Raw genomic sequence first — 144,179 nt, 5'->3', positions numbered from 1 at the left:
TCAGAATATGCTATGAATCTGATAAAAATTGAGAAAATCGAAACGTCGACTGCCGTTGACTGTCGTAGATGGTAGTCACTTGGTCTCAGAATTAATGGACTACTTTTCCTCGACCACTTGAGTCCGAATCCGACCTCTATTTTGTCGAATATGTTTCAAAGTCTACGAATAGGAGATCGAAAGTAAAGGAACCAAAATGTTTCAATCGAGATTCATGGGTTTTTGGACATTTTGAGATCAACGATTGCTAGTTCTGAAGGCTGATAGTAGTCGACGGTGACGAGAAGGGTGGTGGTGTTGTCAGATGGTGGGGAAGTGAAATATTATTTTATTTTTATTTGAATTATTTTTTATATTTAATAATAAAAAATGGCACATCATAGACAATAATAATAAATAATTTTAGTGACAAAAACAAGAGCAATTTGAAAGTTCAGTGAGTAAATTGGAAAAATTAAAAGTACAGTGAATAAAATAGGAGAGAGTAAAATTCAGTGAGAAATAGTGTAGTTTACTATTTAAATTAACGAACCCAATTGCCATGACCCAGCGATATGATCCCACAAACGGCTCCGCCCGAACCGAGCCCAAGAGGTCTCCGTTAACATTGCAGTAACGGCGAAAATCCAACCCTTCGCAAAAGCGGGAATCTTCGTCACGCCAGGCGTTGAACAATTTTGGCGGCAAAGTCCAACCCGACATCATGACGTGCCAAATTATAATTGGCTAGTCATGCATGTCATTCCCATGTGCATGTTATCTTGATGTAATGTTGGTTAATTTTCCCGCGCTAAAGAGAAAAAGACCTCCCTTGATTAGGGTTTCCATTAAAGAGGCCCAAAATTAGAAAAATAAATTACATCTAAGGGGAAAACGGGTAGAATTTCAGGGTTATTCGACTGTTCTTAACCAAATTATATTAAAAAACCTTTTTTTTTTGTTTTCTCTCTGTTTTTTTCTTGTTCTCGATCCGTTAAAAGGTGCAGTGTTTTGAACTCGGATTTTCTTCTTCACTGGATCCGTAGATCCTTGATCCTAATGAATTTCAAGCGCAAAATTTGTAAGTTTCATTTCATTCTTGAATGGTACTTCGACATTTTCAGAAGCATAAATAAACTTGCTTTTTTCTTCCGAATTTTACTTTTTTTTTGTTATAACAGCTAAAAGTTTCTTATATTCTTTTTTTGGTTAGTTTATTGATAACACTTTCGAGGAATCGGAATCTTTAGTTATCAAAAATTGTTAATTTTGAAATCAGCTGCTAGGGTTATTTCAAAGAAATATGGGAGACGTTAAGCCTTCAGTTTCAACTACCAACAACATGGATGGAAATGCTATTGAAGCTAGATTCACTATTTGTGCAAGGTAGTAATATGAGTTCAAACATGCTCCACTTTTGGCAGTGATGTGTAGTGTTAATGATAAACTTCCATGATTTGTAGAATGGGCTATCTTCGGATGAGAAAACTTGCTCAGAAGCTATGAAGCTATTCAAACAAACCAAACATTTTTTTCATCTAATGTTTCCGCAGTTGGGATGACGGTAGATACTTTTGAACTTTATTTTATAATGAAATTACTAAAGGCAATTTATTTCAGATGAAATAAGCTTACTTGCGTTTATTTCTGGATTTAGCTTGAACAAGCAGAGAGGTTTTGGTTTTCGTTTGTCTTATAAGCGGCTAAGTGAAAAGAGTGGAGGAAATGCAGAACAAGAGTATGATGTAAATGGGTTTACATTCTGCTAGATACTGAGAGCTACAAAGCTAAAGTATGATGCTATTAGTTTTGTATACTTATGAGTTATGAGTACTTTTGTGATCAATGCCTGTTTTTAACGGTACCGACCTTTCTGTCTTGCAGTATTGTGGATTTCTTTAGAGAGTTGCCGCAATTTATGGCAAAAGCTGCTCCTGTTTTGATAAACATGTACGGTGAAGATTGTGGATTTCTTTTATATCCTGTTCTAGATTAGAGCTAGATTAGAGTATGCTTAGGTGTATAGCTTTGTGATGGCTCTAATGCTTCTCTTTTTCTTATTATAACAATGATGTGCTAAAGTTGATGCCTTACTTTTTAAATGTATTTCATCCATAAGTTTAGTTTTGTAAGCGTGTAGATTCCATAGTGTGCTTCCTTATATTGCTTTGATCCTTGTCTGTAATTGACAAGGGCAGGCACATAGTTAGGTGTTTTTATTGAGTGTTTTTCCCCACAGTTAGGTGTTTTCATTGAGTGTTTTTTCCCCCACAGCTGGAGAGTGCACTATACAAGATGGACATATCGAAGATGTTTGCAACTTAAAATTATCCAATACATGCAGACACTCATACCACCAACATATGACCTAATTATGAGTCACTGGTCATGCAGCTTATTTATGGCATGGTTTGGGTGCAATTTCGTCAGATAAATAATGGGTTGAAATTTAAGATACTAATATGAATGACATTCTCATTTAGACAGATTGATTTTATATTTCAGTAGTACATGCATGGAATTTGTATAGTGTGTATGATGTTATTTTTATGTGAGCAACTGTGTCCTCATCTGCGTGCTTTTATTTGTAAAGTAATTAATGTGTGCATCATGCTATTAATTGGTACAAAGGTCATACAAGCGTGCATTTTGGGAACTCTTCTTGTCTAGTGATGCAAATATTCAGGAAAATACTACTGGTGCTCCTGATTACTTCTCAGTGCCAACGATTTGGGTGGTTACTGTTTTTGGCGCTCCGTGTGCATTGTGCAAATGGTTTTGTTTCTATACTGGTTAGTTACTCATTTCTGTGGCTTTCTTAATAGTTGATTGTAGGAAGGTCGACCTGCTTTTCCTATGGAATAGCATGCCTTCTTTTCTTTAATGGAATGTGTTGTTCTGAATGTAGCACGGAAGCTTCTGTTAGTGGATTGTCCAAGTGTTGGACACATGTCCGACACGTTGAAATGCATGCCAGACACATTTTAAAGAAATGACATGGTCAAAACATGGTGAAGACACTGCTAGTCACGTGGAGGTAATAAGAAGCAAATTGGTTCTAGCGGTTTTTTTTATGATTCAAGTTTTTAAATAATTTTTTTAAAAAAAACTGAAAAGCTATTTGCATTTTAATATTTAATTGAAAAATATCAATTTTACATTTCTATCGTATAATATTGTGTAAAAATGATTTTATTGCCATATCCTATCGTATCATGTCCTACCTTCTTAGAAATTCGTGTCACTGCATCTATCGCGTTGTACTTGTATTGCATTTCTGTGTCCATGTTCCTAGGTATAGATAGGATCAATCTAACTTTTATTACTGAACAGACAGCAGGCAAATTTTGACAACTACATTTACTATAGCACTTAGCAATTATGGAGGTTAATGTTTCCTTTATTATGTTGTGATTTCTTACAGGCTATTCTGATTATACATGTTCCTATTCACTTCAGAAACTTCAAGATCATTGACTCTACACGCTTTGGTAATTATCTGCTCTTTTGTGGCAGTAAATGTTTAGATCTATCCTTTTTATTGATAAAGAGAACGCATTTTTTATTCTTCACTGGTGTTTAGCACTTATCCTTTTACTTGTTTCTATTTTCTTTTATGGCGGGATAGGTTGTCATTTACTATTGTGATTTCTTTGTCATTTGATCTTTTAGTTAAGAAGGTGACAAAGGTGTCGACTTGCTTGCATCACTTTGCAACATTTATGATGCTTCAGAAGATGATTTTAGGACAACAATGAAGATGTCCAATAAGCTAATAGAAGATATATTGAAAAAAAGCCATGTTCAGCATCTGATCGCAAAACTGAAACACTGGAAAATATTAATACAGGTTTGTTACAAAAGTAATGGATGTAATTCAGGCAACATGCTTTCATTTGCTTATGCTTTGAATTATTTGGTCGTCTTTGCTGCAGATGGCTTGATCTATTTTGAAGGTTTACTGGAGGAACAATCTTTTTCATCCAATTTGAGTATTTTGGAAAAGGATTATGATGATGCAATTCGTAGTGATCTGGACGAGAGGCTGTTCATTAACGACCAAGGTAGTTTACTTGGTTTTGGGTGCTTGTCAGGAGGGGATGAGAATATCAATGGCATCAAGGTGCGTTTTCATATCTCCTTTGTTAGTTTTTTATTCCCTGTGGAGCAGTCACTTTATCTAACATTTTTATTTGTTTTGAGTAGAGAAAATTTGATTCAATAGCTTCACCATCAAAGACAATCTCAAGCCCACTGTCTCCTCATAGTTATTGTGCATCTTGTGCAATGCTGTTCTTGGGTCAACTAATGGAAAGATGGCAGCTACGCCTATCAGCAGCAATGACAACTGCCAAATGGCTTCGTACTTTGTTTTTCACTTCCTTCAAGACCCTCAGCAGAGTTGCAACGTTTTTTATCAGCCTGTAATAAGGATACGTTTTTTATCAGCCTGTAATAAGGATTTTACCAATGATGTGATACGGAGGGCTCATATATATTGGAGGCATATTTCCCAGTAATCATGAACTTAGTGTAATCGGAAGCCTTCAAAGTGCAAACCTGATGGAAATATATGGATGGAACAACGAGACTTGAAGCACTTAAGTTATACTATAGGGTTTCTGGAAGCTATATGTACAGCAGAGGCCCAAATTACATGCACCTAATTTGACCTTGTTGTTAACTAGTGAGAGATTTCACAGATGTATGTTTGCTTGTTGCTGAACTAGTGCTAGCAACACATAAGACTGCCACCATGTTGTTTCCTACAGTTCTAGATAGAACTGGTGTTACACCCTTTGATCTAAGCAAGGTGATAGAGAATTTCATTAGACATGAGGATCTCTACCAAGAGACTGAGGCGGCATCTAAATTCACTGGGGAGAGGCTTTTGGAGAGCATGGTGGGGATAAAGGCTCCTCATTGTACAATACTTGATAGTTGCCAGGCCTGCTCTCTGCTGAAATAAATCGTCTTGGCTTATTAGCAGAACCAATTCCATCTTTGGATGCAATGCAATGCAAATAAACTTTTCTGGAGGTATTACAACAATGCCTTCTTTGAAGCAAGAAACATCGCCAAATAATTTCGATAGCTCAATCTTAGGTATGAATCATTGTAGCTTTTAGTTTTACCACTTGTTATATTCAGATATGGAGAACTTTTCAACTGGTATGCCAATTTTCTTGCCTACTGTTGTCAATTGTGTTAATAGGATTTGATTACGGTTATTCTTTCTTGTAAGTGTTAAATTTGATTTTGTTCTCAACTTAATTTACATAGTCATGTTTTGTTGTTTTTTTCAGGTCAAAATGTGGATGTCAGGTCTCCGAAGATTATGCACAGACTACAGAAGTGTATTGGTTGAACGGAATTCGTTTACATCACCAGTGAAGGATCGTCTATTAGGATTCAGCAACCTTCGAAAGGTTCCTTTGCAATCTGCGTTTGCCAGTTATGTTGTTTGGTGCAAGTTTAGAGGGAAGTAGAAAACCTTACTATTTGCAATTGCTTGCCTCATTTTATTTTCGGGTACTTGTTTTGTAGTCCAACACGCCCAAACCCAGGTGGTGGAGGAGAAACATGTGCCGAAACAGGAATAAATATATTTTTAGCAAGGTATCAAAATAATAGATAATTAGGCTTTCAAGTTCCATCTATTTGCTTAAATTCTGCATAACTGTGGTGTTCCTTATGGTTGCTTATACTGTCTCAAAAGTAGGCATTAATACTCATTTTAATTTAATTATCCTTTGATACAAGTGCTTTAGTGGGAAATCGCCAGTGTGCACTGACTTTTACCACTGGATTTAGATTCAGTTGTTATCATTTGGCGGAGTCACTAACATGTTGCTTGCTTCTGCACTGCCCAGATTAATAAGTTGGCTGCTGTCAGGATTAATGGTATGGTTGAAAATACAACTGTCGCAAGAGATTAGGGAGAAAGTCTATGATCTTTTCAACAATACTTAGCCAATGGACTTCTCTGTTCTTTAATCATCATATTGACCAGATCATCCTTTGTTTTTTCTATGCAGTAGTTAAGGTTAGTTCTTTTGAGATCTTTTAGATGCTGTTAAATTTATTTGCACTTTTTAACCTTACTCCCTGAATGGATGGCCTGCAGATTTCCAGTTGGAGTTTTCTTTTAAAAAAATTGTGGGCAACTATAAGAAGCAACCACAATGGAAGCCCGAAGTTTACAGCAGTGTATTTGTTGACAGGTCATCAACGCAACAGAACGGGGTATCATGTCTCACCTCTATTTTCTGTGCTGCTTGCTTTTTGAATGATTTTTTATTTACCATTTAATGATCTAAACGAGAACTGGGCAGGATCATGTTAGTATTATCGTATTTTACAATACAAAATTCATTCCTACGGTAAAACATTGGTTGAAGAACTTGATCCTGCCAGAACAATAAGAAGACGAGCCAGGTCCCTGAAACCAACAATAGTAATGATGGTAAACCTTTCGATTTTTTTGCATTATTCAAGTGAAGAGGGTATAATGATATACTGTCTAATTTGCTTATTCTCTCTTCATTGACTAGTTAGGTCCATGCCCTGGATCACCTAAAGTCACTTCTTTTCCGAGTCTCCCTGATATGTCGCCAATGAAAGTATCTGCAAAGCACAACGTAATGTGTCTCCATTGCGAGCATCCAAGGTTCTTTAATTTCCAAAGATTTAAGTTTTTATGAATATGTAAAAGAAAATTGAACCCTGTTTCTTATTTTTTGATCTACAGATGCTCTAATCTCCATAGCTCGAGAAGCTATTATGCTTGTGTCGGAGAGAGTACCCGTGCTTTTCAGATCCCGTCGAAAGACCTAACCGCCATCAACAATCACTTGAAGGGTATTTTTTCTTCTCTTTTCGTGTATAGAAATCCTTGTGATGTACTCCCTAAATTAATGAATGGCAGCATTGGGTTTGATGGTTGTAGTCGGAGGACGAGAGTGGCACTCAACTTCGATGATGTTGAGGTGGGCTTGGTTAGTGATTCCATGGTTGCAAATAGTCTTTACCTTGAGAACGGGAGCCATGCAGCAGCTTTAAAATCCGAGCAACCGGAATCATGGTGCCAGCACATGGCATGCATTCCTAGTAAATTCTGCCTCTATGTATGCAGATTTAAGCTTTATATATAACACGGGCTATTGTAGAATAACCCCCACCTCCCTACGATCTTAAGGATTCACTACTTTTGAAGCTCAAATTGAATAAAATGTCTCTTTGCTCGATTGCACCAAATTCCGCTTTTAATGCTGAAAGTGGATGTCACAGTGTTTTGATTCCCCAAAGGCTACATTTTCTCTGATCAAACGCACCGTTTTTTTTAACCCTTATGGGACAGCTCCGCGAGGTCACTGCAACACAAATTTGGAATCCCATTCAAAGGGTATTATTGTTTTAACCCTATTCCTCTTTATTTTTCCATTATTTGTTTTTTTAAGTGTAAATAAAAATTTAGTTATTCTTTGCTTTAATATAATTTTAATATATTATCATTTAATACAAATGATAATTTTCTTTTTATATTAGTATACTTTTAATCACTAAATAAAAATTTAATATGTATCATTAATTTTTATAAAATAATTTTAGCACTAACTTTTATTATATTATAACAATAATATGGTTGTCCCACTTTATTACCTTGGAAGGATTATATTACACATTTATTTGTGAGGCACAATTACAAATAATTCATATGATTTAATGATCCATATATCAGATTATAAAATTAAAAATATTAGATTTATAATGATTTAAGTTCAATCCTTATGATTCCAATCACCAATCATCACAAATAATCTGTGACCTAATGTTTTAATTTAAGGAACAAAATTATAAGTGTGATTTATCAAACTAACTTACGCATATGACTTACCTAATTAAATTTGCACTGTCAAGGGATTGCATTCATGCCATTAGATTCTGCCCTAACCTCCGATACAGCATTCACACTATTACATTGTTTGTTTACATACATTTACAACATACTATTCTTATATAATAGTCACATATACCATCTCACTATCTAGTAGGTTCCCTATAAACTAAATGAAGACTTACCGGTATGTATTTGAGATTACATGTACTTCATTCTGCATCTTCTTGACGTGCCACTAAATTGTATGTGCTTTTTTCTCATTATAAGCTTGCATGTCGAGGTTGTGGACTTTTTTACTTCACATTTTTCTTCGGTGTCTGCTCATTTCAAAACACTTTGAATTGGACTAGCATTACATATGGTCATCTTGATCTTCTCAAGCTTATATCTTCCAAAGATTGGAACTTGGAGACGGTTTAAAACTTTAGAAACAGATGAGGTGATGCTTTATGATAATTTGAATAACCAGAAGATAAATAATTAAGTATACAAGTTAGTTCAAGTCTTATAATTTGGAAAAAAAATCCCTATAGATTATCTCATAAAAATGTGAATAGATCTTCCTATTTCTTTTCCTTCTCCACAAGAAAGGAGAAAATTATTTATTCTACATTGGTCAATACAAGTGACATCTAAAGCAACTGCCTTTAAGAAAAGCATGTTCTTCAAATGACCACTTGGAGGGGGTATAACAATATTAACTATAAATATATTAATTATTATATAAATTCCATTTCTAATATGAGAAATAAACTCAGTGACAAAAATGTCTTATAAATACGATTTTAACCAACTTTTTTTGGATTTGCCAAAATGACAACTAAATCGCAATGCGATCGATAATTCGCAACGCGATCTCCGGTATCGCAAATCAGTTTCCAGATTCGCAACGCGACTGACATCGCATTGCGATTTTCCAAATTCGCGTTGCGATTTTCCTAATTCGCAATGCGAATACATAAATCGCAACGCGAATACGTAAATCGCAACGCGAATTTGGAACGTAAATCGCAATGCGAAACGTAAATCGCAACGAGATTCTGACTATCGCAATGCGAATACGTAAATCGCAACGATTCTGACTATCGCAATACTGAATTTCAAATTCGCAACTCGATTTCTGAATTCGCAACAGGTTTTAGTTTCGCAACACAAATGTTTTGGGTATATAACTACGCAACAGCATCAACTCATAACCTAAATCCCTAATCGCAACTCATTCCATCTCTATCTATCACTCTCTCCGACGACATCCGTTCCTATATCCAACGACATCCTTTCCCATCCGGCAACAGGTTTTAGTTTCGTAGCTCGTTTGTTTAGTAAATTAATTTACAAATGAAATCATCTAATGTTGATCATGTTTGGATAGATTTGTGTTTTGGAGGGTCATGAGAGAATGTTCATGGTGTTTTACAATATGCCTTTACCCATGAATCTTCAACTAAAACTGTCATTAAAAAGTTAACTTATGAAACTCTAATGTTACGTATTGCAAATAAATTGAATTTAGAGCCCTTAAGTGGATTTAGGCTATCTTATCAGAGAAATGGTAAAGTTTATTTGTTAACCGACATGAAGATATTGAACGATTCATTGCTTACATTGTGTTCAAGTGATGATGTTACATTGTGTTGAACCTAGAAGTAGTGAAGTTGGGTCATTAGCGGTAGTAATCAACTAAATTTTTCAACCCCAGTTATGGTGCTCAAATTTAATGGTTCCACCACAATTTCATCACCAAGCAAATATTGTTTCACCACATTTCCAATACCAAACACAATCTCAAACCCACAACCTTCCCTAATCCAAATCCCAATCAACTTTCAGCACCAAATTCCGGTTTTCGTATTGACCAGTTAGACGATGATGAGCCAACAGAAAAATTGTGAGTACTAGTCAGTATTCGAAATTTGATCTTGTCAATACCCGGACTTTGATCTTGGTCAATACTCGGATTTTGATGATTTTTCAGAAGAAGAAACAGACTCTACGTGTAATGATTTTGATATTGGTCAATACCCGAATTTTGATGATGAACAGTCGTTGCCGAGGAAGATGTTGTTGATGATAATGAGGAGGAAGTTACGACTGTAAATGAACATGTTGAACATCCATTCTGTAATTCATATAACACTGAAGAAGAAAAGAAGAGAAGAAATCTCTAAAGAAAAGTCCCCGAAGAAAATACCACGGGAGTATAACTGGAATATGCCAGAATTACTTCAGATACCGAAAGAAGAGTTAGAAAAGATAGCAGTTGATTGTTACACAAAAATTATTCGTATCAAGAAAGATGATTGTTTTGATACAAAGGAAGACTTGAAGATAGCTTTGTATACGAAATGTGGAAGATGGCTATCAACTAAGTTAACAATCAAACAAAGATCGTTTCGAAACAAGGTGTATGATTGACAAACTGTACGTGGCGTATGATTGCAAAGAGGATAAAAGATTGTGAAATGTTTCAAGTTAGGACTTTTATTGATAAACATACATGTTCAAGAACCCAAGTTTTTCCTCACCATAGACAGGCAAACAAAAAGGTTGGGTGGTTTTCGGGCTGAGTTAATGTTTCTGAATGGCATGGTATATCGGGGACATGAAATTATGACTGACATGAAGCTCGGTTCAAGATTAGTATCTCATATTCTCAAGCTTGGAGAGCCAAATGTTATGCCTTGGAATTGTTGAGGGGGTCGCCAGAAGCATCGTTTGCCCAACTGCCGGCTTATTGTCATAATTTAAAGCTGAAAAATCTTGGGTCGGTAACTTATATCAAAACAGATAGAGATGGACGCTTTGAGTTGCTGTTTATCGCCATTGGTGCTGCGATTAGTAAATCAATATAATTTTGTTGACTCATTTTTGTTAGTTACAGCATTCACATTTAAATGATTATATTTCTTGTGTATATGATTTTGTAGATTCGTTCGTTATTAATTGCATGCGCCCAGTTATTATAGTTGACGGAGCACATTTAAAAGGTCGATACCTTGGAGTAAACTTATTAGCAGTAGCCATGGATGCTAACAATGGGATACTGCCAATAGCTTACGGGGTTGTCAAATCTGAAACCTCTAATTCATGGACATGGTTTATGGGGCATCTTAGGGATTGCATAGTCCTATTAGCAATTTGACAATCATATCCGATAGGGTAAACTCAATTGACAACGCTGTTAGAAGGTGTTTCCCAGATGCTTTTCATGGACTTTGTGGTGTTCATTGTATAGAATCTAAAATCAAGGTATGCTGGTATAAAAAATCACAAATGGACATACTGGAAGGCTGTAAAAGTTATCGGGAAGTAGATTTTAATAACATATAAATTGTTTAAGACGTGTTTTGCCTCAGTGTGCTCAAACACTAGAAGATGCGGTTTGAAAGATGGTCAAGAGTACATCAACTTGGAGCAAGATATGGTTTCATGACGTCTAAGTGCAGAATCAATCAACGCTCTAAGTCGTCATTCCGAAAATTACCCATTACTATGTTAATGGAGTTTTTTTCAAGCCTCTATTCAACAGTGGTACTACAAGAAAATAAACCATGCAGCTATTATTTCTTTAAATTCGTAACTTATCATATATTTTACTAAGTATTATTTATTTAAATTTACAGGAACATTGGACATCGTGTTACACCATGGACTGAAAAAGATAACGAAACGTGTTGTGAAGTCAACGTCATGGAGAGTTGAACCATGTTCAAACACTTTGTTTGAAGTACTGGATAATAACTTAAATGGGCTTGTCGATCTAAATGCAAAGACGTGTAGTTTATGAATGACAAACATCTGGTTATCCGTGTGGCCATGTTATAAAAGTTTCTCTTCATCTAAACCAAGATTCAAGCGCATACGCTATAGATTGCTACACTACAGAAGTATATCGACAGACTTATGGCGAGATTGTCTACCCTATTCCACATCCTTCTGAGTGGACATACCAGATGACTTACAAACAGTTTTGCCACCAGCCATGGACAGAAGGCTACCTGGCCGACCAAAAGTCACAATCGTATACCGTCTAAAGGTGAAGAGAGAAGAGATCGACATGTAGTCGGTGCAAGGAAAGTGGTCATACAAGGTTGACATGTGGATCACCAGTGCTATCACAATTATCTTTTCCTTTACCAAAATATGAATCCTCATCAAAATCCCAATACAACCGGCTTCACCTTTTGGGACTGTTAACTTAGGTGATTTTTAAATACAAACGTTGTATTATGTGTATATTATGTGTGAGCTTTTAACATTTTCAGTTAGGCATGTATTAGTAACTTGAGTTTGAACATTGCTATGATATGTTCAGTTGTTATCACTTATTAGACATTCATTTGACTATCGCAACGCGGAAATCGCAACGCGAATATGACTATCGCAACACGGAAATGACTATCGCAACGCGGAATTGACTATCGCAACGCGGAAATGACTATCGCAACGAGAGAATCACAATGCGAAATGAAAATCGCAACGAGTGAATCACAATGCAAAAATGAAAATTGCAACGCGAAAGTTGCGATAGTCATTTCCGCGTTGCGATAGTCTGTTTTGCATTCAACATAATGCAGATTGAAATCAACAAATCAACTATTACATTTCAATCAATTAAACAAGCACAAATAATAATTATGTACACATCAATTAAACAAATCAACATTTACAAATCATCTTTCAAATCAATTAAACAATCAAAAAAATAATGAATGATTCCTCATCAATTATGAATCAACTTTTGCACCCATACATCCATTTCACGCAGCTCACTTCAGGATTAACCTGCAGAAACCAAACATTGAATCAACAACACTTTCTACACATCTAAAACCTACAAACAACAAATTATTGAATTCTAGCTACTTAACCAAACATTTTCAAACCAAAAAGAGTATATTTAACAACACTTGCATTTGACTTACAAATTGTTTATGGACACTTTCATAACGCGGATGCAGGTAGGCAGCGTCTCGCATATATCGCTCTAGCCATAAAATGCCGAAACCACAAGCCTACTGCACCTCTATCTCTATCGGTGAGAGGTAGAAACTGTGTACTTCCTGTCGTAAAACGCTCCAAGCACATGCATACGAGAGGACCACAATCCCCTCTGGCTTCCTTCGTTTGTTGTGGCGCGGTCTCGTCTCTGATAACTGTAACATTGAACTTCTTTGGCTTCTTGTTTCCAGACTTAGTCCAATAATTAATTGCATCCAAGAATTTAGCCAAATGAGAGCTCCATCCCTTAATAATATCTCTCAAATCAGACAATGATATGTAATTTATCATGCTGTCATATACTATTGTCTTTAGGGATGGGAGCTGAAGCTCGATGAGAAGCCAATGAGTACGGTCCAAAACAGGGATAAACACCTGCATCGAAATGTAATAATTCAAATTGCGCACTTATTTATGAACACCTTTAAAATATTTAAACAAATATACTAACCTTATCGACCTCCCACCATGCAAGATAAAGTTTAGCTTGTCTATTAGCCAACACATATGATTCTTGTCGTTGATTCTTCAAGTGAACTACGTGAAAAGACGTTCGGCATAATTGTATATCGCATTTTTTTTATATTTTTCTTCAATTTCCTTACAATTAGAAGACGTGTCACCCATGCATCAATATGTTGTTTTACAAAAAAAAGACATATTAGTGAATTACATAAATTTAAAAAAAATTAATCAAACTGAAATATAAGAAGAAATATAAGACTTACCCCATCGAAATAGCCGTTGTCTTCAACCCCTAATAATACACCCCACCAAGACCATTCAATCAACAAATGCATATCATCGTTGAGTTTGTATATGTCTGCGTAACACCCTTGGCTCCGCTCATGTAGATAAAAATCAACTGCGGTCTTAGCCTAAAGGGTATTATCCAGAATTGTTTCTAGTAGTTGTTTCCTCTCCACTTCATCTATCGGAATGGTACTGGCCGGTAACTTATACGAAAGCCAACAGTCATCCATCATGTCCGGCACGTGAGGGGGCTTCTCAATAATTCGATATATTACGCCATGTGAATCAGGCTCTAGAATGTTGGGAGGGATCTCTTCAACGATGACAGTGGCCTCTTGAACGGTAGGAGGGGACTCTTGAGGGATGATAGGGGCCTCTTGAACGATAGGGGAGGCCTCTTGAACGATTACAGGTGAGTCGGGCTTTTTCTTACGGATTCTTCGCACTATTGGGGTGAACGGAGACGTAATGGCACGTGCACGCCGTCTGATGTGTGAACTCCGTCTTGCAAGAAAAACCCGACGTAGAGCATCCACCTTAGCGGGCCGCTAAAAATAAATTAATACATAAATCAGTAAATAAACAGACATGATATTAACAGTGAAAACAAAGACAATATTTTCAAACTTGCACGGTATTCACCCAAGTCATTATTATATCATTGTTCACAAAATGCATCAGATAACATTCCAGAAGTAAGCACTTATATAAATTTAAAAGGACAACATATAGGTTTAGTGCATGGTTCAATGACAACATAAAGAGTAGTAGTTTTATTCTTGAAACTTAAATTTCAACACTGTGAGTTAGTATTTGTCTTTTGGTTGAAGTAATGCAATTCATTCAAGTTTCAATTTGCAGAAGAATAGAATCTGAAACTTAAAATCGCACGCGAAAATGACTATCGCAACGCGAAAATGACTATCGAAACGAGAGAATCGCAATGCGGTTTTCATTTCGCATTGCGATTCTTTCGTTGCGATAGTCAAATTCGCATTGCGATAGTCATTTTCGCATTGCGATAATCATTTTCGCGTTGCGATTCTCTCGTTGCGATAGTAATTTTCGCGTTGCGATAGTCATTTTCGCATTGCGATAGTAAACTATTCTTCTTCTGCAAATTGAACTTGAATGGATTACATTACTTCAACCAAAAGACAACAAAAAACAAATACTAACTTCACAGGGTTAAAGAATAAACAGTTAAACAGTATTGGCAGCAACCGAATGAATTTACTAAGCAATCTAAGTGAAATTACGAGTAAATTTATCATCAAGTTAAATATGAAAAATATTAAACTTACCTCGTTGCATAGAGTATGAACCTCGTTCTGCAACGATGCTACAATCTCACGTATAGCTGCTACCTCACCACGTAAAGTAGACACCTCAACACGCCATGCGCCATTGTCATCGCGTAAAGTACCGATCTCCTCACGCAAGACATTGACCTCATTACGTAACTCCCCTAACTCATCCCGTGGAGGTGGAGAATAGGGAGATAAACGTCGTGGCATCTTTGCTGGTCGCCTATCATGAGGTGATGGCGGAAGAGGCTCGATGATGTGACAGAATAGTGATGACTCTCGTTGTGGAGGTATATTCAGGTCGATCAGGTGATGGCTCTGGTGAGGTGATGGCTCTCGAAGTGTGGCTGCTCATCATCCGTGCCATAAAAAAAAAGCTTACTAGCTTGCCACCAATCAGTGGCAAGCTCAGCTTCCGTGGGTGTCAGCCTCTGTAATAGAGTGTTGGCCTCCTAACAATATAAAAGCTCAAACAAAGTTAAACGTGTACTAGTAATAACTTGTTTAAACATATGGTAGTATTGTGTTAACTTATATTATTTATTGTAGTATACGGTAGTAAATCTTCCGATTGCTACAAGGACCGTTTCCTCTTCCAGGAAATAGCCCTAGGAATATCATTAGAAGTTTTTAATGCATATGTCTGCATGGCGGGAAAGGCCTCAAATATCCAAATCTACAACAATATAATAACAAACATTAGTAATTGTTAAAGAATTAATTATAATTTTGGAAACATTATAAAAATTACCTTAAGGCCCAAATAAAGCCTGACAAAGTATATTGGAACCATCGCCACGCAAACTTTTCCGATCATTAAGGCAGACGACAACTTATTCCATGTAGCTCTCCATAGATACGAACCCCACGGAAACATGTTCCATGCATTTAGGTCCTCTACCAATTAATTAGATCATTAGGAATAGGTTGTCGGCCTCTCTGCCTAAAAGCCGGCTTGTAAAAGTATTAGAAGGCATACTCGGACAACATCGACGTCATCCATCCGAGTAAAACCATCTTTCTTATTCAATAATCTCGTCAAGTCTTCCACGTGTAAATTCGACTTCTCCGTTGACAACTCAGGAAAACCCGGGAAAACCATGATAGGCGGTAATATGTCTAGTGTACCGATCTACATCATCGGTCCGAAGCGTTGACCGTGATTAAGCAAAACTCCTCCCGCCCAAAACACGTATACGCCGGTGGAAAATCAAACATATCTCTTTATCACGACATTGTATAGTCTCTAGTAGATCGCTAGTCATGGTTTGAAGAAACAGATGGGTCAACATAGCATCTCCACCCGGATGCTGTACTTTCAGCCATGGCGCCCGAAGCAAGTATCCTCAAATATTTTCTTTGTGCAGGTGAAAGCTCGACACAATTGTTTGGCCAGGCTTACTTTATTTCTTAAGGTCAATTGAGCCGAATAAAGTTATGCAAAAACAATAAACATACCAATTTAGATATACCAAAAACTACACTGTGAAGATATGAACATAAACATAAAGAGTAGTAGTTTATTCTTCAAACTTAAATTTGCTACACTGTGAATTTAGTATTGTTTTTGGTTGAAGTAATGCAATTCATTCAAGTTTCAATTTGCAGAAGAAGAATAGTTTCTGAAACTTTAAATCGCAACACGAAAATGACTATCGCAACACGAAAATGACTATCGCAACGCGAATTTGACTATCGCAACGCGAAATGAAAATCGCAACGACAGAATCGCATTGCGATAGTCATTCTCGGTTTCAAATACTAAAATTGAAAGAAACTTGAATGGATTGCATTACTTCAACAAAAGACAAAACAAAGGACAAATACTAACTTCACAGGGTTAAAGACTAAACAGTTTAACAGTATTGGCAGCAATCGAATGAATATAATAAGCAATCTAAGTGAAATGGTTAATCTATTATTGAAAACACAGTAAACTTACCATCAATTTCAATATGAAAAACTAATATAATGTAAAATTTTCAAAATAAAATAATTAAAAAAAAACTAACCCTCGGTGGTTGATTGGTTGATTTTTCATTTCTGACGTGAATGATTTCGCCGGAGATGGAGACTGATATCGTCGGAGATGGGGACTGATTTCGTCGGAGATGGGGACGGATGTCGCCTTATAGAGTGAGAGATTGAGATGAGATTGAGTTGTGATTTAGGGGTTTAGGTTATGAGTTGCGATTTAGGGTTTTAGATTATGAGTTGCGATTACGATATACTGTGGACGGTTCAGTGTTCCGATATATTAATATATTCGTGTTTAGAATTTGAAAAAAAATACGCGTTGGATACGAATGGCGCTATGTAAATCGCATATTTACGTATCGCATTGCGATTTAAATGCATGCGATTTACGTATTCGCATTGCGATTTACGTATCGCATGCGATTTAATCGCCGATTTACGTAATATCGATTTACAATCGCAATGCGATCGAATCGCGTTGCAAATCTGGAAACTGATTTGCGATACCGGAGATCGCGTTGCGAATTATCGATCTCATTACGATTAATTGGTCATTTTGGCAAATCCAATAGTCAGAATCGCGTTGCAAATCTGGAAAACTGATTTGCGATACCGGAGATCGCGTTGCGAATTATCGATCTCATTACGATTTAATTGGTCATTTTGGCAAATCCAAAAAAGTTGGTTAAAATCGTATATTATAAGATATTTTTGGTCACTGAGGTTATTTTCTCTTCTAATATCTATATACTTTACAGTAATTCAGGTATCAAACTTGAGTATGAACTTAAAATATTTTTTTAATAAAATCGAAATAAAACATTATCCGAAATAAATAAAGCAATACTACTAGCATTAGCTAGAATTCTCATCTTACATTCTTCCACATAAAACAGCACCAAAACTCTATGATGAGTACTCATTATGTTAAATTAAACATTTGCGCAGGCCAACTGCGTTTTCGTCCATCGGGGCTGAATCCGGTAGTTTCAAGGGATATGTCAATGCACCGATGCTGTGTTGCACGAGCAATGCTGATACGCAAAAGAAATTTTGAAGCCGGACAAGCATCTGTTCCAACATCTGCAGATCCTTCTGCAGCAAATTTGCTCGATGCTACTGATACTGCTTCACGAAAAGTGAGGATCGTCTGTGACCAGTGGGTTTTAGGTGTATATGGTGATGTAGACAAAACAGTTGGTGTTTCTTTGCAGAACCGGCTGGTGAATCCTGTGTCGAACCATAAAACAACCCCATGACATGATGTTGCCTTATGATCCAAATTATCAAATTTTGCTTCTAACTGAACACTCGCGGTGAAATCTACTTCATCGGGTTTCATAGTTGCAAGGTCAAAGCTCTAGGTAAAACAGTCAGTCAGTCACAACCCAAATACACAGATCATATTCACTGAAATCTAGGCTAATAGTGTAACAGATACAAAAAATGATATGAGTGAAGAACTGCTGGGTTTTTACAGTCGGTATCAATATATTTGTCAAAATATCAAAACAATAATCGCAAACTATTTTCTGACACCAGGATAGCAATCATCATCGACCCATCTGTAAGGTACATTTAATGGAACTCTCAGGTCAATACCGACGCATGTAATTCCACATAATCCCTAAAACACTTAAAATTTCTCGCGACTGAGCAGCATGGTTACAAGATCATGATGATAATAATGTCAATGACGGGAAATTTAGAAGCACTTCGACAACTTCCTTTCCAATACAAGACATATTGAAGCCATAAACATTTTCCCACGGAAGACTGGTGCTACCCTTTCCAAATCCAGCAACAAACTAAAATGGAAATAAAAAGGGAAACATGCAAGCGAAGTTAGTCCATGCTACTCTGACTATTCAGTTTTCTTCAAGTACCCGTGTCCAACACACCAAACATGATTAAAAGGGATAAAATCTCCCAATGGTCCTCCAAATACACAAAAAAACACAGATAAAATTGAACATTTCCATGTCAAACATATGGACGTACCCAACACTCACACCCGAGTCCAACTAACAAAGAAGTTAGTTGATCTGTATGGACAAGTAAAATATAGCAAAATACTCACAATAGTTGCTGTATCAGGAAGCATAGCACCTCCAGGCTTCAACCATCGATCTCTTGCAAAAAGAACTGAGCTGAGCATGGACTCATATAGGAGGCAATATCCCATCCATTCACTTACTAATACGTCAACGCTATGAGGTTGTATCTGTATGGATTTATCTAGATTCTCAACCATAGTATGAACCACTTCAATTACACCAGTACAATTTTGATTGCTTTCGCAATCAGTTTTACTCCGCCAAAGGCCATTGTCTTTTGCAATCTGCAATTAGCAAAATAAAAAATTAAAAAGAATAAAATCATTGAGTCCTTTGAAGCTCTAAAATCTAAATAAATTCACCTGCGTTGCCACTGTAGCCATCTTCTCGCTAGCTTCAATGGAAATTACCCTTGATGCTCCTGCTTGTGCTGCAAAGAGACTATCGAAGGAAAGAAAAACTTGAAAATCAGAAACCAGGCAACATGGGTATGTTTACTATTTCTGAACTAAAGAAGTGTCTTTTTGGTTCACACTTTTGACTTTTTTTGGGATATCTGTTGCTTTTAATTTTACACCATCTGTTGAAAAAGGGGGAAAAAGTTACGAATAATAAACTAATACAAAAAAGGTGGCCAGCAGCAAATATACTTGTTGGAGGCAACAATTTGAAAAAACAAAACATGCATGTGTGTATTCTGGTATTAATAAAGGCTCACCATAGTATGTTATGTACAATTACAAGGCAAGAGTAGGAAAGCCCATGGTAGAACAATATCTGTGAAGCCATATGCAGCATGAACAAAAAATGTCCGAAACAAAAAGGCATTTTAACAATAAATTTTAGCAATGAGATTCCATGGATTCTCAAATAATCGGAAGATGTGACAATATTTCTAAAATAAAATGGAGGTCATAAGCATAAAACATGGTAGAGGATTCAATATTTAAACAATTATCAAATGCTAAAGTGAACCTGTCCATGAATATGTGTGATATGCACTTTATACAATTGATTTGAACAAATAAAATAACCCTTTACAGTTAAATGGAACTTAAAAAGAAACTGAAAAAAATGTTACCTTAGTATGCCAGTCCCGCAGCCCACATCCATACCAACTGCACCATTTAGGAGAGAAGGATTTTTCAATAAAGCTTGCCTATAAGCATCTGTTCTTATCTGTAGAACCAAAAGATATGAGAAACAAATCACTGGCCTGCCTTCTGACACTTTTATCAAAGTACAAAAAAAAACCCTTATACCTTGTCACTTATCATATCTCTATGGATTCCAAATGAACTGTATGACCCAAAATAACTATCATTGACCTTTTTAATATCCTTTCCAGCAACATCCGCATTATAAACTCTAGATTGCTTATCCTTTGGATGACTTTCTAATGACCTAACACTTTGTCCATAATCCGATCCATTGTCTGTGATTTCCTTTGAAGAACATGCCAAGCTCAATTGGCCATTGGAAACTCCCATAAAAGTTTTTCCATCTTTGTTATAGGTCTCAGCATTCAACTCAATATCTTCTACAGTATAATCGTCATCAATATAAACATTGCCAAAATCCTTAGCCATCTCCTCTTCGTCAAATGATGTGTTACAGTCATCCTCATCTTCTTCATCTCCACCAAAACTGTAAAGAAGTGAATCTTCTTGCATGAAAGGATTTAAATACTTATCATCATCCAAAAGAAGCTTAACATCTTCTGTGTTGAAGGATTGATGCAAATGACTTTGTAGATCTTGCTTGGACTGGCAATGGACTCCACAACTCCAACATCTATTATTGGTTACCTGATAAATCGACAAAAACGTAAAATAATAATAATAAATAAGTAAAAATTAATGCACAAAATATTAGCATTCTGAAACTGCTTAACTTTACATAAACCCTTCCAAACTTATAAAATTTGTGAGAGAAGTGGGCATAAAGGGTCCTTTGCTGATTGATAGGTAGTCCAATATCCTGTTTTGAAAAACATGTCATTGGATTCCCTCAAACTTGTTTTTAATGATAAAAAAACGATCAGGAAGTATATCATTTTTTTTCTAAACTTAACATCAATGAAACTGGACTACAGGATTTCATTAATTTGTGATTGGAAAAACATTCATTTTCTTTTTATTACGCTCTGACATTTCAAACATTTAAAAGAAATTGAAATTATATGTATCATCTATCAAATTATAACCAAATCAGTTTAGACTCCATTTTCTCTATTTTCCTTGTGTTTCCAACAATTTCTTGGCTGCCAAACAGAATCTGGAACTCAAGCGAAAAATCATGCAGTTCTTTCTCTACTGCATTCTGCATTCTAATTTTTAATTTGCAGTGAAATAAAAGAAAGCTAGAGAAATAAAAAATATAGTTGATTAAACTAAAACATAAAACAATTTTTAACATAATTATTATTATATATAGAAAAATGGTTATTCATTTTTATCTCCTAAAATCATTTAAATAATTTCTAATTTTTCCCAGTAAAAATGTAAATAGTAAGATTAAGAATAACAAGTTTTAAAAAATGCTATATCTGAAAGAAAAAATAATACTGAAGCAGAAAAGAAAAGAAAACATGAATGGAGAAAAAAGAACAAATAACAGAGATGGAGGTTAGACCTGAGAGCGAACATAATTGATTAGCTTGAAAGAACCATAAAAATCCAATCCCAATTCTTTTCTTATTCCATTGAAGTCGAAAAAATGAGTTAAACGACAATGGTGGAACAGGGCATCGCAGGAACTGTACTTGGAATCACAGAACAAACATAGAAACTCTAAATCATCATCTTTGTCACCACCATCTTCTTCATTTTCGTCTTCAGTCCAAGCTTCTTTAAAATATTCATCATCTTCATCTTCCTCTTCTTCATGAGTTAACCGATTGGTTTCTTCGGTTTCCATTGGGTTCTTCGCCATTAGTTTCTTCGTTTACTGAACGAAGAAAGAGATGAGATAAACCCTGTGCGGGAAGAAACATAAACCCTAATAAAACCCGATGCTTTACGATACGTAAGGCCTCTTTAGTCTTGAGATGTACGGCTCAGGCCCAGGCCCAGGAGTTTTGATGTACTTCTATTGGTAAAAATTAATATATATAACAAGTCATTTTGTCAAATAATGTTAAAAATTATAAAATAAAATAATTAAAACTAAAATAAATATAATAGAGGGTTAAAGGGTCACAAGCCTGTAGAGATTGATGGGGAAGCTGATATGTCTTCTTCAATTAGTTTGGAGGGGGCAAGGAGATGCTCCTACTATTAGAACTGATGTGGGGTTATAGAGGCAATTGATAGTCCTGTGGTTAATGTGGAGGTGGGTGAGGCTCCTGTTGGTACTGGAGCTTTGGTGGCTCAGGGGAGTGTTGAGAGGAGTGATGTTCCTTCACAGAAAATACATGGTAGGAGTAAGAAGAGTGATAGAAGTAAGGTTGTGTTTGCTGGCTCATCCAATCGTTTTGAGATCCTTAGTTCTACATTGGAGGAGGGGGAAGTAGGGGGAAGGAAGCCTAGGCTAGCTTCTCAATGAGTGATTTATATTCTCAATGATATGAAGGTTAAGAAGAAATATGTGATAGAGAAGATCAAGAAGGCCAGTAATGAGGCTGCAAGTTCAGTTAGAGGTATGTTTTTTTCTAGTTCTCTATGACAGTAATCTTTTGGAATGTTAGAGGGTTTAACAACCCTAACAAGCAAAGTAGAATAATGTCTAAATTTGATATGTTGAAGTGTTATGCTTGATTGAATCTAGAGTTAGATTTAATAATGCCCCTGATATTGCTGTTAAGTTTGCTGATGTATAGGAGTGTTGTTGGAATTATGATCATGTTGAGAATGTAAGAATTTTGAATCTTTGGAAAAAAAAGTCTGGATTTTACTATTATTCAGGCTGCTAGTCGAACTATTTCAATAAAAGGTAGGTTAGGTGATAAGGATATTGTTATTATTGTGGTCTATGGTATAAATGGTGAGACTGTTAGGAGAGATCTTTGGGATCAACTGCATGTTATTGAGGGTAGTGTGGGGAGTTCTCCTTGGCTTGTTGGGGGAGACTTCAATATCACTACATGTATTAAGGAGAGTTCTAATTTGAAAAGGGTGGTGCTCATGTTACTTCTGACATGAAAGTTTTTTAGAATTGTTTGAGGAGATTGGGGTTGGTTGATCACCCTTATTTTGGATCTCTTTATATTTGGTCAAATAAACATGATGATAAATTCCTTGCAAGGAAGTTGGATAGGGTCTTAAATAATGACTGTTGGTGTAATTCTTTTTCTGAGTTATATATGGAATTCCAAGCACATAGGGTTTTTTGATAATTGTTGGTTGTTTGTGTGGTGTGATAAGGAGTTTGGCTTCCAAGCCAAAACCTTTTAAGTTCTTTAATTTTTGGACTTTGCATCTAGAGTTTAGAAGCATTGTTGATAATTCTTGGTGTGAATTTACTTGGGATGATCCAATGCAAATTCTATTTTTTAAGCTGAAAAGGCTTAAGCTTAGATTATAAGAGCTCAATAAGAGTTGTTTTTGGAAATTTCTAAGAAGGTTGTGGATAAGAGGGACCTGTAGACAACCGTTTTGTCCGGTTTATAGGAAATCACTTGCAACCCAAACCAGTTGGAGGCCTAGTTCAAGTCCAAAGATCCAGCAGAGTAACTTCCATTCCACGTGAGAATCCCCTGAAAATAAGACGGTTATGAGGAGTTAATAAGCATAAAAGTGAAGTTGGTGAATAACGGGGTCCATGATCAAGGGAAAAACGAAAAAATGGAAGTTTTTTATTGGAATTAACCACCAGACACGGGAGGAGATATCAGTAAGGAACGGAGACATCATAAAAAGACAACATGGGGTTCTCGGTAAAAAAACCCAGAAAACCAACACAAAAATTCACCAGCAGATATAAAACAAAGTAGCCCTTCGAAACAGAGATCATCAACAACAGGGGAGGAAAACATTTGTAACGGAGGGTATTCGAGAATATCAAATAAAAAAAAAGAAGATTTGTAAAGGGTTTTAGATCTTTACCTTGTTTCCGATAAACCAAAGCAATCAATGTAAGGGTTCCTACCCATATTTCGGAAAGAAAACAACAAGGAAATATCCAATTTTCAGAAGGTATTCTGTTTCTTTTTTTATATTCAAATTGTTTTGCATGTAAATTTATGTGAGTAAATAGAATAGAAATAGAGAGTTAAGGAAGCATTTACCTTAGAAGAGGAGAGTTTAGAGACCCTTAGCTTGTGAACTGTTGGGAAACGGTGACCCATGGTTTTGTGGGTTTGGTGGTCGTTTGACCCTTCGGGTCGTTATTAGCAGTGATTAGTGTGATGGTGTTTTGATTAGGATTATAGGCTTACCAGTCGGGTCTTGTGGAGGTCGAAGCAGGAGTGACCATCAGGGTGCGGTGAGGGCCTCGCTCGTGAGTGGAGAAGAGAGTAGATCGAAGAGTTGAGGGACTGTTGGAGGTCGTTTGGCTTGCTCAGTCGTCGTTGGTGTCCGGGGTTTTGAGTTTGAAGGCTTGGTTTTGTGTGGTGGTCTAGTTTATTTTAGGTTTTGGTCTTACAGTGAGGTTGGTTTTGATCACCGGCTTGCGGTGGCCGGTTGAGGTTGTGAGACCCTTGGAAGCTCTGTTGGGGTCTCGGCAGTAAGTGAAGAAGAAGAAGGGGAGAGCGGCTGAGGTCTTTGGAGGAGAGGATGAGAATGATTTAGGGTTAGAGATTACCCTAAAATCCCATATATCAGAACGCCCAAACGGTGTCGTTTAGCCAGGTCCAAAACGGCGGCGTTCATCAGGCTGGAACCTTCTATGTTCTAGGATAGTGGGTTAATTGCGTGATAGGTCATTCCGTTTTCGGTCTGCTTTTTATGGTCCTTAAATGGAATTTATTGGGTTTTTTGATTTCGTATCTTAATTTTAAACGTTTATATCTTAGCCCAGAATCATGTTAGGGCCATTTTTGCACTGTTTTACATTGGTTGTGTAATTTTTGGAAACTTTCATTTTGGTCCTTGAACGAATCTTTTGCGCCTTCTTAATTTGGTCTTCATATTTATGAGCGCTTTTCATTTAGTCTGAAATGTTTTTATGTTTATTTATGAAATGTAATTTGTAATTTTGGTTGTTTGACAATTTAGTCACTTAGCATGCTTTTTTAATTTAATGGTTAATTCCTACTTTGCATGCTTAGTTTAATTTTATTTTATTATGGTCCTTCATGGTAATTTTGAATGTGAAGTCGAGTTATTAATAGCATGTTTTATTGTATATATTGTTTTATTCTAATGTATGTTAATGTCGTAAACATATGAATTTTTTTATTATAAGATTTAGAAGTTGTTGAGTGCATGACATATTTTAATTAATTTTGTTTTTGCATGACATTATTTTGCATAATATGCATGATATTCATTTGCATAACTCGACCTATTACATAATCGGACTAAGGGTAATACTTTTAATTTAAAATTTTCGAGTGGCCTGTCTTAACTGATTAGAGGGCCGTTTGACTATTTTAAATTAAAAGTGTATCCCGAAAGTGAAACCAAAAAATTTGATTTGTCACCTAAAATTTTGGAACGAAAGAAAAGGAAATGTTCGTATATTTAAATTTATCGAGAAAAGGTTGTTATAATTTTTAAGATCTGGTCTCGATATTTGTAAATAATCGAACATTCTTTATCTTTCTAAAACGACTTGGTAATTTTTAATTTAATTATTTTGAGCTTTTGATGTTTTTAAATTTACATCTTTGTTTTATGGGATCAAAAATCAAATTAAATTAGAATTTGTAAAATTCATTGCAAAGACATTAATTAATCAATTAGGTACCGTTTTAGGGCGTTGTGGGGGTGTTAATCCTTCCCCGCACGTAACCGACTCCCGAACTTAGATTTTGGTAACGCAGACCTCAATTTGTGATTTTAATTAAAATTAATTTTTATTTAAAATGAAAAAGCATTTTTGGGTGCCCAATCACACCCTAATCAAAGATTGGTGGCGACTCTTCAAACCGTATTTTTCGATCGTAAAGAGAATTTCAAAATTTTCGAAACGAGAGGTTTTTAAATTGCATTTGTTTTTAAATTAAAAATAAATTGAAAGAGATAAGTTAAAAATTGACGTGGTGTTCAAAATCTCACATTTTCACTTTTAAGGAAAAGTCGTTTCGACAGCTTGGCGACTCTGCTGGGGACTTTTTTAGAGAGTCAAGCCGATAGTCGATTAATTAATTGTCTTTGCAATTGAAAATTACAAATTCGTTTTAATTTGATTTTTGATCCATTGTTTGGTTTTTAATAATTTTTGTTTGTTTGTATTTTGATTTCTTTAATTTAATTCGATTAACAATTAAATAGTTGTACTAATTTGTTTGCTAATGATTTTCAGATTAATTGTGTGAATTTAGGAATTTTTGAGTGTTTTTATTGTGTTTTTTCGCTTTTCCTCACACACTGCACAGCTGCATTATCATAAAATGAGCTAAAACCCCGCTCCGTCCTATTTAAGTAGGAGTGAGAGACTATGCCCTCGTGTGGTTTTCACCTCCGCATGGGATAGTGGATCGCTCCTGGAGCTCACGCCTTATGGTCCTCATGATGGTAATCACCTCCGCATGGACATAAGGAGGTGTGTTCCCTCGAAATTGAACTCGATCCCCCTAAAGCCTGTGATGGGCCAGGATTGAGGGTTCGACAGCCCAAGGGGGCACCGACAAGGACAATTCAAGAACCTATTACTTTAGAACCTAACCCGACATATAGTGAACATAGAGCCTGAACTTAGGTTGAACCAAACCCGAACCTTAAGAATCCCGTGAGGAGGGTACACAAGGAAAAGCTTTTTTGAGTCATTTATTTTCGTTTTTTCGAATAAATGCATGCGAATTAGATATCATGAGGTTAAGATTTATTTTTGTGGATAACAAAGCATGGGGGTAGATATCATGTTAGGTAGGATCTGATAAAGCATGATGGGGTAATCAGCATATGTGGGTAGGATTTTTGAACAAACTATTATCCTGAATTAATTGCTTCATATTTACTAACCGATCTTTTGTTGTTTTTGCCTTGTTTCTTTTCTGTTTTGCATTGCATTGTCCATTACATGGTGTTGATTTGGGGTCGATGTCCATATAGAAGGCCAGTAATATGGAATGAACGGTTCGGAAAGAGGTTGAGGACAATGCAGATGTTCTGAGGTGGTCGGAACAGTCCCAATTGACCAATGGAGACAGCGTGATGCCTGGATATGTGTCAGAGTTATTTGGTTACACTCACATCAACGTACGTCAGAATGATCTGAGTGAGCTAAGAGAGATATGGGGAAGATGGGAAGCAGCCGATAAGGAGATGTTTTTATCAGTTGTACGACGATATTCCTTATCTTCTGGATGTTCCTATTGACCGAAATCTGTTTAGAGCATTGGCGCAGTTCTGGAATCCGGCTTATGGTTGTTTCACATTTGGTATAGTGGATCTAACACCAACAATAGAGGAGTATCAAGCATTGGTCCGTTGTTCGAGGTCCCAGATAGATAGAATATATACCAAGCTGCCAGTCACTCCTTCTTTTAAGAAGAAATTACTATTGATGACCGGAATGAGTGAAGATTGGGTAGTCAGAAACATTAAGAAGAAAGGAGACAGTGAGTGTATCTCTTGGGCTGCTTTGAAAGAAGTAATTGATCATCATCTTGATAAGAGAAAGAAGCTTGACTTGTTTGCTTTAGGGATTTATGGGCTCGTTATTTTTCCAAAGGTGCTAGGATATGTAGACGTATCAGTCGTTGACCTGTTTGAAAGATTAGACAAGCACGTGGATCCTGTTCCAGCTATTTTAGCTGAGACATTCCGGTCTTTGAGTTCTTGTAGGCGCGAGGGAGAAGGACGCTTTATAGGATGTGCACCTTTGTTGCTAGTGTGGATTCTGAGTCATTTTAAACATGTTGAAAGGGCACCAGGACGAGTATTTTTAGACGGTTTCTCACCTTTGAAGGATTTTCTTAAAGAGTGGCCTGGGGGTTTTACTGAAGAAAAATGGATGGTCATCTTCAAGGATATCAGAGATGGAGATATTTTGTGGCGAGCTTCGTGGAATACCTCTTCGGATATACTTTACCGATGTGGAGAGCGAGATTGGGTTCCTTTGTCAGGTATATGGGGTTCTGTTGGGTATGCACCTCTACTAGTTTCCAGACAGTATGGATCGAGGCAGTTCATTCCAGCCACGTTGGACTTGGTAGGATCGAATTTTGCATTCAAAGGAGATCAGTATAAGAGTAAAGTTAAAGGGGTTGCTGAGGCCTGGAAGCAAACTCGTCGCGTGAACTTATTCACTTATGATCTCGAGTTATCTCAAGAGTACGAGCAGTGGAGAAGCGGTCGAGTAAACGACAACATCCCGATAGTGAATCCTGAAAATATTCAGCCGGTGGAGGAACAATTGAGAGTGGTGCCATCTCCATTAGAGTTAGCCAAGCGCGATTTCGAAGTAGAACAGAGACAATTGAGAATGACGTTACAGAAGCTAGAAGATGAAGTGTATCAAAAGGGATTGGAGATTGACATTCAAAAGAGTAGAGCAGATCGAATTGAAAAAGTAGAGAAGCAACTTCGGCTAGACTTTGACGATCTTCGGTCAACTTATCAGTGAATGGTAAAAGCTCAGGCAGGTTCTAGCTCGAGTAAGTATGTTGAATTGAGGCAAGAGGTGGCGAGCCTCAAAAGAGTAGCCGGAGAGAGTCAAGATGAGCTCAAGCAAAGCAGGCATCAAGTGAAGATTTTATCGAAAGAAATGGATTCTTTAGAGCAGCGGTTATAAAAGAGTTAAGCCCAGAATGAGAAGTTGAAGGAGAAAATTTCAAGTTTAGAGACCGTATTACGACGATACCGAAACAGGGAATGTAGCTCAAGCCATGGGGAAGTTGAAAGTCTGAAAAAATAAGTGAGTGAGCTTGAAGCCATGGTTCGAGATTTTCAGAGGCAATCAAGTGAGCTATCGATAGTTCCTTATGAGAGGGGGATATACAATGGCGTTTTCGATGGGAGCGAGCTCAGGCGAGAGTTAAGCAAAGAGAAGACCTTATTGCTTGTTACCTAGACCACGCGTGAGGGATAGCTCAATATTTGGTCATTTTATCTGAGGAAGCTGCTGATGTGACTGAAGAACTGGATCCCGAGGCTGAAGAAAACCAGAAGATCATGGAGTTGCTAGCACATGTATAACAAATAGAAGAGATGGTGCAGATTTATTTGTGCTATGTTTCAACTTTGTAATTGAACGTCGTTCTAATATAAAGAGTTGTTCTAAGGAGTCGTTCCAGGATCAACACCCTGCATTTTGCATATGCATTTTTAATGCATTTAATTTTTGCATCGCATTTTATTCATTAATAATCATATATTTCATATTCATTAATAAATATCAGCGATAACAAAATGACTCTGTGACAGAGTAATACTGGAAAATCCCAAGCATATCTACAGAACCAGGAAGAAAGTTATGGAAGACAAACTTGCCCAAATTGAGAAGGCTCAGTTGGAGTTACAAGATAATATCAAGAAAATGCAAGAAGATATGATGAATGCCCAAAAGGAGATGTTTGCTAAGTTTGCGGGTATGTTGGAAGGAAGAAATCCAAAACATGGGAAAAGCCCTATGCCAGAAGGTGTAATTAAGGACCTACTTCATCATCCAGAGTTAACCCCAGAACAATCTCAGAATGTTCAAGTGACCCCTGTTCATGTCGGGAAGGTGCACATTAATCCAGTCGGTGCTTCTGTTAACGTACAGCCTGGATCTAGTTCATATCAGGAAGAACATCAATATCATCAAGTTCCGAACCTTGATGAAGAAGCCAAGAAGGATCAAAAATAATCTGTTGGAAGAGAAATGGAAGCAGTTAGAAAGAGAGGTCAGAGCCATGAAGGAAGATACCAGTGTCTATGGATTTGACGCAAAAGAGTTAAGTCTAGTTCCTGATCTGGTCTTGCCTCCAAAGTTTAAAGTTCCTGACTTTGAGAAGTTTGATGGTACTAGGTGTCCCTCTGCGCATATCACGATGTTTTGTAGGAAGATGACCGGATACATAGGGGACGATCAATTGTTGATACACTGCTTTCAGGAAAGCTTAACTGGCTCGGCAATCCGGTGGTATAACCAGCTGAGTATAGCTAATATTAAATCGTGGAAAGACTTGGCTAAGTCCTTTATTGAGCAATACAAATATGTGAAAGATGTTAGGCCAAACAGGATGATGTTGCAAGGAATGGAAAAGAAGTCTAACGAGAGTTTTAGACAATATGCTCAAAGATGGAGAGATGTAGCAGTGCAAGTCCACCCGCCATTGGAAGAGGAGGAAACAAATATGCTTTTTGTCAACACCTTAAAGGCTCCTTTTTTCTCGCATCTTATCGGTAATCCTTATCGAAGTTTTGCTGATGTAGTTACGACGGGAGAAATGATTGAAATGGCTGTTAAGAGTGGAAAGCTCGAGGGAGGAGAGTCTAGTAAGAGGCCACCAACGAGGAAAAAGGAAAACGAAGTCAGTAATGTAAGGCAATACGATTCTAATAACATCACTGTTTCCCGTCCTCAAGGAGCAGGGCCATCAACACAAAATGACAATAGACAAGGGGCAAGGGACCAAAGGAGGGAGAGGCCTCAATTTGATCCAATCCCGATGACTTATAAGGAATTGTTTCAGATTTTGTATGATCGACATGTGGTTTCGCCGTATCACATGACACCAATGCAACCTCCTTTTCCCAAATGGTATGATGCTAGTGCTCAGTGTGAGTACCATGCAGGGAACCCTGGGCATTCCATTGAGAATTGCACTGCTTTTAAGAAGGTTGTCCAAGCTTTGAGAACGAGGAATGTCATCAACTTTGGTGACAGTGAGCAGCCAAATATAGCTCAGAATCCGTTGCCAAGCCATGCAGGGGGAGAGTTAACGATTACTGAAGAGAAAGGAAAGAGAATTGTAAAGAATGTTAGTGAGGTGGTATCACCCATGAGTTGGGTGTGGTGCCAGATGGTCAAGGTAGGATTGTTGAAGCCCAGTTTGATGGGTGAACAGTTTAACAGTGGAGAGGTGTGTCAGTATCATAACAGTGAAGGACACAATATTCAGCAATGTCCTGACTTCCTATCTTTGGTACAAGACATGATGGACAGTAAAGAAATTGAGTTCTTTAGATAGATTGTTAAAGAAGAGGAAGCGGAAGTTTGCGCTTCAGAAGGATCGTCTAAAGGGGTATACAATGCCAGTTGTCCCCTAATTATTACTCCCAAAAATCGAGTTGCTGAGAAGGTAGCCCCGAAAGTGGTTATTACACCTCCATCTCCATTCCCATATCGGGATAATAAACAAGTGCCTTGGAGATATGATTGCCAGATGGGAGATGTAACAAAAGAGAATGAGGAAGTAGATGAGGTGAGACGCTTTACTAGAAGCGGTAGGTGTTATTCTCTTAATCCACCTAAAGAGTCTGAGAAGAATGTTGCAGTTGATAAGGGGAAAAAGGTTGATGTGCAGATAGAAGAAGATAAGCCTGTTATCAATGAACCAGTAACCGAGAGTGAAGCGGTAGAATTTTTGAAATTTCTGAAACACAGTGAGTAATGTTGTGGAACAGTTACACAAGTTGCCTGCCCGTATTTCTGTTTTATCATTACTTTGAGTTCAGAGGCCCATAGGAATGCTCTGTTAAAGGTTTTGAACCAGACTTTTGTTCCGAAATAATTACCCATTGAAAAGTTGGATCAGTTAGTTTCCAATATACAAGCTGATAATTTTTTATCTTTTTCTGAGGATGAGATCCCTTCTGGGATGATTGGTAGTCAGAAGGCTTTGCACATTACAGTTAAATGTAAAGGGTATGTGTTGTCCCGAGTCTTGGTTGATAATGGTTCAGCTTTGAATGTGATGCCCTTAGTGACTCTGAAGAAGCTTCCATTAGATAGTACACTTATGAGAACCTGTCAAAGTGTGGTTCGAGCTTTCGATGGGACTAAAAGAGAAGTGTTGGGCAAGATTGATGTTCCTCTGAATATTGGTCCAGCAACTTATGAAGTGGAATTTCTCGTAATGGACATTATGCCTACGTACAATTGTTTGTTGGGAAGGCCTTGGATTCATCAGGTCGGTGCAGTTCCGTCCACATTGCACCAGAGACTGAAATTTGTGATTGATGGAAGGTTGGTATGTATTCATGCTGAAGAGGACATTATTGATTCTGTTTCTACTACTGCTCCGTATATTAAAGTTGATGAGCAAGCCGTCGAGTGTTCTTTCAGATTGTTGGAGTTTGTCAATGCTACGTTTGTGGCCGAAGGCAAGAAGATACCAAAGTCTCGATTGTCAAACTGTACCAAGATGGGGCTCAAATTGACTCTTGGAAGATGAGGGAAAGTTGGAAAGGGGTTAGGTCGACAGTTGTAAGGACCGGTGAATCCAATATGCCCTGTTACTAAAAGAGATCGATTTGGTTTGGGGTATCAGCCAACTCCGAGGGATAAGCTGAGGGGAATTAAGAAGGGTCAGGAAATGAGAAAGGCCATATTGGCTGGTAAAGACCTTAGCTGGGAACCCATGATCTTCCCGTCGTTGAGCAGCATTTTCATATCTGGAGGGTATATGTTTCAAGGGAATTCAAGGAACACTGAGGTGATGGTTGAGGATGCCTTGGGAGATTTAGGCATTAATGTTATAACTGATGGTGAGTTTGAGGAAAGAGGTGGGCATTTATCCTGCACCGCCGGGCTTCGTGTTGAACAATTGGACTGCTGAAGAACTGCCTGTAGTTTACAAATCTTTTACAGAGTAATGCACTGGAACTTTCTCCCTGTTGTTCATACCCTGGGGCAATAGGTGATTTTATGTAAAGGGTTAAGCTGTTTGTTTTTTCTTGCTTTTAATAAAAGATGCATTCTGTTAGCTCCAAATGGCAAACATTCTCCCATGAATTTCATTCATTCATTCTTTGTTGTATATGTATGTATTTATTTCTTTCTATTTATTTATATGGGAAAAGATCCTCCCATATGTATATATGTATATATATCTTCTCTTTCATTATTTTTTCAGGAGCTCAGATATCAATAATATGAATGCCAATGACTCTGACCCGGATATTGATTTCGAGAAGCCTATATGTCAAGGGGAGATCGAGGATTGTGATGATGATGAGGGATGTGAACTACCTTCTGAATTGCTGAAAATGGTAGAGAATGAAGATAAGCAGATTCTACCTCATAAAGAGTCTACCGAGATTTTGAATTTGGGGACAGATGAGGATAAGAGAGAAGTAAAGATTGGTACCACTCTGTCAGTTGGAGGTCGACATGATTTGATAGAATTGCTTTAAGAATACAAGGATGTGTTTACTTGGTCATACGAAGATATGCCGGGTTTGGATACAGAATTGGTTGTTCACAAACTACCAATAAAACCTGAATGTAAACCGGTACAACAAAAACTGAGAAGAATGAGACCTGAGATGCTGCTCAAGATTAAAGAGGAAGTGAAGAAACAATTTGATGCCGGGTTTCTTAAAGTGGCCAAATATCCTGAATGGGTGGCGAATATTGTCCCAGTACCGAAGAAGGATTGGAAAGTTCGAATGTGTGTCGACTACAGAGATCTCAACCGAGCTAGTCCAAAAGATAATTTTCCTTTGCCACATATAGACACGCTAGTGGATAATACTACTGGAAATTCTTTATTCTCTTTTATGGATGGTTTCTCTGGCTACAATCAAATTAAGATGAATCCTGAAGATATGGAAAAAACGACGTTCGTTACCATGTGGGGAACATTTTGTTATAAAGTAATGCCGTTTGGATTGAAGAACGCCGGGGCAACATATCAAAGAGCCATGGTGACGTTATTTCATGACATGATGCATAAAGAGATAGAAGTTTATGTCGATGATATGATTGTCAAAGCTAAGACAGAGGAAGAACATATTGGGAATTTGAGAAAGCTTTTTAAAAGACTAAGAAGATGCCAGCTAAAACTCAACCCAAACAAGTGTACTTTTGGGGTGACATCTGGGAAGTTATTGGGATTCGTAGTAAGCCAAAAAGGAATTGAAATAGACCCAGATAAAGTAAAAGCTATTCAAGACTTGCCAGCCCCACGAACACAAAAAGAAGTCAGAGGATTTTTGGGGAGATTGAATTATATAGCTCGGTTTATTTCACAGCTGACTGAAAAGTGTGATCCCATATTCCGCCTTCTTCGTAAGAATAACTCAGGAGAATGGAGTGAAGAATGTCAAAGAGCTTTTGAAACAGTGAAGAGATATTTGTCGAGCACTCCAATTTTAGCGCCACCCATCTCAGGCAAACCCTTGATTCTTTATTTGTCAGTTTATAAAAATTCAATGGGGTGTGTGCTGGGGCAACGTGACCAAACTGAGAAGAAAGAAAGGGCTATCTATTATCTCAGTAAGAAGTTCACTGAATGTGAGACAAGATACTCACCCATTGAAAAGTTGTGTTGCGCTTTAGTATGGGCTACCCGAAGGCTTAGGCAATATGTTGTATCATACTACTTGGCTTATATCCAAGCTTGATCCTTGAAATATCTAATGGGTGTGCCTGCATTATCTGGAAGATTAGCTCGTTGGCAGATCTTATTGTTCGAGTTTGACATCCAGTATGTAAACCAGATGGCAATTAAAGGAAGTGCTATAGCGGAATTCATTGCAAGCAGGGCTTCGAAGAATATGAGTCATTGAGCTTTGATTTCCCAGATGAAGATTTAATGGCTATTTCGGTAGAAGAAGCAGTTGCATCCACTAGTAAATATTGGAAGTTGAACTTCGATGGTGCTTCAAATGCCATGGGACATGGAATCGGGGCAATTTTGGTCTCACCAGAGAGAGAGCATTATCCTTTCACCAGTCGGCTTAATTTTGATTGTACTAACAATATGGCCGAGTATGAAGCTTGTGTTCTGGGTCTTAGAGCTGCTGTTGAACGCAAAGTAAAAAAGCTCAAGGTGTATGGGGATTCAGCTTTGGTAATATACCAGCTCAGAGGAGAATGGGAGACAAAAGATCCCAAGCTTGTAGAATACCGTAAGTTAGTTATGGAACTTGTTGAAGAATTTGATGAAGTAACTTTCAATTACCTCCCCAGAGAAGAGAATCAAATGGCAGATGCCTTAGCCACACTGGCGGCAGCGTTTAAGATGAGCGAGTATTCAAATATGATGCCCATTGAAATGAAGGCTTATGAGTATCCAGCCCATTGTTTTAATATTGAAGAGGAAGAAGATGGAAACCCCTGGTATTATGATATCTTGCAATATAAGGTATCAGAGTTATCCAGAACAGGCCACTGAGAATGATAAGAGAACCATTAGAAGAATGGCATCAGGGTATGTGCTTGATGGTGAGACTCTATACAAGAAAAGTCTGGATCAGGTTTTGTTAAGATGTGTGGACGCGAAAGAAGCCAAATTGATTCTTGAAGAAGTGCATGAGGGAATATGTGGTACCCATGCTAATGGGCATGTTATGGCTAGGCAGATTATGAGATTTGGGTATTATTGGCCAACTATGGAAACAGACTGTATCAATTATGCCCGAAAATGTCACAAGTGTCAGATTTATGGAGATATAATACATACTCCTCCTCATCCGTTGCATGTAATGACAGCTCCGTGGCCATTCTCAATGTGGGGCATGGATGTTATTGGACAAATTTCGCCCAAAGCTTCAAATGGTCATCGCTTCATTCTGGTAGTCATAGATTATTTCACCAAGTGGGTAGAAGCAGCTTCTTACGCAAATGTTACCCAGTCTACAATATGCAAATTTTTGAAGAAGGAGATCATTTGTAGATATGGTTTGCCCGAGAGGATTATCTCTGATAATGCGTTGAATTTAAATAATAAGATGATGGACTCGGTCTGTAAACAGTTCAAAATAAAGCATCATAATTCCACTACTTATCGCCCAAAGATGAATGGGGCAGTAGAGGCGGCCAATAAGAACATCAAAAGGCTCATAGAGAAAATGACTGAGACCTATAAGGATTGGCATGAGAAGTTTCCCTTTGCTCTGTTTGCTTATCGAACTTCAGTACGGACTTCAACTGGGGCAACTCCGTTTTCTTTGGTTTATGGGATGGAAGCTGTCTTACCTATTGAGGTGGAAATTCCCTCACTTCGGATTTTGTCAGAGGTAAAGCTTGATGAGGCAGAATGAGTCCAAGCTAGGTATGACCAGTTGAATTTGATTGAAGAAGAAAAGAGATTGAAAGCTATTTGTCATGGTCAGATGTACCAAAAACGTATGATACGGGCACATGGTAAGAAAGTTCGCCTTCGAGAATTCCATGAGGAGATTTGGTGCTTAAAAGGATTTTGCCTATTCAGAAGGATTTCAGAGGAAAATGGATGCCCAATTGGGAAGGACCTTATGTTGTCAAAAAGGCCTTTTCTGGGGGAGCTCTAGTCCTAACTGAAATGGACGGATCAGAATTACCATATCCAGTGAATTCCTTTTTCTTGAAGAAGAAAATAAAATGAAAAATGAGAAAAAAGAAAAATGATGGAAAAAACGAAAAGGAAAAAAAGAAGAAAAAATGGAAAATGGAAAAGGGAAGAAAAAATGAAAAAAAAAAGAGAAAATTGAAAAAAAGAGAAATAAAAGGAGGGTTCAAGATGAAACCCGAAAAGGGTCTTGGAACCAAAGGAGGTCTCAAGTTGAAAACCCGCAAAGGGCGACTTGAGTTGAATTTGAAATTCAGAATTCGTGCATGGTGGAAGGTTCATATCTTAAGCATCACAATTTGAAGATCTTTTTGACAGAAGTACGCTCGAGACATTCTAACGGCGTGTCAGTTCAAAAGCATTTACATTATTGATATTTGAAGACACCTACTCTTTTGTTCTTTTGCTTTTTCCAGTTAAAAGTTTGCCATTTAGTTGCCTAAAATTCTCTGTATTTATATAAATAAAGAGATGTATTTTCTTGTTCGTTTCCCTTTTGTAAGTATCTTATTTTGAAAAGTTAAAACATATAGCTTAACTTGAAGTACATGAGATCATTTTGTATATTGTGCAAAAGGTTTTGGAGAATGCAGGTATTCTGAAGTTGACAATGTTTAAACATTTGAGCTTGTGGTTACGGGAAAATGAAATCTTGAAGTTCATAGAAAATTTCAGCCATTAAAAGATGACCCTAAAGATTGTGTTTGTCGAGAAGTGGTCAGGGTACTGGCGGGTTTCAAGAAAGAAATGAACCAAGGTCATGTTAAGGCGAGAGATATGGAATTGAGATTGTCAACTGGGGTGAACTGGTCAAACGTTCTGTGCCCAAGATGAAGCTGAGTTCCATCGAGATCAAAGGAGATAGAGTTCCTTCGAAGAAGAAAGTGCATCAAATTGCATATTTGCATACATTTAGGCATGAATAGGATCATGGCACTCATAATTGCTTGATGACTTAAGCATTTACAGGTTTCCCAATGATAGTTGAAGATTGAAGATATTGAAGCATCGAGATGAAGATATTTGGTTTGGAGATTTTGAAAAGAATGATGTTATATGAAAACTGAGCTAAAGTAGATTCACGTATCCAATGGTTTCCAGAAGTTTTCGCGATGGAGATGGATTTTCAGAAATTTTCTCAAATTCTAAATTTTTGAGTATAATATTTTTCAAACATATATTAATGATGGTAATGTTTGATTTTCAGGTTTGACCTTCAAAATAAGTAAATTATAAGCCTTCACGAAAGAGTAGTGAAGCAAACTCGTTGTTGAAGATTGAGTCCTATACTCTCTGAAGGAATAGGGAGTGGACAAGTTCGTGAAGATGAGTCTATACTCTTGAAGGAATAGGGAGCGGACAAGTTCGTTGAAGATTGAGTCCTATACTCTCTGAAGGAATAGGGAGCGGACAAGTTCGTTGAAGATTGAGTCCTATACTCTCTGAAGGAATGGAGCGGACAAGTTCGTTGAAGATTGTTTGAGTCCTATACTCTCTGAAGGAATAGGGAGCGGACGTTAATTGAAGATCGAGTCTTATACTCCTTGAACGGATAGGGAGCAAACCGTTCTATGAAGATTGTTCGAGTTCTATACTGAATGAATAGGGAGCAGACCCGTTTATTGAAGATTGTTCGAGTCTTATACTCCCTGAATGAATAGGGAGCAGACACGCCATTTGAAGATTTTTCAAGTCTCACTTATTATGAAGTTGCAGTGGAATGGGTTTCCCATGGAAATTGGTTGCCTTGGGACGAAAACTGGTGTCTTTAGTCTTTGTCCTACTTTTGTTGTACAACAGTGGACAAAGAGGGGCAGCTGTAGACAACCGTTTTGTCCGGTTTATAGGAAATCACTTGCAACCCAAACCAGTTGGAGGCCTAGTTCAAGTCCAAAGATCCAGCAGAGTAACTTCCATTCTACGTGAGAATCCCCTGGAAAATAAAGACGGTTATGAGGAGTTAATAAGCATAAAAGTGAAGTTGGTGAATAACGGGGTCCATGATCAAGGGAAAAACGGAAAAATGGAAGTTTTTATTGGAATTAACCAGACACAGACAGGGAGGAGATATCAGCAAGGAACGGAGACATCATAAAAAGATAACAGGGGGTTCTCGGTAAAAAAACCCAGAAAACCAACACAAAAATTCACCAGCAGATATAAAACAAAGTAGCCCTTCGAAACAGAGATCATCAACAACAGGGGAGGAAAACATTTGTAACGGAGGGTATTCGAGAATATCAAATAACAAAAAAAAAAGAAGATTTGTAAAGGGTTTTAGATCTTTACCTTGTTTTCGATAAACCAAAGCAATCAATGTAAGGGTTCATACCCATATTTCGGAAAGAAAACAACAAGGAAATATCCAATTTTCAGAAGGTATTCTGTTTCTTTTTTTATATTCAAATTGTAGCCCTTCGAAACAGAGATCATCAACAACAGGGGAGGAAAATTTGTAACGGAGGGTATTCGAGAATATCAAATAACAAAAAAAGAAGATTTGTAAAGGGTTTTAGATCTTTACCTTGTTTTCGATAAACCAAAGCAATCAATGTAAGGGTTATACCCATATTTCGGAAAGAAAACAACAAGGAAATATCCAATTTTCAGAAGGTATTCTGTTTCTTTTTTTATTCAAATTGTTTTGCATGTAAATTTATGTGAGTAAATAGAATAGAATAGAGAGATAAGGAAGCATTTACCTTAGAAGAGGAGAGTTTAGAGACCCTTAGCTTGTGAACTGTTGGGAAACGGTGACCCATGGTTTTGTGGGTTTGGTGGTCTTTTGACCCTTCGGGTCGTTATTAGCAGTGATTAGTGTGATGGTGTTTTGATTAGGATTATAGGCTTACCAGTCGGGTCTTGTGGCGGGCGGAGCAGGAGTGACCATCAGGGTGCGGTGAGGGCCTCGCTCGTGAGTGGAGAAGAGTAGATCGAAGAGTTGAGGGACTGTTGGATTTGGCTTGCTCAGTCGTCGTTGGTGTCCGGGGTTTTGAGTTTGAAGGCTTGGTTTGTGTGGTGGTCTAGTTTATTTTAGGTTTTGGTCTTACAGTGAGGTTGGTTTTGATCACGGCTTGCGGTGGCCGGTTGGTGTTGTGAGACCCTTGGAAGCTCTGTTGGGGTCTCGGCAGTAAGTGAAGAAGAAGAAGGGGAGAGCGGCTGAGGTCTTTGGAGGAGAGGATGAGAATGATTTAGGGTTAGAGATATTACCCTAAAATCCCATATATCAGAACGCCCAAACAGTGTCGTTTAGCCAGGTCCAAACGGCGACGTTTCATCAGGCTGGAACCTTTTATGTTCTAGGATAGTGGGTTAATTGCGTATGGTCATTCCGTTTTCGGTCTGCTTCTTTATGGTCCTTAAATGGAATTTTATTGGGTTTTTGATTTCGTATCTTAATTTTAAACGTTTATATTAGCCCAGAATCATGTTAGGCCATTTTTGCACTGTTTTTACATTGGTTTGTAATTTTTGGAACTTTCATTTTGGTCCTTGAACGAATCTTTTGCGCCTTCTTAATTTGGTCTTCAATTTATGAGCGCTTTTCATTTTAGTCCTGAAATGTTTTATGTTTTTTTATGAAATGTAATTTTAATTTTGGTTGTTTGACAATTTCACTTAGCATGCTTTTTTAATTTAATGGTTAATTCCTACTTTGCATGCTTAGTTTAATTTTATTTATTATGGTCCTTCATGGTAATTTTGAATGTGAAGTCGAGTTATTAATATGTTTTATTGTATATTGTTTTATTCTAATGTATGTTAATGTCGTAAATACATATGAATTTTTATTTATTTATAAGATTTAGAAGTTTGTTTGAGTGCATGGCATATTTTAATTTTTTTTTTTGCATGACATTATTTTGCATAATATGCATGATAGCTTCATTTGCATAACTCGACCTTACATAATCGGACGAGGGTAATACCCTTTTAATTAAAATTGTTTCGAGTGGCCTGTCTTAACTGATTAGAGGGTCGTTTTGACTATTTTAAATTAAAAGTGTATCCCGAAAGTGAAACCAAAAAATTTGATTTGTCACCTAAAATTTTGGAACGAAAGAAAGGAAATGTTCGTATATTTAAATTTATCGAGAAAAGTTTGTTATAATTTTTAAGATCTGGTCTCGATATTTGTAAATAATCGAACATTCTTTATCTTTCTAAAACGACCTTGGTAATTTTTAATTTAATTATTTTGAGTGCTTTGAATGTTTTTAAATTACATCTTGTTTTATGGGATCAAAAATCAAATTAAATTAGAATTTGTAAAATTCATTGCAAAGACATTAATTAATCAATTAGGTACCGTTTTAGGGCGTTGTGGGGGTGTTAATCCTTCCCCGCACGTAACCGACTCCCGAACTTAGATTTTGGTAACGCAGACCTCAATTTGTGATTTTAATTAAAAATTTTTATTTAAAATGACAATGCATTTTTGGGTGCCCAATCACACCCTAATCAAATATTGGTGGCGACTCTTCAAACCGTATTTTTCGATCGTAAAGAGAATTTCAAAATTTTCGAAACGAGAGGTTTTTAAATTGCATTTGTTTTTAAATTAAAAATAAATTGAAAGAATAAGTTAAAAATTGACGTGGTTTTCAAAATCTCACCATTTTCACTTTTAAGGAAAAGTCGTTTTCGACAGGACCAAGTGAGAATAAACATCTTCTGACTTGTTTGATCATTTCTTGGAGAATATTGAAGGAAAGGCAGTTACAACAGGAGTTAGTTGACTTGGAGATGGCTGAGAAATTTTTTATAGCAAAAAGCCAAAGTTGATTGGATCCAAGAGGGGGATCAATGTATCAGGTTTTTTCATTCTCAAGTGGATGTAAAGAAAAAAAAGATGATGTAAGAATCTTGCTTGAGGAGGATGGTAACAGGCTGGAAACTTTGATTCCATTATTTATGAATTCATTCTGTTTTCTACTAAGCAGATTGTGCTAGGGATAATATGTTAAGGGATATGATGTTGAGACCTTAAGAGGGTTACTTAGGTTGCATTGCCTGATGTTGGGAAGAGTCTATAATTAGGGATGTTACAGTGGATGAAATCAATGCTTCCATTTTTAGTCAAGGAAGAGACAAAGCACCAGGGCCCGATGGTTACACCTCAGGGTTTTTCAAAGCTGTATGGGACATTGTTGAAGCTTATTTTGTTGTAGCAGTCAAACATTTCTTTGTATCCTCAGCATTGTTGCTTGCTTTTAATGCTACTGCCATAACCTTGGTGCCTAAGTTGCCCAATTTTTTGTAGAGCTAAAGAGTATAAACCCATATCATATTGCTTTGTGGTTTATAAACAATTACAAAAAATTTGGCGACTAAGCTTATTGACTATTTCCTTGATCTGGTTGCTTCCAATCAGTCAGCTTTGTAAAGGGAATAAGCATAGTTGATAATACTTTGCTTGCTCAAGAAATTGTGGGGCTATGACAGGAGCTCACTCTCTCCTAAGTGTGCCATAAAAGTAGACATTCAAAAAGATTTTGATTCCCTTGTTGGGATTTCATTTTGAATGTTTTGGATGCTTTGGGGTTGTCTAGGTAATTCAGATACTAGATTAAAGTTTGCATCACTGAGTCTAGGTTTTCTGTCTCCCTTAATGGCAGTTTGGTAGGCTACTTTAAAGGATAAAGGGGTGTAAGAAGAGATCCTCTTCTCTTTACCTTTGAGGCTTGCATCGAGTGTTTTGGTTGGGCTGTTGAATGTTGCAATGGATAAAGGGATTCTTGATTACCATCATAACTGTAAAGAGTGGGATTGACTCACATGTGCTTTGTAGATGATTTTTTTGATCTTTTGCAAAGACAATCTTGATTATGTAGAGGTGAAGTGTGCGCTTCAAGAATTTTATGAATTTTTAGGGTTGAGGCTAAATGTTGTAAATTCTTAATTGTTTGCTATAGTGTTTTAATTAGCAGTTGGGGATTATATAATCTATGACTGGTTTTTAGATTGGAAGGTTGTGTAACATTAAAAAAAACTAAACTAGTGACCACAGTGTAAGATTTTAAAATTTATGGTTAATTCAAAGATGAATAAGTTATGAAGATTGATAGTAAAGAGTTTTTAAGGGAATTATTGAGAAAGAGTTAGTAAATAAATTTTGAAGTGAAATTTGACTTGTCATAAGCTGGAATAAGAAATCTAAAGTGTTGGAAAAGGATTTAGAATATGTTGAATATTGGTAAGATTTTAGTTTCAAGTGTTTTAATGAGATATTGGAGTTTATATGTGTTAAAGTGATATAAGATGGTTTAAGTCAGTATAGTTGAGTTTAAAGTAATGCGAGGAGTTTATGGTATGGAGTTTATATAAGTTGGTTCAAGTCTATTTCTGACTTTTGAATATGATTGTATGAGTATAATGTATGATTGTACTGTGTGAATATGTCTGTATGCATTATATGTTAGTCATTTATGTAAATATAAGAGAATAAAACATAAGCTATGATTGAATAAGATATTATATGCATATATGATATATGTTATTAGATAGGACATATGTGGTTATATGAGAAATGATATGAGAAATATAAGTAAAGATATATGTGATGACCTAAGTGAACATATGAGATTATATACATATGTAATAACATGAGAAAGTGAAATAAGTTAAATGACATTGATCTACATGATAAGAAGTTATGAGACTACATGTAAAATGATATAAGTTATGTGATGAGACTGGTGTGACTATGTGAATATGTGATAAATATAAATGATAATGCCCATGTTATGTGATATGAGATCTAGGGGTATAGTTGGCATGTCAAGAGTCGAGGGTTCTATGTGGTCATTCGGGACATATATGTAATCCTTTGGAACATATATGCAGTACTTCGGGACACATATTTGGTCCATTGGAATATATATGTGGTCATTAAGGAGAATTCTATGTGGTTATTCGGGACATATATGTGGTCATTCGGGACAATTTTATATGCCACTCAGTGGAAATTATACGAGCTGTGGTGATAACATTGTGCACAACCTCAATGTACTCACATATCTTTAGTTCTCACAAGTGTACCGGGCTATTAAAAATATATAACATAAATAATTCTATGTGATTTTATGTGTTTTGTTGTGTGAAATGTATGATATGATGTGTATAAATGTTATGCATAAGATTAGATGATAAGAGGAATTAATGATAATAATTGATAACTATAAGAAGTTGAGAATGATAATGAGGAGATATGTGTATATATGTATTTGGTTATATGAAATTTTCTATAGTTTTCTGTGATATCATTGTATAATTGTTCATGCCTTGTTAGAAAATTAAGTTTCCATTATATGTTTATATGCCTCACTAAGTCATCGACTTAGCGTGTGAATGTTTCACACGTAGGTTTCGAGAAGATTAAAGAGCAAATAGGGTTAGACAGATTAGCTTCTCATTTCCAAAGATCATATCAGAAAAGTATGAATTGTATGTATTTTGTTATAATGAACATAGTTGGCTGTAAATAAAGATTTGAACAAATTGCTCTGATTGGTTTTGTAAAATCATATTATTGTAATTAATGTAAATTATTCAGTTTTATTTTTAATGCGAACTGAATTTTAGTTATTTTTGTAAGAATGTTTTGAAAAGTTAATGTGACACCTCATATTCGTATCTGGGTCGGTACGGGTTGGGGTGTTACAAATTGCCTGTAAGGTACTTGGGGGTGCCTCTTACCCCTCGAAAGTTGTCAATGAAAGACTGTGAGAATATTATGGAGAAAGTGAAAGCTAAGCTAGGGTAGTGATCTTGTAGGTTCCTTAGTTATGCTGATATATTAAACTTATTAGAGTTGTTGTGTTTAGTGTGACAGACTACTAGTGTAGGTAGATTATTTTACCAATTGTTGTGGTGAAACGTGTTGAGCAATTGTGTGCTATATTTCTTTGGAATGGCAAGGATATCCCTTCTAGAAGGGCTAGGGTAGGCTGGGACAGTGTTTGTGTTCCTAAGTTTGAAGGTGGTTTATGGTAAAATGTTTGTAGTGCTGGAATAAGACTCGTATGCTTTCATTGCTGAATAAGGTGCTTAATGGGGAGGGCTCATTATGAGTTACATGGGTTCATGAGTATGTCCTTAAAGGTGTTGATATATGGCAGGTGGTCATTAAGTAAAATTTTAGTTGGGGTCTGAGGAAAATTTTGAAGTTAAGGAATGAGGCCCATAACTTACTAGATGGTGTTGATTGGTCTATTATGTATACTAGGTGGTTTGGGGTGAGATTCGGGGAAAAGAGAGAAAGTTGAGCGGAATAGGTTACTATGGTTCTCAATGAACATCCCTAAATATGCAATCATTGCTGTATGGTAATTCTTAATCGGTTTCCCACTGCTGACAGAATGCTTAGGATGTACATCTCTGTTGATGAGGTTTGTAGAAATTGTGGGAGCATGCTTGAAACCAGGACTCATGTTTTTTTAGTGTGCTTTGGCGAGGGAAGTTTGGGGAGCTATTCTCAAGCTTTACAGTGTTCGACGTGAGGTTAAGAATTGAGATGAGGAGGTTGTCTGGGCTATTGTAGTCTTAAGGGCAGATCCTTGATTGTTTCATTCTTAAGCTTACATTTAGTGCTCACATACTATATATGGGAGGAGAGGAATCACATGAGGTTTTGAGGAGTTGCTAGAAGTGCAGAGATCATTGTGAGTTGTATTAAGGAAGTGGTTGGAATAAAATGTATAGAATAGTTGTTAGGATGATAATGTAAATTTGATTCTCTGTAATGCTTGGGGGATACAAAGCTGAAAATCCTTAAGGGTTGTTGTAATGTTGTTTTGCAGTAGCAGGGTGTGTTGTATATTATAGTAGCATGCTATGCTGCTTTTTGGGTAATACAAAGGAATTTATCCAAATTTATTTAAGAAACTAATTGAATCGAGTTGATCAAATTTCTAACAATAATTAAATTTGTAAAATGTGATTATATATTTAAAAAAATTGATTGAAGGATAATTTGACTGATATAGTACCAAAGAATATTGTTATTTCTATTTTATTTTTTTTGCAATCATTAAGTCGAATTTGGCCCATTCTTCATGAGAATCTATGTTGGTCGATGGTGGGGGATGGGGGGTGGCAGATGAGTCTGATTTGGTTTGATTCTTGGATTTTGAGGAGTACGGATATAAGATTTATGTTAATGAATGAATTTACAAAATCTTAAGGAATAAAATTTATTAAATTTTAAGAGAGACGAAAACATATTTTTTATAGAAAATATAAAATAATATCTAAACTATAAGAATTTGAATACCTACTATGCTCTGATTGATATGCAGGGGTTAATAATATTATGCTTTGGTTTAAGATAGTTGTTGGCTGTGGGAATTGATATGATGATATCTCACATTCCTAAGACAATATATTGATGATGATCTAAAATGCATCTTGCCAATTATTCTAAAGTCAATAGTGATCAACCGAATTGGAAATGAGTCTGAGGGTACATTCACAGTAAAGTCAGCATATCGAAGATTAAAATATTTTTATTATTATTTACCTGTGATCCAATGACTGCAGGTTAACGTTACTAATTCTGTTGGCATATATCTATGAGTGATTGTAATTAGAGGCACTTATTTGGATGGATCCGGTCTGATAAGTGGTTCATGTTGTTTTTACTCGCCTTCTTCATTTCCTGCTTGTAACAAAGAAACATCATCATTGGATTAAATAATCATAATTAACTACTCGAAGTGTTTACTTAATTAGGTTAAAATATATTTTTGTTCACTCATATTTGTCTTTATTTATGATTTAGTCACCTAAAAACTTTTGATTTACTTTCCAACTTTTGCATTTCATTTTTGGTCAAGTGTATAATATCATTGGAATTGTTTGGATAAACTTATGTTTCAAGCTATTAATACTTTTTTTTCAAACCTACATTTTCAGACTACCTTAATGTTAGAGTATTTTCGTATAGATTCGATTGATGATAAGATCGAGAAGGAGGAGAAAAACAATTCATCTCAATTGTATAATAATCAAATGGTAGAAATTATAGATCACAACAAGACACACCAATAATTTGATTTGAGTTTTATTAATTTTGAAAGAATTTAAACAAAAACTTAGCTAAGAGAATAAAAGTTCATTCGAGGTGTCACATCAACTTTTAAACCTTTACTTGTTCAAAATAATAAAAAATCCCCTTTAAAAAAACTTCATATTATTTCAAAATAAAAGATTTCAAACTTATCAGAGCATATACAATTCAAATCATTTATATTATATGCCAACTACATCTAAAAGAATAAAATACATATCAACCATTTCTTTTCTGATCTGAACTTTATAAGGAAGATGCTGACCTGTCTTGCTCCCCTCAGCTTCTCTTTTCACTTTCTGTAACCTGCGTGTGAAACACTCACACGCTAAGTCGATGAATTAGTGAGACATAAAACATATAATAGAACTCTAATGTGTGATCATGCATGAACAATTTCTACTAACCTATTATATACAAGCATAATACACACATATATATATACACCTATCGTTTCCATACTAATTCCTAATATGCACATTTCATATATTTATTCTAAATTGTCTAACACATTATTCATCAGTACATAAATATATATATATATATAGATATATATATATATAATATATATATATATATATATATATATACTTCATACCAACTATATATTCTTTTATAAAACATTTATATATTACACATCATCATTTACATATTTATCATACTTATATTATTATCCTTTATATCTCTTATCTCTTTATTCTTATAGTCTTACATTCATTTTATATCTCATAACAGATTCTTATATCATCATATAAGTCATTTATATTCATTCACATATACATTAACATACATTCATGTGTATCATGTAACAGATGCAATCACCCATAACACATATATATCGTATCATACAATTCATATTACACATCATATATATATATATATATATTACATACGTTGTATTCAAAGTTATCCCTTTATTAGCCTATGTACACATGTGAGAACTATATATATGTGAGTCTATAGAGGTTGTGCACAAATGCTGTCACCACAACTCGTATAATTCTTACTGAGTGGCATATGAAATTTGTCCCGAATGACCTATGTATTTCTCCCGAAGGACCTATGTATTTCTCCCGAATGACCGTTTAGACCCTCGACTCTTGGCATGCCAACTATACCTTTAGCTATCCTGACACATAACATGGGCATTCTCTTTCATATCATTTCTCTATTAATATAGATGTATGGTTCACTTTCACATATCACATATACTTTCTCTTCATATATCTCATGTCATGTATCATATCTTGTGATCATTTAAACACATCACTTATAATCATATAACTTATACTCATAGGGTTGAACATCATTAAACTTAGTTCACTTTTCATATAATCTATATGTCCCATCAATAACCTATAAACTTACTCATATATATATATATACTCTTTAATGTAATTTGCATAGTAATGCTCTATATTTGTATCATATAATGATTTTACCTAAGTCTTCCTTTATAAAGTTTATACTACAGGTTCAAGTAGTCTCATTCTATACTATAAATAATTTATACTCATCTTATCTCACTTCCCCTTTCACTCACATAGATCATCTATATACTATTTTAATCTATTTATTTAGTTCAATTTCCCATGATTTTCTACAATACTTTCATAAAACTTTGTAGTTCTTCACTTTATAACTCATAAACCATAGTTCCTTTAAGTATTTAAATATTCCCTATATAACTTATGTATTATTATTTATGTTTATGCCCGAATTTATACTATCCTCATAGAGTCTCCTACCTTTCTCGTTTAATCACTTATACCATATAATATGACTTGTACTTGGTTATCTTATGTTCACTATATATCAATGATTCATTAACTTGTATCTTATATCACATGTTTATTTCATTCCTTATGTCTTTATTACATAACTTATTTCATGTTCTTCCTTATTACCTAATAGTGTTTACAAAAATCATATAGCATATACAAAGCATATCAATATCTTTAATCATGCATACATACAATTAATGTAATACATATAATCACATATAAACATAACAAACACATAATCATGTTCATGACTTCATGCATATTACTCTAGGAAATAGACTCATCGCAAGTCTTATTTCCATTAAACAATACACGTCACTAGTATGCACTCACCTAACCTCACTAGTCAATACCTATTTATTTTCCCCTTGATCGATTTTATTTGCCAAATGTTCCGGAATTGCTTTAGGCTCAAATCTACATAAATATACATTTTAAGGTAATTATTAGATATCTACACCTTGTAATTCGATACTATCAACTTAAACGAACTTAATAAACCAATATTCACATTTTTCCTTCAGGAGGGTATCGGTACCCTAATGAGGGTATCAGTACCCTTATGACATTCTGTGTTTCTTTTCGTTTGAGAGGGTATCGATACCTATTGAATGGGTACCGATACCCCTAGCCCAGAAATCACATTTTCAGCACGAAAATTACTTCATTTCATTTCAAACACTTCATGTTTCCTCCTCCTTATGCTAAACTCAAATACACCTACTTAAGCCCATTTATACTCAGTCAACACATCTTTAACTTAAAATTCTATCCTCCATATGTAATTCAGAATTACAACAACTTTGCAACATGTACAATTCCAATTCTAACACTTCATATCTCTTAATTTAACCCTTGACAAGTCAAATTCAACTTCAAAATCTATTAATTCCTTCTATTTCAAATATTCACTTAAAAACTCATTTTTCTTAATTTCTCATAACTTGTTAATCTTTGAGTTTTAAGCCACCTAAAACTTTCCTTAATCTTTCTTAATATCCCAAGAATCAAAACAAGCTTTAAAACGAAAGAATTAACCAGCTGAAGACCCACTTACCTTATACAAGACTCTACGGTGAAGAGGAGAAAGAAGAAGATTAAATAATGCTCTGGAGAAATTATCTCATTTCCCATGTGCTTATTACCCTTTATAAATAGAATAAAAAATCTTTCCTAAAAATGACCATAATACCCTTATTACTTTTAAACTTTGTTATTAAATCCAACATCAACACTTTTTATTTAAGTCCCTAGACTTTTAATATTTTATGAGATTGGTCACTAAATTACCAAAAATTCTATTTTTGTCATTGACCCTACTTTTGGGATGTTACACTTAATGTTAGAGTATTTTCGTATAGATTCGATTGATGATAAGATCGAGAAGGAGGAGAAAAACAATTCATCTCAATTGTATGATAATCAAATGGTAGAAATTATAGATCACAACAAGACACGCCAATAATTTGATTTGAGTTTTATTAATTTTGAAAGAATTTAAACAAAAACTTAGCTAAGAGAAAGAAAGAGGGAAGAAAGAGAATATTTTTGTATAATTTAATCTCAAATGGTGACTAATGACGGTGAAAAAAATATTAATTATAAGAAACAATAAAGGTAAAATATTAAGTGAACTTCATAAGACTAATAAAAATGCATCATTTTGCTACTGTAATTACATCACTAAAAAATGAGTGATAAAAAGCAAAATTTGAAAGTATAGTGATAAAAATAAATATTTTTAAAGTTAGTTGATCAAAACAGAAGCAAGCTAAAATTGATTGACTAAGTGCGTAACTTTACCTAGTTAATTAAAATGAAGAATATAAGGCCAATTTCGACATTTCATCTCACCATCCTCGAACATCTAATAAAAAGAAAGCTTCAGATTTACTCCACCAACCATTTTCTCTTCGCTCCTTAAGGAATCAACAGTCTCCCTATATTATCCATTTCAAATTCAATTCATTTCCTAATTTATTGACTTCTCTTTAATACCCCTTCTCTTTGACTCTTCCAGATCTCTTCATTTTACAAAATTTGCTTTGGTTTTCTTAATTTCCCCTACTTTTTTCTTAATGTGATTTAGTTGAATCTCTCTCTTTTTTGTGCTAAAATAAGCTGATTTACCAGGATTATGCCTTCTAATCAATTTCTTTTATCTGGATTAAACTAAATTGGAATTACACTGTCATTAGATTCTGCGAGATTGTCAGTTCCGTAGCCATGGAAGAGTAAGTATCTTTCCTTTCTAGTTCATTTTCTAATTTATTGTTGCTTTATTTTATTTAAAGTTGTAATTTCTCTGAAGAATTAAGAGACAAGATTTTAATCTTTGTGTAAAGTAATCGCGTTGGAATTAGTGTTATGCTTTAATGATTTGTTAGAAATAAGAGCATTGTTAATTTGTGTCTTTGTTGGAAAATAGGGAGAGTGCTGTGGAGCTCCTACAGCGCTACAGGCGCGACAGGCGAATATTGTTAGATTTTATACTCTCTGGTAGCTTAGTTAAGAAAGTGGTAATGCCTCCCGGTGCTGTTACGCTTGATGATGTAGATTTGGATCAAGTTAGTGTTGATTACGTGCTAAGCTGCATTAAAAAAGGTTTGTCTGGAACAAATTTCTTTCTGTTTCTGCTAGATTAGTATAATGTTATATGAGATCTGTGTTCTTTTAATTTTGATGATAACTATTTTGTTAAGTTTAGGAGGAATGTTGGAGCTCTCTGAAGCTATTAGAGACTATCATGATCACACGGCGCTGCCCCAAATGGTAATAATTTACTTCTGTTGCATCATATATTACGCATGATTTTTGGTATTGTTTGGTTATCTATTTTGCTACTTGTTTTTTTAACTAATCAAAGAAGAAAGAAATAGAATTACATAATAGTTTGAAGAACTATAAAAGTTAAGAATGCTGTTTTGTAACAAAAAAGATTGTTTTAATATAAAAAAATAACTTTTTGAGATTGTTGTTGCATTTTAGTTTATGTTAATTTATACTAAAAAATTACAGGAAGCAAAATGCAAATAGGGCATTATTATGTAGCAAAAGTAGCAACAAGATTAGCTTTGGCTTGGGGTTTGATCTGGGGTATTAAAGGGAAAGATCTAGCCTTGGTTAGATTTTCGTTGAAATGTGTGTGGACTGACACAAGGGCATGCGTTGATTGTGCTACTTTGTTGTTGGTTACTTTGTTTTTCAGTATGTCAAGTAAAAAACTGGAATTACGAGTGACCCATTTTAACAAATAATGATATTGGATATGAAAAAAAAATATAATTTATTTTACTTGAATTAAAGTTAGAGTGCTGGATATGGGTATTTTGTCCAACACAAGCATTTTTAATTATTTTACAGAGTTTTCCATGTATTTGGTGGGTCCTTGGAGGCCATATCCCAATACCCATGTTCAAATATGCATCGGACACAGGTTTTGGGCAGAGGGACTTCAAGAAATGTAGAGTCTTATAGATCTGATTACAAATTGTCAGCTAGGTTGTTGGATGTTGTGAAACTCTTCCATTCTGATCCTTGGTAGACATTTATACATTTCCTTTTGTCCGCTAATCTTTTACATCTTAATCTTTTTTCCTCTTTCAGAATAGTGGTGATTCTGCTGGTGAATTCTATTTGGTTACAAATCCTGAATTCTCAGGTTCACCTCCAAGAAGGGCACCACCACCTATCCCTGTTGCGATATCATTACCAACACCATCAGCACCTGTTTTTGCACCATCTCCTGTTGTGTCAACTGTATCAAGATCAGAGTCTTTTGATTCTGCACATGTTCAAGAGTTAACTGTGGATGATATTGAAGATTTTGAGGAGGAGGATGATCTTGAGGAAGTTAATAGTCTCAAAATTTCAAGGCGTAACCCAAATGATGTTGGTGATCTTATACTGAAGTTGCCTTTTGCTACAGGTAATGATGATTCCTTAAACATGCATGGCCCTGCCAATTGCTGGAGCATGCATATGGGTGTCACTTCCTTAGTCTGCATCTCCTTGGAAATAAAAATATTCATATGCTTCAATAGGGTGTTGACTATGGTGTTGGGAGTTCCATTTTAGATGAGAAGTATTTTTGAGTTTTTTAATATTATGATCTAGATGCTATACTTATTTAGTTGCAATTCTTGAAGTATTTTATCAATAAGGATGCAATGACAATATTTAAATTTGGATGACTTTGTTGTTTCAGGTATAACAGATGATGATCTCCGCGAAACAGCATACGAGATTCTTTTAGCTTGTGCTGGTGCTTCTGGGTAAGTTTCCTTTTTTGACTTGCTGATGTTCGTTTATATGAAATTCTTAAATATATTTTTAACTTATTTTAAAATTATTTTCTTGGTTCACTTTCTTCAATATTGATCTATAAATCAGGGGTCTAATTGTGCCATCAAAAGAGAAGAGGAAAGATAAGCGTTCCAGGTTGATGAAGAAGCTTGGGCGGAGTAAGAATGAGAATATTATGTCGCAGTCTCAAAATGCACCTGGACTGGTTGGTTTATTGGAAACAATGCGTGTCCAGATGGAGGTATTTAAAACCGGATTCATTCACATGGTTGTCTTTATTGATATATGTGTTCTACATTGGTATCTCCTACACATGATTTTCTAGCTGTCATTTGGAGATGCATGAATAAAGTTCTATGATTTAATACACATTTGTTATACAAAACAATTTGAACATAGAGGAATTAGTGACAACAACATACCTTTTTTCACCCAAAGGTGTAATTGCAGAAAACTTAAGTTTATAATCTTGTTGTTATTCCTTTAAAACTCATCCATTTCTTTTGTTTGCTGGCAAAAGGTAAATGCAGCCATAGGGGATTCTGGTATTAACTTTATTTTCATACACTTAAACCACAATGTCTTTTTGATATTTTAGATGCAAATTGTTTTCTAGGTAGTCCTTTGATGGATTAAAGAAATGTTTCTACAATTGCATTTTCTTATGCTAATGAGTATGTTACATGAAGTTGCACTATTTGTTGTTGATTATAGTTCTTTGATATATAGTTTTTGGATACCTGAGATTGCCAGGGTTTGATCCCTTGTCATTTGAACTAGAAGTCCAACACTTTACCAACAGACTATGTGAGTTATAGATATTTTATTTTAATATTGATGGATACAGATTTCTGAGGCAATGGACATTAGGACGAGACAAGGATTGCTTAATGCTCTTTCAGGGAAAGTTGGGAAAAGAATGGACACACTACTGATTCCTCTGGAACTATTGTCTTGTATTTCACGCACAGAATTTTCTGACAAGAAAGCATATAAGGTGGCAAAAAAGGCAGGTAAATGTTGTTCCTTTTTGTGTCCTTTTCCTTGCCCCCCCTTGGCCTTTCAAGCTTTCTTCCTACACCAAATTGCAATGTTATTGGTATGATTATATCAGACTAATATTTTTTTGAACTTTTTTCTATTGTAGTTGAACATGTTGGCAGAGGGGCTTGTCAATCACCCTGCTGTTGGATTCGGGGAATCTGGGCGGAAGACCAGTGAGTTTAGGATTCTTTTGGCAAAGATTGAGGAATCTGAGGTAGTTCTTGTTGACTTAGCATTGAGATGGTTTACTATCTTGTATATTGTGATATCAGGTGGCATTATAATGCTGTTGACTGATTTAGTCTTATTAGCATTGTTTTCTTTGATGTGTTAAATGTATTTATCCAGTCCCTAGAATTACTCATAACAAAGTACTTGTGTATAATAGCTCTATTATTAATGTTCATTATCGTCTTGGTTTGATTTCTCTCCCTTTGATGTTAGGCTTTTCCACCTTCCACGGGTGAAGTCCAAAGAACAGAAAGTTTGAGATCCCTAAGAGATATAGCTATCCCTCTTGCTGAGAGGCCAGCTCGGGGTGACTTAACTGGAGAAGTATGCCACTGGGCAGATGGTTATCATCTGAATGTCAGACTTTATGAGAAACTGCTTGTCAGTGTGTTTGATGTTTTAGATGAGGGAAAGCTGACTGAGGTTAGTACTTGATTAGTTGCCAATTTTGACATGACACCAAATAAGCTGATGTCTAAAATTGCAAAAGTTTTTGTTTTGTTTCATTCATTTATTCATTTTAAAAATGAGTTGATGGATCAATGAATTTATTTTGTTGTCCTGCCCCCTTCCCCTTTTCTTTTTGGCTAATTGTTATACAATACCTATCTGAACAATGGTGTTAGTGTTTGACCGACAGGACTCTTGTAATCTGTAGGGTACATACATATACTCTAAGGGTATAAAAGAATGATCATGATTATACATTTTACTTTTACAAGGATAAGATAATCTGTTGTAGCTAAAATATGATCTTAGTATAACCGATTGAAGCCCATTGTATTTGTAGGAAGTGGAAGAAATTCTTGAGCTCTTAAAGTCAACCTGGCGTGTTTTGGGAATAACAGAGACCATCCATTACACTTGCTATGCTTGGATTTTATTTCGTCAGGTATCACTGATTGGCTTACTTCATCCCGTGTTTTATAATTTCAATTGATATAGTGTTAGATATTGATTTTTTGATCACAGTATGTTATCACAAGTGAGCAAGGGATTTTGCGACATGCCATTGACCAGTTGAAGAAAATACCACTGAAAGAAGAACGAGGCCCACAGGAGAGGTTACACTTAAAAAGCTTGCATGTCAGAATTGATGGTGAAGAGGGTTCTCGTGATGTTTCTTTCTTACAATCATTCTTATCACCCATCCAGAAATGGGCTGATAAGCAACTAGGAGACTACCACTTGAACTTTGCTGAGGTTTGGTTAATTGTTCATGGTGATACTCCTAGATAAGAATGTGATTTGTAGGAGTTGTCCTTCATAAGAAAATTTCTTGTTAATGGTTGTTTTGTGGATATGTTATTTGTTCTGTGATGCAAATCATGATTGTTAAAACTTAAATGGATCTAAATATTTGCACCATATTAATGAAATATGTGCTAATTGCTTGACTGCAGTGCAAACTATAATTTGGATTTATAGTTTATTACTGAATGTAATTCTTGCTGAAATTTTTAACTGAATTTTCTTTGCTTCTAATGAATCATGTGTATAAATTACTTACTCTGGAGTAACTACCTTATTAACTTGTCTAGAATCATCTAAAGCTATTTTATTGTTTGGCATGCTTTAAATAGGGTCAACAAGGAGCTTTGTGTAAAGAACATCATTTAATTTTTTTTCTGTATGAACTTTGGATTCAAGGTTTTGACTTTAGGCTTAAAGCAAAGTATGGATGGACTAACATTAACAGTTTTAATTTAGCTCAGCAGCCATGTGTGTGTTTATGTGGCCCTGCATTATATCTTTTGTGGATGTGCAATTGTATTAGTTTAATTTTTATTTTTATATATGTTTCATGAATCAATATGATATGAAATTAGACAAGATAAGAGGAACACTCAAAAGTTGACGCTGCTAAATGTCCATATTTCTTTTCTTAAAATGCTTTAGGACATCGTGCTGATAATGTCGACAGTTTAAATATGTTCCATTTTGCCAATCAGTGAATTCCTTGGTTTTATCTATTCAGCTGCATGAGCATGTGTGTGTACATGGAAACAGATACACACATCTATATCTGTATGTTTAGATACATTTGCAAACATGGGTACATATATGAACGGCTTGGCATTTGCTTTTCTTAAGCTATTCTGAATTTGGATCTGTTCGTTGCTTCATGAACTATCTTTAATGATTTTTGTTATCCTTATTTTTGTTGGATATGCCAGTATCATAATACTTCTCATTTGACTTGTAGGGATCAATGGTAATGGAGGATATAGTAACAATTGCAATGATTGTTAGAAGACTTCTTTTGGAAGAATCTGACATTGTATGTTGTACATTTACTCTTTAATTTACATATTACACCATATGAGCAGTGTCCAAGACGCCCCGTGTTTTCTATCTAGATCTCTAGTTTGTTGTTTCCTCTTATCTGTTGAGTATTGTGAATTACATTTCAATATTTTCTGCAGGGTGTGCAATCTTCCACTGTCTCAGATAGAGATCAGATAGAATTATATATATCTTCATCAGTTAAGAATTCATTTGCTAGGGTAAGTGTTTTTGCCCAATGTTTATAATTTTTCTGGTTCATATATTCTTATTTGTATCGTAATCAAGATGCCTAATAGAGGGGGAAAAAACCTGCAAAGGCTCAGGAAAATATATGAATTACAGAATGAATCTGAACTCACTTAGAATAAAATCCATTATGGTTCACACAAGTGTCCCTTTCTTTTGTCTGCATCTGATATACTCCTACCACAGGAATCATATGTTAACCTGGATAAATTATATGCCTACCATAGGGACATGGTTTATGTAGCCCCTGTAAACAGATTTACCAACGTTAATTCTTAATTTTGTAGGATGAAACTCAAATATCTGTTCTTTTCAAGGTGACTGAAACTGTTAAGCTGCTGTAACATAGCATATAACACTGTTAAGCTGCTGTAACATAGCACATAACAACCATAATAATAGAGCATGTATGACTTAAAGTCAAGCCAATTGTGTAAACGATTAAAATCTAACCAAAACTAATTAAATTTGATTGATAAACTATGCTGAAATTCCCCATTGTTACTAACTTATATTATTTGTTTCTTTTGATGCAAGTCATTAATCTCTAAGCATGTGCAAAACTGACTTCATAATAGCTTACTTGATTAACCAATTCAAGTTATTTGAGCATATCATCTATATTCAAACAAAACAACTCATCCATCCAAAGAACATAATCCAACTTAATTATGAAACCATTTATCCATTAAGTTAGTCGGAAAACCAACCATAAGATATCTCTCCAATTGAATCCCATGGTTTAGAAGCTCAAATTTTAAATGATAAAGTTCTCGCTTTCAATTTCATGAGCAATGTTGAAGCTCCTCCTGTGGTTGTCAATGCTGACGAGATTGAATCAACAGCGATTAAACATTCAACAACAGAGTAGAATTGACAAAGGAAACCCTAGCAAAAACATAGAACACATTTGGGAATTTTATTGAATAAATTACAAAATACGTCTGTACTTGAGCTTTGTGCTCAGTACATCAATCTATACTAAATTTCCTAACAGATTCAGTTATTGAATAGAACAAAAATAACCGATTGGGCTTGCTGTCAAACGGATCAGTTACAGCTGGAGCCCAACTAACTTCTAGAATCCATCACTCAACTTGAACTCGAGACTTGAGCTGGATCTGCATATAATCCAACAGGCAACAATGTCTGCTTTTGATGTTATTTCTTACAAGTAAATTAAACTCGTAAAATATTCAAAACTTCATGCTAGCTTTGTTTCCATCCTGTGAAGGCATGTTAAATTTGAGTATCTTTGTTTCTTTGGACAGATATTGCAAGCTGTTGATAATCAGACACAATGGCTGAACATCCTTTGGCATTGCTTGCAGAGGAGGTCAAGAAAATTCTGAAAAAAGATTCTACAATTTTCATGCCAATTTTATGTCAGAGGCATCCGCATGCAACTATTGTTGCAGCTTCACTTTTACACAAGTTTTATGGGAACAAGTTGGTAAGCTGAGACATAACAACTCTATGTATGTTTTAGCTTATCTAGTCCGATTATAGTACATCATAAGCTTCATTATTTGTTATTTTTAACTTTGTGTTCTTATCGATGCTTATATTGTCCAGAAACCTTTTGTTGATAGTGCTGAACATTTGACTGAGGATGTTGTATCCGTATTTCCTGCTGCTGATAACCTTGAGCAGTATATACTAGACCTCATAAAATCTGCTTGTGAAGGTGATAATGTGGAGATCCATTTCAGGAAGCTAAACCCATACCAGGTGAGATAGCTGGATTTTGTTGTCTAGTTTTTATTCTAATAATAAGCAGCAGAATATCTTTCTGTGGCTATGACTTCGAGTCTTTAGAATCGGAGCTGATAAAAGAAATATCCTTTCACATTGGTGATAGTCCAATACTTGGTTGCTCCGTTGTATTTCAATGGTACATTTATGTTATCCAGGTTTTGTTGTTCTTTTTGCATGCAAAAGTTTGAAGAAAAGAATAAGTAGTTTATTTTAAAAAAGAGATTATTTGATAAAGTAGTTAAAGCACTGAATCATATGATATCCTCATATTTGATTAAAATTGGCTCAAAGTAAATACAGCTAATTGTTCGGTATTAAGGGAAATAAAGTTATTCCTTTTATCTGATTTTTTTAATTATTTAAAGAGCTTCTTTGCTTTTGTATCATTTTTTTCATAAAGAAAAATATCAGAAGCGGCAATTAATTAGAGTATTATATATATTTTTTGTTTGATTGATTGAAATATCCCTAGCATAATAAAGACTTATATTATGAGAGACTGCAGTTTTGATCCTTGGTTGTGAGTTTGTTGAACTTGAAAGTGCTTCCTTCATGTATCTCCAGTTATTTATAAAGATGCAGTTGAATCTTATTCTTTAATGTGTGTGTTTTTATAGAATTCTTTCATGTGGTTAACTGATGAGTAGTTGTAGAAACTTTGGAAAGGATAGTTTCAAATGATTTTCTTTTTAGGTTTTCTTTTGGCTACTTCAAGGCTAAATATAGGAGTTTCTTGTTCATGCTTGGGAGCCATCGTTGTTACTGTTTTGAGTACATAATGATATGCTTCTCCTTTGCGACTACATGATCAATATAGTTTTTTGTCATTATCTCAAGATCAGCTTGAAAGAATTGTATTAATGTTGATAGGAAAAGATTCTGTCCAGTATAGTCTGTCTATTTATTTTCTCTCAATTCTTTTTACTATTCTCCCCCACTAAAGATGCATTTTTTTTTTCCATTTTCAGATTGAATCTGTTTCTGGAACAGTGGTGCTGCGATGGATTAATTCACAGTTGGGAAGAATTGTAGGTTGGGTGGAGCGGACTCTTCAACAAGAGGTAAACAAATTTTTGATTTTTTTATTCTCTTCAAAACCCATGTCTTCCCCTTTCTTTTTTTGTTTGCCATCTGTCTCTCTCTCTTTCTCTCCTCTTACCTTTGATTTAGAAATGAATATTTTTTTATCGTACTTGTTTCAGTTGTTGCTGCATAGCCCCCCCTCCCCTAACAGCTTGAACCTTTTCTATTTACTTTTCTACTAGTGGGATAGGGTTAAAAATTGATAGGTAAAGGTAGAGTATCCAGGCATGGTACTGTTAATGAGCATTGGACCCTTGTGGTACAGAATGTTTTGTGAACTGAAAATCCATGGTAGATCTAATAAAGTTGAAAAAGTAGAATTGACCAAATATGTGAGTGTGGTAACAACAAAAGCTTGCAACGTAAATTGGTTGGGATGTTGTGCAGAATTGTAGTTTTTTTTCCTCTAAGTTGAGTTGATTTGTCCCGATTTTTCCTGTTGAAAGCTTATTGGTCTGTTTAATCATGGGAAAGTTTTGTTATTATTAGCTAGATGTACGTACTCGGATTTGGTTTTGTATGTTGGTTGATGTCTTTCATTGTTTATAAAGCTTATTTTTTCTTTTAGCGATGGGACCCAATATCACCTCAACAGCGGCATGGGAGTTCAATTGTGGAAGTTTATCGGATTGTTGAGGAGGTATGAACGTTCATATTTCTTTTACTGGCCCCTTTTGGGCTTAATAGATTTCTAATCTGTTTACATGAAGCAGTTATTATTTGATGCATGATATTTATCAGGGTTCTTCCTATAGTTTGTTATTTTTCGAAACTCCGGATATCATAAAGTTGACTATTTGCTTTGCTTCTGAGAAGCGAGAACAACTTTTGTTATTTTCATCATATTCCCATGTTTTCCCTCTTTGAAAATGTGTTTTCATCTTTAACTATTCACACCTATTTTCTGTTGGAAAACAATTGAAAACCTTTTTGTTCTGTCTAGAGTTGACATATCCTAAATTTTTACACTTGTAATCATCTTTTTGTTCGTTAGTATTCTATGCATTTGAATTACCAGATTCTAGATGGTTCTTGTGTATTTTCTTAAATCATCTGTCTATTTGAAGTCATTCATGCGGTTTCTTGTTCTAATATTTTGCAAATTTAAAGGAAAAAATCTATGTATGAAGTTCAGAAATCTGTATACATTTGCTTTAGTTGGTGTCAGATCTGGAATAAATTATTGATTCAGAGTCGATGTAGCCAGTCCTTGAAACAATATAGTAACAGTCAGAGTTTCAAATGTGATTTTGCCTATAAGATGGCTACTAATCCCCTTGGAATCTATAAAGGTTGCTTTGTACCAGCCTACTTGGACTGTCTAAAGATATTTAATGATTTGTATAATTTGATTAAATGCTTTTAGAGAATTGTGTCTGTTACTTAGGAACTAAGATGGTAATGGGAAAAAATAAACTGGAAAATGATCTGAATTTACTGTACATTTACACTGACATATTTGCTTTGTTCTCCCTAAAGTATTAGCTGCAGATATGATCTCTACTTTATCTGTTTTAATTAATTGATCCATTAATTGTTTTTAACTAAAAAAGATGAGTGGTTTTATTCCGAATGGTAATAGTATGGATTTTGACGAGTAATTAACTAGTTTTAGTTATTTAACTTTTGGAGTTTGATATTATTGAAATGAAAGACATTGGTTAATCTCTAACAAATATTTGGTTGTTATTAGTTAGAAAACATTTTTCACAGGCTCTTGGAATCTCATAATTTTGAAATCAGATTCATTTCTTTTATATCTTGTTCTCCCCATGGATGTTTTTCTCATTCTGGAGATATTAATAGTACATTCTACTTTCTTTTTTATTTTTGGGTGCAGACAGTTGATCAATTTTTTGGTATTAAAGTTCCCATGAGGCTTATGGAACTGAATGCTTTGTTTCGTGGCATTGATAATGCATTCCAAGTATATGCAAATCATATTGTGGATAATTTAGGTCAGTATCCTTTATGTTAACATTCTAAGTTGATGGATTTGACTGTCATTTACATGAAAGGAACTAGAGTGTTTTTTCCCTTCATTTTTTTGGTATTTGTGGTAGTCAATATTTATATTTTACTAATCTGTCGTAAAATACAATAAAAAAGTAGCACAAAACACTGGGTTGCGTTAGTTACAGTTGAAAACGAATTGCTGAAAGTCTTATTCTAGAAAAGATTAGGATGCTAATGTCACCTAGCTCAGGAACAGTTGAGCTTGAGCTTTTCCCTGCATCTGTTAAGCTTCATTGATTACACTAGTGAAGAACATAGAACAATCGAGGAACAACTTCTAACTTCAAAGGGGCTTGAATCATATGGATGTACTAGGCAATTTCAGGAACTTGTGAATGAGCATTGCATATCAGCTAGAGTTAAAAGTTTTATTCTAGAAAGGATTAGGATGCTAATGTCATCTAGTTGAGCTTGAGCTTTCCCTGCATCTGTTAAGCTTCACTGATTACACTATTTAAAAACATAGAACATTGAGTACCAACTTCTTCTAACTTCAAAGGGGCTTGAATCATGTGGATGCACTAGGTAATTTCAGCAACCTGTGAATGAGCATTGCATATCAGCTGGAGTTAAAAGTTGGACCTAAAGTGGTTGATGGAAAATTTACATGATATAAATTGTTGATAATTTTAAACTATCTGGATACTGCAAGTTTATTTATAGAATGAGCACTCAGTACATTTTAGTGTTTTTGGACTGTTAAGCATCCAACTTAAGACTAAATTGGTAATAGGTGGAGGGCCCCAACTTTAATATAAGACCACAGGAAAACTAATACATAATAACAGATGTCAGATAACACCGGTTAACACTCCCTTTCACGTGTAGAAGAACAACAGACCCTGGACCTTGATACCATGTTAAGTATCCAACCTAAATCCAATGGATGCTTAACATGGTATCAAAACCTAGGGTCTTTTATGCTGTTTTTCCTGCCTAACCGTTGATGACCCCATGTGAGGTTGTACAAGTGTAGGCCCTGTGAGCTATACGTGAGGCATATTAAGTGGTGTTATCCCACATCGGCTAGTATTAGGTTTCCTTTGATCTTATATTAAATTTGAGTCTCTCCACCTTACCAATTGGTTTTAGGGTGGATGCTGAATATGGACCATCACCTAAAAATCCTGAATTATTATCAAATTAAATATTCTTATATTAGTCAATCCTCACATTGTTACTTGCCTGTACTATCAGTTGCTGGTTAACTATCTTACTACACTTTCAGTGCTGTAATCTTCATCTTTATTGATTTAAGTACCAAAATTGTAGAGTTTTATCCTCTTTCTCAAGAAGTGCTTACTAGACAATAATGAGCTTTTAATCTTCTCGTCAATATATTAGTTTGTTTCTCTTTGGATGTTGTGTGATACCGTCAAAGAGTAACAAGTTTTTTTCCTAGTTTCTATTCTTTCTATTGTCTTTACCCTTATATTGAAGAAAGCCAAAAAAAAAACGTAAACCCCTTAATTTTCTTTAATGTCCATTCCACCCATTGTTAAAATTGCTTAATCTAAACTCCTTGATATACGAGTGCTCATTTTCTCTGTTCTTTTTCAGTTTTCAATTGCTTATCTTAATACATCATGGCAGTTCAAATTTTCTTATGGGAAATTACTCGGTGTTGACAAGGCACACACCTGGTGCACCTAGGCATGTTTTTTTGCAAGGTGATAGACAGATAACAAAAATCCTACCTAATTGATGTTCTCTTTAATGTTTAACATTTTCCATTAGATGTACCTTTATATCGCTCAGGTTAGGCGTTTTAAAAAAAAAAATCTTTCTTTGTAAATCTCATACACTATTGCTTATGGCGAGTAAGGTGAAAAGATCTGTTGGGAAAAATTGCGTTACGGTGATCATCTTCAATATTCCAGAGTTTCTTCATTATCAAGGTCTTTGGCTAATATTCGATAGATATGGTGAGGTGGTTGATTCTTTCATCCCTAACAAAAGAAGCAAGGGAGGAAGTAGGTTTGGCTTTGTTCGTTTCACCAGATTGGAGGACGCAAGGATGGCTATCAACTGTGCTGATAGATCTAGGATTCAAGGTAATAAAGTTAGAGTTTTCGTGGCGAGATTTCAACCTCGTGAAGCTTTCTGGAGAAAGAAGTTTACTGGTCCAAAACTAGCTGAGGCCAAGAGTAAAGTGGAGGAAGATACTCATTCAGAGGCTCCCATTGTCGGTGTTGTTGACGAGGATAAGCTCTTAACTCTCAGAAATAGCTTGGTAGGTTGGTGCAGAAAATTTTTAAAAATGAAAGAGTTGGCTGCTCTTATGCACAAGGAAGGCATATTAGGTCCGAAAATTATGAGGTTAAGTGGTTTAGCAATTTTAATCATTTTTGAAGATGAAGAGAGCAGAGATTATGCTCTTAATAATCAGATTAGGGCGTTGAAAAATTACTTTGACAAAGTGGAAGTGTGGTCGGAAAATTTTCAGTGCAGCAGCCGTCGGGCATGGCTATCGTGCAAAGGGATCCCACTGTTTGTGTGAAGTCATTCCACCTTCAGAAACATTGCAGTCAAATGGGGAGAACTTATCTCCATTGAGGAAGGGACCTTAAATCCCGACTCGTTTGATAGGGCATTGTTTCAGATAACTACGAACTGCCAAGCTCGAGTGGAAGAATACTTCGATTTGAAAGTCGGGGAATGGATCTATACAGTTTATGTTTATGAGTTTGAACCTTGTTTCAACCCAGAATCTGTCTGGGTAGATTCGTCCTTGATGGAAAAGGCAGTTGCCTACCCGTTATCCACAGTGGGGGAACTCGTTGGTGACTCGCCAGTAAAGCCTCCCGGTGTTGAGGAAGCAGGAAGAAGCGTGGACTCATCGGAGGAGAAGAATTCCGAGCGGTGTTCTGAGGAAGAAGAAAGTCTATTATGTTGTATGGGGAACAGAACTAGAGGCAGCAACTTGTCGGGTGAGGATGAGGAGGAAAGGAACATAGGGGAGGAATTAATTATGGGTCTGAGGAATGTTGTTGCTGGTCAGGGGATGGCACAAACGAATATTGAGAAAGTGGTGGAACACGAGGAAGTGCTGGATCACGCGGGGAGAGAGGCAGAAAATGACATAAGGAAAAGTTGTGAGACTGCACGTGCTAATGAGGGAATGAAGGATTATTTAATAGATTTCCCCATGTTGGATGGTCGGGTAGAGTCTAAGGTGGTGGAGGATGTGTTTAATGTATGCCTTATAAATAATTGTGCATTCAAAAGATCCAAGGGTGAGACCAGGCAGAACAGGAGAGCAAAGGAGGAGAAAAACAATAATTTCAGCTCTCCAAATATTTCAAGGAAAATATTCGGCTCCCCAATGGTTATCTAGAGACTGCTGTAGCAAGAATAACCAGAGTAAGGTGCAACGTGAGGAAGAATGGCCTGAACTTGAAGGTAGATCCCTATATGATTATGATTTTCAAGCAAGGTGGCAGAGACAAAAGAAGGAAGCGAAAGAATCCTTACAGATCGGGAAAGATTTGGATTTAGAGTCTAAAGGCTCACAATTGTTTTTGATTTCGGAACATTATAGCAGTGGAAGTATTGAAAGAAACATTATGTATTGAATAGTTTTCGAGGACTCGAATATGATATTTGATTATGGAGTTGGAGGTTCGGATGGTCTCTGATGTCAAGTCGAGCAATTAGTGGCAGAATGGCGGATAGAGTTTTTTCGAAGTTTGTTTTGTTCATCTCTTTTCGTGTGGAAGCTAATGGCTTTAGTGTTTGATTTTGGCTTCTATGGATTGTGTCAGCTAATATTTTTGGCCTCTTTTTTAGTTGTATTGTGTTGTGTTGTATTTCGGGCCAAGTTTAGGCTTTTAGTCTGGTTAGTCATATTAAAGTTTGTTGTAGCTGAGATGATTAGGCTGTTAGTGTTATGGTTGAAGGTTGTATTCGGTTGTTTTTGGTTTTTTTTCTATGTTGGGGGTGGCTCTCTGATTGTATCTTATGTAATTTCTTATGTTTTAATGAAATCTTAAGGCACTCTTTTCCTCCTTCCTCTGATTAAGGAGCTTCTCTACAAGCTCCTTTAATCAAGAAGGGGGTTTTTAACGAGGCCTTCAATTCCTATAAAAAAAATTAGATGTACCTTTACACGTAAGAAAGGGGATAAACTTTCTACCTCTCATGACTTGAATATTCAACGTGAGACATGGAACCATGAGGAAATCATGTATGTTGGCCAACAAAAGAAAAATAAAACCTTCATGTGTGAGTTTATTATTACATATTGCGTACATTCATACAAAAACACAGATATACATATTGTGCTTTACTTCATTTAGGTGAGCTCTTTTTTACTTCTTTCGCCTTAGGAAATATAAGGGTTCTAGCACCTAGAGTGCCCTTTGCAACCTTTTGTGTCTTTTACATCTCTCTTGAATCTTGATGCTTTCTTTCTTTGAGTTGTGTTCTACTATTCAGTCTGTTCTACCCTTTTTTCTGCTGGTTTTTCTTTTCACTCCCTACTTCGAGACCTTGATGTGCGAGTTTCACAATGCAGCTAGCAAAGATGATCTAATTCCACCTGTGCCGGTCCTCACTCGATATAGAAGAGAAGCTGGGATAAAGGCTTTTGTGAAGAAGGAACTATTTGATTCTCGGCTGCCAGATCAGAGAAGGTCCATTGAAATTAATGTCCTGACAACACCAACCCTATGTGTTCAGTTGAACACTTTATATGTGAGTTCAAGCTTCAGTTTTTGCTTGTTTAGATGTATGGGAATGGTTTTATCTTCTTCTTCTCTCTCTTTTAGTGGGGGAGTGTGCATAGGGTTGGTTCTAGTGTGTGTGTGTGTGTTTTTAATAATATTGATTAATCAATCTTCCTGAGAATCATTATTAGTGGTGGTAAAATCATTTATTTTTTCCCCTCATGTTGGTGGGCATACTTCATGTACTTTGACCATTTAATATTTATCAAACCAGGACAGCAAAGTTGTGATATATTGACAACTTAATAGTCAATATTTCCAACAAGTCATCAATAGGGCATTAATCTGTTGATTTGCATTCACTCTGCCTAGCTTCTTACGGAAAAGCAGTTAAACTAGATTGTCATAAGTGGGAAACAAATGAAATAGTTTGAGTAGAAATGTATATATGTGATATGTACAGTGTAGCTACATTGTGTTGAGTGGGGTCAACTCTAAAAAGGTTAATTGTAGGTAAAAATGTTAGGGAAAAGGTTTTATACTCATATTGCCTCCATTAGAATTAAAAGCCAAAAGAAGGGGTCAAATAAGTATATTTTCTCCCTTTTATTAATTTTATGACAATAGAGTATTTGTGCAGTTTTCAAGAAAATCTTAAGAAGTCTTTGTACTCCGTATTATGAGTATGGCCATGCTCTTTCTCAGAAAAGAAACAAGAAAAGGAAAACACATGTTTAAACATATTTGATTAAAATGTGAAATGCAGAGGATGTTATAAACCGTGCAGATTTATTATCTATAAAATTATTTTTTAATTCTATGTTTATTATTATGTCCAGAGACAGCTCTTGCTTCTTGCTTTTGGAAGTAATTAGTAACTAGTTAAAGTAGCAATCAAATTTGGATATATTGCAAAAGCTACTTTAATAATATAAAAATGTAATGCGGATTGGTAAATTTCTATATGATGCCACTGAAATTTCTTTTCTTGCCATGATACTGTATGACTGTATACTGTTGTAATATTATAACAAAAATATGTTTCAGCATAAAACACAAGAGCATGGAGAACATGTTAGAGAAAGACAGCAGGGAAAACGTAATCTTTCAAGTATTGCTTTAGAAAGACACGATTCCCCATTGAAATCAGATGTTTTTTCCTTTCAACACTTTTATCTATTTTATTTATCGCCAACAATGACAAAGGCATATAATGAAAAGATAACGTTTACATTTCGAATTTTTAGTTTGTTGATATTCTAAATATTATCCAGTGATGATGTCCTTCCAAGTCCTTCCTTCATTTGTACTAAAATCATACTCTAGTGCCCCCTCTGTTTCCCTTCATATACTGTCTCGTTTGAGAACTTATTCGCTGATGCTGTTGTAAGAATATTTTCTGACTTGAATCTTTACTACTGGCAGTATGCTATTAGTCAACTGAACAAGTTGGAAGATAGCATCTGGGAACGCTGGACAAGGAAAAGGCCCCATGAAAAAATCTACATCAGTATGTATCGCAAGTCCATACTAATATCATCTATTTTCATTCATGCGAGTAATAATAGTATGCATGTTGCTCTTGCATCTATACCTTTTCCAATTAATATATTTCGTTGAAATGATTATGCTTCTTGCCTTCCAAAAGCTATAACGGAAATGAAAATAAAAGAATAGTTGGCGAAATTTGGTCTGGAGAACTGAATGCTTCCCAAATAGTTGACAGGCATTTTTTTATAAGAATATGGCCTCATTAAAAAAACCCCTTCATAACCGTCAAGCTCCAAAAAACTCAATAGTCATTGGAAGGAGGAAAAGAGTGCCCAAAATTTTATTGCCAAAATAAGGTCTACATCCAAAACCAATACGTTTTTCAAATGGTTGAAATTCCTGATTTTGGCTATTGTTTGGGGAATAGACTGGTGCTTGGTTCTCACTTTGTGGCATGTTTTTACTTTAATTCTCATACGTCTGCATGCTATGTATATTTTTCCATCTGTACATGTTGAGTAATCCATGTCAGTGATGAAGCAGTTTCTCGTTGAAACAATTTGAATTTTGCTTGTCAGACTGAAATTACCTTTCTGTAGGGAAATCCATGGATGATAAATCTAAAAGTTCAACCCAGAAAGATACCTTCGATGGAAGCAGGAAAGATATAAATTCTGCTATTGACCGCATTAGGGAGTTTGCTGGTAATATCTATTTTATTTTATTTTTGTCAGAAACAGAATTGATCATTGATCAAGTGCTTTTTGTGTGTTGCAGGAACTAAAATTATATTTTGGGATTTAAGGGAGCCTTTTATTGAGAACTTGTATAAACCAAGTGTTTCTCAATCTAGGTTGGAAGCAGTTATTGAACCGCTTGATGTGGTAAGCCCCCCCCCCACACCCCATCCCCCCCCAAAAAAAAAAGGAAAAAAAGAGAGGCTTGACTGAGTGAAACATCTTGTTTTGCTCTTTATGAACTTGTTATATAGATTTATTGATGTGCTGATATGGGTCTATTGAATATGTGTGATAATTGATGCTGAGATATGGCTGAAACTACTGCAGGAACTAAATCAACTATGTGATATTATTGTGGAGCCACTAAGGGATCGAGTAGTGACAAGTCTTCTTCAAGCATCACTGGTCTTTCTCGAAGCCTTCTTCTTCACGAAAAATTTAAACTGCTGCTTGCATTTCTATTTGACAAAATGTTTCTTTTTTAGGAAGGGTTACTTCGGGTTTTGTTAGATGGAGGCCCATCACGAGTTTTCTTCCCAACTGATGCAAAGCTATTGGAAGAGGATTTGGAGATCTTAAAGGTGATCACTGGAAATCAAAGTAACAATTTTGACAATGATAGTGGTGATATTAATGATGTTGAACATAGATTTCTCCACTGATTTAAGCGCCTCATTTGTTTAGAAAAACTTAGACCTTGAAATGAAACCTTTTTAGGTTAACAGTGCGGTAAAATGATTCCATCACAATATTTTAGGCGAAAAGTGCTATAAACCGATTGGACTTACTGGTTCTATATGATTTTGTATTGAGTGCAATAGTTGCAATAGAAGTGACGCTAATCTATTCACGTGAATTTGATCTACTTAGGAATTCTTTATTTCTGGAGGTGATGGACTTCCTCGTGGAGTTGTTGAAAATCAAGTTGCTCGTGTTCGGCTTGTTGTGAAGTTGCACGGATTGGAGGTAAGAAATGGTGCCTTTTACTATGACTGTTTCAAACCTCCCTTTTCAAAAAGGTGGGATGTATAGTTGCTATTAGTCATGTTATGTAGTATCGTGTGTGTGTCGGATATGGGCATGTCCAATATGGATATGTTTACCTTTTTAAAGTTTTTTCCATGTATTTCGTGTTTTGACCATATTGACGACATTTATCTCCTGTTTCGGTTTTTTCCCCGGTACTTTATGCCAATCCCATTTTTTTTCACAGGATAATCTTTTAGAGTTTCTGCTAAAGAATATTTTTCGAAACTACATGGCATGATATTAATTTTTCAGACTTGATTATTTGCAGACTCGAGAATTGGTTGAGGATTTGAGATCTTCAAGTGGCAGACTAGGTGCGGATAATCAGACACTACTAAGATATTATGCCACAGGGCTGATTCAGAGGCATCCCAGTTTGTCAAGAAGCAGTATAAGATCCCCAAGTCTTCTGCATAGGCCGTAGTATGACTCAACTGGGATTCGATATCCGACTTGACATAGAAGAAAGCGGCAAATATGTGAATATAAGTTCATCACTCCCTTTGTAAGAGAAAACAACTGGATTTTCTTTCATCTTTGTTTATGACATCTTTAAATTACTCTCCTCTTTGTACGTTTGAATTGTTCACATTTGACGTGTCTACATGCGATGGAAAACTTTTTTGAGCCAATTGGAGCTATGTTTTCAATAATTCTTTTTTTCTAAAATACCCACGTATATGAGTTTGAGCTTTTAAGCTTTCAAGAACATAGAAATCCATTCATTTGTTTATTTTGAGTGAGCATATACGTAAGTAGGGGTGCACAAAAAATTCGAATATCCGATTTTACGAAAAAAATATCCGAAACCGGATTTGGGAAAAATCGTTTTTTTAACCGGATTGGATTTTTTTAAACCGGTTATTTTAACCGGTTTGAAAAAAAAAACCTAGATCGGTTTTTTTACCGGATAAAAAACCGGTTTGAAAAAAATCGGTTAAAAAACCGGTTTTTATCCGGGAAAAAAATCGGTCTGGGTTTAAAAAACTAGCATTTTGTCACCTTAAACATGTATAAATAGGTTGGGGATGTATTTGATTGATTACAACTTTTTCAAATCTTATTACAGAACACCTAAACATCTCTCAAATCTTATTTTTGTAATTTTTTGTTCATCATGAGTAACACGGCTGAATCTTCCGTCGGGGGAAACCTTGAAGTCCTGAGAGTGATCGAACACACTCGAAACAAAGATATTTGGGATCACTACGATTTATGTGAGATGTCAAATGACTCGAGGAGGGCGCGTTGTAAACTTTGTCTAAAGTTGCTTGTATCGGAAGGAAACACAACGTTGAAGAACCATTTGACAAAATCATGCAAGGCACTTCGCTCAAGATCGGATCTTAGTCAATCGAATCTTACACCGCAAGGTGGTGTTTTTGTTTACGACAACAAAAAATTACGAGAAGCGTTTACAAAGTTTGTGATTACAAAAGCATTGTCGTTCGACCACTTTGATGATGAAGATTTCATGACAACAATTCAACAACTAATACAACCACGTTATACTCAAGTAAGTCGTACTACCCTTAGAAGAGATGCTATAAAAATGTGGCGTACGGCGAGGGAAAAAATGATTTTAGGATTCCAAGAACACCGTTATGGTGTGTCGCTTACATGTGACGTTTGGAGTTCCCCTCATAATACCGGAAATTCTTTTTTAGCCGTTACGTCACATTGGTTAGATCAAGATAATTGGCAAATGATGAAAAGAACAATCGCGTTTGAATTATTCGGTGAGCCGCATACCGGTGCTAATTTATTTACACTTTTAAAAAGGGTAATTTGTCTTTATAAATTAGAAAATAAAGTTTTTTCTATATCCTTTGATAATGCATCGAATAATACAAACGCGGTTCCAAGATTGAAAATATTACTTTCACCGATTTTAGACGGTGCGTTTTTTCATACCCGTTGCGTTGCATACATAATTAATTTATCCGCGCAAGCCGGTTTGGAGGTTATTGAGCCGATTAGATTAGAATTTAAAACAATGATAAAATCGGTTCTTTGTAACAACAACAAAAGACTAAATGATTATAAACGATTTTGTAAGTCCGTTAATAAAAAAGCTTTGGGTCCTAATTTGGATTGTCCAACTCGTTGGAACTTAACTTGGATGATGATGCATACTGCCTTAAGGCAAAGGGAAACATTGCAAACATTTCACGATCGGCTTTTCGAGAGGGGTCATGTCCCAAACATTTATCCGGATTCGAGTTGGGAAACTATAGCCAAAATAACCGATTTGCTTGGGGTTTTTAAAAATGCAACAACTTTTTTATCCGGTGTTTATTACCCTACTAGCCCGTTGGTTCTTAATCAAATATTTTTGTTGGCTACCCAACTAAATGACTTTGAATTTGAAACCGAAGTTTTTCAAGAAATTGGCTTTGCAATGAAGGAAAAACTTTTAAAATATTTTAAGGAGATTCCCCCCATTTTTACTTGTGCCGCCGCTTTAAACCTAACGTTAAATGTTGGCGGGGTTGAAACACTAATTGAACAAATTGCGTTTGCTTTTAATCTAACCGATGATGAACTCAACTTTGTCCAAAACCAAATAAATTATTTTAACAAATGTTTTCGAGACATGTTTGCAATTTATTTAACTAAATACGGATCAAGTAGTGTAATACACGATCAAATGAGAATGAATGCGGAATCATCTAGTAGACGTCCAAGTAACATAAATTTGAATCTTTTTAATACTCTTGTAAATTCTCAATCCAAACGATCACGTACTACCACCCCAAGTAGCAAGTTGAGAAATTACATGTCATGCGATTTTCTATCAAAAATGACATTTGAAGAGTTTGAAAGTTTGGATATTTTGGCTTGGTGGAAAGAAAAGGAAGCACAATTTCCGATTCTAGCCTCCATGGCCCGTGATTTACTAACCGTCCAAGCTTCTACGGTAGCTTCGGAATCCGCTTTTTCTGTTAGTGGCAGGGTTATATCGCAACGGAGATCAAGACTAAGTCCCGAGTCGGTGGAAGTATGCATTTGTTTAAAGGATTATTTAGATGGAGCGGCTCGTAAGCAACATATCACCACCCTAGAAGATGCAATTGATGTCAATTTGGAAGCAAACTTGCACATTGAAGAAGTCGAACTTGGAATATCCCTTCCAAATGAAGAAGGCGAAGATGATGAAGAAGAGATGGCAATGTAGTTTATTTTTAAACTTTATTTCAATTATCGTAAACTTTGTTTCAATTATCGAACTTGAAGTTTTTAAGTATTTGAATTTATCGAACTTGGAAGTTTTTAAGTATTTGAATTTATCAAACTTAGAAGTATTTAAGTATTTCAATTATCGTAAACTTTGTTGCAATTGATGACGATGTAATTTTAATAATATTAAAATCGGTTTTTTTATAATCGGTTTTTTTAAAACCGAAACCGGTTACACCGGTTAGGATATCCGGCCCTCCAAACCGGTTAGAAACCGAACCGGTTATTTTATAAACCGATTTTTTTTCATAAAAAAAAATCGGATCGGATAAAACCGATCTGGATCAAATTAAAATCTGACTTCTGTGCAACCCTATACGTAAGGAAATATGATTGTATTTGACAGACATTAGAATGTGGTTTCCTTAGTTGAGTTTATCGATTATAGATAAATGTATGTGTATGTATATATATTCTTAACAACTCACACCCCTCTGGTGGGAGAAAACCCCCCTCCCCCCTACACACACCACAAGCATACAACTTTTTCTAGAATGCTGGTAGATGATTTAATTTATCATAATTTAAATGAGACGAAAATGTATTCACAATCATAAACACTAAATCTCAAATTTAAATCTAAGGGTTGTTTGTTTGTCTCTTAATGGAATTATTCAGCGTTGAATGTTGAACGGTTCAACATTCAGCGCGTTTGTTTCGCACATCTGAATGATTCAGTGTTGATTGATTCAGCAAAACAGTGCTGAATGATTCAGCAAAACAGTGCTAAATGATTCAACACAGAAGTATTCTGAATCATTCAGAGCCAGTTATCAAACAACATGTTACATTCAGAGTTAAACTATTCAAAGCCTTTGAATCATTCAGCATTTGAATCATTCAGCGTTGAATCATTCAACGTTTAATCATTCAGCGTTTAATCATTCTGAAATAAACAAATCGCCCCTAAAATTCTAAAACCTCAAACCATATACCCTATGAGATGAGAACCCACATGAAAAAAAAAGTTCTCCACTGCCAAAATAATTTCTTTACACCATTTCATAATTTTTGGTCATTTAATATTTTAACAATTTTACCATTTGATTTGATAAGTTTATGTCTTCGCGCTTATACGCTAAATTTTGAATTGATCTCATATCTTTAAGGGTTAATAGCACATCATGTCCTCAAACTGTGATATTTATTTTGAATTGATCCTTAAACTTTTAAGCATTTCAATTTCATCCTTAAACTATGACTTTCATTTTAAATTGATCCCAAAACTTTTGAACATTCTAATTTCATCTCAAACTAGGACAATCATTCTAATTTGGCATCTAACCTTTTGAATATTTCAATTTCATCTCTATACTATCGTTATATGCTAATCACGTCTCTTGTTAATAAAACCGTTAAAAATATTGAATCATGTCTCCGGAAATTATTATTTGTAATTCTTAAGAGACGATTTTTAATTTATTTCAATTAGTTTAGATTTCAAAGCGGTTTCGATTTAAAAAAAAAAACCTGACTGCAATTTTTCATTAAGGCCAACTTAAAAACAATTCTTCACACCAAACACAAAAGATATAGAATAAAATAAGGGAATCGCATACAGATGTTAGGATTCAAACCCTGGAAATGTTGGATGCCATCTCTAAAGGGTTACTACATGAGACAGAGATTACTTTTTGTAAAAGATTAGCTTGATATACAACAAACACAATGCAGGAAGGACTATTATTTATGAATCTACCAAATTTCCTAGGAAACTTTTTCACAGGTTCGCTTATTTGTAGAATGCATAACGGAGATGTTCCTAACATTACGTGAAGAATAACATGCTTTTAAGTTATCCCAAAGGCCTGATTTTGCTCTCTTTGACCTTATTTACACACTTAAATGTATAAACAACCTGCACAAGTAAGGTCATTCACATAACATAATCTTGAACAGAGGTAAAAGAAAACCAAGCATATCAATCATAAACTCGTATTTCCCTCCTTCATTCTTTCTGGTAACAAGAAGGAATATGTTATGCCAAATGGCACCATACTAAATTTGTACAACAAATGAATTTTTATCACAGTTATGAACAAATCTACACACGATCACTAAACAACTTAATATCTCCTAAAATTGTTTACCACCGGTTTCAATGAGATGGCAAACATACAATTTACTGATTCGAATAAGAAATTACACACTATCAACAAATGTTGGAATCAAAATGCAAAGCACTTCATATAGAATGATTCATGGAATCAAAGGAATTGTTGGAGATAAAACCCCTCACTTCAATTGTGTTCCCATCTCCATCAACAACGATTTTCAGCAAGTCCACTGCTCTAGTCTTCCCTTTAGCACTTCCATTCTTCGTCAAGTCGGTAATCTGTTCTATAATTTTAGCCCCCATTTCTCTAACTTCTTTCCTCGCATTCTCGCCGCCGCAGCGAGCCAAGTTCAACAGAGTCGCCACCGCATTTTCCCTTATTCTTTCACTGGCTCCAGTCCCTTCATCCAACAAATCACCCAAAACCCTAATACCACCCGCCTTCCTCATCGCTTCTTCACTCTCTTCGCACCCCGCAATCTGCGCCAGCACCGCTGTGGCGTCCTCCACGATCCCCAGCCTCGCATCCCTGACTATCAATGCCATCAAAGCGGGAACCGCCCCGAGACCCACCAAACTGGCCCGATTCAACGGGTAAAGCGCGATCCCAAACAACGCCTTCAAAGCATCCTTAATCGACAGAGGCGGCGCGTTGTTAGCAGCGATGACCGACAACAGCGAGTAAAGAATATCACGTTTCGATCCAATAATGGGACGGTAAGAGTCCTCCGCAATGAGAAGGCTATAAAGCGTGGCGGCGCAGGACTGAACCGCGGCAGGAGAAGGTGAATTACTGAGCGAGTAAGATAAGGAGTCGAGGAAGCCGCGAGTGGACATGAGAGAAGCGCGCGAAGTAATGGAGAGATTCAACAAAGTTGCGGCGGCGTTTTCTTGAATAGCAGGAGAAGAACCGTAAAGCGTTTCGGAAAGATAACCAACGGCTCCGGCATCGGCAATTAAGGGTCGGCTTTCGGGATCATGTTTGGAAATTAGCCTTAATTCACACAAAGCCTCTGTTCGGAAACTGAGCTTAGTTTGGCTACCAGATTCCGAGCGGTTCGGCGTTTAACTTCCATTGACTTGGGTTTGGTGGTGGAAATGGCAAATTGGAAGAAACAAAAAGGAAGATATATTTTGACTTTTTCGAAGATGAGTCATGCAATGCAAGTTGCTACCATTTGACTATTTTAGATGTGTAGACTTTTCATCATCTTCAACCTGCCGCAATCTACCACGACAACACAGGTTTTTCAATAAAAAATTATTATAGCATAAATATAAAAAACTAAACTTCAAATTTGGTCCAAGTGAATACAAAAATGTATAAAAGAAAACAACTTCATTTTCTGGTATTTTTCTACCGTCTCAACATAAAATTGTTGTGTTTTTCTTTAAATTTACTTAAGGGTTTGAGAAAATTTTATAGTAAAATTATTTAAACTACTTTAGGTTTGCTTTTAATGCAGTAATACAAATACAACATGGATATACTGTCAAACATGTGGTGCTGCCTGCTGTGCTGTGGATTAATAGGTTGTCTTGTGGTAGTGTCACGTTCATGTCGGTGAACATGAATGTTATCGTCGGTACCACGATTGGGACGTTGTAACATGTGTCAAAACCGTCAAGGGATGTCACATTGGTGACCTTGATTTGTCTCCGGAACTCGTCCCGGACGGCTACATATGCTGGTTCAACTAGCCGGGCGAAGACGGTGCCTAACGTTTAATAGCAAAGTTAAATGCGACAATTTAAATGGAGCTTTAATAGTTAATTTTCATGAAAATTTTAACTAATTGACACGAGGAATAAGAGAAAGATTACCAGAATCAATAATGGTGCCAGCACCAGTGGTAGGATTGAAAGCAATGGCAGATGGTGGGATATCAACAACTTTGCTTCCAACTCTAATTACAATCAGATTCACAAAGTAAAGCGGTGGTCTCCTAGGGTTCTTCAGCAACGGGGGGGTATTTGATCTTCAATGGCTGCCCAACTGGCCCAAGTCTCAATGACCCAGAAAAGTTCAAAGACCTAAAATTAGGCAAACAGTATGAAAACGTGGATTGGTACAAGTCTTGGGTCTGAGACAAAAAAGACAATGGACCTCGACCGAGCCCCAACGGACCCGGCGGTGGCACCGAGATGCCGGTTTCTTCTGGAGACAACCAAAAGTGTAGCTCGGGACAGAGTCAGTGGCTATGGTGAATGTGTCCTGTGAGAGGTTTGCTGCGATGGTTGAACCCCCGTAGGTCATGTTGAATATGCAGCTGTTACCAGTGGCATCGCAGCTGGGATTTGGCACCTGCTTGCATTGTGCAGCTTGGCAGCCGAGTGACTGGAAAGTGGTGGATTTAGCATTGTCGAAAACAGTACTGGAAGAGCAACCAATGCAGCCGGTGCAAGGGATCCAAGCGGCGTCGTTGCTGGTGTCCATGGCCATGAGCAAGGTCTGAGGTGGGGTTCCGATGTTGGTTTTCACTATACAAGTTGGACTTTGCAGGATCTGCCTGCCGGAAGCCATTGGCACCACGGATTTCTTGGCCACCAGGCTCAACAAATATTGCAGCCTGGCACGGTCCTTGGCCTGTGTTTGGAGCACATCTTCTTCCCACGAGAGTGGCTTTGAGGGTCTGAAGGGTGAGGACTGTAAATGTGGAAGACTTGGAGGTTTGACCCTCGCTCTTGGCTCACATTTGGGGTTCAATCCTTGGGCTACTGAAATCAAGAGGAAAACCAGATAAAATATATGGCTTCTCATACTTCTGTAGGAAAGTTTGAATCTCTTTGATGGTTTACTATGTGGTTTCCTGAAATGTTTCCACATATATATACTTGTACATGGGATAAAATATGTAAATACTACACCGACTATGAGATGTTTTTTTGTCGAGTCCCTTAACAATTAAAAAATATAAAATGACCATCTAATTTTAAAATGATTTATTTAAAATATAAAGTCTGAAGGTATTATTATATTGATTTATGATAATTCTATAATAATAAGCTTAAGTTGAAACAGTTTTGATATGGAATGAACTTGTCATCCCTCATGAGATCAATCCAATAAAAGATCGAATCAAGTGTGTTGCATGTCATTGTAAAACCCAGGCCATCAACTTTGGCTCGTGACCCCAACAATTTGGCCGGCAACCGAAACAATGTGTCTAAGAATTCCCAATTGGCTCTTCCATCTTCGTCTCCACCAACTTTTCCTTCACCACGACTTCTTCCCATTCTTTCTTCTTGTCTCCCATGGCGCTTTTAAACCAAAACCCTTCCATAAACATCTCCTCGGGCACTCTAACTCCAAGTTTCTTCCCCAGTATTGGCCATATCTCCTTCCACGTAAAACTCGAACCATTTATTGCATTAAACGCCTCGCCATCGGAACAAACTACGTCCTCGCATGCGGTGGCTGCCCAAATTTTTTGCTCGGCGATGAGTCTCGCGTCGGAGCCGTCGATATAATTTTCTTCCCAGCATTCTCTTGTCCCACCAAACACGAAAGGGAGGCTCAAATGTTTGCAAATAGCACCGTAGACAAACTACCTATGAAATTAAACAAAGTCCTATTGGAAGGACCCATCAACAAGCCAGGTCTATGCACGGTCCAAGCCACCTTACCACCCAATCTCTCATGGAGCAAATCTTCTAGGACATAGTAAAAGTTGGAGCTCCCACTCGGCCTCAGCCATTCTTCGTCGAACAAATGAATCGTTTTCGCATTCGAAGGCACATAATGACTCATCCCTGTTTGAAGTGCGAAATGCTTCAAACCCTTTGCTATGGGGAGCACGGCATTCAAGGCACTAGACATCATCTCCTTGTTTTGCTCACAGCACTCTGGTGTATTCAAAGGATGCTGGCTAGCCCAAGTGACCCAGAAAACGTGCGTCGCATCTTGCAACATCGATAGCTTCTGGGTGGTTTCAAATGGATCTAAAAGATCGCATGATATGAAATGGTAGCTGCTGCTTTTGATCGGTATGATCTCGGGATTTCGTGCTACCCCATAGATCTTCCACTTGGATTTCGAGATAAGCCTCTTGGTTAACTCTCTTCCGACAAGAACAGTAACCCCAAAGATAATGGCAACATTATTACTGTTGTTTGCCATTGGTTTTCTTTAACTTGGGAACCTTTGAATTTGTCTTTGAACTCTGAACCATCTTTATAGAAAGAGTAATGCAGCAGGTAGGGGAAGAAGATGCTTGTATGCTAATTCTCCTAAGACTTTAATTAGGTCCAGGAACTGTTGAATGAGTTAAATAAAGCCCCTACATAGGCTGGCAAGTGTAGATGCAATGAATAAAAATTGGGTGGAGGAAAATGACGATTCAAGAACACAATTTATCTGCTTTTTGAAAGGGGGGGGGGGGGTTGGATTATTATAGTAAGGAATTAGTGGAGGATAGGGAAAAGCTTTTGTTTTTAAGTTGCTGCCATGTTCTTCACACCTGGATTGTTATAACCACAGACACTGGCCGATTCTTTGCTGGGTTTAAAATATTTGTCAAATCCAAGTTTGTGTGCCAATGGTCAAAACCTTTGTTCAATGCCTAATCTATTTTATACACAGCGCATTCTTTAATAAAAGAAAATATTTTTTCGAATTTATTGAATAACTTTGATGATAAAAAAATAACGTTGTTCTTTCACTAATCAAATTTAAAGTTTAATTAAAAGAGTAGTTGCGAAATTCTAAGCCATTAATGGAACTTGGGTTTTGTATACAACAATTATACATGATTTAATATTTAAAAAACGAAATCAGATTTGTTATTAAAAGAATTAAATTTTGATTTCGGATCTGACTTTATCAGAGCAACTGAAGACGTACAAGTATGCTGATGGTGAAGTATAAATATAATACTATAACTAGGTTGATTGTTATTTACGGTTCATTAGGGAACATGTATGTTTTTACGAAGAAAAATAGTCATAAATTATTATTTCATATGTTTCAATACAACCCTACAACAGGCTGGAATGATAGGGTTCTATCCCAAGACTTTCAAATGAAGAAATAATTATGAGCCTCTCAAATTTCAATTTGTAGTTGGGAATGACTATTTTATTTTACAATCTTCAATTAGTTGTAACATCCCAAACACTGGATTAGTGACTAAATTGTAAAATTTTAGAATTTAGTGACTAAATTAGATAAATTGAAAAGTTCAAGGACTTAAGTGGAATATTTTTATGTAGGATTGAATAGCAACGAAGGAGAAATGAAAGGGCAAAATGGTCATTTGAAAAATAAAATAATAAAAAAATTTATTGTGGTTATATTATAACCACATGGAATTGTGGGAGGTAAAAATCAAAGTTTCCAGAGAACTCATCATCTTCTCTCTCTTTCAGCCGTGAAAACTATTTGGGAACGGTGAGTTTCATATTAGCTGAATATTTATTGAAATTAAGATTGAGTTATGTTCTTTAGGTGATACTTAAGCTTAAGGAAAGCTTAAGTTCTCTTAAAACTAAAAGATGAGGAAGTTATGGAAGATTTAATATAAGAGGTTGTTTAGTGAAATTGTGGAAAGAAGTTAGTAAATGAATTTTGAGATTAAATTTGACTTGTCATAAGTTAGAATAAGAAGTATAAAGTGTTATAAATGAAATTAGAACATGTTGGAAATTTAGTAAGATTCTTGTTTTCAAGAATTATGATGATATATTGAATACAATGATGTGTTATATGGATATAAATTGATTTGAGTAAGTGTAGTTGAGTTTAATGGCCTGAAATGGGTTAAAAATGAAAAGTCTAGGTTGATATTGGTAAATTTCGGGCTAAAGGAGTGAATTCTAGGTTAGGAGTATCGATACTGATTCATTCAATACCGCCACTTCAAAGAGAAACAAGTGATATTTGGGTCATGGGTATCGATACTGGTTGAACAATATCGATACCATAAGCCAAAAGTGGATAATTTATTCAAGGAGTATCGATACATAAAGGTCAGTATCGATACCATTAGGCAAGTATCGATACCATTTTTGAAATGAAATTCCAGAACCGGGAAAGGGTATCAATACCACAATAAAGGAAGTATCGGTACCATACCTTGGGTACCGATACTACTTAAAGTGGAAATTTAAATTAAGTATTTCTTTTAACTTAGGTTATTAAGGATCGAATTATAATACTTAGAATTCTGATATTCATATCAAATGTATAATTGTGTAGATATCGAGCATAAGCGAGTTCCGGAACAATCGAAGAATTAGGAACGATCAAGAGAGAGATAAAAGTCATAGGAGTTATTGGACTAAGTGAGGCTAAGGTGAGTGCATACCATAGTGTAGATGTTGTTTTATGGAAACAAGACTTGCGATAAGTTTGTTTCGTATGTTTGATTTCATGGTTCCATAGTTCTGAACATGCATAAGTTATGATCATTATGTGTAACATCCCAAATTATGGGTTAGTGACCAAATTGTAAATTTTAAAAATTTGGTGACAAAATTATAATTTATTAAAAAGTTCAATGATTTAAGTATGAATATTTCAGTATTGGATTAAATGATAATTAGGGAATTATGGAAGGGATATAATGGTCTTTTTATGAAAAAGATATTTATCTCTTATTAAAGAGATAAGCATATGGGTGGGGAGTATCTAGAAGCTTATTTCCTTCTTCTTCTTCTTCTCCTTCTTCTCCCCATAAGCTCCATGACAAAGGTAAGATTTCTTAGTTGTTGATTATTAGCTAAAACTTAAGTGGGGTTTTAATCATTAGGTGATACTTAAGCTTAGGGAAAGCTTAAGTTATCTTAAAATCAAAGGATGAAGAGGTTATAAAAGATTAAAGAAAATGAGTTTTAAAGTGAATTTCTGAAAAAGAGTTAATAAATGAACGTTGAGATGGAATTTGACTTGTCATAGGTGTGAATAAGAAGTTACAAGTGTTAAATCAAAGTTTAGATAACATGAAAAATTGGGTATGATTTTTAATTTTAAGAATCATGAAGAGATATGGAAAATAAAGATAGTTTATATGGATATAAGTGGTTTATGAAGTGATAGTTAAGTTTAATGACATGATAGGGCTTAAAATAGAAGAATTGAGTGAAGAGTTGATGATTTTCGGGCTTGAAATACAATTTCTGGGTAAGGTGTATCGATGCACATTCAAAGTGCATCGATGCACCCTTTAAAGAAGAAACATCGAATGCAATTAGTGCATCGATGCATAAGGCGTGCATCGATGCACTCCCTTGATACAAAAAATTGAATGTATTTTGTGCACCGATGCACAAGTGCGTCGATGCATACCTTCATTAAGAGTTGAAATTAGCTTTTCTCTTAGCCTAAGAAGTGATAGTTTAAGATATATCTAATGTAATTAGTATACTGATATGTATCAATGTATTGTTATGTAGATTTAGAGTGTAATACTGTTCCGGAACAATCGAAGGATTATGATTGATTCAAGGCAAACAAGGCTAAGGTGAGTGCAATTTTAATTGTACTTATAGAACGAACATTGGCTTGCAATGAGCCATTGACGGAGTTACTATGGTAAGAAGTAACTCTTAAAATGTTATTGTATGTGATATGTTTAACATGTTCTATGTGTTGTGTGATATATATATGTGCTTACATAAGAACATGAGAGACCAAATAAGCTATGTGATAAGGATATAGAGAGTGAAATGAATGACATGAAAATGCATGTTTGTTTGATTATATGTGTGGATATGTTCTTGTAAATGTTATGTGGCGTATGTAAATAAATGGAAAGATGAATGTGATATATATGATATATGTGAAGCATATGATAACAAGAGATACTAGTGATATTCATGTTATATGAACATGAGAAGTGTTACAAGTTAAATGACATATGAATATGAATCATATGAAAGTGACATGTACATGTGAATATGTGAAAGTGTGATAACATAAATAATAATGTCCATGTTATGTTATACGAGAGCTAGGGGTATAGTTGGCATGCCAAGAGTCGAGGGTTTACCTATGTTCTAAGGAATATATGGATAGTTTACCTAAGTTCTTCGGGACCTATGGACAGTTACCGAGGATCTTTATGACCTCTGGATAGGTCCTTCGGGACATTTATACGAGCCGTGGTGACAACATAGTGGTGCACAACCTCAATAGACTCACATATCTACAGTTCTCACATATATACCATGGGCTAATAAAGAGATAATATTAAAAACTTGATATGATGATATACTTGTTTCCTTATGAAATGTTATGTCTGATATATGATTGTACAAGGGTAATTATAAGATCATACGATAAAAGGAATCAATGATAGTGATAAGAGATATGGATAATAATGATATATAGGTGTGTATATATGTATTTGTTACATGTAAAAGTATATGAATTGTATGGAATGATAGTAGTAATTGTTTATGTATGATTATTAGATAATGTTTACATTATATGTTTATTGCCTCACTAAGTCATAGACTTAGCGTGTGAGTGTTTCACACGCAAGTTCTTACAAGCTTATGGATAGTTGGAGTGCAAGACAGGTCAGTTCTCCTTGCTGAAGGTCAGATCAGAAAAAAAAATTAACAATATGTATGATAGTATATATATAAGTTCATGTTGGCATGTATTCAAAAGAATATGTTGTATAATCTCGGAATAATTTTGTAAACGCTTTGAATAAGTTATATATAAATGAATAAGTGAATTATGCACGCTCTGATCGGTTTTGCAATAATGAAAATGTATTTTATGTAAATTGGTCAATTATATGTTATAAAAGTTTTTAAATTACTCACTATTTTATGCAAGTAAATGATTTGATATGTCAGTGTGACACCTCGGATTCGTATCTGGGTCGAGTACAGGTTGGGGGGTGTTGCATTATGAGTACATGCATAACTGATATGTTTATATGTTATGAAATAGGTTATGTGATCCATGTGAACATAAGAGAACAAAACATAAACTATATGATATGAGATAAGTGATTATATGCACATATGATATATGATATGAGTTATATGAGTACATGTATATATGATGAATTAGTTGACTATATGAACATATGAAACACATAATATTTAAGCCCATGTTATGTGAGATGAGAGATGTGGGTATAATTGACATGCCAAGAGTCGAGAGGTCTATGTGGTCATTCGGGACATATATATAAGGTCATTCAGGACAATTTTATATGAAGGACCTTATATATATGCCACTCAGTGGAAATTTATAGAGTTGCGGTAACAACATATGTGCACAACCTCAATGTACTCGCATACCTTATGTTCTCAGCAATATACATGGGATAATAAAAGATGTAAAAAGAATTATTGATATTGTGAAATGACATGTTATTATTTATTCAATGCATGATATTATATGTTATTGTTGAATAGATATAAGATGATTGTTATTATATGATGATATTATAGGATTGCATGTTCCATTAGTTCACTATTGCATTATTGTATATTATGTCTCACTAAGTTTGTGACTTAGCGTGTGAGTGTTTCACACGTAGGTACCAAGAAGCAGGAAAATCAGATTTAGGATCCAACAAGGCAACATACCTTTTACAGAAGATCATATTAGAAGTGATTCAAACAATATGTCATTTCGTTGTATTAATTATGTTGGCATGTAATCCAGTTTAAATCACAGGTGCTCTGATCGATTTTGTAATATTTTGATTATGCTTATGTAAATTAGTTCACTTTATTTTAATGAAAGTTTAAATTTTTTCATGATTTTTGTAAGAGTAAAGGTTTTGAAAAGTCAATGTGACACTTATAATTCGTATTCGGGTCGGGTATGGGTTGGGGGTGTTACATTAGTGATCTAATATTTTTATTTTATAAATTAAAGATGATTTGAAATGTTAAGATTTATATTTGAAATTTTAGTTTAACATAGGATAAATTTATATTAAAAAAATTAGGGGTCAAATTGCATATCAAAACTAAATTCAAGGACCAAATTGTACTCAAGAAGGTCAAAGACAAATTTTAAAGGCAATGTCAGGGGTTAAATTGCACCAAAAAAAGAGTTGGAGGCTAAATTATAGATCAAAGATAAAGTCAAGGACCAACAGGTACATTAGCCCTTTATTTTATTAGGATGAGAATTAAAAAAGCTTTATCTTATCGGATGTCCCGAAAGAATTTCGATGATAAAAAAATTATTATTATTATTTGAGATTTCGAGTTTGAGCATAAATTTTTTTATGGATTTAAACATTAAATATCAAAAAGGTTAAAAATTATCTTTAAATAAAGTTTTATCTGCCCTCGCGTTGCTATAATCGTGAGGCGATGGTATCCCCTTGAAAGTTGGATGGAAACTGTCGAGGTTTAATGTTTAAAGTGTTAGATGAGAAACTAATGTTACTTTAGTTTGTCAATGTGTTCTATATAGCCATTGCTAATTTTCTCATGTGATACATACCCTGACGGGGTCTATTTCTTCAATGCCCTGGTTCCTACCACCCCTTCAATTATTTTAATCGGACGGTCACAAACCCCGCCACCTTGCTATCTTCAATTATTTCAATTGGACAGTCATAAATCTCACCAGCTACCCGGCTCAACTCGATCATTCCTTTTTCTCACCCTTTTACTATATATTTACAAGTCATACACAATTGAGTCACTCAGTCAGTAAAGCCGAGCAGAGGTCTGGAAAGTTTCAAAATTAGAGAGTAATGGAATCCATGGCAGCAGAAAAACCAGTTATCAAAGTGGCTGCCCTTTGTGGGTCTTTAAGGAAAGGCTCTTACAACAGAGCCTTAATTCGTTATGGTAATGTCCAAGCAAATTGACGCCCAAAGGAATGTTTTTGTGTCAGGGGAAATTTTGATTTGGGTCTTGTTTTGTTTCAGATATTGAGATAACTAAGAAGGAAATTGATGGGATTGAGATTGACTTCGTTGAGATTTCATCACTTCCTATGCTCAACCCTGATGTCGAGGTTGATGGCAAGTATCCGCCGGTTGTTGAGGCTTTCAGGCAGAGGATTTTGGCTGCTAATAGCATCCTCTTCGCTTCCCCAGAGTACAACTACTCTGTTACTGGTATTATCTCAATGCTTTCTCCTTGCATTGTACTGTATTTCTTGGCTACAATGTTTTTTTGGGGGGTTAATTTCTTTTTATTTTCTGTAATTTATACTGCGCTATATACTGTGTCGTAACCGGTTTTCGTCCGGGCACGAAATATTTACTTGACGGGAAAAGTGATGTGAATAAATGGTTTTGAAAATAATTTGGGAGTCGCCATCGGCTTTTTGGGTCAGGTAGGTCGAATACCTAAAAAATATCTTTTAAAAGAGTTTTTAAGAAAACATCAATTAAAAGATAAACTGATCTGCGTTTTAACCAAAAATTCGTTCTTTTTAATAATAAAAAGGGATTCGTGGTCGGTTACGTTTAGGGAAGGATTAGCACCCCTACAACGCCCAAAATTGATACTTTTTAATTATAAATTGTCTCTATTATTAAAAATTAAAAATTAAAAATATATTTAATTAATAATTCTGTTATTTTAAACTTATTTTTAAGAAAATCTATTAATTTATACATTAAGATATTTATTTATTTAGAAATATCAGAAAAGGACTTCTAGGTGTCTTAAGACAGCTCTTTTTCTTTGATATTAAAAAATAAATAAATAATTAAAACAAATAATATATAATTTATAAAATATGATATTTAAAAATATCAGAAAACAGACTTCTAGGTGTTTTAAGACAGTCTTTTTCTTAATATTAAAAAAATAAATATATATTAAAATATGATTATTAAAAATATTTTATGAAATATAGGATTTTAATAAAAAAGATATTATTTATTATTTACATATATATATATTTATTTATTTATATAAATAATAATAATAAAATAATAATTAAAACAAATAAAAAAATAATAATAATAATAATAAAATATTACAAATAATGATTAAAATAAAAGGAAATAAAAATATAGTATTAAAATGTAAAATATTAAAAATCATAGTCAAAAATAAAAATTAGTGATTAAAATGAAATTAATGATTAAAATGTAAAATTATAAAAACTAAAGTCCTAATTCGATATATTATAAAACTTGAGTGCTAACAGTGTGATTTAACCATAATTCATAATACGGGATTAAAATAATAATTACTAAACTATGAGGGACTAAATTTGATATTTTCCTTAAATATATATATGCTGATAAGGACTAAATTAAAATAAAATAAAATTAGAAGACTAAATTAAAATAATCAGAAATTAATTTCAGTGACTAAATTGTAATGATCACAAACTATAGTGACTGTGGACAGGGTTTACCCCTGATAGAAATTACACGTACACCCCTCCCCCTAAACGACATCGTATGGGGAAGGGTTTGTCAACCCTAAACGCCTGGCCCGAAGGGCCAAGCTTCCTCATTTCTCTCTTTCTCAGTTTTTCTCTAAAACAGAGAGAATAAATTCTCTCTCGTCTCTCTTTTACTTCCCTCAACAGAGGGAACTCCGGCAGCTGCCGGCCACCATACCTTGGCGTCAGACGTCGCCGCCGGCCACCGTGAGCGGTGGCCGGAACTATATAATCTTATACCAAAAAGGAGCGCTAAACACCCCCAATACCGAATCCAACCTTACTTTTCTTTAAAAAAGCTCCTAATCGGAGCAGATCTACAAGAATACCTTCGGGTTTTGGTGGTTTCAGGCGACATTTACTCTCCTCTGTGCTAAGTTTCTTCTACCTTTTCTTCTTCCCTTGATTTGTTATTGACTGAGATCGTTGGTAGTTTGCTGTTGTTGTGTTTTGTTATCTGTTTTTCTTCGTTAGTTGCTTCCTCTTTTTCTGTTTTTTCTGTCTCCCTTCTCTTTTCTTTTTTTTTTTCTGTCGTGTTTTTTTCTTTTGCAGGATCCGGTGGCTTTTATAGCCACCACCGAGCCATGCTCGGACCGGTCTAGAGGGGGAAGTTCGGTGAGTCACCGAGCTATGTGGTGACTCACCCCATAGCCGTGACATGTGGGGAGCAGTTGGCCTTCTGGAGACTTCTGGCGAGGGCGGCGGCAGCTGGAACGTCTGGAAGCAACGGCGACGGCCACGTTGGTTGTTCTGGAATCTTGGAGGCGGCTGGGGATGTGTCCCTAGGGTTATGATACCCTAGGGTTTCCTTGTTGGGCAGTTGGATCAAAACTAGATCCAACGGCTGTGATGCTAGCGGCTGGGGCAAGAGATGATACAAACCCTAAATTATGTTTAGGGTTTCTTGTGGGCTTCTGGATTTGGGCTGGTTACTGTTGGGTTTGGGCTTGTAATAATATTTAATAATAATATTAATAATAAATAATAATATTAATAATAATAATTATAATAATAATAATATAAACAATATTTAAATGAAAAAAATGAGTATATTCAGTTGCCCCTCTTTGCTTATTCTTGTGTTAACAAGAATAGAGCAAAGACGAAAAGATAATAAGTTTTTTTTCATTTGACTTCACTTGATTAATATGGAGATGTTGAATAAATTCTTTTCTTTCTTCAGATGAGTTCTTTCTCATTGGGGATGAACCTTTCCTTATGTGATAGAGATGATAAGTTGAACTTCTATTTCTCTTATGAACTTCTCTGAAAATGATCCATCAAAAGGTTGCAAAAGGTTGAACAATTCTTCTCATTATGAATTTCTTCTTCTTCAGATGACGAGTTCTTCTCATTATGAACTCTACCTGGCAATGTTAATCCATCAAATGATGAATTTAAACAAAAGTTTGAACAAATTCTTCTCATTATGAACTTCTTCTTCCTTCTTCAGATGAGTTCTTCTCATTATGAACTTTCTCTGGAAAAGCTGATCCATCAAATGATGGATTTGAGCAAAAGGTTGAACAAATTCTTCTCATTATGAATTTCTTCTTCCTTCTTCAGATGAGTTCTTCTCATTATGAACTTTCTCTGGAAAAGCTGATCCATCAAATGATGGATTTGAGCAAAAGGTTGAACAAATTCTTCTCATTATGAATTTCTTCTTCCTTCTTCAGATGACGAGTTCTTCTCATTATGAACTCTACCTGGCAATGTTAATCCATCAAATGATGAATTTAAACAAAAGGTTGAACAAATTCTTCTCATTATGAACTTCTTCTTCCTTCTTCAGATGAGTTCTTCTCATTATGAACTTTCTCTGGAAAAGTTGATCCATCAAATGATGGATTTGAGCAAAAGGTTGAACAAATTCTTCTCATTATGAATTTCTTCTTCCTTCTTCAGATGAGTTCTTCTCATTATGAACTTTCTCTGGAAAAGCTGATCCATCAAATGATGGATTTGAGCAAAAGATTGAACAAATTCTTCTCATTATGAATTTCTTCTTCCTTCTTTAGATGACGAGTTCTTCTCATTATGAACTCTACCTGGCAATGTTAATCCATCAAATGATGAATTTAAACAAAAGGTTGAACAAATTCTTCTCATTATGAACTTCTTCTTCCTTCTTCAGATGAGTTCTTCTCATTATGAACTTTCTCTGGAAAAGTTGATCCATCAAATGATGGATTTGAGCAAAAGGTTGAACAAATTCTTCTCATTATGAATTTCTTCTTCCTTCTTCAGATGAGTTCTTCTCATTATGAACTTTCTCTGGAAAAGATGATCCATCAAATGATGGATTTGAGCAAAAGGTTGAACAAATTCTTCTCATTATGAATTTCTTCTTCCTTCTTCAGATGAATTCTTCTCATTACGAACTTCCTCTGGAAAGTTTGATCCATCAAGTGATGGTTTTGAACAAAAAGTTGAACAAATTCTTCTCATTATGAATTTCTTCTTTCAGATGAGTTCTTCTCATTATGAACTTCTTCTGGAAAAGCTGATCCATCAAATGATGGATTTGAGCAAAAGGTTGAACAAATTCTTCTCATTATGAATTTCTTCTTCCTTCTTCAGACGAGTTCTTCTCATTACGAACTTCCTCTGGAAAAGCTAATCCATCAAATGATGGATTTTAATCTTTGCTAAAATCTTTGAAATTCCTGTTAAAATTTAACATGGATAAAATGAATGAAAATGCACATATTTTTGCAAATGCCTAAATATGATGCATGAATGTTAAGTTTATTTGATTTCAAATAGGTGAACTCGGTTTTCCTCCACTTCATCATTTATTGCCAGGGTCACCTCTGGATATCAGTGTAGCAACTTATGCTATCAAGCTTGCATTTCTGAAGAACCATCTGATCAACTTGTATCTTTATGTCTTCTTTGCTTCATGAAAGTCTCAGAAGAATTGTTTCATTTGTGGAACTCTTTTCGTAGTCAGAACTATGACCTTGATGCCCCATTTTGTCTTGGATAAAACCAACTTTATTTGCTTGGACTTGTGCATAAATCTCATAAAGCTTTCATCTTTGAAAAGAGAATCTATCATCTTTAAAAATAGAATTTATCATCTTTGAAGAGAGAATCTATCATCTTTGAAGAGTGTAGATGTAGATATGCCTGACTCAGCAGAGATTAATTAGGAGAGTAGAGTCTGTTCTGATTTGACTCTTGAAACACATCATAAGGAGAATTTATCTCAATTCCTTTCATGTCTCCACATTTAATTCAATCTTGAATACAACAACTTGGACCATATCATGTCGAGATGCTTAACCACAACCTGTCGTTCAACTAGTTTCTTGTGGTTAAAATTTTAGCTCTCTTTTTGTGGAAAGAAATCTTCATCATATCTCATCTTATAATCTTGAAGTTGAAGAAGACAAACTTCATCTTGGATCAAAAATGGAAACCATATGATCGTAACATTGGTTCAGCATCAGAATAGCAGATTCGTAAAACATTTGACAATACATTCATCTTTTTCTGTGTTATCTGTCGAGATGTAAAACACTTGACAACACATTCATCTTTTTCTGTGGCTTCTGCTCAGATGTTTGTAAAATATTTGAGAACACATTCATCCTTTCTTGTGGTTTCTACTTAGACGTTCGTAAAGCGTTTGACAACACATTCATCCTTTTCTGTGGCTTCTGCCAAGATTTCTTAATCATTGAAGCTCTTTGCCTAGTGTTCAAAGCTTTTGAATGATGTCACAAGACCATTGAGAGCAAAACTCAGTGGAGATTTAAGTGTGATGTTAGTATGACCAAAAGTTGGTCAAATTCACAATATGCTAGGTCGAGTTGAATAAAAGATACCAACTGATCTCGATATCATCTCGGGCAAGGGAAAGTGTGATATTGATTACGTTTTCTTCGCTGGGGATGAAACACCCATGATAAAACCAAAATAGATGAAAACTCAATTCACCATGGCTGGCGATGATAACCCCAGTAACATCGGGAAAGAGCAATATACATGCATGAGCTTCTTTCTTCAATGTCATCAAGTAAACAAAACTGTTGTGAAAAACAGCTTCGTAACCTCAACAGTATGGTTGAAACTAACTGACAAAAATCTCAAAGAAATATTTTTAATTATCACCAACACACAAAAGGTCAAATTCAGATTTCAAGGTCTCGAGGAAATGATCCTTGGATCGAATGGTCTACAAAGGGACCATCTTTATTCATGCAACCATGATATAGCTTAACAAAGAACACACTTTCATGTGACACATGGTTTAAGAATATTGGGTATTTGAAACCATACTTGCTGAATAGATATTTGTTCAACAACAGACCTAATGCAACTGCCTGATGAACGAAGCAATTATTATGGTTAGCTCGACTGTTACTGTTTCACCATTTTCATTCTTCATATCTTTCTATCTTATTGGAAATATTTTTCTCAAATCAATGATCTTTAACACATGATGATATGAGCCTTCAGCATGTCCCAGCATTTTGTTGATATACATATTTAAGATATATCAACATTCCTGATTCTGATTGAAAAGGGTTTTCAGCATGCCCCAACATTTCTTTCTTGTTAATATGAGCCTTCAAAATGCCTCACATGGATCTGTCTGAAGGAACATTTAAAATGCCCCAACATTTGCTGATACATATGTTAAAAGTATGCTCAATATTAAAAAATGCCCAAATATTCATACTGACGTGAGCCTTCAAAATGCCCCAATATTCTATTTCTGTTTGAAATGGGCCTTCAAGATGCCTCAATATTCTGCTTCTGATTCACTCTCAATGTCTGTTTAACTGAAATATCATGATCCCCACGAGGTCCAATTTTGACAATGAACTATTGTAGGTATTTGTGGCTTTATTCGTGCCCCAAATCTGTTTATCTTGAATACTCTCATTCTGGTGTCACTAAACAGTAGTATTGTCAAATAACTGAAATTCTCTTTATGTTGTCACAAACTTAAGAAGTATTCAATCATTCTGACAGAAACGTCTGAGATATGTGTCTTCTGAATGAGGTGACCATTTTCTGTATCTGTAGGGATTTAGTCAGACAATGAAGTAAAAATAGCTTGGTAATCCGTTCCAGGCTGACACAGTGGCTTATCATCTTTCAGTGAAGGCCATCTCTGAAATATACTTTTATGTGGGAGAGAAACCAATTTATGCAAACAGTAATCTGATGCAATGGCAAGACTACATATACAATGATACAAGCTCATCAAAAATCTGCACCCATGCAACATGTTGATTCTGATAACAACTCATCTGATTATGAAGCGATCTTTCAGGATGATTTCACAGATATTGATAGTTCTTCTGATATCGAGGAAATCATGAATTCTGATTCTGATGAGGAGAGTAAAATGTTATACTTGACAAAAATGGGATTCTCAGAGGCTGAGGCTTCAATAACCATGAAGAGATGTGGTCCATATTTATCATTTATCAATTACAGAGTTGACAGATTTTATATGTGCTGCTCAAATGGCTAAGGCTGCTGACGCACTTCTTTCAGGAGAAGATAGGAAGCCATTATACAATGATCCCAATTACAAGCAAATGTGAAACTTGGGCTATGATTTTTGAAAAAGAAGAAGCAGAGGAAACTTGAAAAGAAGCTTCTTAATGAAGACGATCATGCAGTTCATCTTTCAATTACAATGATTGGTTCTGGGGTTCATACCAAACCAGATCAGATAACTCAAAGAACACTTCCAGAAGATGCTATTGAGCCTCTTTATTTCTACTATGAGCAAATTCATCTTTCAAATCTAATGATTAGTTTTGGGGTTCATACCAAACCAGATCAGATAACTCAAAGAATACTTCCAGAAGATGCTATTGGGCTCCTTATTTCTACTATGATCACATTCATCTTTCAAATCCAATGATTGGTTTTGAGGTTCATATCAAACCAGATCAGATAACTCAAAGAACACTTCCAGAAGATGCTATTAGGCTCCTTATTTCTACTATGATCACATGGAACTTGCTCCAGTTAATGTTTGGACTGGAATATCACAGTACTTATTCGATGTAGAGCCAGAATTTGTAGATTCAAAGCATTTTCATGCTACTACACTGAAAATGGGCTATGTTCATAATCTGCTAATTGAGAACAGATTTCCTCTTATTCTGCTATATGCCATACATGATGCTTTTCCATTGAAAAAGTTGAAAAATTTATAAACATGTACAGGAAGTGCCCAATTGACAGAAATGTTCTGTAAGGCTCTTGAAGCTTATGACGATGAGTCACCTTCGAGTATCCAGAAGTATTTTCTTGATGAGTGCTGGAAATGGAATTTGGTATGGGTTGGAATGAATAAAGTTAATCCACTTGAACCTGATGAGGTGGAAATGCTTCTAGATTTCCCTAAAAACTATACATGAGGAGATACTAGAGACAAGTTCCCCAGTGATATCAATGTCCTGTCTCTTTTCTCTAGAATCAGTGATGCAGAGGTTGCCCTCTATTGTCTTGGCATACCTTTGAAAACAGATGTACAAGAACTGAATAGTGATCAGTTGGAGCAATTGATGAGTAGATTTGGCGGATTCAACCTTTTTCTCGATGGCATCCAGTGTAACAACCTTACTGGAAGAAATAAACATCATCAGGATGAAATAGAAGATTTTTGTTGGTGCATTTTCTTGCAATGACTGCCACAGTGACTGTCTCTTCTGCTGCTCCAAAATACACACTCTTTTCGAATCATGGAAAGGTTTAATTGACAGCAAAACTGGTCATCTTCAACTTTTTGGAATCCTGTAACCAATGTTACCCTATATAAAAGGCCTATAAGGGTAGGTTCTATTCCAATGTCTTATTTTGTGCCATAAGTCCTCAAATTCAAATTCAGCAATCTTCTGAAGGACATAATGGATATAATTTTGACAAAGAAAGTGATCGGCATAGAAGAAGTAGCAATGATGTATCAAGACTTGAGCCAGCATCACGGTATAACCAGAGTGCAGGTAGTGACTTGTTCATGGCTCTATGATGTAATCTTCTAGAGAACATGAATTGATGGTTGGGGAAAATAATCTGTTTGGTGATGCTTATCGCCCTCAGCATGAGATAAACGATAATCTTTCTTGATGAGCTGCTAATAATGTCATAGGAGAGTGTCACAAGTTCAATTCTCCAGACTTTCTGGCTTCTTGGACCACTTGCCTTCAAAAATGTGAAGTGCTTCATTATTCTGGCCTCGTTTATTCTTTTTCTACAACAAATGTAGAATAAGCAACAATTGCTTTAAGGACCTTCCTCATTTGAGGATGTCCTGTTTGAAAATGTTTTTTCTCATTTCTTTAATGAAGAATGAAAGAATTTTGCAAAGTATTACCCCTTTCAAGTTCACAATATAATCAAACCATAAACAATAAGTTTAATGAATATCCAATAAATCAACTACACTTTTAAATCATTCAAAAATCATAGTCCTATGGCAAGTGTCAAAATTATTGACTGATTTGAGGTGTAGGTGGATTATGGTAAAGTAGGTTCTTTCAAGTTGGTTCAGTACATCGCTTCGGCTTCCACTATCTTGAAGAAAAGGTTGTTATGCTCATCTTGTAAAGATGCTTCTCGTTTCCAAAATCTCAGGAACGTCTTTGGGATGTGCGGTGCTTCTTTTAAGAGCTCAAAATTGTCTCTTATGTCGTTGTTGCACCATTCAATATTCGAGCCGTCTTTTCAGGTTTTCAACTCGAATCCTCCTTTGGTTCTAAGATGTTATTTAAAATTTACATCTTGAACCCCCCTTTTATCATTTTTCATATCATGCATTAAAGATTTTAAAAACCAATTTTTGCAAATAAAATCAATCTTGAGAGGCGAAATGAATTCTGAAGATATTCTCTTTTACTTAGAAATCCATGTATGATTAAAATGGACTTTTCAGGTACGTAACATAGGCCATGGCTTATGGTTACGAAAGAAAGGGATAAAAAGGCCCAAATAAGTGTTTAAGGGTAATCAAACCAAGGATCAATTCATTCTGATGCCATCAATCTTGCCTTGCTTAACTTGGATTGCTTGTTGGAGATTTTTCCATCATCTGGATCCCTCTAGACTGCCAAATTTTGGATTCATTTCCATTTTCTCATATCTTCAGCATTCTTGCTCTTCTTGTTTTACTTGATCAAGCTTGTAACTGAGGCTCAATAATTCACCCATCTTGATTTAATTTTTTCTTTTTTTTTTTGTTTTTTTTCTATTTCTTTCTTTTTTCCTTTTTTCCTCTTTTTTCTTTTTTCCTTTCTTTGCTGGATTTTTCTTTTTTCTTTCTTTGCTGGATGAGTATAACACTTCAATTGCTTTGAGCACCTTCTTTTCCTTTTGCATTTTGGAGGTTTTCCATTATTCTTGATTGGATTGATCTTCAAGCACTCTGTATTTGACATACTTTATAGTTCAAAACTTTCATGACTTCATGGAAACTTGTCTTCGTAATAAAATGTATTGATAATCTTTATTCTTGTGAGCAATATCCTTCACCTTGCCCCCTAATGTGGAGGGTGATCCTTGGTTAGGGTTGAATCAGAAGAAAAATCATTCAGGCTCAAGTGGGGACAACAAAGGATATATATATATATATATATATATTAAAGGATAAATGAAACAATGCCGTTCGTCATCTCATACACAGAAACCTTTGTAAAAAGAGTTCTCCAGGGGGATGAATATTCAAGATTGATTTTACTTACATGAAAATGTAATTAATGCATGATATTTATTTCAATCAATCACTTTCCCCTCTTCTTTGAGTATGCCTTAATCACTCGAAATTATCATCAATGAGTTGGTCCATGATGCCTCATCTCGTCTTTTCTTGCAATAAAATTCACGGATAATTGAAAGTTTGGTTCTTTTGAGGTCTTTTGGTTTATGATGGTTTTGTGTTTGGAAGGATAAATGTGTGACTCTTAAAGTCATGTATATGGTGGAAGGGGTAATATCATAAACCAACCAACTCTATCCGAGAAGGTAAACATCTAGAGTTGATGTCTCAAAAACAAGTAGAGACATTTCTTCAGAATCTCAGATAAATGTAGTGTCAGGATTTGGTTTTGGTAAGGGTCGAGTAATTGACATTGGATGGGATATTGAAGATATAATTTTACCATTTGCCAATAGATCTATAACTCTTGAAAATTTAAAAGAATATTTAATCTACTTGATACTCAATAATCTCAAGATTAAAATTTGACTCCTTGCTCATAACCATAAAAGAAACACATATTTATTTTTTGCACAAAAGGCGGAGAAAAAAAAAAACACATTTCAAACAAGACGCTGAAAATAGAAAGTACTACAGTGGTAGACACTTCCACTTGTTTATGCATCATTACTCCTCTATTATTGGGTGTGTACTTGGCCCAGGATTTTATCCTTATTTCCCCCCCCATTTCTTGATCATTTCTTGTGTCAAGACCCCTTGTCGACGAACGTCTCTATTTCCTTTAACAGTGACCAACAATTCCCTGTTGAATGTCCAGATACTCCCAAGTGAAAATTACAGAAGATATTTTGATCATAGCAATGGAAATAAGGCTTTGGTGACACCTTCACCAATATTGGTGTAATGTATTGACCTTTAACCAAATGAGGGTACAAGTCTGAGATAGATTCTTGAAACACCTTCAGATTTTTTTCTCGCTCGCGAGGCTATCACTTTCTTTGATCGTTCTGAACGAATGAATGCTCTTATGTTATCGAGGGGGTTCTGAATGCTCATTTTAGCTATAACTGGGGTAATATTAACCAGATTTCTTAAGTTGTCCTTTGCCTTACTTATTTTCGAAAAATCTGATACATGTATCTGAGGTGTCTTATGGGTTATATCTGTCTCATTCTTTCTTAGACCTATAGGCCAATCTCGAATTACATCAATGGGAGCCTTTTGATTTCTTTTCCCATTTTCTTGTGCCCGATATTCTTCGTAGGATTTGGTTATATTAGTTTTTGTTGCAACAACAGTTTCTGAACATTGAACCTTAACCCCTTCTTTTATCTTGCATTTTTGAATTGCTTGCTCTAAAGGGTCTTGGAAATTTCCCTTAAGGTTACCAGGAACCTTAGCTGAACAATTTGGAATTCCAGTCTGATTTATCCAAGGAACTTCCTTATAGGTCCAATTATCATTTGGAGGCCACTGTGATTGATCAAGTTGTGGAGTAATTGATCTGGCTGAGAGCATTTTTGGATGCAGCTTTTCACTCGAACAATGGAAGGGAGGAAATTGAAATCCCTGCACATTATTTTTCTTCTTGATCACTCTATAAGGTTTGGCACCATGTTTAACTGAATAAAACCTCACTGTATCAACCCTAGCTTCTTTCTTGACTTTAGTATTGTCAGAGCCTCTTATCTTGCCATTCTTGATAGCCATTTCGATGATTTCTCCAATTATGATGATGTCAGAGAAATTATTAGGGACAACCCCTATCATGTGATTAATATAAGGAAATTTTAATGTGTTGATGAACAAAGTAGTGAACTCTTTTTCAATCAATGGTGGATGTACTTGAGAAGCAACGTCTTTCCATCGTTGTGAATATTGTTGAAAGCTTTCATTGCACTTCATATTCATGTTTTACAACATTGTTCGATCGGGGGCCATATCAGTCATGTGCTTGTATTGACCCAAAAAAGCTTGAGCTAAATCCCTCCAAGAACGTATTTGAGTACGTTTTAGCTGATTATACCATCTGGATGCAGACCCAGATAAACTGTCTTGGAAACAGTGGATCAACAACTTTTCATTCTCTACATAGCCAGTCATACGACGACAATACATAGTGATATGATATGAAGGGCATGTAGTCCCATTATACTTCTCAAAATCTGGAACCTTGAACTTGGTGGAATAACCAGTCCAGGGACCAAACTTAGTTCTTTGGTATCAAACCCATAAAATGACTCAACTGTCTCTATAGATTTTATCACCTCTTCTATATTTTCCAGTCGTTGAGTGAATTTTTCCTTTTCAACTGATTTGTTTAGGTCAATGACCTTATTACAAAATTCATCAGGCTTCAACTCAGAAGTAGTAGGACAATAAGTGGGGAACGATGCTCCAGTTTGATATGGTGAGTTCTTAATAGCAAAGTAAATCGGTGATTGAATTTCCTGGGGTACAGAGGTGAATTCAGGAATATGAACAGGTGTAACGCCCAAAGAATTTGTGGGGTTTTCAACAAGACTCTTTCCAGCTGTCTGGTGCTTCTTAATCATTTCTTTCATATTGTCTAGTAGATCGATATGAGAATTTGTGATATTAGCTTCAATTTGTGCCAACTTGCTCCTTAATTCCTCTTGTATTTCTTTATGCTCTATCTCAAATTTGGCTAGCCTATCCTCAGTTTCTTTAGACATTTTTCTTGTGTCGTGCTGAGCGTTCTTGCTTCAAGGAAAAACCAAGATCACTTCGTTTGAAATCCTTATTTTAATGAATGTTTTAATGTATTATAAAAAAAATGAAAAGATGCCAAATGCAAATATAAATATATGAATGTAATAATAAGAATACAAATTGTGCAATACAAAAGCAAACATGAAAGTATAAATGCAAAATAAAAAATGCAAGGATGCAAAATGCAAATATATATGCATGAAAAGGTGTTACTCAAGAATGATCATCTTAGAACAGATTTCATTGAACACAAAAGTTTCGGTACATCAAACAAAATTTTACATAGGGATATATTTATTCTTAATTTCTCCAAAGCCAAATTAGTCTATCAGCTTAAGGGACTATTGCTTGTCTGGACTGCAACTTCTTCCATGACATTCTCCTTCATCTTCTGTGTCACTTCTCGGAGTTGCTCATTTTCCCTTGTAAGAGAACCTTTCGTCCAAGTTCTTGAACAAGATCTTCATATATGTTGCAACTCTTTTTCAGCTTGGTGACCCCTGTGATCCACTCTTCTGGGGTGCTTCCTAGGCCATCATTTTGAAAGGTTTGACTGATCTTCTGAAAATTTTCATGCATGGTTTTCATTTCTGTGCTCAATTTCTTATTTTGGTCGTTCAAGTCCTTCAAATAACATGCTTGAGCTTCATAAAAACCTCCTCCACTCTGAATGCCCTGACTGATGCTCTTACCATAGACTGCTTTTGGTATCAATCTGGCAGGATCTTCGTGGAGTACTTTTGGTATTAATATAACCGGTTCTCTATGTACAGAACTTCCCTCGATTCTCGTAGTTTCTTCAGGATGTCTTTCCTTGGCCGCATCATATTTTGGTTGATCATAAAACTTTTTGTCCATTTACGATTTCTTTCTAATTTGATGAACAATCTTTCAAGTCAACACCTTTTGGTTATGCCATGATCATGCAATGCAAACAAAAGAAATCAATATGAACAGATTAGAGCAATGTAACATGCATGAAAAAATAAGAAAAAATAGAATAGTTAGTAAAATCTATCTATCAATGTATAAATCTTAACCTCATGCTTTCTAGTTCCATGCTTTGTTTGGAAAATTTAACTTAACCGCACGATTTCTAGTTCGCATGCATTTATTCAGGAAAAAGAAAAGGAAATAAAATAAATTAAAATCTAGAGCTTATTTCTCCTTTGTGTATACCTACTGACAAAATTTCGGCATGGTTTCAGATCGGGAGAGTTTCTAGGGTTTATTATATGCAGGTTTTCAGTTCTAGGAGTAAAGGTACTCGAACTGTCCTTGTTGATGCCCCCTTGGGCTATCAAACCCTCAATCTTAGTCCATTACAGACTTAAGCGGATCGAGTTCAATTCGAGGGGACACATTTCTCTATACCTGACACGGAGAATAAATTCTCACGAAGACATAGAGCATATGAACCCCGAAAGTTACTTGCTAGGTCTGACACGGAGAATAAATTCTCACGAAGACGTCGCTTTCACTCCCACTTAAAAGGGACAAACTCAATTATAGAGCTTTATGTTATGCAATGCAAGTGTTGTGTGTGAGGAGAAATGTTCAACTCTAACAGATAAATAAAATAATTAATACCTTAAAAAATATTAATAAAAATATATAAAATAATAAGTAATAAATTTGAAAAGAAAAGAATTAAAAATTAAATAAATGAATTTTTAATTTCTAATTAATAGAGACAATTTATAATTAATTTTAAAGTTTGACGGTCCCCAACGGAGTCGCCAAGCTGTCGTAACCGGTTTTCGTCCGGGCACGAAATATTTACTTGACGGGAAAAGTGATGTGAATAAATGGTTTTGAAAATAATTTGGGAGTCGCCATCGGCCTTTTGGGTCAGGTAGGTCGAATACCTAAAAATATCTTTTAAAAGAGTTTTTAAGAAAACATCAATTAAAAGATAAACTGATCTGCGTTTTAACCAAAAATTCGTTCTTTTTAATAATAAAAAGGGATTCGTGGTCGGTTACGTTTAGGGAAGGATTAGCACCCCTACAACGCCCAAAATTGGTACTTTTTAATTATAAATTGTCTCTATTATTAAAAATTAAAAATTAAAAATATATTTAATTAATAATTCTGTTATTTCAAACTTATTTTTAAGAAATCTATTAATTTATACATTAAGATATTTATTTATTTAGAAATATCAGAAAAGGACTTCTAGGTGCCTTAAGACAACTCTTTTCTTTGATATTAAAAAATAAATAAATAATTAAAACAATTAATATATAATTTATAAAATAGGATATTTAAAAATATCAGAAAACAGACTTCTAGGTGTTTTAAGACAGTCTTTTTCTTAATATTAAAAAAATAAATATATATTAAAATATGATTATTAAAAATATTTTTATGAAATATAGGATTTTAATAAAAAAGATATTATTTATTATATACATATATATATTTATTTATTTATTTATATAAATAATAATAATAATAAAATAATAATTAAAACAAATAAAATAATAATAATAATAATAATAAAATATTACAAATGATTAAATAAAAGGAAATAAAAATATATTAAAATGTAAAATATAAAAATCATAGTAAAAATAATTAATGATTAAAATGAAATTAATGATTAAAATGTAAAATTATAAAAAACTAAGTCCTAATTCGATATATATAAAACTTGAGTGCTAACAGTGTGATTTAACCATATTCATAATACGGGATTAAAATAATAATTACTAAACTATGAGGGACTAAATTTGATATTTTCCTTAAATATATATGTTGATAAGGACTAATTAAAAAATAAAATTAGAAGACTAAATTAAAATAATCAGAAATTAATTCAGTGACTAAATTGTAATGATCACAAAACTATAGTGACTGCGGACAGGGTTTACCCTTGATAGAAATTACACGTACACCCTTCCCCCTAAACGACGTCGTATGGGGGAGGGTTTATCAACCCTAAATGCCTGGCCCGAAGGGCCAAGCTTCCTCATTTCTCTCTTTCTCATTTCTCTCTAAAACAGAGAGAAGAAATTCTCTCTCGTCTCTCTTTTGCTTCCCTCAACAGAGGGAACTCCGGCAGCTGCCGGCCACCATACCTTGGCGTCAGACGTCGCCGTCGGCCACCGTGAGCGGTGGCCGGAACTATATAATCTTATACCAAAAGGGAGCGCTAAACACCCCCAATACCGAATCCAACCTTACTTTTCTTTAAAAAGCTCCTAATTGGAGCAGATCTACAAGAATACCTTCGGGTTTGGTGGTTTCAGGCGACGTTTACTCTCCTCTGTGTAAGTTTCTTCTACCTTTTCTTCTTCCCTTGATTTGTTGTTGACTGAGATCGTTGGTAGTGTTGTTGTGTTTTGTTATCTGTTTTTCTTCGTTAGTTGCTTCATCTTTTTCTGTTTTTTCTGCCTTCTCGTGTTTTTTTTTTTTTTCTGGCGAGGGGAACAGCTATGGAAAGCAACGGTGACGGCCACGTTGGTTGTTCTGGAATCTTGGAGGCGGCTGGGGATGTGTCCCTAGGGTTATGATACCCTAGGGTTTCCTTGTTGGGACCATCTGGGCCGTTGGATCAAAACTAGATCAAACGGCTGTGATGCTGGCGGCTGGCGCAAGAGATGATACAAACCCTAAATTGGGTTTAAGGTTTCCTGTGGGCTTCAGGATTTGGGTCGGTTACTATTGGATTTGGGCTTGTAATAATATTTAATAATAATATTAATAATAAATAATAATATTAATAATAATTATTATTATAATAATAATAATATAAACAATATTTAAATGAAAAAAATGAGTATCTTCACACTGTAACCAGTCACATGACAACTCCTCAACAATGTTCAGTGTCGTCTCCGTCAATGTTCATTTTGGTGATTCTATGCACTGGTTGTTAATCAAAACAATTTGACATTTCATCAAAGTTCAAGTTTCTGTTTAAAGAGAAAAAGAAAGTCTTAATTTTGACCAGGTGGATGGAATTGAGATTGGGGTGAGTGTTGGTATATGAATTTGATGAGTAATAGTTTAAAACTCTCTAGCTGAAGATAAAAAGAGTGAAAGTTTTAGTATTTCTTGCATTTGCATATCTATGTATATTTTAGTATTTTACAGTGTTATTATGATGCATCTTAAGAAGAGCAACTCTAAGGTGGTGTTTGTTTTTGCAGAGGTAAAAAGTCTGTAGTCTGCGGACCACATCTGCAGGCATCTGCAGCAGAAGAGGTGGACCAAAAGTCTGCAGTCTGCAAGAAGAAGACTGTTTGTTTTTTAACGTCTGCAGACTGCTAAAATGAACTAAAATATAAATAAACTGACTTTTTAAACTTAAAAGAGTTTTGCAATACTGAGATTTAAATAATTTTAGTTTTACAATACTGAAATTTAAATAATCCATACAACTACAATAATAAATTATTTAAATAAATCAATCCATATTTAAAATAAATCAATCTATACTAATAAATTATTTAAAATAAATCAATCCATACAACTACAATAATAAATCAATCCATATTTTAAAATAAATCAATCCATACTAATAAATTATTTAAAATAAATCAATCTATATAACTACAATAATAAATCAATCCATATTTTAAAATAAATCAATCTATACAAATAAATTATTTAAAATAAATCAATATATACTAATAAATTATTTAAAATAAATCAATCCATATTTTAAAATAAATCAATTCATATTTTAAAATAAATCAATTCATACTAATAAATTATTTAAAATAAATCAATCCATATTTTAAAATAAATCAATCCATACTAATAAATTATTTAAAATAAATCAATCCATACAAATAAATTATTTAAAATAAATCAATTCATACTAATAAATTATTTAAAATAAATCAATCCATATTTTAAAATAAATCAATCCCTACTAATAAATTATTTAAAATAAATCAATCCATATTTTAAAATAAATCAATCCATACTAATAAATTATTTAAAATAAATCAATCCATACAACTACAATAATAAATCAATCCATATTTTAAAATAAATCAATCCATACTAATAAATTATTTAAAATAAATCAATCCATATTTTAAAATAAATCAATTCATACTAATAAATTATTTAAAATAAATCAATTCATATTTTAAAATAAATCAATTCATACTAATAAATTATTTAAAATAATTATTTTAAAATAAATCAATCCATATTTATAATAATTTATTTTAAAGTAAATTATTTTATAATAAATTATTTATAATAAATTATTTTAAATAAATTATTTTAAAATAAATAACCTTATTAAATTATTTAAAATTATTTTAATAAATAACTATATTTTATAATTGTTCTTGAAGAGGTTTGAAGACCTTTGAAGACGTAAAACCAAGTCTGCACCAAGAAGAGCTCGCGCAGACGTTTGAAGAGCTTCTGTCTTCTAAAAAACAAACAGTCTACGAAGCCTAATGTCTGCGTGTGGTCTGCGCGACGCAGACATAAGTGATTTGAAGAGCTTGCACAGTGAAAACAAACACCACCTAAGTGTTAAATACTCAAATGGAAGCATAGACACCCTAAATTTAGATTCTTTTCTTTCGAATTCTTTTGTGTGAAGAATTTTGATTAAACACAAGCCTTTGAGGTCTTCATGTAGTTCAAAACCACTTCACACCAAGGGCGGAACTAGGATGAAATTATGGGAGGGGCCAAGTTGCTTATCTTTGAAACTAACAAGGTTCTAAAAGGTAATTAAACCACAAAAACAGAGGATTGAGGCTTAATTTCATTAATTTCAAAATTCTCATGTCCTTAAATGTAATTAAACCAAAAAAATTACAAGCAATACTTAATTTCATTTAACTTTAAAACTGATAATGTCTTAAACAATAATTAAACCAGAAAATTTTAGGAGGGTCAGGACTTAATTTTAATGGTTTCAAAACTTTTAAGGGCTTAAAATACAATTAAACCATATGGGTGGGCCATATCCCCCTTCCACCCCACGTGGTTTCGCCACTGCTTCACACTGCAAATTGAAATACTCCAATGAGTTGGGTACTTTCTCATGTGTAAGGTCTACAATGTAAATGTCAGGTTTTGAATACTGTGAATGGTTTAGTCGGATCTCTTGATTTCGGATTTCATCCCATTAACTTGGTTACAAGTATATTTAGCTGGTTTGACCTTTTTGTTTTTATGTGATATCTAAGTTAGCATTGAAGGTTTTTACATAAACTAACCTGTTAAAACTATATTATTATATGCACTGTACTAGCACTCCTGAAGAATGCAATTGACTGGGCTTCTCGACCACCAAATGTTTGGGCTAATAAAGCTGCTGCCATCGTAAGTGTTGCTGGAAGTTTAGGTGGTGCGCGGGCACAGTATCATTATCGCCAAATTGGGGTTCGTCTTGATCTTCATTTTATAAACAGTTTTTCTTGAATGCATATGAGTCTCCAACTAAGTTTGATAGTGATGGCAACCTTATTGACCCATCATTCCAAAAGAGAATGAAATCAGTTCTTCTTGCCTTGCAAGCATTTACTCTGCGACTACGAGGTAAGTGCCGAGTAAGCAAGTCACTTGGGCTTTTGTGTTTGTTTTATTGTTATAATGAATCTATGATGGATAAGAATTTGCTGCTAAAAAATGTAAGTAGGTGAAATTCTAACCTTGTTCCTGTTCATTTTATGTACAAATAATACATTTACTAGGACCAGAAAATAAAAATCCAGTAATAGTAATAATATTCATTGGCCGGTTCACTGCCTTTCAAACGGCTGGTTTGATGTCAGTTATTTTTAAGCAGTTCTAAGGAAGAAATTGTCCTATTGTACCAAGTCTGCAGTGACTGCTGGTTTAGCTTCTTGCTTCATGTTCATATCTTGAATACGATCCATGTCTGATAGATACTTGAACATAATATGAGTGCACAATCCATTAAAGAATTTAGAAAAAAGGATAAGCATACCCATGCCATGCACATATCTGTATCCAACGCCCCAAGTGTGAGTAACATAGATGTGTAGGATGGTTACTGTGCTTACAGTTGTATTTATCACCCGTATTGAAACCTGCAAGCTTAGAAGTTGCAGTCTAGCTCCAGCACTCATTAAAGTCATAAACTTCCCGGTTATAAAAGATGTTCTTCTGTATACTAGACTATGTTCCTCAATCCGTAATGAAACATAGGGTAAACCACTGAAAGCAGTGCCTGGAATGCAATCTGAATAGAGAAAAGCATCCAAGACCGTTAAGAATATGTTTACGCATTTACTCTTGTAATTTTCGGTTTCTAAAGAACGTTTATCCTGGCATCTTTCACTTGCTAATTGACTTATTCTATTGGTGTAGGCTTCAATTTCAATCCCTCAACAATATCAGACTTTCCAAGGCAGATCAACAAATTTTCCGAGGAAGGACAAGTCTTAACACCATTCACCAAAGGAAATCTTGCGCAGAGAATCGATACTAGCCCCCAATACAAGCTTGGAATACCATCTGAGCCTTATGATTGGTATGATCTGGAAACCTGTAACAATGAAAGAAGTGTTCTTAATCGGTTTCAGGACATGCATTTCAGGCTCGGGGACAAAAGGTACACTCCTAATGCTAGGGAAAGGTTGTATAAATTCGTATTGGTAGTGTCTTGGGTGTTCTTCCTTATTGTATTCATGCTCTTCCTTACTGTATTCATGCTCGATTATCGGGTAAGAACGCCGAGGATGCTTACTGCAAGAGGAATGTGTTTGGCAGAAGCCTTGATCTCTGGGTGCCCTCTAATTAAACTACTATGCTCGGTCGCCATTGTAGATGCGCTGATTTTTTATGCATTCGATTTCTATATAAAACATGCATTTGAGCATTGCCAGTTAGGCCTGTAAACGAACCGAACGAACACGAACGAGGTTATGTTCATATTCGTTTGTTTAACTTTAACCGAACAAATGAACGAGCACGAACATAAACGAACGAAAAATTTATTGTTCGTGTTCGTTTGTTAAGGAATGTAGCTTGTTCGTGTTCGTTCATTTAAATGTTATACGAACACAAATGAACGAACATAAATGAACGGATGTAAACGAACACAAATGAACGAACGTAAACGAACATAAATAAAAATAGATTTTTTCCCTAACAATTTTAGGTTTATATTTTTGTTTAATTGTTTTTAGCTTTTTTATTTGTATTTAAAATTAATTTAATTTTAAATTATTTATGGGTATCAGATTAAAATTTATTGGGCTTTAATATTTTAAATGGGTCTTGAGAGATTGGGCTAAGCATAAATAAATACACATAAATCAACATAAACGAACGAACATAAATGAACGAATATACTACCGAACGTTCATGAACGTAAATGAATAAACGAGCCCTCTGTTTATGCTCGTTCATTTAATTAAATGAACACAAAATATTATTCATGTTCGTTCGTTTAATAAATAAACGAATATAAACGAATTTCCCGCCGAATGATTCACGAACGGTTCGCTGAACGTTCGGTTCGTTTACGGGCCTATTGCCAGCAATAGATCAAGCTATGTGATATATTGGCTTCTAAACCAATGTATTGAACTACTTGTGCTGTTTAAGTATTAGAAGCAGTGTTGCTGCAATTGGCTTGTGCTCTAGTCGTGTTGAGTCTGAATGTTTTTATTTGGATTCGAATTAAATAATACTATCTATAAATATATGAATATTATTATTTGGATTTTTGAAAAATTTTAACATTTCCCCCGTTCATTCAAGCAACATTTCAAATTTATTCCATAAATTGAAATAGCCGTGCACATTTAGGCACTAATTTTAAAAACAGTACATTATGATGGCTAAATTGAAAAGAAATGAAAAGGACAAATTATAATTCAAAGCATATTTTTAGACCAATCTCCTTTTGTAGTGCATAGATTCTTTTGTAACTTTAATAAACTAACTGTATTAAAACTGCATATGAACGTGGGCTGATAGAAGGTAGTTCAACTACTTAAACTAACACTGCTTCTTGTGCCATAGCAAATGGCTTTACAAAAAACAAATGAGGCCTTGCAATGTCAAAAAGCCCGAAAACTGAACGAAACTACTCTCCATCTTAGGTTTCATCAGTTGTTTATATATAAACATATTTGAAGGGGGGGGGGGGAAATGGCCGTTTCAACTTTCGATTTTATTTAGTTTTTCTATCATTGGAACTAAAGAAAATTTGTCTTTGAGGTAATAGCAAAGAAGATAGATAATTAATTAATTTACAATTTAGACAACATGAGAGAGAAAAACATGATTAAGACTTGATGAACTAAAATTAGTGAATTTCAGACAGTCTAAAAATGGCAATTACGTTCATCAGTTCACCGTGTACCCATTTATTATCCCCCTCCAATTGTTTGGTTTCCTAGAAAATTTAGGAGCTAAATCTGGAAATCGTAGGAATTTTTTTGTTTGTTTTTTTCTCTTTCCCAACCAAACAAACCAAAGAGAAAAAAAATTACCCAGAAACTAATAGGAAAAAAAAAGCAACTCAATCCTCTTTAATCTAGCAGCTCCCTTTTATTTGTAATATTACTTCATTATTTGAAAAATACCCATTTCTTATAACCAACTTGACTATCCAAAATACCAACTTTTCAGAGAAGAAGAATAAAAAAAGATTGGATTTTTGTGTTGCTTTTTGTTTATTTAGACGATTTCATTTCCCTCCATTTTTCTCTTTTCAGGGTCAGTTTTAGGCTTTCTCCTCTGCATTATTCGTTTGCCTGAAAGTTCCCATATTGATTCAATAGAAATACAGAAAGACCAGAGATGGATATAATTTTTTTTAATCATTGTGTTTATTAGTGGTTAAAGAAAGGTAATAGGAATTTTAATTTGAAAAACAAAAGATATAAAATTTTTATTTGTTTCATAAATAGAATGAACAAATGAGCAAAAAGCTGGGCTTTAGAAAGGCCTTGGAAACTATACTAAAGAAATCACAAGTTGCTGCAAAGAAGAAAGCAATCAGCATATTTACAGCTATGTCAGTAGCTCATGTTGATGATGAAGAACAGATCCCCGGTGAAGTTTGCCATGTGGAAAAAGCCCTTCCAAAAGGAGAATTTTATATAGGCCAATGGAGTGGTAATTTGCCTCATGGAGATGGAAAGTATTTATGGCCTGATGGATGCATGTACGTTGGTGAATGGTTTAAAGGGAAAATGATGGGGAATGGCAAGTTCTGTTGGTCTTCAGGGGCCACCTATGAAGGCGAGTTCAAGAGTGGTTACATGGATGGTAATGGGACTTATTCCGGTTTTTCAGGAGATACTTACAAAGGGTCTTGGGTTATGAACGTAAAACAAGGAGAAGGTATTCATAGTTATGCCAACGGGGACCGATACGAAGGCGAATGGTGCGGCGGATCGCAAGACGGACATGGGAAGTACCTTTGGAAGAATGGGAACCATTACGTTGGTCAATGGAAGAATGGAATGATGAATGGCAATGGAACAATGGTTTGGAGCAATGGGAATAGATATGATGGTTCTTGGGAAGATGGTTTTCCTAAAGGAAATGGGACTTTTAGATGGCCTGATGGGAGCTGTTATGTTGGCATTTGGAGTAAAGATGGTAAGGATCAAAATGGAACTTACTATCCATCCGGTTCACAAACCGATAATCTCGATTGGGATCCTCAACGTGTGTCATTAGAGGATTTGAAAGATTGCACTATATGTCCTGGTGAGAAAGTGTCGATCTTGCCATCACAAAAGATACCAAATTGGTCTGCAGTGGCTATAAAGAAAGAAGGGAAGGAAAGGAGATTGTCAAAGCTACATAGCCGTAGTTGTAGTTCAGACGTGTATGATGTTTTGGCTGCAAGTGAAGGATGGGTTGGAGATAGAGCAGTGAGAGCTCTTCCTGAAAATTCAAATAAAAGAATGTTTAGGCCACAGTTTAAGAAGACAGTGAAGAAGCAAGGCCAGACAATATCGAAAGGCCATAAGAATTACGGTCTAATGCTCAATTTGCAACTAGGTATCAGGTAGTGACTTCTTATCTGTATTTAGTTTGACATTGAATCTTATCTCAAACCGTAATGTTGCATTGTATGGAGCTTATGTACTAATCATGTATGCATTGGTTCTCTGGTTACATTGCAGACACTCTGTTGGAAGGCCTGGTCCAGCTATATCCCTTGATCTAAAGCCTTCGGCTTTCGACCCGAAAGAAAAAGTATGGACCAAATTTCCACCCGAAGGATCGAAGCACACTCCGCCGCATCAATCTTGTGATTTCAAGTGGAAGGATTACTGTCCACTTGTTTTCAGGTTAGAAACAGTACCATCTCCTTCATTACAGAACCATATGGAAATATAATGATTTGTTAAATTATGATAGTATTTCCTGACATGTATCGTTTTTACATTTCCAGGACCCTTAGGAAATTGTTCAACTTGGATGCAGCTGATTACATGCTTTCAATATGTGGGAACGATGCCCTTCGGGAACTATCATCCCCCGGAAAAAGTGGAATGTTCTTTTACTTGACCAATGATGACAGATACATGATAAAGACGATGAAAAAGGCCGAAGGAAAAGTAAGTCTACTGAATTTTTTTTTGTATCGTATCTTTATGCAGTAGGCACTGTAAAAGTGCACTACTCACTCTTAATGACTAATGCTGCAGGTTCTCATAAGGATGCTCCCGGACTATTATAATCATGTTCGGTCGTTCCCAAACACACTAGTCACCAAATTTTATGGTCTTCATTGTGTGAAACAACTAACTGGGTCTACGCAGAAAAAGGTCAGTTCCTGTTACACAATTTTGGACATCGAACATGAACGTGATTCGAAATCATACGGTTTCAGAAATCAATCTCATATTTTCTTCATTTGGGATTTAATGAGTCAGGTACGCTTTGTTATAATGGAGAATCTATTCTGCACTCACTATGTCATTCATAGGCGTTTTGACTTGAAAGGCTCTTCACATGGTCGCACAACTTGTAAACCCGAATCCGAAGTTGATCCGACAACAACCCTCAAGGACCTTGATCTCAATTATATATTTCGGTTGCAGAAACTATGGTTCCAAGAGTTTTGCAGGTGATTACTTTTTCTGGTAACCTCTTTCTAGTACAATCATCATCTTCATTTGCACAAACTTTTAAGTTTGGCTAAAATATATGAATGTTTTGGGTGATGTTCATGCAGGCAAGTCGACCGAGATTGTGACTTTCTTGAACAGGAGAGAATTATGGACTACAGTCTGCTGATTGGTTTGCATTTTCGAGAAGCTTCCTCGCCTTGTGTTTCCGATGCTCCCTCGCCTACTACTGGTGATTTCTAGTCATCTCTGGAATTTAAATCTTCCTTGTCCATGATAATCTGTTATCCCTTATCTGATTAAGATGTGTTTTGGACTTAATTTGCAGGACATCAAGATTCTGAAAACGAAGACGCTCCTCGGCTTTCTCAAGCTTCGTCTCGGTAATACAAATGTCCTCAGTTTTAGATACTCATGTTTTATCACAACAGTTCATTCAGTTTCTTTCAGTTGTTAAAATCTAAATTGATCACTATGTGAACTTCTCTTGGATGCATTCCTGTGTCTGTTTGTGTTCCTCCTTTTCTTTTGTTCAACGAAAGGAAATGACAAAAGACAACTCGAACTTGATTTCGAGGGCCAAGAGAATTAATGGATCTAGGAAGTTACATGATTTATATGTGATGATCTTCCAATATGACTACTGCAGGCGGTCTTCCATTAGATTGGGTATAAGTATGCCTGCTCGGGTGGAGAAGACGGTGAGGAAAATGGATTGCGAGCCTCAGCTAGTCGGAGAACCGACCGGTGAATTATATGATGTAATCCTCTTCTTTGGCATAATTGACATTCTACAAGACTATGATATTACCAAGAAGCTCGAGCATGCATATAAATCGATGCAGTATGATCCAACATCGATATCAGCTGTAGATCCAAAGCAATATTCAAAACGCTTTCGGGATTTCATTTTCAAAGTTTTCGTAGAGGACACTTGAGAAAATAGTTAGATTTCGACGGCGAAAGACAGTATCCGTTCACGCACATTCAATAATATTTCTTGAGATTTGAGTGTTTAAATGCACAAGATTATCACTTCCGTCATTCACATGGCTACGGAGGATGATCAATGGCAGCGCCGGACACAATTTCGTAATTCAGGGAACGTTTCTCTGTGCACTTTCTTCATCTCAATCACTTTACAGTTGAAGATATAAGTATATTACTCGAATTCGGATGAGTATTAGATAGAGTATATTCAATTTTTCTAAAGTTTTTTTTTATGTATTTGGAGCGTTTTTGGAAGGTATATCATCGTACTTGTTTAAATGTATTGACTCCATTGTCAGACCACTTCATGAAAATAGATCAAACTATGTTAAATTGTATGTTTAACCCTGTATCAAGAGTCACTAAAGATTGCCTCTAATGCATAAACGAATTTCGGTTAATTCGATTAAAACTGAAAAATAAATACACCAGCAATCCGCGCACACATCGTTTTCTTTCATTTTTAATATAAAATAATAAAACCAAATACATAAGGAAGCAAGTGGAGAATATCAAATGGGTGGTGCTGTGCAGTGGACTGAGCAGCATGTGTAACAACGAGAAATAATAATTTTTTAAGATTTCTAAAATAATTTGAATCTGAATCTGAACACCCAAAAATAAAAATATTTATAATTTATAGTAAAGATGAAAATTATCTTATCTTAAAAAAATCATCTGAAAATTACAAATTTAGAAGGTTGTTTCATGAGTTATCTAAAAATTCCAAAACAAAATATCTTAACAAACATTTCAATAAACTCCCTAACAAATTATCTAAAAATTACAAAAGAAAAAACCGAAATTTATAAAATCTTAACATAAAAGATTATCGGATATTCTAAATAATAATATTCAATTTTAAAAAATAGATAATTTGTACACTTGGTCTATAAATATGAAGTCTTCAATAAAAAATAAACAAGAGTGAAGTGAGTTGGTAAAGAGAAAAAAACAAAATGATGGTTGGACTAAGGAATATGGTTATTACTTTGTGTGTTTTGGTGTTGGCATTCACAATGACAAATGCACAAACAGACGCAATAGCTAAATCAAATCCGTCGTCAGAAGCACCAGAAGCGCCACCTGTTACAATAGTGGTTAGACCGATTCCGTCGGCTCCAAAACCATCAAAGAAGCATCGCCACCATTCAAAACATCCGAACCCTTTGAGCCGTTGCCAAGTCCCAATCTACGCTCCCTATTTTGTGAAAAGAAACAAGCAATGTTGGTGCTTGATAGAGAGTTACCGTAATGGGTGTTTTGACAAAATTTGGAGGGCAACAACGACATATTATGGTTTCATGGGAGTTGATAAAATTTGCTGCGATGCTTTTCGGGCTGCGGATGGAACTTGTGGTATGATTTTTGAACGGTATGGATACTTTGTTTATCGACTTAAACAACAATGTTCTCAATTTTATTAGGATAAATCATTGTCATTAAGATTTTAAGATTGTTTTTTAGGCTTCATATTTTCTTTTTTTTATGCATTAGTTTTAATAAGATTTTATAGCTCTAGTAGATATCAATGCTATTCGATATGTTATTCTTAAATTATGTAATAAAATTATGCTTAAATCACCTTATTTTGATAAAATATATTCTTTTTAAGCTTTTTTTTCTTAATTTCTTAAAAGGTTTTGTGATTCTATAAACGATCCAAGGATAGTATTATCTATCGAAATATTCCTATAACTCCTATTAAGGGTTAGTAGCTGAAATCTTATGACTAAAACCCGTATAAATATTATATAAAGATAATATTTAGTCATTTCGTCGTTAGCGATTTCAATCGAATAATTGAGATATCCATGTAGATTGGATCATAACCTTAACTACACCGTTCAATATGAGAAAAAGAAGTATAGTACTATAAAGACTTTACCAAAATAAGCGTATACGAAATACATACAACCTAAACCTTAAACCCTAAATCTTAAATCAAATAAGCTAGGTAAGGAGGGTGATGATAGACTCAAACCCTATAGTTTGGTGGCTGATGTATTGTGGGTCGTTTTATCAGGGTGGCTGGTGTTTTTCGTTTTCTCCAAGGATAATGAGTGGTATATGCAGTTAATCCATAATCAAAATCATTGGAAATAGATTTATAAAGTTCACTTTAAAAAATTAATTTAATTTATTCTACTGATACACTGAGAATCTATTAGAGCATAAACAAACTGAATATATTCACTAACAAATTATCTTCACAAACATTTTAAAGAAATCCCCAACAAATTATCTAAAAGCTTGCAACAACAAAAAATGAGATTTATAAAATCTTAGCCCAAAACATAATTTTTAAAACACAAAAAATATAATTATTTTTAGAAAACTACAACTTCGAAGTATACTTAACTTTTATAAGCTACTAAATGATATTTTTTTTACAAAATCATAACAATTTTAAGAAGTTATGTTTAAAATTTTGTTATTTACGAAGTGATCAATTCAGTTGCAAAGATTTTTTTAAAAAGAAATAATTAGACGGTTTAGGGTTTGGGTTGATGAAAGAGATATTTTCATGGATTCGGCTTATAAGAAAGAGTTGCCAAGCGTTTTGAGAAAAGTTAATCCAAGTTTTGTTGGTGGTGCTGATGTAAAGCATGTTTGAAGTCGGAAGTAGAACATCTTTTAATAGTATGGAGTGATTACAATATAGCATATATTTAGAATTTTTCTTAATTTATTGACAATGAACACACATCTTACAAATACAACTGCTCGAATCCAAATCTTATAAAAAGAATAACATTCCTATATTACATAATCCAATCGGTTTTGACATCTCAATATGTACCGGGATATTTACGACCACTATTGCGTTAGCGGGACGCATTCGAGTTCAATCTCTAACGTTCCTCTCTCAACATTTTGTAGCCTAAGGGAGATCTCCTGTTTAACACTCCCATCTGTTAAGGTTATGGTATCATCTTTTACGAGGTGGTTCTCTTTGCTTGCCACTGGTTTTCCAAGCTTCATGATTCATTAATCTCGGACTTTTCGTAGGCTTTTGCCGCCGCAACAAGCGGTTGAATGTCAATCTCGGCATCCCCCATAAAATCATCAGCCTTGAAAGTATCTTTATCATACACAAGCTGCATATAAAACACGGATATTATTTACTGAACCGTAATCAGCATATTCATGAATGCATGAACACCGGTCTATGTAACTAGACTTGGACGTAGTATCAGATATGCATGTGTTCGACATGGTTCATTTCCCCCCTAATTTTCAAAGCATTTGAAGGGTGTTTAGAAGGTCCTATCCTGTACTCATATGTATTTGGCAGTCCTTTGAGGGTCATATCCTGGTATTTATACCTAGGTATGACTCGAATATGGGCGTAGGACACACAAGGTAGAGTGAGTTTAAGCTTCCATGCTTCTGTATGTAAATCCCAGACAACAAATTTCACATTTTCCTTTCGGGGTTAAAGAATCAAACTCACCACTTTCAAAGGAGGAATGCTTTCTGGAATTGACAACATTAAGCTTTCGTTCCAGATCGGATTTAGGCTGTTCTTTATGACACGAGTCTTTACCGACTGCAAAAAAAGAAGAAAAAAATGTAACTATGAGGAAATTAGATCACTACAATAACATGCTTCATTAGATTTCTTCATTTCAGTTCAACATATAATACCATTCTATCTTATTCAGATTTTAGAATAAATGTCGATCTGATACGTGTGATCAGATTTTTTTTTATGCTTTCGATGTATTTGGAGGGTACTTAGAAATCATATCTTATATCCATATGTCCGACTTAAATATCAGATATAAATACTTAAAGAAAAATAAAATATCGAATTAAAACAACATCAGCGTGTCTATAGAGAAAGAAGCATACTTGTTGACCCAATGCAAGAATGACATAGGGATCGCTAGTGAGCATGTCCCGGACTGCTAGATTGGTGCCTTTAACGACATTCACTTTAATCAGCCCAACAAATTCAACCATGCCTGCCTATAAACAGTAAATTTAAAGAAAAATAAAGTAACATTCAGTAACACACTGATACAAATTCAATAACATTCAGTAAATTTAAATGAAGAATCGAAGCAATACTAGAATGAGTAACAGATCAAACAAAAAAAATTACCAAAGAGTTGCTCTTCTTACTCTTCAGCTGATCACAATCTTTTCTTCCCCAACTGTTTCTAAATCTTTGACCAATTCGATGTCTGCTATGTTTCTCACTATGTTTTTTGTCACTAAAATGGTTGTTGGAAGTATTTCGTAATGTCGACAAAGAAGTCTGATGATGCGGCTGATTGAAGCAGTTCGTTTGTTCATTGCCTTCCAAAAATTGCTGCATCTCATATTTTCTCCTGAGCATGCAAGAAATAGAATACTGAGAAAAATGGATCAAGTGTTTAAAAAGAAAAGAACAGAAAAACAGAACTTTAATTTTGCATTACCTAATGAAATCAGAGCGTTCTTCAATGGAGGAATCTGGTCTGGGTTTACTAAGGCTATCAGGAAGGAAAGCTTCATACTTATTGTTTACTACGTTATTGCCACCCAAATTTACCAGAGAATCAACTTGGTCATCCGTCCATTCATCTAGCTTTACTGATAAAACCTACCACAGTTGCTACTCAAATTAGAAAACCAGCGGATAAAATGTTATCTTGCTTAGACTTTTCATTTGTCTTAAAGTATCTGTATTTCATGTATGATCCTCCAAACACCATATGAACAAATAGAAAAGAACTTTTTAAAAATTGAATATTTTCGGATCAGATATATATACCCATATCAGAGACTCACCCAAGTACGATGTAACAAAGAGTGAAAACATGTGTGATTCTATTCATATTTGTCTGAATTATAATCATAATACTATACAAAGTGTTAGAGAAATCAATAATGAAGAAGTGATTGAATAAGACATTTGAAACTATGTTGCTCTGACTTCATTTCTAAAAAGGTGTATATTTTTAGGTCAATCAATTCAAGATATCTCAAAAAGCATTTATGTTATTTGAACTCAAGAGTAAAAGTTAGATATGAGTATATGTTCAACACAAGTTTGTTTAACTTTTTATGTTTTTCAATATATTCGGAGGATCATAGTTTATACTCATATATGAATATGTGTCAAACATGAACGTAGGATACAGATACTTAAAGCGATATAAAAAGCTCAAGTTAATAAAATTAGTAACTTAAAACTTCATTTAAGCAAAGAAAGAGCATAATCTTAAAAGCATACCTTTGATATGTGTTCCAAGGCTTCTATGAACACCGGAGCATTTGATACAAATAAAAACTCCAAGACTTAAAGATCTAATATGCAGAAGAAGACAAAACAAAAAGCAATACTAATTTAACATACCGAATTTAAGCACCAAAATGAACAGGAAAGACTGACGAAAAGAGAGGGAAATGTTATCCTATATATTAAACAATACATTCTTTTTTTCCCTCTTGAAATGGAGAAAGAGTTATATCTCTATACTACTTGGATTCAAATCAGTATTGGATACGGATGCATGTATGGAAAATTTTGTCATATCTCCATACACAAGCGAGCACGAGTGTTGAATGTGAATATTTCAATAAAAATAAAGAGTAAACGCAATATAGAACTTCTGTGTACAAACAAACTCCTCGAGCTCAAAGAATTGAAATCATTTTCTTTGCTTTGTGTAAATTGTTTATTTGGAATAAAAAGGACAATATGTTTTCAGAATTTATGAACCTAAACTTAAAGGCATAGATTGAGATCTTCTGCATAGATATGAGATCTGATCCTCAAAGATCATTTAAATGCATGGAAAATTTTGAATCCGACTTTTTATATTTTATTTTTCTTGAAGTACTTGTATTTGACACATTTTTAGACATGCGTATTGGAGACATGATCCTTCAAAGGTCTACAATATATGAAAAAACTTATAAAAATTTGAATAGTCCCATGTTAAACACATATTCGAATCTGAAGAAGAAACCAGTCTAAGTGAAAAGAATGAGATACTTACACCCATTTAGGATCCGGAGATCCACAATCAGCACAAATACTATTCCCAGACTCTTCCAACATTCTCTCAAGCTTTGCTTGTGCACCTATTTAATGAATAATGCAAGTTAAAAATGAATTTAGTTCAAAGCATCGATGTCATACGATATCCGTAACTCAAATCTGAAATAACATAGTTGTAACATGTTAGATGGGATAACGATACTTAGAAACACAACATATGACTTAAAGGGATAATACCAGAGGATTTCCGTTCTTTTCTGAGAAACCAAGATGTAGTAATCTCTGCATCACTTGGTCGATCCCAACGTGGTGTTTCTGAACATAAGAGATCATACAAGCAAGACCCTGATCCTACAAGTCCAACATAATCAAATTAACCAAACGTATATTATTAGAAATGTTTATGTTTTCAGAAACATGTAACCATTCTGTTAATTTGGGAAACTATGTTGCACTCTAACTCTTATATGCATATTCGAACATTGATAAAAACTCGAAAAAGAAAAGCATACTCGTATTTAACACTAATCCCAAGCCCAAGTAACATTAGCTTCCTGATAAGATCATGGTTTAACAACAAGAATATATATTCTTCATTACAAAAAAAATATTGTCAAAAATTGCATGCAGCCATTCCATCAAGAGAAAGGGGGAAAATATCATTGCCAGCAATCCAAAATATCAGCATCACTTTCATATCCTTCTTCTGTATGCCATAATCATTTATGGAAGAAAATATTAAATAAAAAAGACAGCCTTTTCATCTCTAATTCCTTAGTATAAATGAAACATTACCAGAAGGAGGTTTGGAGTCAGATTTTTCATACTGCGCAGACATCTCTTACTTCCAAATTGAAGAACCTAATCATTAATCACTGTTCATATATGAATACGTCTAATTATGAGATCCTTAATCTGCATTAAAAATTACATAAACACCTATTAAACAAATAAATGAACAAAAAAAAAACAATAATTTGAATTCAGGAAACAATTCTTACATTATAAATATTCTTGGTTCTCAATTCAAAATAAGATCGTCTGAATGAAGAATGAACCATAGATCAAATTTTCCTATGCGTCGAATATATTGTCGAACAGTAAAAAGATTCTAAAGAAAATCAAACATTCACATAAAGAAGAAGAATTTAAAATGTTGTTCTACATTGTTGGGAAAAGAAAAACAGATTACACTGTCCATGAAAATTTTGCTGGCATTTTAAGCAAAGCTGGAAAAGAAGAAACAAAAAGAATTTTGTTTTCATGTGAAAAATACAAATCAAAGAACCATAGGAATTACAAGTATGAACAACAAAAATGAATTATCCAACAAATAAAAGTTGCCAGAACTTGTCTTTGTTTTTCCGATATTTTTATTTAAAAAAAATTTAATAATAGAATGCGAAGAATAATATAGCCTCCAGACTCCAATTGTGGGAGCTAATTAATGGTTATCAGTTTCTTGCTAGACGCCACAAACGCTAGAGAATCTCATATTTCAACGCGCATTTGTATCGCGTGTAGTTATTCGCTTTGTGCCTTATTTTATTGGGTAAACTACTCAAATGGTCATTAATGTTTGAGTAAATTTTCGTTTTCACCACTGATATTTTAAAAGTAACAAATAGGTCACTAACGTTATCGTTTGCTACAAATTGATCACTCTCTGTTAATCGCCGTTAATGAAAGTGATGGAATACATAGCTAAATTGTTTAAAGCTTACTTGGACTGGGTTAACCGTCACATGGAATGTCAAATATTGAAAGCAATAGCATGCTTCATCTTCTTCCTTGCTTTACTATGGGTTGTTGTTTCATCTTCAACTCCCCTCTAAACCCATTAATTCCCCTCTCATTCCTTTCTACCGTTTCATCTTCTTTCATTTCTCTTTTCATTGTTAATCAAATTGATTTAGTAAATGTTGGTTCTTCTTTGTTTCTGCTGCAGAATGGAAGCAAGGAAGACAGGGATGGAGAAAATAAGAAAAAGAGATCCTCAACCATTGTTCTCAAGTTTGATTGCTCTTGTGAAGGTTGAGCATCCAAAATCTTCACACACATTCAAGATTTTGAAGGTACAATCAACATGTACGTTTAAGATTCCCATTTTTGTTTTGAGTTTTCCTTATTTCTTCGTCTTCATTTCTTCATTCTGTTTTTGTTAACTCCATGAAAGTTGATGTCTCGTTGAGTTTTCATTGATGATGATGACTGTGAATCATACTACTATGAAAGAGAAGCTCGTGAAGAAAACTATGATTTGTTAACTCCATGGTTGGGTCCAGTATTTGGGTTATGCAAACTAATCAAAGCGCAAGGGTACAAGGGAGTTGGTGTCTCCTTATCGAAGTATGCTTCCATCATCTTGTTGCATCAATGGTTGGGTCCAGTATTTGGGTAGTCTCTGATAATAAAGTTGGCATCTAGAGGGAAGCCGAACTTTTTTTTATAACCCATCTATAAATTTTCTTTCCATGCTTTCCATGATGACAATGACAATTCAACCCAAGGAGCATAGGACTGATGCCTTTATGGTTGCTCGTGGTGATCTTGGAATGGAAATTTCGGTTGAGAGCAATAGAATGGGTTGTTGTTTCATCTTCTTCCTCGCTTTACCATGGGTTGTTGCTTCATCTTCTTCATTGCTTTAGCATGGATTGTTGCGTTACCTTCTTCCACTTTCTAACCTTCTGCATCGACGAAATTCTGAGAATTTAAGAATCCATGTGGAGGTCAACCTAGTCCAATTTGTAACAATGATAGCGTTAGTGACTGATTTATGACTTTTTAAACATCAATAGTGAAAATGAAAACATCCTCAAATATTAGTGACCATTTGCATAGTTTACCCTGTTTTATTTCTTTCTTGGATAAACTACAAGAATAATAACTTTTATTTCAATTTTGTTCACTTTTGGTCACATATATTTAAAAAATTACATTTTGATCATTTATATTATCGATTTGTTACATTTTGATCATTGAATCATTAACTCTCATTATTTTGATGATGTGATACATTATTAAAAGTAATTAATTTCCAATTTGATCTTAAATTTTAAATAAAATATTAATTTAATCCCTAAATCCAACTAAAATTCCTTACCATCGTCGGTGATAGTTAGGCTCTAAAATTATCAATTCACTCCTTTTTAACCTCTGAACATGAATACGATGTCTATCACACCAAAAAAACACCTTTATTCCATAACTCTAACCTGAAACCTTTCGATCTTTTGTTAAATTCAATTATAATAATAAATTTATTGTTAATATTCCTTTGGGAAAAAAAATAAGATAACCAGAAACCTATTAATCTAATTCATTTTTTTGTATATTATATTATTATGTTGTAATTCTTAAATAATAATTATTTTAATAATAAATTTTTAAAATTATTTTTCTTCTTAAATATCCGTCAGCTTAAATCGTTAATTTGAAAAAAAATGAAAAAAAAAGGAACAAAAATTTAATGGAAAAGCACATGTGATGCGCAAAACTATTGAGAAATTCCTCAGCTGCTTTTTGTTACATTCCCTACAAAAGTTATACAACTCCACCAAGCTTGGATCTCATTTAAGCTTCATCATTTCAGTGGCTCTTTTTCTCACCTCAACTCTTCATGAATAAATACCATAATTAACATAGAATTTATTGCATTAATTAATTAATTAATAATTTCACGTATCAAAACCTCTCCATTCCCATATGGCTAATAGCATTCGAAACTCCGTCAAAGAACTCCATTCCATTCTTAGACCTTAGCTTCTCTTTGGTCTTTCCTTCCTCCACTTGGATAATGCCTTCATCCGAAATTCCCATTTCATGGAGCTTCAGAAATTCAACTGATGCTCTCTTATTCTTCTTCTTTTTTATCGTTTTATGAGCCACATTTTCGATATCATATTCCAACAACGTTGCTCTAAATCTTGTATTTTTTTTTCGAATCATGTCCGTGTAGTTTATTATAGAGAAAATCGTCTCAGTGACTAAAAATGTCTTATAATATACGATTTTAACCAACTTTTTTTGGATTTAACAAAATGACCAACAAAATCGCAATGCGAAATAAAAATCGCAACGCGAAATAAAAATCGCAACGCGATCTCCAGAATCACAACGCGATTATGAAGAATCGCAATGCGATAGTACAAATTCGCATTGCGATTTTCCAGAATCGCAACGCGAATATGAAAATCGCAACGCGATTCTGACTATCGCAACGAGTATCCGTAAAATCGCAACGCGTATCCGTAAATCGTAACGACAATACGTAAAATCGCAACGCGTACCCGTAAATCGCAACGAGAATACGTAAATCGCAACGCGTATCTGTAAATCGCAACAAGAATACGTAAATCGCAATGCGTATCCGTAAATCGCAACGACAATACGTAAAATCGCAATGTGTATCCGTAAATCGCAACGCGATTTTTAAAGCGCCATTAGAATCGCTACGCGTATTTTATTTTCAAATTCAAAACACGAATATTAATTATCGGAACACTGAACCGTCCACAGTATATCCCGTAATCGCAACTCATAACCTAAAACCTAAAATCACAACTCAGTCCCATCTCCATCTCTCACTCTCTACGGTGAAATCCGTCCCCATCTCCGAAGATTTCTGTCCCCATCTCCGACGAAATCCCTCACAACCATTCACGGTCAGAAATCCCTCACAATCATTCAGAAATGGAAAATCAACCTCCGAGGGTTAGTTTTTTTTAATTATTTTTATTTTAAATTTTTTGCATTATTTTAGGTTTTTCATATTGAAATTGATGATAAGTTTACTGGTAATTTCAATAATAGATTAACCATTTCACTTAGATTTCTTATTAAATTCATTCGATTGCTGCCAATACTGCTAAACTGTTTAGTCTTTAACCCTGTGAAGTTAGTATTTGTCTTTTGGTTGAAGTAATGCAATCCATTAAAGTTTCAATTTGCAGAAGAAGAATAGTTTCTAAACTTAAAATCGCAACATGAAAATGAAAATCGCAACACGAAAATGACTATCGCAACGAGAGAAATGAAAATCGCAACGAGAGAATCGCAACGCGAAACCAAAATCGCATTGCGATTTTCATTTCGCGTTGCGATTCTCTCGTTATGATTTTCATTTCGCGTTGCGATTCTCTCGTTGCGATTTTAATTTCTCGTTGCGATAGTCATTCTCTCGTTGCGATTTTCATTTCAACCAAAAGAAAAAACAGTGTTGCAAATTTTAGTTTCAAGAATAAACTACTACTCTTTATTTTTATTGTTTTTGGTATATCTTCACAGTGTAGTTTTTGGTATATCTAACTTGGTATGTTTATTGTTTTTGTAGAAATTTTTTTCGGCTTCATTGACATTAAGGAATAAAGTTAGCCTAGCCACTACAATTGCTTCAAAGCTTTCACCTGCACAAAGAAATTTGTTTGAGGAAACCTGCTTCGGGCCATGGCTGAGAGTACAGCATCCGGGTGGAGATGCTAATTTGACCCATTTGTGGCTTCAGACCATGACTAGCGATCTACCCGACAGTATACAACATGGTGAGGAAGAGATATGGTTTCATTTTCCACCGGCGTATACTTGTTTTGGGCGGAAGGAGTTCTGCTTAATCACTGGTCTACGATTCGGACACGATGATGTAGGTCGGTACACTCGTCATATCACCCACCCATCATGGTTATCCCGGGTTTTTCCTGATAAGTCAATAGAGAAGCCAAACTTACACGTCGACGACCTGAAGAAATTGTTTAATCAGAAAGATGGTTTTACTCGGATGAATGATGTCGATGTTGTCCGAGTATGCCTTCTAGTATTTTTGTATGCCGACGTTTTAGGCAGAGAGGCCAGACAACCTATTCCTCAGGAGCTAATATTATTGGTAGAGGACCTAAATGCATGGAATCTGTTTCCGTGGGGTTCGTATATATGGAAAGCTACCTGGACTAAGTTGTCGTCTTCCTTTGATGACCGCAAAAGTTTGCGTGGCGATGGGTCGAAATACACTTTGTCAGGCTTTGTTTGGGCCTTTAAGGTAAGAATGTCTATATAATGTTTTCAAAATTATAATTAATTATTTAACAATTACTAATGTTTGTTATTATATTGTTTGTAGATTTGGATATTCGAGGCTTTCCCCAGCATGCGGACATATGCATTAAAAACTTCAAATGATATTCCTATGGCTATTTCCTGGAAGAGGAAACGTCTGTTGGATTGGGAAGACTTAATACCATATGCGACAATAAATAATGTAAGTTAAGACAAATACTATCATATATAAATAAGTTATTAATAGTAGACGTTTAACTTTGTTTGAGTTTTTATATTTTTATGAGGCCAACACTCCATTACAGAGACTGACACCCACGGAGGCTGAGCTTGCCACTGATTGGTGGCAAGCTAGTCAGCTTTTTTTTGATGGCACGAATGATGAGCAGCCTCCACTTCCTCCACTTCGAGAGCCATCACCTCACCCAGAGCCATCACCTGATCGACCCGACTATACACCTCTATAACGAGAGCCATCACCTATCCCGTCACATCATCGAGCCTCTTCTCCACCATCACCTCATGATAGGAGATCGGCAAAGATGCCACGACTTCTATCTCCCTGTTCTCCACCTTCACCTCCACGGGATGAGTCAAGGGAGTTACGTGATGAGGTCAATGCCTTGCGTGAGGAGATCGGTACTCTACACGATAACGATGGTGCATGGCGTGTGGAGGTGTCTACTTTACGTGGTGAGGTTGCCGCTCTACGTGAGATGGTAGTATCGTTGCAGAATGAGGTTCATACTCTACGCAACGAGGTAAGTTTAAGATTTTCCATATTTAACTTGATGATAAATTTACTCGTAATTTCACTTAGATTAACCATTTCACTTAGATTGCTTAGTAAATTTATTCGGTTGCTGCCAATACTGCTAAACTGTTTATTCTTTAACACTGTGAAGTTAGTATTTGTCTTTTGTTTTGTCTTTTGGTTGAAAGTAAATTTGTTTGGTTGCTGTCAATTCTGCTAAACTGTGTATTCTTTAACATTGTGAAGTTAGTATTTGTCTTTGTTTTGTCTTTTGATTGAAAGTAAATTTGTTCGGTTGCTGCCAATTCTGCTAAACTGTGTATTCACGTTGCGATTTTAAGTTCCAGAAACTATTCTTCTTCTGCAAATTGAAACTTGAATGAATTGCATTACTTCAACCAATAGACAAAGACAAATACTAACTTGACAGTGTTGCAAGTTTGAAACATATTTGTCTTTGTTATCTGATGCATTTTGTGAACTATGATAGAATAATGACTTGGGTGAATACAATGCAAGTTTGAAACATATTTGTCTTTGTTTTCACTGTTTAAATATCATGTCTGTTTATTTACTGATTTTTGTATTAAATTATTTAGCGGCCCGATAAGGTGGATGCTTTACGTCGAGTTTTTCTTGCACGACGAAGTTCACGCATCAGACGGCGTGCACGTTCTATTAAGTCTTCGTACACCCCAATAGTGCGAAGACACCGCAGCAAGAAGCCTAACTCGCCTGTCATCCCTCAAGAGTCCACTCCTATCGTTGAATAGGCCCCTATCATTCCTCGAGAGTCCCCTCCCACCGTTCAAGAGGCCACTGTCATCGTTGAAGAGGTCCCTCCCACTATTCAAGAGCCCGATTCACATGGCGTCATATGTAAGATTCTTGAGAAACCCTCTGACGTGCCAGACATGATGGATGAGAGTTGGCTCTCGTATGAGTTACCAGCCAGTACCATTCCGGTATCTGAAGTGGAGATGAGACAACTACCGGACACAATTCTGGATAACACCCTTTGGGCTAAGACCGCAGTTGATTTTTATCTACATGAGCGGAGCCAGGGGTGTTTCACTGACATATACAAGCTCAACGATGATATCTATTTGTTGCTTGATCGGTCTTGGTGGGGCATATTATTAGGGGTCGAAGACAATGGCTATTTCGATGGAGGGGTAAGTCTTATATTTTTCTTATATTTCAATTTGATTATTTTTTTTTAAATTTATGTAAGTCACTAATATATGTCTTTTTTTGTAAAACAGCATATCGATGCGTGGGTGTCACGTCTTCTAATAATTAGGAAACTTAAGAAAAATAAAAGAAATACACGATATACAATTATGCCGACGTCTTTTAACGCCGTTCACTTGAAGAATCAACGAGATGAATCATTTGCGTTGGGCAATGGACAAGCAAAACTTTATTCTGCATGGTGGGAGGTCGATAAGGTTAGTATTTATTTTAGATTGAGTTTAAATGTATTCATAAATAAGTGCGCAAATGAATGAATTATTACTTATGATTGCAGGTGTTTATCCCTGTTTTGGAACGTAAACATTGGCTTCTCGTCGAGCTTCAGCTCCCATCCCTTAAGGCAATAGTATATGACAGCATGATAAATTACATATCATTGCCTGATTTAAGAGATATTATTAAGGGATGGAGCTCTCATTTGGCTAAATTCTTGGATGTGATAAATTATTGGACTCGTTCTGGAAACAAGAAGCCAAAGAAGCTCAATATTACAGTTAGCAGAGACGAGACCGCACCACAACAAACGGAAGGAGCCAGAGGGGATTGTGGTCCTCTCGTATGCTTGGCGTTGGAGCGTTTGATCACAGGAAGTATAAAGTATCTACCCTCCACCGATAGAGATAGAGCTGTAGTAGGCTTGTGGTTTCGGCATTATATGGCTAGATCGATATATACGAGATGCTGCCTACCTGCATCCGCGTTATAAAATTGTCCATAAACAATTGGTAAGTTTATAGGCTTTTGGTTTGAAAATGTTTGGTTAAGTACCTAGAATTCAATAATTTGATGTTTGTAGGTTTTAGATGTGTAGAAAGTGTTGTTTGAGCAAATGTTTGGTTTCTGCAGGTTAATCTCAGAAGTGAGCTGCGTGAAAATGATGTATGGCTGCAAAAATTGATTCAATAGTAGATGAGGAAATAAGAATTATTACTTATTTTTTGATTGTTTAATTGATTTGTAAAAGATGATTTGTAAAAGTTGATTTATTTAATTGATGTGAACATAATTCTTATTTGTGCTTGTTTAATTGATTGAAATGTAATGGTTGATTTCAATCTGCATTATGTTGAAGGCAAAAATGACTATCGCAATGCGAAATGAAAATCGCAACGAGAGAATCGCAATGCGAAATGAAAATCGCAACGACTAAAATCGCAACGCGAAACTAAATTCGCGTTGCGATTTTCATTTCGCTTGCGATTCCCTCGTTGCGATTTTTATTTCACATTGCGATTCTCTCGTTGCGATAGTAATTTCCGCGTTGCGATAGACATTAAGATGATTGCGAACGTCATTTCCGTGTTGCGATAGTCAAATGAATGCCTAATAAGTGATAACAACTGAACAGATCATAGCAATTTTCAAACTCAAGTTACTAATACATGCCTAACTGAAAATGTTAAAAGTTCACACATAATACAACGTTTGCATTTAAAAATCACCTAAGTTAACAGTCCCAAAAGGTGAAGCCGGTTGTGATTGGGATTTTAAAGATGATTGCGATTTTGATTGCCTTTTACTTGACACCATATGAGCTTTGGATTTTGATGAGGATCCATATTTTGGTAGAGGAAAAGATGATTGTGATGGCGCTGGTGATCCACATGTCAACCTTGTATGACCACTTTCCTTGCACCGACTACATGTCGATCTCTTCTTCTCTTCACCCTTAGACGGCATACGATCGTGACTTTTTGGTCGGCCAGGTAGCCTTCTGTCCATGGCTGGTGGCAAAACTGTTTGTAAGTCATCTGGTATGTCCCACTCAGAAGGATGTGGAATAGGGTAGACAATCTCGCCATAAGTCTGTCGATATACTTCTGTAGTGTAGCAATCCATAGCGTATGCGCTTGAATCATCTTGGTTTAGATAAAGAGAAAATTTTATAACATGGCCACACGGATAACCAGATGTTTGCCATTTCATACAACTACACATATTTACATTTAGATCGACAAGCCCATTTAAGTTATTATCCAGTACTTCAAACAAAGTGTTTGAACATGGTTCAACTCTCCATGATGTTAACTTCACAACACGTTTCGTTATCTTTTTTCTGTCCATGGTGTAACACGATGTTCTAATGTTCCTGTAAATTTAAATAAATAATACTTAGTAAAATATATGATAAGTTACGAATTTAAAGAAATAATACATGCATGGTTCTTTTCTTGTAGTACCACTGTTGAATAGAGGCTCGAAAAAACTCCATTAACATAGTAATGGGTAATTTCTGGGAATGACAAGTTAGAGCGTTGATTGATTCTGCACTATTAGACGTCATGAAACCATATCTTGCTCCAAGTTGATGTACTCTTGACCATCTTTCAAACCCGACATCTTCTAGTGTTTGAGCACACTGAGGCAAAACACGTCTTAAACAGTTTATATGCTTATTAAAATCCACTTCCCGATAAGCTTTTACATCCTTCCAGTATGTCCATTTGTGATTTTTTATACTAGCAGACCTTGATTTTAGATTTCTATACAAATGAACACCACAAAGTCCATGAAAAGCATCTGGGAAACACCTTCTAATAGCGTTGTCAATTGAATTTGCCCTATCGGATATGATTGTCAGATTGCTAATAGGACCTATGCAATCCCTAAGATGCCCCATAAACCATGTCCATGAATCAGAGGTTTCAGATTTGCCAACCCCGTAAGCTATTGGCAGTATCCCATTGTTAGCATCCATGGCTACTGCTAATAAGTTTACTCCAAGGTATCGACTTTTTAAATGTGCTCCGTCAACTATAATAACTGGGCGCATGCAATTAATAAACGAACGAATCTACAAAATCATATACACAAGAAATATAATCATTTAAATGTGAAATGCATGTAACTAACAAAAATGAGTCAACAAAATTATATTGATTTACTAACCGCAGCACCAATGGCGATAAACAACAACTCAAAGCATCCATCTCTATCTGTTTTGATATGAGTTACCGACCCAAGATTTTTCAGCTTTAAATTGTGACAATAAGCCGGCAGTTGGGCAAACGATGCTTCTGGCGACCCCCTCAACAATTCCAAGGCATAACATTTGGCTCTCCAAGCTTGAGAATATGAGATACTAATCTTGAACCGAGCATTCATGTCAGTCATAATTTCATGTCCCCGATATACCCTACCATTCAAAAACATTAACTCAGCCAGAAAACCACCCAACACCTTTTTGTTTGCCTGTCTATGGTGAGGAAAAACTTGGGTTCTTGAACATGTATGTTTATCAATAAAAGTCCTAACTTGAAACATTTCGCAATCTTTTATCCTCTTTGCAATCATACGCCACATACAGTTTTGTCAATCATACACCTTGTTTCGAAACGATCTTTGCTTGATTTGTTAACATTTCTTACAAAGTTGTTATAATCTTTCTTGATACGAATAATTTTTGTGTAACAATCAACTGCTATCTTTACCAACTCTTCTTCCGGTATCTGAAGTAATTCTGGCATATTCCAGTTATACTCCCGTGGCATTTTCTTCGGGGACTTTTCTTTGGGGATTTCTTTTTCTTCTTTTTCTTCTTCAGTGTTATATGAATTACAGAATGGATGCTCAACATGTTCATTTACAGTCGTAACTTCCTCCTCATTATCATCAACAACATCTTCCTCGGCAACGGCTGTTTCATCATCAAAATTCGAGTATTGACCAATATCAAAATCATTACACGCATGGTCTGTTTCTTCTTCTGAAAAATCATCAAAATCCGAGTATTGACCAAGATCAAAGTCTGGGTATTGACCAAGATCAAATTTCGAATACTGACTAGTACTTACAATTTTTTCTGTTGGCTCATCATCGTCTAACTGGTCAATACGAAAACCGGAATTTGGTGCTGAAAGTTGATTGGGATTTGGATTAGGGAAAGGTTGTGGGTTCTGAGATTGTATTTGGTATTGGAAATGTGGTGAAATAATATTTGCTTGGTGATGAAATTGTGGTGGAACCATTAAATTTTGAGCACCATAAATTAGGGTTGAAAAACTTAGTTGATTACTACCCGCTACTGACCCAACTTCACTACTTCTAGGTTTAACAACGTACAATGTAACATCATCACTTGAAACACTAATGTAAGCAATGAATCGTTCAACATCTTCATTGTCGGTTAACAAATAAACTTTACCATTTCTCTGATAAGATAGCCTAAATCCACTTAGGGGCTCTAAATTCAATTTATTTGCAACACATAACATTAGAGTTTCATAAGTTAACTTTTTTAATGACAGTTTTAGTTGAAGATTCATGGGTAAAGGCATATATTGTAAAACACCATGAACATTCTCCCATGACCCTCCAAAACACAAATCTATCCAAACATGATCAACATTAGATGATTTCAATATTGTAAATTAATTTACTAAACAAACGAGCTGCGAAACTAAAACTTGTTGCCGGATGGGGAAGGATGTCGTTGGATATAGGAACGGATGTCGCCGGAGAGAGTGATAGATGGAGATGGAATTAGTTGCGATTTAGGGATTTAGGTTATGAGTTGCTGCTGCTGCGTAGTTATATACCCAAAACATTTGTGTTGTGAAATTAAAACCTGTTGCGAATTCAGAAATCGAGTTACGAATTTGAAATTCAGTATTGCGATTTACGTATTCGCGTTGCGAATTAGGAAAATCGCAACGCGAATTTGGGAAATCGCAATGCGATAGTCAGAATCGCGTTGCGAATCTGGAAACTGATTTACGATACCGAAGATCGCGTTGCGAATTATCGATCGCATTGCGATTTAGTTGGTCATTTTGATAAATCCAAAAAAAAGTTGGTTAAAATCGTATATTATAAGGCATTTTTTGTCATTGAGGTTATTTTCTCTTTATTATATCATTGTCAAATTTAAATTATTTTATCAATTAATAATAATTCGTATTATATAAACTTTTAGATGTTCCTGTTATATATTTTCCATAATGTATTCGTATCCAACCTGCAAAATCTGGCCAAAGAAAAAAAATCCACGACCAAGCAAATTACGGTGCAAAATAGCATAAAAATGAACCATAAAGAAATGAAGGTAAAATAAACTTCTATGTTACATTCAAATTGATCACACAAAACAAATCCAATACATCATGAACTTCTCCACTAACCTTGCTAGCTACGCATAGAGAGCCTAAATTACAACAGTAAACTTAACCCACTTTCTCGTATTCGAAATAAGTCGCAATCCACAATCTTTTTTTTTTATCTTCTTAATTATAGATGTAGAAATTCAAACTCCAAATATACGAATGTTATCTTCTAAAGTGACTACATGAACTAACTTTGCCAAATTGACTAAATGCCACTTTCTTACAATGGTGACATGAACCCACCGAGCTAGTTTACACCACTAATACTAAGCCTAAAAGGGGTGGAAATTTTGAGAGTAAAAGTGGAAAAAAAAGAGTAAAGTATACAAATGGTCCATCGACTATATGTCATTGTTTTGAGTCCTCCGACTATGGAAAATTACAAAATGATTCTCGGTTATAAGACATTGCTTTGTTGAGTCTCCGACTATTAAAAGTTACAAAATAATCACTCGACTATTAATATGTTTCAAATTCATCCTATTTCGTTAAAAATTTGACGGTCGTCTAAGCTAAACATTAACATGTTGACTAAGATATGATAAAATAATATCTCAATGATATCCATTGGCATTGCCATTCCTTTCAAGCACTAGTTGAATTGCATAATATTTGGAGCATTAGTTCGACAGTATAATGTAAACAGAGGTTTGATCCATAAAATATAACTTAAAAAGTTATGAGATTGGATTTTATCATATCTCAACGAGCAGGCTAACATCCAGCTCAAACATTCGCTAATTTTTTAACAGAAAAATACAAGTTTGGAACATATGAATAGTCGGTTGACTATTTTGTAACTTTTAATAGTCTGGGACTCAACAAAACAACACCTTAAAATTGGGAGATCATTTTATAACTTTTAATAATCAAGAGACTCAACAAAACATCACCTTGTAGTTGGGGGACCATTTCTGTACTTTACCCAAGAAAAACTTATAGACGATGGAATTTAAACTCTAGACCTACTAAATGTCACTTTCTAGAATGGTTGTATGAACTAACTCGGCTAAATTTAAGCCATTGTTACTAAGCCTAAGGATGGGAGGAAAATTCAGACAATCACCCCGAATCATAACTTAACAGGTTAACCTAAGACTAATCTGTCTTTGAGAGAATAATACTGCTTACAGTTATAAGTCTTCAATCTGCTCCAGGGAAGAGAAATGTGCATCAACTTTGTTGAGAGTTTCTTGATCAATTTCAATTGGTGTAAACAATTTTCGCCATGGATAATTAGCTACCTGTCCTGGAGTTACATTGTTCTTTGGACCCTGCTCATTCAATGCTTCGAGATCTTTAGTTTCTGTTGGAGTAGACATTGTGCTTTGATTGTAAAGTTGCGCTTTCATCTCTAGACAATATTTTATATCCTCTTCATTTCGAGCTTTGTTCAACTTGTCGACAATATCACTTAACATTGAAGACCTCTCAACCCAAAAGGATTTTTCCTTGTTCAACATATTATCGAGTTTATTTTGGTCGTCTGGATCAGAAGAACCATCATGAGGTTCACTTTTCTTCAGCTTTTTTATTCCCTGATCAACAATTTGCTGTATCCTCTTTCTGGCATTATTAGTTCTCACAGGATTCGATCTTAGTGTCAACTTCATACCTGAAGTCATCACCGAAGTCTCACCTTCCTGTGAAGTGGGGCTAGGTTCAGACCCTTCATCCATCTGTTCTGTAAAAAGGACTACCTCAAGTAAACTAATATTCTGCATGTACCGGTCAAAAGCATCGTTTTCGATTTCAATATTTCTGTCCCTGAATTCCTTCAACTTGGAAAACCTCCACTCATTTAAGGCAATAGCGTCCTGAAATTGCACAAGGGGTAAGGCTGATAAAGTGATATATCAAACTTGAACAAGAGTATCTGTTCACTATAAACTATAACGTACCTTTCTGGTCAGGTGTTTCTTTGTGCGAACCTGCAGATTGTCAAACTGTGCAAAAGCATTGGAAAGTTGCCGATACGAGGGAACCCTTAAGGAAGTCCTGAATAACATTCAACAAGCAAAGAATCAACCACAGGTCAAACGAAAAACTCAAAGATCAATTTTAAGCTCAGAAAGATAGCGCTGAACTCGTTCAGACAATGATGAAATCAGCAATTCAAAAAGTGAAACAAAACAGTATGCGGCCTTGAAGATTTTAGGAAAACCCAAAAAACAAGTGAGAAACAACATGCATGCCTAACAAAGTTTGGCAACTATATTCTTCTCCAAATTACCAGTTTCACATGAAAAGTGACATTGCTTATAGAGAAATATGTTTCTCAGATTTTGCCCCATTCTCAGTTCTGAAAGCTACACACAGATCAACTTCTATGCCCAAATCAAATAAGAAAACTAGATTCTTATTATGAGTAACAGATTTTTGCAACTTACACTTGAGAAGAAGCCTGAGTTGACTTCTGGTCTGGTGATGGAGTGCTTGTTGTCAGTGTTTTCTCTGGAAAAGCTGAATTTGACTTTAGAACTGAAATTGCAATATAAATCAGATAGTTACTAATGATGCCCATTGTTTCATTCCTTGACAATACATATATCCACTGAAGTCTTGGAACAAACTCTTTGTTTCTCCACCTCTCTAAAAGAACATAAAATCTCTGAATTTCCATACCACCTTCCGTTGACACAACTTTTAGCTCAATCAGAAACAGAAGTGCTCTACCAACAATAAAACAAACATCTTCAATGGATTCGACAGTCCTAGTTCAATGCTTGCGTCTAACAGTGACACCAGATTTCAGAGTGTTCTTACTTTGTTACCTAGTTATGAAATTCAGAGAACAATACAAATACTTCCAACCTAATCAAAACCTATTATGTTGTCACTCAATACAAGCACTCACGGTGTGTATTACACATAACAGACGATTGCTTTCAAATGAAAAGGATATAACAAGTATTAAACCAATGTGTTCACATAACCATTTGACAAACTCTCCAAGCTAAGAATTTAGCCAAGCTCCCAAATCTTAAAGAACGTGAGAAATTTTGCTTCTGTGGAAAATTCTACAGGACCGATTCACCAAGTACATTGCTTTAGAACTTTCTGAGGATGTAAGGTAACAAACAAATCATCTCAATGTCACAGCAATATATCATCTAAATGGTATTTGCAGTTTCATGTTTTAGACAGCAACTTATAACGTCGACAAAAACTTCCCCTTTGCTATTAAGTATAAGGGGAAAACTATATGACCATGCTTTTAGAAAAAAATCTAAACCTAAGGCTAGGCTTCAATAGAATATACGGTCATTCCAACAAACTTAAAATGTTTAATCTTGTGAACTAAGCTACTATTCTACTAATTATACAGAAAGTTTCCATCCGCAACTGCAAAGTGCCCTAAAAATATAATTCAAGGTATATGACCTTTGTTACTCCGACTATTCAATTTGCAGTACCCATGTCTAACACCTGTATCCAAACATTTGCAGACATAGTCATGCGTATATGACCCTTCATGGACCCTCTAAATACATGAAAAAAACTTCAAGATTTTGAACATACCTGTGTGTAGGACACGGACACAACTCTCAAACACAAGTCCAATAACATAGTATAAGACTAGCAAGAAGAATACTCGTATCTTTATAATGTCAAGATAGCATCCCTTCTAAGTTTTAACTATCTTCAACATGATTTTTACTTTATATCCAGCATGCACCAACCCTAAAACTCCAACCTCTTCATTTTTATAAGTAACCACAAAATCAGATATCATCCTGCTATCAAAACAACCAATTTGACAATAAAAGAACAAACTAGTTTCTCAAGTTTTCTTGATCGATTCGTTCATACCATGTATATGGCATGGATTTTGTGCTTTTGAGCAACAACTCTTGCATGAGCGAAACGGACACCTGCACAAATAATTCAAGAAACAAGCATGATTTGACGGGTAATTTTTTTTATTACGACACTATCACTGGATTGTTTTAAACTCCTCAAAAAATAATAATAAGTAATCAAACAGCCAATCCAAGTAATTATGTCAACTTAATAAGTTAATTACATAAGGTTCAGTAGACAGGTATCAACTATATAGACTTGTGGAGCTTACAAATTTTACCAAGATTTATAAGATAACAATAAAAGTAAACCGAAACACACTAGCACTGAAGCACAAGCGGCACAACATCGGTACCGTACTAACTACTTTGATCTTATTGTTTCAATAGATGATATTTTTTCCTAGAGCTATTTGTTCTTCTGTGGGGAAATTACCAAATTCCTACTAGATTAAATACAAACCAAAATAATCACATTTTTGTCAAAAAATGAGATTAAAAAAACAGAGAAAAAGAGAATTTCGTTTACCTGGAGCGGGCAACATTGCCACACTGAATACATTTGGGCTTATTAAGACCCCGCTGTGTCTTAGGCGGAGTATCCATACGCTGAAACGGAGGAGGAATAGGTATCGACGCTACCGCCGCAGCAGCTGTAGCTGTCGGCGTCGACTTAGTAGAAATGGCGGTTGTTTCGCCGATGCTTTTTGTCAAGGCTGGAGATGAGGCCGCCATTTTTAGGCACGTGACTTTCGTTCTTACACTCTTTGATTCTTCCCTGATGAATTGGATGTGATAGCACGTGACCTCTCTGGAATTAAATCTTCGAAGAATATGGGATTTGGGGAGGAAATTTTGATTTCGCAGGAAGGGGAATTAGGGATTTTTAAAATTTTGTTAATATGGGCTGAGCCTCTAGAGATTTGGTCAGAAAAAGCCCAAAATAACCCAAAATTTCCGTTTCATAAAACCAAATTTGTTAAATATTTAAAACGGTATCATACTTTCATTCCTGCAAAATATTTTTTTTTAGTTTTTGCTGCAATTAAAATTAATTTTAAGATCATAGTGTATATATTGTTAGTGTATAATAATATAAGTCTAATTTTTTTAATAGTCTAGGTTGATTACAAAGGTAGTATTTATCCAGAATACTTTTAACCATCAACAATGCACGCACATCCTATAAATACAATTGTTTGAACCCAATATCTCAAGAGAGAATAATACTCTCTTTAACTACTGAACCCACTCGATGGATTCAATAATACAAGTATGATATTAATATAACATTAAGGAGAGAAAAAATAATAAAAGACTTATAAATAAATAAATTATTTAACATAAATATTAATTATAATTATTTTATTTAACATTAATTTTGATCGGTCGTTTTCAATAATAAAGATTTTAATATGATATTAAAGATTACATCTACTATATTTTCAATTTAATTTAAAAGTCTTCTGTGTTTTGCTTATTTATTTTCAAAGTATGTTTAATTTATTATTATTACTTTGATCTAATTTTATATTAAGAGATTGATTCATTAAAATGATAAGTTATGATATAATTAATGATGTCAAATAAATGGAAATTGATTATGGACAATAGTCTTATGTTATTAGACAACATTTGAAATTTAGGGAAGAGTTGGGTACAAAAATTTAGACATCTTATTTACGATAATATTAATTATATTAAAAATGAGTTAAGAAAGAATTGGGCATAAATTCCCTTCATGGTTAATGATGATGTGTTAATGAAATATGCATATTATAAAATACTAATGAACATGTGAGGATTATAAATATCGACCTTCCAATAAACTAAAATTAGATGGCCCATAACTATTTATTTGCAATAAAATATACATTTTTTTCGCTTATATGTCTTTTTCATCACCACCATGAAGAATCAAAAATCAAATATCTGACTCTCAAAGATTCTCTTATTTTTTGGAATAGTCTATATGAAAAATATGACAAAAAGAAAATAATTATATTTCCTAAAACTCGTTATAATTAACTGCGTTTAAGATTATAAAATTTTAAATCAGTATGCGAGTAAAACTTAGTTATATTTCGAATAATTTTTCGATTGAAATTATATGATCAAAACATGTTAAGGGAAAAAAAAAAGACATGCTAGACTTTTCCTGTAAATAATGTTGTCTTGTAGAATATATAAAAATATTTTTAAAAAAAATATTTTGAGTTAATAACTTGTCTTTTTGTATCGAGAAAAAATGGTGACACTCTCAACTAGCAATGTAATCACTATAGGACTTTTCTTACCATCTTAATCTCAAGATGTTCCCTAAAAGGTCATAAAAGTGAACACGAACATATGATTGGTAGATGCTAGATTTGTAGGACTAAAAAAGCTACATTTTCCCATTCATGTATATCTCATACAAGCACAAGCAAAGAGAGTTTGTCTCCTACAATCCGAAACAAAGACATGAGCAGAAGATCTTGTAAAACTACCCGAATCAAACAATCTACTTACGTGCCTTAACAACAAAGCATAATCAATGGAGATTACAGGGACCCAAAAAATGATACCATCACTGCTCTTTCCATATCCTTCCCGTCACTCTAAGCTTCAATCCATTCCGGTCTCCCCCTGAGAAGAACAAAGCCATGTTGCGTTGAATAATGAGACCGTCGAAACTGTCACGGACCTTTCGATGACTGTCTCTTATGCTTCTTGGCACCCCTTGCCAAATCATCTTCCTACCATTCCCACCCACCTCCAGGCTGTAGCTATAATTCTTTGCTTCGTTATCGTCAACCATAAACCGCAAGAATTTTATGTACACGGGAGAGACACCGAGTTGGAAGGCTTCAAAATGCAGGCAAAAGTACTGACCAAAACAACTGAAAACCTAAAATTTGAGAAAAGAAATCCAACTATCAGTAACAATCTTTAAACTAAAATCTTAAATAACATAGTTAACTTTATTGAATATCACTGACAGTAGAATAATTCCTCTTCTACAGGTTAGAGAGAAACCAAGTATGACAGATAAAAGTGAAGCAAGGATAAAGCAATAATACCGTTAGCATCCATGCAGCATTCTCAACCTCATGCGGATTTGATTTGACATATCGATGGTTGAAAGTGCAGCCATTGTGCATGTCAACTTTCTGATAATCTTTCAAGTGGGCCACAAGATAGGGAATGTCACCAATGCTCGTGCATTCTGACCCAACATAAGGGCAGCTGTATGGTCTATAAGAGCACTGGGACTCATGTTTTAGCTTGCTGTAATATGGATAGATGCCTATGCACCCAAAACTGTGGTATTTACAGGGAAGCTCAAGAGATGCAGCGACCTTCTCCAACGCAAGACACCTAATATTACCAAGTTCATGCCTGCACGTAGGACACCGGTTGTGCACCCTTGGCTTGCAACTAGAACACAATGTGTGTCCATTTGAACACTGCATAAAGAAAGAAAATCAGCAGTCAACTATAATGTTCATGTTAATGTCTACTATTTAAGAGATGCAACAAATTACAATATCTATAGCAGATTCACAAGCGAATAAAGAACACAATGACAAAGGAATTTCATTTCATAGCCCTGCTAAGTATACATTATGTTACTTAGATTCAGGTGTACGTGTCAGGCCCAGTATGTTCGAATTTTTCCAACAATCTGTCTTTGGAGTCCGAGTAGTGTCATACCCTTACACTCGTGTTCAGATAAGTGTAGGACATGGGTTACTTCAAGAAAACTGAAGAGTATGAGCAACATAACATTATAGGATTATGCCCCAATGTGAAATTTCTATTTTCTGCAAGTAATAATATCAACATAAATTGATTTATTCTTTTCCCCTTCCCATACTAAATTAACAGAAGCTACTTTAGATACATTGATGTTTCTATAAATAAATTAAATGATTCAAAACTACTAATTGCTTAAAGGAAAAGTATTGATCAACAACTAGAAATAAAACAACAAGAAAAGCTTCAAGAAAAGCTTCAAAAAAGCATCCAGAACATAAAATATTTAACTTTTGTGTCCATACTAATTTGAAACTGATATGATTCCTAGAAGATTTTTGTGAATAGGAAGAGATTCCACTCTGATGATGTGCAAAACACTCCTCGCAACATTACCCACAGCAAGGTCTGCCATCACATGCATACACTATTAACATAGAATACCAAAGCACAATTATCAACAATTACTAGGAGTTATAGTGCATGTTTGACCCAACTTTCTGAGCAACTTCTCTGCTCCAGAAGGACAAAGCTAGACAAAACAGGGCTTACACGAAAATATGTTACCTTGTAACTAAACCGAAAAATAAAAAACTTAAAATTCAATGCAATGTTTTTTTTCTTTCTTTCAAAATCTCACTTCAACGTTGCTTTTTAATGCAGCTTCTTTAGTCGAACTGAACAGGATCATAAAATGTAAGACATCACAAAGGAAATATTATGGGGTTAAAATTTTCAGTTCGCATGACGGTTAGAGGGTAATACAAAACACTGGCGCATTACTAATTTCCTAGCTATAAAGACAAACAGAGTTGGGCACTTAACAACAGTGTCCCAAAAAAAAGCAATTCTTGCACGTACTCCTATAATTATCAAATGTTTCAGTGCTCTAAATCAATATCTGCCAACAGTTTCCTTATAAGCAACAAGTCATAAGTGAAACCGAAACCAAATACAAACCACAATTTTTCGAAAATAAACAGTAAAACCAAATTAACCCAAAAGGTCAAGGTCGTCATACCGACAGGATTTGCAGCAATTAGTCGTTCTCCAACAGCTTTAACCGATTGAATCAAAGCAGCAGCCTGGTTCGTATAAGGCACACGAGTTTGAGAAATCACTGAACGAAGAAGTTCAGCTGTCTGCTTCGCTGTTGCTTGTGAACCCTCGATCTTACTGCCCAACCACCCCACACAAACAAAAAAGAAAGGTTCATTCCTATCCTTTTTTTCTTCTAAAATTCATATGAAATGGAAATCAAATGAAATACTTCACCGTTTCTTAAGCTTGTTAAGAAAATCATTGACGAGAGCTTGGGTGTCTGGCATCTTCTTTTATCACCAAAATCCACTTCTTCAAAAGGCTGCAATCAAATAAAAAAAATATATTAGAAAAATAAAATTCATAGCCTATTTTCTACTAAGAGAAATGGGAAGGAAGAGCCGATCGGGATTAATTACTTACGGAGAATTAGGGTTAATATTTTGGTTGGTATTTAGATTATTAAAAGTTATAAAATATTTTTTTAATTATGTGGCGTTTTTTTATTGAGTCTTTCGACTATTAAAAGTTATAAAATGACCACTTAACTATTCATATATTCTAAACTCGTATTTTTCAGTTAAAAATGACAGTTATTAAAAGTGATCGAAATATTAATACATTAAACTTTTAAATGAATCATCGATGATTTTAAGTGAATTTCGTGAAAAATAAATCATATGACAAGAAAGATGAGAGAAATATGAACGCTTTGATACTCATATTATTGTAATATATGACTGGTGATAGGCAATGATTGACTGCAGGTGACAAACAGAAAGTACAGTGCCAACAAAGTAAATTGTTTAAAATTTAAATGACAAAATTGACAAACACCCAGAGTTCATTGTCTCAAAACGACGTTATTTTGAACATAAATAATTATTGTCAAAACGACGTTATTTTGAACATAATAACCTTTAATAACCTTTAACCATGTCATCGTCATATTATTAATTTAACGATGGAGTGATAAAATTAAATATAAAATTAAAATTTAATATTGTAATTGGTAAAATCTCAAGTTTAATGATATAAACAAACCAACGAATAGGGTTAAGTTATATTTAATGTAATTTACCTAAAAATAAATAAAGATAAATGTCATCGGATCTTTTCGAGAAATCCAGAATCTGATACGTAAATGGTTTTTGTTGAGCAGGCCAATATAATTAACAGGTCTGGTAGGCAGGACCATATAATGAACCAGATGAGCTCGGATTTTCTTTAGGAGTGTTGGTCTCGGCTAGACCTTTTAAAAGTTGGGCCTGGGACAAAGTTTTTATACATTTGGGTATACTCACTCAACTCTAGGCTTATCCATGGACCAGTCGATCCGTGATCCGGTTCTAAAATAAATTTCTGCTTAAGTTTGAATTCGAATTGATTCATACAACTAGTGTTAAAGTTTTATATTTATATTAAGGATGTCCATGAATCGGGTAGAATTAGATTTTTGGCTCATCTAAACCCTAATCCTAAAATCAACTATTCTACTTGTGTCTAACTTGACTTGAGGTTGAAGAGATTCCTATCTAGTCTGAAACTCGACTCGATTTTTTAGGATAGAGTTTGTATTCAACTTGATTCAACCTGACCTAAATATAAATATATAATTTATTTTTATTAGATAAAATAAGAGTTTAATTAAAAAAATAAAATATAAAAAAATATTGTTGCAATTATCTATAAAAATATAAGGGATGATTATAATATTATGTCATGTTATATTTTTCACCCTAAATATGAGTTCGGCTTTTATGTATTATTTTTTTATTTTCTCTTTTTATTTTCTAATAACTCAACATTTATGACATGTTTTTCTATGTCTTTATGAAATATTTCTCTCTATCTCTTGACACATTTTCGATCTTCTTTGTCGGTAGTTTGACTGTTATTTTCGTTTAACTTTCTCATAGTTAGATTTAACGTCGCCTCGATTGACCAAAATGATACTTATTTCTCATAATTTTGATCATCTCTACTTTGGATCATCTGATTAGATTTGGATGCGTGATTTGTGTTCTTAAATATTTTTCTCACAATGTTCGACTTTGATTTGCGGATGTTAGTGGGTATTTCAGTAGTTTGATTCTTTGTTGTAGTTCGTTTGTTGATGCAATCAGATTTTTTCATACTTAACTTTTGCTTGAATTTTTTGGATAATTTTTTTATACTTTCCACGACTAGTTTCTTGTGTCAATAGTTATAGCAAAATGCCCTAATTATATGTTTAGTTTACGTTTATGATTGTAAATTTTCATTATAATTTTAAGGATAAATTATACGAATGATCTTTCGACTATAGGATATTGTTTTTTAATTTCCCTAACTATTAAAAGTTACAAAATGGTCACCCGACTATTCATTATGCTCGAAACTCTTATTTTATCGTTAAAAATTAACAGTCGTCTGAGCTTGACATTAACATGTTGACTGAGATATGATAGTCGTTTTAGATCATGAGATCATATTTTATCATATCTCAATCAGAAGATCAACGTTCAATTCATATTGTTGTTAATTTTTTTAACGGAAAATGATATTGCCCTTAATTGTGTTCATTCTTTGCATCATCCAACCATGCATGATTTGTTGCTTATCTCGTTTGAGTTGTACGGGATTCGGTAAATCATTCAAGAAATGGTTTCGTTTGAGACTATTAAATTATAGAATGAGAGGAAGAGAACGTGATTTAGAGAATAAGTTTTTATTCATCATACTTGCCACACAGTATCAACTTTATATATATATACATAGAATAACGGCTAAACTCACGATATAATGCCCTCAAAATAAATAATTCACGAAATAACGTTATCCCAACATTATTTGCTGAAATAGGGCGAAATCAACAGTGTGGCCGTAGGTCGCCATGCCTTCCGGGCGACCTACGACGTGGCTTGCTCTGGGACATGCACAACCCAACCATAGGTCGCCATGCACTCCCAGCGACCTCCTAGGTCGCCATGCACGCCCGGCGACCAAGGAGGTCGCCATGCACTCGGGGCGACCAAGGATTCATGCATGGGGAGATCGTGCCATGCACTCGGGGCTCGGTTCATGCATGGGGCACTCGAGGCGACCAAGGAACGGTTCATGCATGGGACACTCGGGGCCATGGAGTCCCGGCAAGGTCGCGAGCAGGCGAGCATGCAGCAGGGCATGGATGGGCGTGCATGGGCGTGCTCCTTTGGCGAGATGGGCGTGCATGGGCATGGAGGTCGTTGGCTGGTAGGTCGCAGGGCATGCATGGCGACCTACCAGGTCGCTGGGCGTGCATGGCGACCTGGTAGGTCGCCGGGCGTGCATGGCGACCTACCCCCGGTACTGTAGAGGACACCACTTGAGCAATTAATCTGACGATCCCACTATTTCGTGAAAAAAAAAATTCAACGCACTATCAACGAGATTTTGCCTAGAATAACAAATCATATTGAATTGATCGAACAAATATGACTTTGACTACACCAAATCAATCTTGTGCATGGGTTTATTCTAGCTAGACATGAATTGAATCGTACAACCACGGTCGATGATTAACACTCAATTGTGGTCAGCGGGTCAAATCAATGAGACATATCACACAGATCAAGTTAACTGTTCAATCCAATCAATGGTGCAGCCGTGCAGTCTATTAATTTAATAATATGATTCTATTAACGTTTTAATTTAATTAATGATCTGATTCAATCCGATCTAGTTCAATTATAACATGTCTAGGGATATTGTGATTTATAATCTTCATTCTTTTTAAAAATTAAACTTTTAAGTTTGTATTCGTTGTCTAATTAATATTTATGAATTTATAATTAAATATATTTGTGAATATTAAACAAATATATTACTGAATGTTGAATAAGTCAAATATGAATAATTTAAAAAATAAATAATCGTATATAAATACAATATTATTCGTTCAACCTGTTTCATTTATACCCTTATCTAAATCAAATATTATTATTTTACATTAAAGTAAAATAAATAACATATTTATGAATCTAAATCCAATTTTTTTTTTTACATTAAACGCAAATAATGAATTATGATTTGAGCATTAAGAATTTTTGTCTACATCATCCCTAAAACCTTCTTCCAGGACGAGAAAGGCAAGTTGTCAGTCCCGCTGAATGCTGATAATATATAATATGTTATAGGGTTATTTCCCATTGGATTCCTCCGGATGGTATCAAATACAATTATTCTGGACAATGGGACCCACTTCACAGTCTCTCCAATAAATAAAAAAAATCTGACCATATGCTCAAGTTGGAATCAGATCCCAGTCCCACTACGATGTCAATATTCAATACAATTAATATAACGCTGGAAAAATTAAAAACATTTTTAAGGGTAAATCACAAATTTAGTCCGAAGTATTTATATTTTTGTATATCTAAGTTTCAGTTTTTATTTTAAATTTTATTTTTCAATGTTAGAATTACCATCAATTTGGGTTTGTTAAAACCTATTAAAGTTAGACTGTTTATTAAGAATTAAGTGGGTCATTTTAGAATTAATTAGTCTTTTAATAGCGTGTTTAAGTTGGATTACATATACAAGATGTGCATTGGGTTAACAATGATAAATCCATTGTTTCATTAGTAGAATGGAATAACATGGTCCATTTATTGTTGTGGTTAAACAAAATTTAAAATCATAATTACTAAACAATTAATTCTCTTCATGTCGCTCATATACTCTTACATTCTTAATTATCAAACTTCATTCGATTATCATACATGGCTGATTTTAATATTAAAATAAGTCACATAATTACACTATTATTGAGAGAATAATAGAGTGATAAAAAATTTAATATATAGAGTTAAATGATTAAATTAAAAAAAATTAAGAGTATAATGAATAAAATAAAATTTAATGATTAAATTTATAATTTATCATATATAATTATATTAAATTTTTAACTATCATATCGTTCTCTATGTTAAAAGTTAATGATTGTTGATTTGTTTGATATCATTTAAATAATTAAATAGTTTGATTGAAAAAATTTAAAAATAATTATAAGATTAATTTTGTTATAACTAAGTGGTTATAGATATAGTTTA

The 144,179-nt window shown here is 35.0% G+C and overlaps 5 protein-coding genes and 7 pseudogenes across 7 annotated transcripts; 4 read left to right on the top strand and 8 right to left on the bottom strand.

The window, feature by feature from the left end:
• Window positions 1-941: 941 nt before the first annotated feature.
• On the top strand, window positions 942-7,306 carry LOC120219173 (annotated as a pseudogene).
• Window positions 7,307-17,726: 10,420 nt separating this feature from the next.
• LOC120219095 lies at window positions 17,727-22,000 on the bottom strand (annotated as a pseudogene).
• Window positions 22,001-50,270: 28,270 nt separating this feature from the next.
• Window positions 50,271-69,897, top strand: LOC120219093 (protein unc-13 homolog). The gene is given in 28 exon segments (XM_039215941.1): window positions 50,271-50,591; window positions 50,786-50,961; window positions 51,065-51,129; window positions 51,964-52,285; window positions 52,565-52,631; window positions 52,750-52,903; window positions 53,510-53,655; window positions 53,657-53,675; window positions 53,810-53,920; window positions 54,151-54,360; window positions 54,728-54,829; window positions 54,910-55,140; window positions 56,144-56,218; window positions 56,364-56,448; window positions 57,744-57,925; window positions 58,048-58,203; window positions 59,199-59,291; window positions 59,882-59,953; window positions 61,154-61,271; window positions 65,846-66,024; window positions 67,422-67,506; window positions 68,087-68,191; window positions 68,265-68,371; window positions 68,555-68,632; window positions 68,713-68,808; window positions 69,098-69,193; window positions 69,525-69,594; window positions 69,597-69,897. Coding segments are annotated over 28 exon segments (3,285 nt in total). The 5' UTR covers window positions 50,271-50,583; the 3' UTR covers window positions 69,674-69,897.
• A 4,660-nt stretch (window positions 69,898-74,557) lies between these two features.
• Window positions 74,558-75,643, bottom strand: LOC120219092 (annotated as a pseudogene).
• Window positions 75,644-75,977: 334 nt separating this feature from the next.
• LOC120219091 lies at window positions 75,978-77,378 on the bottom strand (annotated as a pseudogene).
• A 123-nt stretch (window positions 77,379-77,501) lies between these two features.
• On the bottom strand, window positions 77,502-78,717 carry LOC120219055 (annotated as a pseudogene).
• Window positions 78,718-85,183: 6,466 nt separating this feature from the next.
• On the top strand, window positions 85,184-106,885 carry LOC120219172 (annotated as a pseudogene).
• A 984-nt stretch (window positions 106,886-107,869) lies between these two features.
• LOC120219051 lies at window positions 107,870-111,326 on the top strand (annotated as a pseudogene).
• A 2,746-nt stretch (window positions 111,327-114,072) lies between these two features.
• LOC120219053 (probable ADP-ribosylation factor GTPase-activating protein AGD11) lies at window positions 114,073-118,257 on the bottom strand. Its single transcript, XM_039215903.1, is given in 10 exon segments — window positions 114,073-114,350; window positions 114,353-114,464; window positions 114,821-114,916; window positions 115,222-115,338; window positions 115,475-115,703; window positions 115,794-115,959; window positions 116,591-116,664; window positions 117,360-117,444; window positions 117,599-117,712; window positions 118,157-118,257. Coding segments are annotated over 10 exon segments (1,203 nt in total). The 5' UTR covers window positions 118,200-118,257; the 3' UTR covers window positions 114,073-114,183.
• Window positions 118,258-131,426: 13,169 nt separating this feature from the next.
• LOC120219087 lies at window positions 131,427-135,193 on the bottom strand. Of its 2 annotated transcripts, none has more exons than XM_039215935.1 (5): window positions 134,858-135,193; window positions 134,339-134,400; window positions 132,916-133,006; window positions 132,427-132,511; window positions 131,427-132,342 (listed from the first exon to the last, which is right to left on the bottom strand). In XM_039215935.1, exons 1-5 carry the CDS (start codon window positions 135,061-135,063, stop codon window positions 131,659-131,661), a joined length of 1,128 nt encoding a protein of 375 aa, XP_039071866.1. In that variant the 5' UTR covers window positions 135,064-135,193; the 3' UTR covers window positions 131,427-131,658. The 2 variants fall into 2 exon arrangements, with proteins under 2 accessions (XP_039071866.1, XP_039071865.1); XM_039215934.1 differs by having other exon boundaries at window positions 131,430-132,342; window positions 132,427-132,523.
• A 1,509-nt stretch (window positions 135,194-136,702) lies between these two features.
• On the bottom strand, window positions 136,703-138,057 carry LOC120219171 (E3 ubiquitin-protein ligase DIS1-like). Its single transcript, XM_039216038.1, has 3 exons — window positions 138,025-138,057; window positions 137,391-137,777; window positions 136,703-137,218 (listed from the first exon to the last, which is right to left on the bottom strand). The coding sequence occupies exons 1-3, from the start codon at window positions 138,055-138,057 to the stop codon at window positions 136,898-136,900; spliced, it is 741 nt and encodes a 246-aa protein (XP_039071969.1). The 3' UTR covers window positions 136,703-136,897.
• On the bottom strand, window positions 137,966-139,504 carry LOC120219090 (probable translation initiation factor eIF-2B subunit beta). Of its 2 annotated transcripts, none has more exons than XM_039215939.1 (3): window positions 139,342-139,504; window positions 139,088-139,242; window positions 137,966-138,474 (listed from the first exon to the last, which is right to left on the bottom strand). In XM_039215939.1, exons 1-3 carry the CDS (start codon window positions 139,392-139,394, stop codon window positions 138,371-138,373), a joined length of 312 nt encoding a protein of 103 aa, XP_039071870.1. In that variant the 5' UTR covers window positions 139,395-139,504; the 3' UTR covers window positions 137,966-138,370. The 2 variants fall into 2 exon arrangements, with proteins under 2 accessions (XP_039071870.1, XP_039071871.1); XM_039215940.1 differs by lacking the exon at window positions 137,966-138,474 and adding an exon at window positions 138,717-138,981 and having other exon boundaries at window positions 139,342-139,501.
• Window positions 139,505-144,179: the final 4,675 nt, after the last annotated feature.

Source organism: Hibiscus syriacus, unplaced genomic scaffold (genome assembly GCF_006381635.1).
Source record: "Hibiscus syriacus cultivar Baekdansim isolate YM2019G1 unplaced genomic scaffold, ASM638163v2 tig00110204_pilon, whole genome shotgun sequence".
Lineage (NCBI taxonomy): Eukaryota > Viridiplantae > Streptophyta > Magnoliopsida > Malvales > Malvaceae > Hibiscus > Hibiscus syriacus.
Note: the sequence above shows the minus strand (reverse complement) of the source record. Positions and strands in the feature narration are given on the sequence as shown.

What these genes read in the sequence shown, in the direction of transcription:
- LOC120219090 (XM_039215939.1), bottom strand. Translation starts at nt 139,394, where the DNA reads ATGCCAGACACCCAAGCTCTCGTCAATGATTTTCTTAACAAGCTTAAG. An exon ending in CTTAACAAGCTTAAGAAACG is followed by an intron (nt 139,243 to 139,341) that starts GTGAAGTATTTC and finishes GTGGTTGGGCAG; the next exon opens with TAAGATCGAGGGTTCACAAG. An exon ending in AATTGCTGCAAATCCTGTCG is followed by an intron (nt 138,475 to 139,087) that starts GTATGACGACCT and finishes ATGTGATGGCAG; the next exon opens with ACCTTGCTGTGGGTAATGTT.
- LOC120219171 (XM_039216038.1), bottom strand. Translation starts at nt 138,057, where the DNA reads ATGTCCTACACTTATCTGAACACGAGTGTAAGG. An exon ending in ATCTGAACACGAGTGTAAGG is followed by an intron (nt 137,778 to 138,024) that starts GTATGACACTAC and finishes TTCTTTATGCAG; the next exon opens with TGTTCAAATGGACACACATT. An exon ending in ATGCTGCATGGATGCTAACG is followed by an intron (nt 137,219 to 137,390) that starts GTATTATTGCTT and finishes CTCAAATTTTAG; the next exon opens with GTTTTCAGTTGTTTTGGTCA.
- LOC120219087 (XM_039215934.1), bottom strand. Translation starts at nt 135,063, where the DNA reads ATGGCGGCCTCATCTCCAGCCTTGACAAAAAGCATCGGCGAAACAACC. An exon ending in GGCAATGTTGCCCGCTCCAG is followed by an intron (nt 134,401 to 134,857) that starts GTAAACGAAATT and finishes TTATTTGTGCAG; the next exon opens with GTGTCCGTTTCGCTCATGCA. An exon ending in AAATCCATGCCATATACATG is followed by an intron (nt 133,007 to 134,338) that starts GTATGAACGAAT and finishes TTGCAATTTCAG; the next exon opens with TTCTAAAGTCAAATTCAGCT.